General features: G+C 39.2%; 2 protein-coding genes and 1 long non-coding RNA gene across 9 annotated transcripts; 2 read left to right on the top strand and 1 right to left on the bottom strand.

Annotated features, from left to right (window-relative positions):
* Positions 1–16,277: 16,277 nt before the first annotated feature.
* Positions 16,278–19,039, bottom strand: LOC140646310 (uncharacterized). Its single transcript, XR_012040400.1, has 3 exons — positions 18,889–19,039; positions 18,355–18,803; positions 16,278–18,168 (listed from the first exon to the last, which is right to left on the bottom strand). It is a non-coding gene; the product is annotated as an uncharacterized lncRNA (long non-coding RNA).
* A 124-nt stretch (positions 19,040–19,163) lies between these two features.
* Positions 19,164–80,373, top strand: RBM26 (RNA binding motif protein 26). 5 transcript variants are annotated; one of them, XM_072849995.1, is made up of 22 exons: positions 19,164–19,671; positions 33,017–33,135; positions 33,686–33,822; positions 34,706–34,794; positions 35,384–35,601; positions 37,452–37,712; positions 40,288–40,527; positions 42,004–42,171; positions 42,525–42,665; positions 43,230–43,341; positions 44,151–44,310; positions 45,714–45,878; positions 49,414–49,545; positions 50,607–50,678; positions 53,808–53,936; positions 56,116–56,190; positions 56,854–57,024; positions 63,333–63,437; positions 65,969–66,178; positions 68,308–68,394; positions 71,735–71,848; positions 77,172–80,373. In XM_072849995.1, exons 1-22 carry the CDS (start codon positions 19,601–19,603, stop codon positions 77,259–77,261), a joined length of 3,066 nt encoding a protein of 1,021 aa, XP_072706096.1. In that variant the 5' UTR covers positions 19,164–19,600; the 3' UTR covers positions 77,262–80,373. The 5 variants fall into 5 exon arrangements, with proteins under 5 accessions (XP_072706096.1, XP_072706095.1, XP_072706097.1 ...); XM_072849994.1 differs by having other exon boundaries at positions 35,390–35,628; XM_072849996.1 differs by having other exon boundaries at positions 35,390–35,601; positions 77,172–79,778.
* A 5,941-nt stretch (positions 80,374–86,314) lies between these two features.
* LOC140646309 (uncharacterized) lies at positions 86,315–102,542 on the top strand. Of its 3 annotated transcripts, XM_072850000.1 has the most exons (5): positions 86,315–87,126; positions 88,589–88,690; positions 93,714–93,794; positions 95,521–95,607; positions 97,466–102,542. In XM_072850000.1, the coding sequence occupies exon 5, from the start codon at positions 98,751–98,753 to the stop codon at positions 99,522–99,524; it is 774 nt and encodes a 257-aa protein (XP_072706101.1). In that variant the 5' UTR covers positions 86,315–87,126; positions 88,589–88,690; positions 93,714–93,794; positions 95,521–95,607; positions 97,466–98,750; the 3' UTR covers positions 99,525–102,542. The 3 variants fall into 3 exon arrangements, with proteins under 3 accessions (XP_072706101.1, XP_072706102.1, XP_072706103.1); XM_072850001.1 differs by lacking the exons at positions 86,315–87,126; positions 88,589–88,690 and adding an exon at positions 94,320–94,469 and having other exon boundaries at positions 93,617–93,794; XM_072850002.1 differs by lacking the exons at positions 86,315–87,126; positions 88,589–88,690 and adding an exon at positions 94,320–94,342 and having other exon boundaries at positions 93,617–93,794.
* The last annotated feature ends 41,637 nt before the right edge of the window (positions 102,543–144,179 follow it).

Here is a 144,179-nt window from a genome sequence, read left to right on the forward strand (position 1 = left end):
ACTGACAGAAAGGGGTGTGTTTGCATCAGTGCAGAGAGAGCTGATCTGCCAGAGAAGAAGCAAGAAAGGAATTTCTGATGTAGCTGGTCTGGAGTGATTAACCTAGTGGAAACTGCAAGCTAGTCACGTTAGAGCAAGAATTATGAGAAAGGGTATTCTGCTGTGTGCTGCATACAGGTACTTGCACTGATCAAAGAGCAGCAATGGGTGCTCCCCTCTTGTATTGGGCAAGTTGGTTCAGCACCTCTCTGCCAAGAATGACTAGTAGGTGTAAATAAAAATGCAGTGGAGTAATTCACTGCTCCTGTCTGCTGCCTGTCTGCATTTGCTTTTAGAAATTACATGCTCTTTACTTCCGAACCTTAACAGGTGTGTAAGATATGTAGCTGTATGCCAATAGCAGGCCAGTACTTTTCTGGAGCCCATTTGAATATTTAAAGGTGCAGTGCTTTGTTCCTGTACAAAAAAAGCAATGCAGCTCTGCTGGCATTATCCACCTTCTTGACACACACTTGGAAGTGTCAAGGAAGTTGTGTGACAAGCTACCATTCTTCTTTTGCATTCATAAATATCTTTCTGTCATTTCTTTCCTAATCCATAGACCCTGACAATATACTTTCTTTTCCATTTTGCACACTGCAGGATGCAGACGGCAAGGTAGGGGGATGTGACTTCTGTCATTCTTTCTGCTTTTTTAATAACATAGCTAAAAAGTCACTCTAAGAGTGGTCTTGTGAAATAAAACAAAATTACTAGAAGCGTGTGCTCAAAGAATGCAACACGTCTACTTTGCAACTTGAAAAACCACTAAACCAGAACTCCTATCACTGTATCTATATTGGCTTAAGAGGAGGAAAGGGAGCTAAGACACTACATTTGCAGGTTCTGCTAGAACGTGTATCCAAAAAACATATCAAGTATATCCAGATATTGGTTTCTAAAGGACATAGTAAAACAGGATTGTTGGGAAGGGTATTCTGCTGCACGGGTGAGCAGCAATGGGTGCTCCCTCCTTGCATTGAGCAAGTTGGTTCAGCATCTGCCTGCTGAGAATGAGTAGTTGTGTGTTTTATAGTATGGAACATGCCGTCCAGCATGTCCCTCGTGTCCCTCTCAGATGGTATACACCGCCATGCGGAACACGCTCCATATAATCTGAAGCTCACATGCCAGCTCCCCACCTGGGGAGGTGTGCCAGCTGGTGGGCATTTGCTCACGGAGCTGATGACTGAGCCAGCAAGGTCTCCTGCGAGGGCTGGGATGGGTCTGAGGGCGGTGCGGGGCTGCTCTGGCTCAGTGGTGCCCAAGTGAAATCTGCAGGCTGGATCAGAAGGACATGGTGCCTCTCTCCTCACCTCTGCCAAGGTGGTGCTGGGGCTGTTCACTCTGAAGTTCACATGCCACCTCCCCACCTGGGGAGGTGTGCCAGCTGGTGGGCATTTGCTCACGGAGCTGATGACTGAGCCAGCAAGGTCTCCTGCGAGGGGTGGAATGGGTCTGAGGGCGGTGCGGGGCTGCTCCAGCTCAGTGGTGCACGAGCAAGACCAGAAGGGCACCCAAGTGGTGCCCTTCTGCTGGCCGGATCAGAAGGGCATGGTGCCTCTCTCCTCGCCTCCGCCAAGGTGGTGCTGGGGCTGCATCGTGCCCCTCGAAGCCCAGGAGTCAGAGCTTGTCTGGAAATCCAAGCAGCAAAAAGAAATCGGCACCTACAAGCACAGAGTCAGAAAGCGCGGATGAAACCATGAAGACAGGAACAGGCATCACTTTGTCTGCCGTTTGTTGGGAAGTCCAATGAAAAAGGGGTCGTACCTGGCACGGGAGACAGAACCCTTACTGGCAGCGACTACGGTGTTGCTTTGGCCCCTTCTCAACATGTGCGATACCCCCAGAGCACGGCAAGTTGACAGAGATGTGCGGTGCCCCTTTGCCAGGCAGTAGGGCTCGGCAGGGAGCTCCCAGGAAGCTGTGATGTGGTCCTTTCCAAAAGCCAAGAAGCAGCATCCCTCACTGTCCCTTGCTAGAAACCCAGGTCTGCAGGCAAAACACGCTTCTTTTTTATTGTTTGGTTGGCTTTTTCTTCCCTCAAGTATCTCAGGTGAAATGTGAGCTTTTAAAGAAGTGCCAATATCTCAGTGTCTACAGCTACTTGGCACAACTCCTTGCTGTGTCTTTGGGATTCAGACCGTACCAGGCAGTGCTAGGATTGCCAGCTGACATGGAACTTTGCCTCTTTATGTAGGGAGCGGGTCAAAGAGCTCAAAATTGTGAGTCTTGTGACCTTGCTGGGGTGTCTGCTCAGCCTTGCACAAACAGAGCTTCAACAAGTGCAACATAAAACTGCCAACACTGGAGCGGTATGTTTCTCCTGACATAGAGAGTCTCCCAAGGGCAGGTGCATGCTTCCTGCCTGGGGCCATCTCTGTGCACCTCGGAACTCTTTCCTATACTCAGAGTAGTGTTCAGAGCATTTAAAAGATGGACAACAGGGTCTGCTACACACCTGGGCTCCTCATCTTTCTTGCCCTGCTTGGATTTCCTCAGTTGCCCATCCCTGCGAGCTCTGTTTCCAGCCTCCTCCTCTTCCTGCCTGGTTGCTCATCGCTCCCCTCGTCACAGGTTGGCTTTCGCTTTCGGTTTTCTTGTGGAGAGCCTGGCAAGCTTTCCATTCAATAGTAATGATAAGCCATGATAAACTTGAACCAATTCTGCTCTTAATCAAAGCTAGCTCATTTTACCTTCTCTCCCTGGACGAGCTCTTCAGGTGTTCGCTTTCTGGAGCACCTGGAGGCACCTGCAATGGAAATGTGGAAGTTAACAGGTGGCAAGGACCTACCTGTCCAATTGCTACCTTAGCTGTGAAAGGCAGATCCCTTGGATGGATTCCCTCAGCCCAGCTGAGCCAGTTCTGATGGGATCACCACACAAAGTGCCATGGCCAACCTGCCTCAGCCTTACTCTGCACGTTTGCAGAGCTGCAGGCTGGTGGATGACCTTGCGTGTCCCTGCGGCAGCAGTCCCACCTTCTGAGGGGGGAGGCTTTTGTTGTCACGCTGTTTGTGGCCCTGACATACCTCTGCTGTTTCTGCTTCTGCCCCTGGTGCAGGCAACTCCTCGGCTGATGCGCCGGCAAGCCCAGCCACCTCCTCCTCAAAGAGTTCCCCGTGGTGTTCAATGAGGAACTCCACCAGCCGTGTCACCTGCACACAGCAAGCCATTGCTTTGCACCTAGGTGGCTGGAAATGGGTCAAACAGCCTTTCCCTCTCCTGACCCTCGCTTGTGCGCAGAAAGCTGCAGCTGTGGGGCTGCTCTTCCCGGCAGCTCCCCACGAGCGTTTGCTGAAGAGAGGAGGCAGCCAGGTAGCTCTGAACAGCAAAGCTCGGGTCGGGCCGCAAGGCTGTAGCCGGCTGGTAAACACAGCGTACCTTGGCCGTCACCTGCAGCAGGACGTCCAGGGGAGCGTGTGCTCCTCGGCTGGGCTCAGGAGGTTCGGCCCCACGCAGATGGCCAGGTTGCCGGCAGTCATCCTGCTGGCGGCCGCGTTTCTGCTGATGTTATGGAGCAGGGTGAGCAATTGCTTGAGGAGCAGGAGGTTGGCCTTGGGCAACTTGCTGGCCACCCTGAGGGAACAGGAACACAAGGTTACTAGAGGAGACGTTGTCACCGCAGGTCTCCCAGGCTGATCTCACCCGAGGGAAGACTCCCTGGCCACGCCTGGTCTACAGCGGAGGGCTGCCTTCACTGAGGTACGGCCACCTCCCTCCCTCCCTGCCCTTCTGGCAAGAGTCCCTTCGTGGAGGCGACCCCCAGTGCCTGCAGAACGTGCTCCAAGGAGAGAAATGCTTTGCTGTGCCGCTTTCCCCCAAAACCCCACCCCACAGCAGCAAGAGGTGGCTGGCAGAAAGCACAGCTTTTTCAAGGAGGCCGTCACTTTGCAGGCAAGTCCCGGCCTCTGCCAGTCCCCGCGGAGCGGGCAGGCTGCTCGCCACACTTACTCTTTCAGCCCTGCCAGCCGCTCCTGCCCGCTGGTCTTCTGCAGGGCGCTCATCCACTCCTCGTAGAGCTCCTCCTCGAGGAGCTTGGAGGGATCTTACGGAGGAAGTCCTGCAATGCCAAGGGCTCCGGGTGAGGCTTTGAGCGCTGCGGCCAGGAGCACGGGCAGCATCCCCGGCACTCTGGCTCACGAGCAGGCGGCTGGGTTTCGTCTCCTGCTCTCGCAGGTGCCCACCAGCACCAAGAGAGCCAGGAGCTGCCAGGCTCCAGGTCAGCAGGGCTCACCTTCAAGACGACGGCCAGCAGGTGCGCAGGCTGGCTTTCGAGGCGGACCTCCGCTCCGCTGTCGAGGGCCTCCCTGAGCTCCCGGGAGGCACGCTCGCTGGCCGCCAGCCGGAAGATCCCCTCCGTGGATGGCCCGTGCTGGTGCAGGAGAGCCAGCAGGTCCTGCAGGGGACAGAGGAGGACAGTTGCTTGGCTGGAGACAGGCCCTGGGACAGGTGGACCTTCCCCAGGGGCAGGGGCAAGTGTGGATGGCTGCGCAGCTCTCACTGGGGTGGGACAGAGGGGTGGCTGGAGGTGGGGGACATGGGGAGGAGCCAGCTTTGTCCCGAGCCCCAGCCGGGATCCCTCTTCTGGGGACACCACCTCTCTGGAGGAGGCAGCGGGATGGGGATCCCTGGCCAGGCTTGCTTACCTGGATGGGCTGGGGCAGTGTGCCGTCCTGGCTGCAGAGAGCTGCCAGGGGCCGGCCGAAGAGAGCCCCACTGCCGCCGGAGCCCGATGGCCCTGGTGCCTCTGCAGCGGCCGAGGTCCCTCGCCGCGCAAAGGGCCAGGGCAGCCCCCTCCTCCTCCTGCGGGTCCCGCCTGCTGCCAAGGAAAAGAGAGCAAAAGCCCCTGCAGGAGAAGCGCCAGGCGAGTGCTCCCGGACCCTCTCAGCGCTGTGCCCCGGTCGCCGAGAGCAAGGGAGAGGCGTTGTTTGGGAACGAGGGGCCCCGGGGGCTCAGCTCTCTCCTGCTGCAGAGCGATGGGGACGGACGTGCCCTGTGGGAAGGGCAACGGCAGCCCCAGTGCAGCACGAGTGCCCGCCTGCAAGAGGAGGAGAGAAGGGCCGTCCTGCCCCCGTCTTCTCCAAACTCACCAGCCGAGTGGCCAAGTCCACCTTGGCTGCCAGCGGGGACGGGAGGTGGCCGCTGCTTGGGACCAGCCTGCAAGAAACGCGCTGTGCTCAGCGAGCAGCCCCGCAGCAGAAAGGGCCCCCGGCGAGCTGCATCGGCCCCTGGCCATGCGTGAGAGGTGGGGGCGGCCGAGATTGCACCCCGAGCAATCCTCACCTCTGCCTGGCCCTCGAGCAGCCTCTCCAGGCTGCCGGCGTGGAGTGTCATCGCCTGGGCAAGGGGAAAAGAGCAGAAAGTGAGCAGCAATGCAGCTGATGCTGGGCTGCAGCAGCATGTGGGGGCAGAGCAGAGACAGGAGGGACACTCACGGCATTGCGGCCGCTCAGCTCCTTCAGCAGGAGCTTGATGGAGGGCAGCTGGGTCACCCGGGCTCCCTCCACTCCTTCTGGTGGGCTGTGCGTGGGGAAGGGGCAGAGAAAGAGAACGTGTGAGACCCAAGCCGCCTTTGCCCTCTCCTGCCAGCCTGGGGAGCACCTCCAAGCTGCCCCGAAGCAGCTGGGTGTCGCCCGGCAGTCGAGCGGAGAGCAGCGGCAGTGGTGAGGATGGGGCTGGGCAGGCCTTGGCTGGACACAGCTGGGCGAAGCCGCTCCGCCAGCTCTGCCCGCTCCAGAGCTGCCCGCAGCCGTGGGGGCACCTCTCCCCAGCTGGGGAGCGGTGTTTCCGCATCGTACGGCTACGCCCGGAGCATCCCCCCGTGCTGTGAGCACGGACTGCCAGGCTGCAGTGCCAGGCAGGGCTTACCCAAGGAGCGCGCTGACCCAGAGCTCCTTCAGCGCCCGGGAGCTGCCGAAAGAGAGGAGAAACAGCCTGAGTGCCCGCTGCTCCCCAGCCTGCGGGCAGAGGCAGGCGCCGGCACAGCCCTGCCCCGTGGGGACGGCCACAGAGGCAGGACGAAGCCCCGTGGGGCAGGACAGAGGTGCTGCCCAGCCCTGCCGTGGGACCGTGGGACGTGGCACCGAGACTCACGGGAAGGTGAGGACGCAGGAGCCGCAGGGCCAGACGAGGACGAGGGAGTTGGTGGCCTTGCCTTCCTCCTCCTCAGCGGCATCCCCGGACGCCCCCTTCCCGCTGCTCAGCACCTGCAGCTGGCCCAGGGCCAGGCAGAGCTGCGGGTGCGGGGTGCTGCCACGTCTGCAGAGAGGAGCGGCAGGGAGTGACCTGGAGGTGGCCGAGCCCGGTGGCTCCCCTCTAGCACCCGCCTGCCACGGGCATGGCCACTGGTGCATGCAGCAGCAGGGTGCCGGGGGCCTGGGGCTGCTCCTTGGGTGTCCCTGCCCCGGTGCCAGGGCCAGGGCTTGGGAGGAGAGGCAGCTGGGGTCTGCGAGTCTTACTTGGGCTTGGCGATGCCCAGGGCATCCCTGAAGAGGAGGAGGTCCCTCTTCCTCGTCGCAGGGCCCTGAGTCACGCGCACGCGCTGGCGGAGCAGCGGCTCGGGCGATGCCGGGACGGGCGCGCGCTGCTGCACGGGGTCAGGGTCGTCCCTGCAGAGCAGATGGTGTCGGGCGTGAGAAAGGCGGCTGCTGCGGGGCCCGACTGTGCTGGTGTGTCCCGGAGCTGCGGGGGGAGCCTACCTGGAGCCACGGCAGCAGTTCAGCTGGCCCATCCCGCCAGGGCCAGGAGAAGCCTCGCCTGGGACACGCCGGTGGGGCTCGGGACAGCGCCCAGCCGGCCTGAGCGAGGCTGCCAAGGGGGGTCCCTGTGCCGGACAGCGCTGCTGGACCAGAACTTGCCTCTCCGCAGCACTGGTGCGTGCTGGCACAGCGCCGTCCCTGCAGGCACTGGGGCTGTTGCCAGGCCAGCGCCAAGCTGACACAACACGGCATTCTGACCCCAGCGGTGGCACTGGTGGGGGAGGGGCGCTGGGGGCTGTCCCCAGTATGCCCGTGTCTCTCTCGTACTGGGGAGCCCAGAGCTGGGCACAGCACTGCAGGCACGGCCTCGCCAGCGCTGAGCAGAGGGGAAGGCTCACCTCCCTCCAGCTGCTGGCGATGCTTTGCCCAGGGCAGGCCAGGGGACCCCTCGCTGCCGCCTTTGGGCAAGGGCACCTTGCTGGCTTCTGCTCAACGTGGTGTCCAGCAGGACAGAGTTTCCACACAACTACATCCTTGTCTTTTTTTCCTGAACTCCAACTTTTTCACACCAGCTTTGATCTTCACATGACGTCTGGGGAAAAGGTGGTGGTCAGCACTCTCTTTGAGATCCCAGCCTCTAAAACATCGGGGGGAAACTGCAAGCAGCAGAGCAGACCAGAATAGTGCAGCCCAGGGGCTGCGGACACACCCTGCCCACTTCCCACTCTTCCTGGGATGCTTAGACAGTCGGCAGAGGGAAGAAAGCCGTCCTTCTGCCTGCTTGAGCCAGCCTTGTTGTCTCTTTGGCTCCAAATGGATGCAGCTAAGTCAGGAGAAGCTAAAAACCCAAACCCAAGTTGTTGTGTGACATTTCATGGAAGGGAAGGAAGGGAGGGAGGGATGGAAGGAAGGAAGCAAGGAAGAAAGGAAGGAAGGACAGAAGAAAGGAAGAAAGGAAGGAAGGAATGAGAGGGAGAGAAAGAGTGAGCAGCACTCTCTGTAAGCCCTTGAGGACTAGTGGTAGGAAAGTGTTTCCAGGTTTGCAATACCTCCACCTCATGCAGTGCATGTTTGCCAAGATGAGTGTCTGAAGATGGACGTATCGGATGGCTGAAAAGTGACATAGGGGAGCACACACATATTTTATCTTTGCATCTGCCACTGGCATTTTACAAGGGTTTCTGGGCACCATTTCACATGGCTTTTTCGACGACTCCTTCCCATCAGTCCTTTGGCATGTATTGTGCTTCAAAGCCAAGCATCACCACGAGATGCTGCAAGACCAAGGCAACATGACAGTCAGGACGAGACACAAGTCTAGACCTTCTTGTCACTCCACAGCTGAGCACGGGGCCAATGGGAAGGTAGAGGAGATCAAAGGATGGTTGGGGCCTGTCTCTGTGCAGGATGTCTGTTCCCTAATAGCCTGCGTGTGCTGTCATTGACAGCTGCCCTTCTGAGGAAGACAAGACCTTGAAAGGACTTGAAATGAGTAAGTTCCCAGGTGCCATTGAAGAAGATGAATATACTTTTGGTTACTCCTACAATCATTTGACGTCGGTATATGTAGGAGAATGCATTGTTTAAGTACGACCACAGCCTTTGCAAGTGATCAAGGGTTGCTCCTCACAGTGAAAAAGCAGCCGAGCCCTCTTGTATATGACTCCAGGGAGAGTCAAGCTCCGTTCTTTGCACACACGCTACTTTACAGGGTGGTGGCCGACTGCCCGAGTGACTTTGGACTTTTGCAAGTTCTGCTGCTCTCTTGGCACTGCAGACAAACCAAAGCACCTGTCAAAAAGTACCCACAGCTAGGATGGGTCTGTCACAAAACATCGTTGTAGTAGAAGGGGACAGCTTTGTCTCCTGTCCCGCTGTGCTTGCTGCTGCCAGAAGTGCAGTGGATGACATGGCTGCAGCCGATGGGGTCGCCTCCTCTTCAGAAGGACACATCACTGAATAGAAAACGGGAGAAGCAAAGTTAATGGCTGAGCAATTTGTTGCACCAGAAGAACCTAGAGTTGAGCTCCATTCCATGAAAGCCTTAGCTAAGTACCCTTGGCACCTCTAACTGAAAGTGCCCAAACATATAGCTGGTGAACTGTGACTTTTTTATGATTTGTCAGGAAGAGATGGTGTGGAAATTATTAAGTAGAAATTAGTGAAGAAAGGATAATTTAGTCTGCGTATCACCTAAAAATGTAGCATCAGTTCTGTATTACTAATATTTTATATTGTTCTCTGGGTTGAAAGACTATAATTTCTGTCTTAGAGTAGAATAGAATAGAAAGGAATAGAAAGGAATAGAATAGAAAGGAATAGAAAGGAATAGAATAGAATAGAATAGAATAGAATAGAATAGAATAGAATAGAATAGAATAGAATAGAATAGAATAGAATAGGATAGAATAGAATAGAATAATTTCAGTTGGAAGGGACCTACAACGATCATCTAGTCCAACTTCCTGACCACTTCAGGGCTGACCAAAAGTTAAAGCATATTATTAAGGGCATTTTCCAAACGCCTCTTAAACACTGACGGACTTGGGGCATCAACCTCCTCTCTACGAAGACTGCTCCCGTGTTCGACTACCTTCTTGGTAAAGAAACGTTTCCTAATGTCAAATCTGAACCTTCCCCGACACAACTTTGAACCATTCCCACGTGTCCTGGCACTGGGAACCAGGGAGATCAGGACCTCCATCTCACTTCCCCTCCTCAGGAAGCTGTAGAGAGCAATGAGGTTGCTCCTTAGCCTCGTTTTATCCAATCTAGACAATCCCAGAGTCCTCAGCTACTCCTCATAGGACATTCCTTCCAGCCCTTTCCCCAGATTTGTTGCCCTCTGGACGCATTCAACTACCTCAACATCCTTTTTAAATTGCGGGGCCCAGAACTGCACACGGTACTCAAGGTGAGGCCACACCAATGCTGAATACAGCGGATAATCACCTCTTTTGACCAGCTGGTTATGCTGTGTTTGATACACCCCAGGATGGGGTTTGCCCTCTTGGCTGCCAGGGCACACTGCTGACTCATATTGAGCCTGCTGTCAACCAGCACCCCCAGATCCCTTTCTGCAGGGCTGCTCTCCAGCCACTCCTCTCCCAATTTATACTTGTGTCCAGCATTACTCCATCCCAGGTGCAGAATATGGCATTTGTTCTTGTTAAATTTCATGCCATTGATGACTGCCCAATGCTCCAATCTACCCAGATCCCTCTGCAAGGCCTCTTGTTCCTTGAGAGAGTCAACAGCACCTCCAGTTTAGTATCATCAGCAAACTTCCTAGGGGTGCATTCAACCCCTGCATCCGGATCATTGATAAAAATATTGAACAGAACTCACCCTAGAATTGAGCCCTGAGGAACGCCACTGGTGACTGGCCACCAGCCAGATGTAGTCCCATTCACTACAACCCTTTATATGTAAGAAGCTGAATTGTTAGTCATGGACAGCACTGTAGGCTCCATGCTGCCTGGACCTGGGCCACTGACAATCTGTAGAGAAAAATTACCTCTGGAATAGCATCTGTTAGTCTACAGATAACCACAGACTGCTGGAGTTGGTGTCCTTAGTCTTTAGCATTGGCTGATGCTGTGCAAAGAGGGAAGGACGAGGGCTTGGTCTGTTGCAACCCATTGTGCTTCTAGGATCTTGTGTCTCCATCGTGTTTTTGATGACAATGACTTCTGTGCCGGCTGCCAGAATATGCACTGCCATGTTCTGTTACTTTTTGATTTTGATGATAAGGTCTGTGGCTTTCTCTCTGGTATGTCTTCTCTCCAGTGACAAATTACAGGAGAATTACTGCCTGGGAGCTCATCGGAGTATTCAGTACTTCTCAAATAGGGACCACTACTGGTGGGGGTCTTCTACCAAAGGACTGTATTGTGAGCACAGGAGTCTCAAAATGCCCACTTCTGCCCACCAGAAAATCCTCCATCTTACTGAGATTTATCAAGTTATTCTCCATCTACATAGTGGCTAACACATATATTCTTTGGTTACAGGGCATATCTTCACCCTTACAATTCTTAATAGGCATTTACAAATCCTTTCCCCTACTGTGGGGTTCTAGGTGTTTTGTTTCTCTTTGGTTTTCTTTCTTTTTTTTTCCCTGTTTCTTCTTTTTTGGTAATTGTTTAATTGTAAAAGTTGGCAATTTTCAACCAAGTTCAATCACTATAGCAGCAGGGCTATCCTAGGGATGAATACGCCAAATGAAAAGACTCCTGTAGGCTGCAGTTCCATTGGCTTCAACAGAACTACGCTAAGGTATAACTTTTGGGTTTGTGAACGTGACCATCCTACAGTGTCAGCACAGGAATATGTGCTCAAAATATAATACATTCAGTGGCATATCCAGAATACACTAGAAGTAATATTCTCCCTATCTTATTTTGATGCTAACCAAAATAATTCTATTTGTGGAGTTTTGCTCAGTTAATGCCTTTGGGACCTGAAGTTCAAACCTAGTCGATGGGATCTATAAGATTAATTTCAAATACAAAAAACCATCATTAATAATCTGATTAATAATCTGAATAATCTAATCTAAAAACATTATTAATAATCTAATAACCCACAAGCAGTTCTGCAAAGGACACTGACTTTAGGAAGAGATTTGAAGGAACATGTATGGTACTATTCAAAAGACAGATGCTGGCATGAAAGAAAATAAGAAAAAAAGCTAGCTTCATTTAAATCTATCGCAAAACCTACTTACACTTCTGTGAGGCCAAAACTTGCTGGTTAAGCTTCCATTCATTTATTGGGGCTGTAATTTATCTCACAGGGAGTAGCAAAAGGACCAAAGTTTGAAGAGTAAGTGCAGTATTTAACTATGCTTATCCAAGAGAACAACACTAAGATCATAATGCCACACATCCCTTGCAAATGTCCACTTTTGGAAAGAGTAATCCATAGATGATCTCAGGTCCTGCTCTCACAAATCCCATACAGAAGCCAGTTTAGGCAAAACTAAAGGCATATGAGTGAATCTTTTTTCAGTACCACGAAGCCATCACACAGATTATACATTTTAATTTTATTCAGGGAATTCTTAAAAAAGCTTCATACAAGTCCTGCTACAGGAAAGCAGTGCAACTCTCCTATTATCAACAGATTAAGTAGTAGAAATTATTATCAGGGTGCAACAAGGCACTTTCTAATTACTTTCTCTACAAAGTCAGGAACATCTAAGTGGTATGAGAAATTATAACAACTGAGAAATATAAGAAATTATGACAGAGGTGAGATATGAGAAGTTTTAACAATTACTATTAAAAAGTTGGAGAGAATTTAGATATCCTTTGTTTTTTTACAATAACGTTTTTAATACAAATGTATCGGAAAATTACTGAGTAAATATATTATCTTAAGTCAGAATACAAATATAATAACATGCTTAAAGACACTTTCTATTAGACTGAAGTGAATCAAGCTTTTCTACTATATTTGGATTCTGGTAAGTTTCACCTTCCTAAGCAGCTGCAGAAGAAAATGTAAAAATACTCTGTAAAAGGTGTTAAAAATGTTAAAATACTATACTAGCCATTCATAAAATTACGAACAGATTTTTTTGCTTGATAAGAATTGATTAAAATATCCAGTTCTTAATTTTCTTGTAATTAAATCTTATTAAAAAATCTTTTAAAAATAAAAGAACATAAAAGTATTCTACCATTCCTCCTCTAAAAATAAATTTAGTGCTTTTCCTCTGCGAAATAATCCAAGTTGCCTCTACAGCATGACCAAGAAGAAACAATGTCTGTGCTCCCTCTTCTGGCTCTGCAGCAGCATTGACGTAAGCAAATCCTCACCATGCTGACATCAGAGCTGAGGCCTGTGCACAACAAAGAGAACAAAAACGTAATGCACCATACTGTTTCAGCTTCCTTAAACAGAAAAAATTGAAAGTTGCTGCAAATGGAAATTAAAACGGTTAAAAAAAATTTTGTTTCCACACTTCCTGAAAGTTTTTTCCAAGATCTGACAGTTGAAAAATGTAAAAATGCCTTGCATAATGGACAACAGCACTTTTTCAGTATTTGTGATACTGCAGTAATTTTTAATAATCCAATCAGTACATTCTGCCACTTGTGATTATTCTTTTCGTTTACTACAAGTTTGATTATGATCTTAGACAGCTGAGCCATCTCAGAGGCAAAGGAGGTTCATACCATGGCTCAGGAATGCCTTACCTCCAGTGTGGTGTATCCTGTACAAACACTGTCTCGGAAAAACAGTTTTTCTCTACGCTTGTTCAATTTAACGGGAAGGTGGGCTGGGCATAAGGGCTAGCAGGGAGGGCAAAATCAAGATCCTGCTTGCTTCCTCCTATGGTTTGTGTATGACTAACACCTGAAATGGAAAGGATACTGTGTCTTCTACTTCTGTACAGGATTTGCATAGCAAAATACACTGGACAGTGCCAACTCAAAATCTGCCACTCCAGGAGACAACAGTCCACGTGCTGTGCAATGCGGTCCAAAACTGTAGGCTTATGGCAAAAAATGGGGCAGAGCATTAGCTGGTGTATAAGATGCACAGTAGACAGGAGTTTGGAAATAACATTTGGGATGGACATAATTAACTACTAGGAAGCCAGCCTCTCTTCCCCAGCAGTAAATCCCACACATAGAGCATGTGCTTCATGACACAAAAGCTGAGACCACAGTGTCGTGTCATCAGCGTCACAGCTGCCTCCAGCTTCGGCCAGGATCATGGAGCCACCGTGTTCCTGCAAGGAACCTCTGTCACAGGGGTTTGCCCGAGGGAACTGAGGAACGTGGGCGGCCACTTACCCTCATGTGCAGGCACAAGTCCAGGTGTGGCTCTGCCCTGTAATCGTTTGCTTGTGCAGACCAGAATGACACAGTTGGCACTTGCTGACTGCACTACAAAGATTTCCAGAAGATGAAGCTCTGCTGGTTGGTGTCACAGGGGCAGAGTTATGAGCTATGTCTTTCCTGCTCCACCGCATTTTGGGAAGAAGATGAGGTATTAATTACACCCTGGGCCCTTTCCCAGTCATCCTTCCCACAGGCACAAGCAGGGGCTAAGCTTAATTTTGTTGCCATTGGCAAAGTGGAGCAATTCTGGCCCTGCGTTAGTACAAGCTAATAAGCAAGTACACAAGCTGTCCCCACGTTAGTACAACCTAACGAGGTTCCACAACATGAGCACCTTGTATTACAAAACTGACCCATTTTATTTTTTTAAACACAAGGCCATTTAGAGCTATACAATATAGACTTAGCATAGTGTGACTTCAGAAGTGTGACATACGTTGTTAAAATATCCACTACTGGTAACGTCCCTATATTTAAACAATAATAAAAACCACAAAGTTTGTAGATTTGAATTTTGACTGTAACAACTTGTCCTGACCTTGGCTTTCAAGAAAACCTGTTTAACAACTGTTAATGTCAGTTCAAAAAAGCAATGCTCAATTCTATGACTCACAATCTCGGGCTAAATGCTACATGCACCAGCTACAAATACTTCAAAGACATGTGGCTTTGGGACACTCTGCCAAAAGCCTTTCACAGAACCACGGCATGGTTGAGGCTGGAAGGGACCTGTGGAGGTCATCTGGTCCAACCCCCGTGCTCAAGCAGGGCCACATAGAGCCCTTTTCTCCAGCTATATCACTGATCTTCTTCCTGCAGCACAGAAGCAGGAGATACACACAATCCCATGGCTTGGGTCTGTTGTATAGAAAGACCATGGTCAGGGAAAGTTGTCTAATGCCCAGAGCATATTTCATGATTAAATTTTTGTGGTTTCAAGATTAGAGGAAGACATTCAGATCTTAAAGACCATCTGCTCTGAGAGCTTTTACAGGCCCCAGTTTTTAAGTGGCAATGGCTCAGTTTGATTAGATTCACTATGCAGGAGTCAACAATAAAAAAGCAAAGGACTAAACATTCATATAAACATTGATCTTTTTGAGGCAGTCAGGTAAGAGTAATATGAAGCTGACCTGCTTGCTCTGTTGAAGGACTAGTAGGTGTATTTATGGGGAAAGGCAGAAGTGCCTCAGCTTTCATATACTCAGGAATTGATAGACATTTGCTATCTGTGAAGGACGGAAGGGGCAGTCTTCAGGTCTGGGTCCATTCTGCAACGTTATCCTCAAAGCTCATATTGATGCCTCCTGAGATGAAACTCACTACAGAGTAGACAAGGAGTATCAGGAGGAACATCATTTGACCGCTTCTACACAGAACAAAGGCAGCAGATATACAGACGTACAGATGTACATCTGTCCGTCTAAATAGCAACTAACAGCAAAACTCAAAACTCAATGAAAGTATAAACTAAAAATCTGAAGAACATACAAAAATGTTTTTGTTCCATCAAGCTATCCTGATACCATCCAGTTCCACCAGCCCTGCTGTTTTAGCCCGTGCTCTGATGCTAAGGGCCGTGGTACGCTGCAAGGACATGGAACCCTTGATCTCCAGATCATCCGCCCAGATACATCTGAGGCCTGTAATGCTTAAATGCTTTTCCTGGGACACACTAGGGGCCCCAAGTCTGGATCTGGTGGATTACATCCGCTACACAAAACCAGAATCACATTTAACACTCGCAGAAAACCTACAATCAGAGATGAATGTTTAAATCCAATTGCAAATGCAATCACATTTTCCTAAATAAAAAGATGAAGCGTTAGAAGGATAGATTGAATAATTTCATAATGCCATAGACCAGTCTAGCAGCTGCAAAAAAATTAAACTAACTTAAAACAAATAAAAAAAAAACCCAAAAAACAAACACACAAAGAAATTAAAAAGAATAATAATTAACCTTTTTTTCTGTATGACATAAACACTGACTGATGAAGGTTGGATAGGTTTGGCAAAAAGATGGATGTGCCCAAAAGTTATTCTCTTCTACAACTACTTCTTGTATTCAAAAATTAAAGGGACAAATCTGAGTTAAAAAGAGATCTATGAACATTTAAGAAAATTTCAGCTTTCAAAGAAAAATCTTGAACACTTAAAAATTGCAGCTTTACACATTGACAAAGATTGTTTATGAGCACAAGTCCAATGGCTTTGAAGAGGCGTCAGCAGAAATAAAATCTCAGAAATCTCAGGAAGGATTAATATCTCTGTCTTGGCTGGCAACATTCAGCTCTCATGTGAGTAGGTGAAACAATTAAAATGTGAATAAATACAACCCATTATTTTTAGACATCAAAGGTCACTAAATTGTGTTAGATAAGACTACTGCAAACTAAGCGCATAGCAAACCTATGAACTTCAGGAGTTACTACATAAGAAAACATCTATACTACTCTGAAGTACTTAAAAAAGTTTTCATAAGCCAAAAGGGCTGTTAGGAATCCGTAATTCTGATGCATGAATAAATAAGGGAATTAGATTTGTATTACTTCATTAACGTAACAATTTATTTCTATTTTAAGATTATTGATGTTAAAATGCACTTTTTATATTAAAGCACAGAATACAGATCTCTATTTTCATATTTTTGAGATGTCTATTATTTAGTTCCTGTTAAAGGTTTGGTATCCATAGATCATATACGTGGTACAGAATATCACTATGATTTAGCAACAGGAACTGATTTTTTAAATAAAGGTGTTAAAACTGTTGAAACCTAAGGAGAGTGTGTTCAACTCTTCTTTTGCTGCTTTCCAATCTTTTCACAGATTCAAGTTTTTCCTTGTTATCTTCTTCAGGGCTTTAATTGTACAGGTAGGGATGAAATTTAGGGTATGCTTTATTTTCCCTTGGACAGTTCACGAATTTTACATTGAACAGCTACAGGAGAAATAGAAACTTATTTGTCTCATGGAAATATGACATTGTAGAAGTTAATAATTACTTTGACCCTTTGCACAGATTCTCTATTATGTTGCATTAAATGAAACATGATTTTCAGGATTTTTTTCAGTTAAAGTACTGATTTCACATGTGACTAAAGTTTGATTTAAGTAAAGACTATTCCCTATTTTGTGTTTTTAAAACTGTTATTAAGAACCTAAAGATGCTGTGTCTTAAAATGAAACCACATTATATATAGAAGCCACTTTACATTTCAGAGGAAATGGTTTCCTCAGATGTAATTGTTTTACTTGGTACCCCTCTAATTCCTGCCATGAAATGAAACGAAAATTGCCTGAAAGATACCACAGAACATTGCAGTCACTTCTGAAGACATGGGATCTAAATCTTAATAAGGCCTTAAGATTTAAAGTCTGCAAACTCTTGAATTGGGAATGTCAGCAGCTTTTATTTATTTATTTATTTATTATAGTTACTCAGAATATCGCCACAGAAGTGTGGTAACAGCATGCTTCTATTGACACAGTAATGTTCAAAAATTACCACATGCAGACAAGTCTTATCCAGTGCCTAAAATGTATTAGTGAAATCCTTTTGCTGATCACAAATTTCATTTACTTACAGCACTGTGCTTCTGAATGGCTGGAAAGCAGTGTAGAAAATGAACTGTCAAACACAGAGAAGTTGCTACCATGATTATATCCATAAATTTTATCTGGGTCAGCCTTAGAGGCTCTGTTTTCTTGCTGGCCGTTGTATATTCAAGGATCAAAGGTAGTTACAAAGATGAGAGTGAAGGGACTGACACAGTGCTTGCCTGAATTATTTCCACTAGACACTGGCTTTTGCAAAGGATTAAGGGCCAGATCCAAAACCAAATTTAGATTCTTACCATAATGCCCAATTTCTATGTGCCTGTCTCTTCAAAGACCCATCGAAATCCCAAGCTTAGTGACCCTTTTTGTGTGTTCAGGGGGAGTTAACTTACAAGTTGGTGATGACTGTGAGCCAAGGACTTTTTAGATGTCTACAGAACAGTCTCCAAAGAATTTCAGGCTCTGGTGATTTTCTGTCTACTGACTGGATATTCTGTTCACTCTCCACTATGCAAGGAAACCAAAGTATGTCTTGTAATTGGGAAGTCCTCACTGAAGTACCTACTAAGCTGGCAGTTTATTTGGTTGGCTTGCTATACTCTCCAGTTTTCAACAAACCTTCAAGGATGATAATCAAGCCACAAATAATCACATGCAGGCAGCCTTAGCCTCCTCCAGCTCTTATTTAGCTGTCTCAGATACTGGATTTCTTGGCAGTCTCTCTGCTGAGGTCAAGTGCTTCTCAGCGGCATGGAAAACTGTAAATAAGGGTCATAATTGCCAATGACCCTTGCTCCGTTACAGATGCAGCAAAGTAAAGTTGAGCTTTTTCAAACAGAAGTAAGTACTAGTGGTCCGTGGTGCGTTTCCATGGGCAGGATGAAGCTGGGGACGGATCTTGAAGGAGTTCCCATGCCTGGACAACAGGCAGGCATCCCCTTTATAGCCAAACATGTCTTCTCGCCTTCACCCCTGTTCTCTAGGGCTCCCTCTGCTGTTATCCCAACTCTGCGTGACAAAGGTAAAACTTCAGGATGCTCATAAACTGACAGTTCAGGCGAGACCACAGTTGCCGTCTAATCTAACCCGACTACCTGAAGTTTCTCTCCAACTGAGAAAATCAAGCAGGCAGCTTGAAAGTCATCCACTCTGCCCCGAGAAAGGCAGAGCGAAAGATTTCTTTGAAATACTTGCCTTTGTTCATTGACTGTGCAAAACTCCTCGCTTGGCAACTCAGGTGAGACGCTGGTCTTTTGGAAGCCCACCAAACTGACCGAGATAAATTCACTGCGGACATTTTCTTTCAGCACTCAGTTAATCCAGGGTACCGGCAAAAGCAGTGGTGTACGTTAACATTTCATGGGAAGGTCCCACACTGGTGGGCACTAGGTTTTGTGGAGCCAGTCCATGCACCCCTGCCTCCATTGCCTCTGGGGGTGACTCAGCAGCTGTGTGGGCTCAGCTCCTCCGTCAGGTCCACCTTGTGGGGCCTGAACCAGCCGGGGAACCGCCACATGCAGGCTGGTGTCGGGACCCACCGGCCCACAGCAGCACCCCGTCCCACCCCACGCGGGGCCGACGTCGGGAAGAAACGGGACTTTGCTGCCAACTCCCATGTTTTCAGAGAAATTATTTACTCCGACCTTTTAAAAAAAAGAAATAAAATTATTTTTTCTGTCAGTTGCAAACGTTTACCGGAGTTCGCGCCACGGGGGAGGGAGCACTCACTGTGCCTCCCTTCCTGCTTCTCCAGGGCGCGTTTCCTTATTACAGCACTCTCCCGACTACCCGGGCGGCCGGGGGACCGCTCTCCCCTCTACGGGAGGGCTACGAGAGGCCGCTCCCGGCCGCTCCCTCCCGGGCCCCGCCGATAGCGGCCACAGGCCGCACCCCAGCACCGCTGCCCCGCCCCGCCCCGCCCCGCCCGGCCCGGCCCGGCCCGGCCCCGCCTCCCGGCAGCCCCCGCGCGCCGCCCGTCCTCGCGAGACTCCTTATTCTCGCGACAGCGGGGCGCCGCCATCTTACCTGCTCGCTCGCTCACTCCGTCTTGCTCTGCGGCTAAGGGGAAAGGGGGGGGCCGCGCGTTTCGGAGCCGCGCTCGGGGCCCGCCGCTCGTCGGGCCTGTCGGCCGCGCTGCCCTCCGCCCACCGCTGAGGCGGGGGGGAACTGCGGAGCGGCCGGACCGCGCTCCTCGGCAAAGGAGCGGCGAGAGCGGGGCCCGCAGGGAGCAGCCGCCGCTCGGCTGGTTCCGCCCCCTTCGTGGCGCTGGGCCTCCGGCCCCTGCCAGGCGGCCTCTGCCGAACCGGGAGGCGGCCGCAGCCTCGGCGGGTGGGGGGAGGCGCGGCGGGAGCCGGGGTCCCGACCGGCGGGGCGGTGCGGACCCCGCCGCCGTTGTTGCTGCTGCAGCGGCCGAGGAGGCGGGGGGCCTGGGCCGCTCTGGATGGTGATTAAAATGATCATAGAAAACTTCGAGGCGCTGAAATCCTGGCTCAGCAAAACCTTGGAGCCCATGTGAGTAGTCGCGACCCTTCCTCTCTCCCCAGCCCCCTCCAAAATAAACCTTCCCTTGGAACAGACGGGGATCCTCAGGGGAGGGAAACGCTGTGCCGGAGAGGGCCGTGAGGGCGTCCCGGGAGATGCCCTCCCAGCGCCCTTGTGCCCCGGCCGCCTCCTGCGGGGGCCCTGCGCGGGGCTACGTCGTTTCCCCGCTCTCCCGGCGCCGTCCTCGGCCGGGAGGTAGGACCGTCTTTCTCCGGAGGATGCAGCTTCCCCCCCTAGCGACCGCCTTCGTCTTTCCCTTTGTAGCCCAGGGTAAGCGGGAGATAATGTGTCTGCGTGTGCAGCTCGCGGTTCCCTGCTCTCAGCCCCCGTAGAGGCCCGGTTAATAACCACGGCCTGCCGCCCTGTCCAGTGACCTTCTCTGAGAGCTCAGGTGCCGTTGGGACGTTCTCCAGGATCCTGGGATCTTCCCAGGAGCATTTTCTATAGACTTGTCGCACGTCGTTCTCAGTCGTTTGGAATATTTGACGCTCTCTTGTTTCCCTCCCCTCGAATAAAAATTGCATCAGTGGAGCGCTTGGGAGTAGGAGCCCCAGAGAATAATTTGCCTATTTGTGAATACCTGCTTGGCCTCTAAGCGTAACATTCGTGTGAGTAATTGGGGCTCTTCTGCAAATAGTCCGTGTCTTCCTTCTCTGAATGATATTTTAGTAGAACTGAGATGTGAACTTGGTGTGAAGGTTTCATCTTCTGGAAGTATGGTGTCTATAGACATTTTAGATCAAGGCATGCACTTGACTTGTCATTCTGAAACACCATTTTAACATGTCTGAATTAAATTGCTGGAGCTTGATTTGAGTCAATAGAACTAGAACTTACAAGTTAATTCTGATATTAACTTTTTTCCTGAAATGTTTGGCCACTGTCAGTTTTAGTCTGATGCTATCCAATAGGAAAAAAAAAGAAGTCTGCTCTATGGCTTCCATGGGCATTAGTTAGGTATATGTAGGTACAGGTATAGTTTGTATGGCTTATGCTGAAATAACCTGAATAAGTTATAAAATGCTGGGGACATTTTTAGGAGAGCTTCACTTGTGTTTTTTGGGGGTGTGGTGTTCTTTTTTTTTTTCCGTAGGACCTGATTCAAACCACAATGAAATAAATGAGTTGTGAACTTAATTTCAGTGGACTTTGAATTAGGCTTGTGGCAAATTATGCTGAGTGCCTTTATATAAAAGGTTTGACCCTTAAGACTGTGGTAGGATTTTTTTTTTTCTTATTTGAAAAAAAAAATGCATCTTCTTGTAAAGGTGTAGTTTGGGGAAGGTGAATTAATCTTCCTCTTGGGTCAATGTAAGGTAATATTAGAATAACAGAGCACATTGGTAAGGTAATATTAGAATAGCAGAGCACGTTGTGTTCTGTGGTAATAGATCCAGCTAGTCCTCTGGTGCAGAATGCTCCCTGTTATTCTCTGGATACTTTCTTGCATGAATATTCTGTTAATGGCAATCAGCAGTTATCAGTATTTAGAGTGTGCTGGTCAAGAGGCTTGGAACAGGCAATATTTAACTTTGGAAAATCTTGTCATTTCCAAAATACATGTTGGTAATTTGAAATGATAAATCATACACACTTACCCTTTAGTTGGTCAGCAGATGGAGATTGATATGTTAGCTTCAAACATTTTACAAGGAGCATTTTTAAATTCTGTGAAACCTGAAACTGGAAGTCTGCTGGTGGCGTTTACAGGAGGGCTTCAGTTGACTACAGAATCCCTTTATTGAGTAAATACATTAGGTTCTTTTGATTTTGTAGATCTGTATCCAAAATTCATTTATAGTGTTCTTCTGCTCTTTCTTGAGTATTACGCATCAGGAGCTGAAGTTTAATTTTCACCAGCGAATAATAAAATTTTCCTATTCACAATATAAAAAGTATCGAAAGTTTGCCAGATACTGTTTATCTGGAGGTCAGTATGGTTCCTCAGTCTTTCCCCTCAAGCTCCATTCGCTAGTGATGTGTAGTAGTAACTTCTTATCCTGATAACAAACTCAGGTTGTCCCATGTTTCTCTATTTGTTTGAATATTGAACTGTGATATTGGCTAGTGATAGTCAGCAGCTAAAGGATGAAATTGGGATTTTCAGCTTTTGTGATCAGTGCAGTTTTCTGCTTTTTTAGCATTAAAAGGACCAGCATGTTTCTGTTAAGTTAAACGTGGTGCGTGAGCAGCTCAAATGTGGCTCTCATGCTGGAAAACTATGTCATGGGGTAGGGAATTGCTGACCTGGAGGATGTTGAGTTCTCTGAATTTTTAGCTTTGGGAGGAAACAAGCCAGCAGGGACAGTTAAATTCAGCTGTCATTCAGTTTTGTGCAGTGTCCTATGTAACTGCATTATTCCAGTAAATATTGGAATTAGTGGAAAAGTATTGTCATTTCCTAGCAGTCAAATACTCTTGGAGCTGCTTCTGATCTCAGCTACCTGAAATGTGTGTCTACAGCCATAGCTTCTGGCTGTATGAAAATTTTAGTGTGCAGTTACTTTGAAAGAAGTTACTTTTAAAGAAATAACTGCTGTTGGTGCAGTACTAGTACAATGAGGCCCTAAGTGCTGATTGTCTGGAGGTATTACCATAACCTGAAAATAATTTTTGACTCATCTTTTCCTTTTAATGAAAAAAAAAAAAAAGTGCCAACTGTTTTTATCTCGTGGCTCTTTCCTGACTAGACTAAGGAAGACACCACTATTAGCTCATTATGGAGGTGTTGTCTTGGTAGTTTTAAGGGGAGAAGTGCACTTAAGAAGATAAATAAATTTTATACACACATATATAGGTCTGTATTTATGTGCTAGTTATCTAGAGCTGAGTAGTTAGAACATGCTTTATTTTCCAAGTTGCCTCTTTCCAAGTAGCTAGCAGTTTTAATCAGGTTGTATAGCTTGTTCCAAAGGCCGTAACACGTGTGCTTCTGAAACATAATGTTTCAGAACTAGAAGATAGCAATATCCGTAAAGATTGTTTCATTTTATTATGAAGTTTTGTCTTTAAGCTATTTTAAAGCATTAGCAAGAATGCTAACTTTTTAGTGTAATGAAACAAGTGTGTTATATAATTTTATGGACTGGACATCATTTGGTTGTTGGATTGCTTTCACATGGTGCCTCTGGGAAACACTGTTCATAGACAAGAATGTTTGGAGGAGAGGGATGATGGAGGATTTAAGTTTTGGAATTTTTTGTTTGTTGGGGGGGGTTGGGGTGTTTGTTTGTTTTGGACTGTTCTAATGCCTTTGAGAAAGCCTTGGTGATTCTCCATGTAAACACTCCTTATCTGAGTTTGGTTGTGTTGCAGTGAGGCGGAAACTGCAAATGCTACCGTGCTGGAGCATTTACACAGTCCAGCTCTGCTTGGGGCTGGTAGAGCTCTAGGAACTTTCTACAGTTCTCCAAAGAGAGGCTGCTTTTGTGGTTTTGGAAATAACTCTTTAAGCAGCTCAGTTTGGTGTGCAGAGAATTACTAAATATGCACACAGAACCATTACAGATACATCTATGTGAATGTAGTACCAGTGTAAACGAAGTGGCAAGAGTATTTTTTTTGTGCTGTCGCTGCTCTGTATTTGACTAGAACTATCTTGTATGTTCAACTCCAGTCAGCTCTGTAAAGGAGGCATTTGTCAACAGTTGTCTTCGTTGCTTGCAGACAGCAGCATGCTTAGTTTCTAGTGTTATACACTTTTTCTTGTCCATGGCATGGCTTCTGTAAAGTGTTTGAAAATAATGTTAAACTTGGAATATAACCTTATCTCTGTCACTTCTAATTTCTGTACTAACAAGGTCTTCACTGAGCCATATCTATTGTAATGGGTTTCTTTTCTGCAAGTGCATTCCAGATCCTGTATAAACTGTGTATATAATCCTTGCTGGAATATCAGGATCTGGCTTGGCAAAATTCCAAATAGGGATGTCTTTTTTCATATTTTTTTCCTTGGATTTGTTTGAATCTTTACCTGTGAAAAGATTATCTCTTTTGTAGTAATGCTGCATGTATCATTTTGCCTTGTCAGACACTGCAATGTTCTCCCCCTTGCCCTAATTCTTTACAGTGGAAAATTTTCTTGTTTTTAATTACTTTGTGTAAAATAAATTTAATTAAAATTTTCCGCTGGCCCACTGAATTTTACTTACAACTTGATTAAGGCTCCCATATCTAATTTTTTCCACTTCACTGTATTTACATTTTTATGAAGGTTTGTTAATGTACTAAATCAGACTTGCAAGGAAGATGAAAATAATTCTAAACCAATGTTTATGTAGTATTTAGGCATACCTCATTAAAATGGAAAGGTTTTTTGCATTGGTTAATTCTGTAATTGATCATGGTGTTGTAACTACTTATGTCAGGGGAATAAACCCCAAATTATTTAAAGAGTATTTTGACTATATTTATCATTGGAATATTTTATGGCAAACAGTCAGTATGCTCTGGCATTCAGTTATGCCTTCACTGTTCTATTTTTTGTTTGTTGTGCTTTTCAACCTTTCTTCGTTAAATCTCACCATATTTTTTGGCTGTTTGGATAATTGCTTAGTTGTTAATAGGTTACTGGTGGGTTATCTTCAGCCAGTTACTTAAGAAAGGTAGTGAATAAAAAAGGTTTAACAATGGTGTAAGGAATATGCGAATAAGCCAAGATACTGAAAGAACAGAAATAAGTTAAAATGAAAAACTTCGGCATTCCTTTCCACATATATGTGGCACACCATCCTACCTGTAACACTCATTGGCCCACCAGGAGGTTTCACTCTCGTTTGCTGTGAAACTTCCTAAGTTCAAAAGCAATAGATATTTCTCTTCATTTCACTTACTCTGTTAGCATTTTACATTAAGCTATTTATAAGTAAGATAAATCAAGCACAAATAGATGTCATTGATATGTCCCTCTCTTAACACTAGTGAAGTTACTCTTCTACATCTGTTATGAAACTTGATAGTTTGTTCACCTGACTCATGGAGAGCTGCTCTATTTGAGAAATCGAGGTTCCTAACTTAGAGTGCTGATACTGCTAAGCGTCTGTGTAAAAATACTATGATAGAATTAAAATATTGATATTATAAGGTGTAGTTGAAAGCAGAAAATAAAGAGGAGAAAATTATTCCTTTTACAGGAAACCTTTCTTGTTCTTAACTGAACACCAGCAGTGAAATGGAACCCCTTGGCTGCATTGCAAGTCATAGAGACACTGTGATGATTTTTGCTTTCTGCATTGAATGTGTGTTGGACAACCAGCAAGATGACAGCTCTTCTGCCTCATGAGAGCTGTCTTGCAACTAGAGGTGGCATTTTAAGCTGCTGGTTGCAGCTGTATGAACATGTCACATCTGGATATCGTCATAATTTAGAACTATTCTAATGACATCAATAACTTATGTAACAGCATTGGAGGCTGTTGCATTCCTCAGTGTATTTCTATTACTTTAAGTACTGTTAAACGCTTAATGAAAGTGAGCATTACAGGAGTGATCCTTCTCATCTACAGTAGTGTCTCAAGATAAAAGTCAGATCTTGCTGAATGAGTCTGTCATTCATTTTACTTATTGAACGCTGTAACTTTTTATAGATCATTTTTAGTAGCAACACAACAGAACAATGGTAGAACTGCCTAAATTAGACTAGCTGCTATGCCCAATATGCAACATAAATTTTACTGCACCCACTCAGTCCTGTAAATACAAAGCATGTCTCTCAGCGTTCAAACGTAACCATGTCCACCTTGGTTAACATCAAGAACTGGGCAGTATTCTAGAGTAGTATAAATATTAATCTTTAGGCAACAAAACTAGACTCTGAAATTTAGGTTTTAAATTCTCAAGATCAGAGTACAACAAATAACATGCACCTACATGTTATTTCCTTTACAGAAAGACCATTCACTGCCTGGAGGACTTTAGACATGCTTTTGCGGTTTAAATGTATTGTGGTAGTTTAAATGTGTCAAGGAACTAGTTTCAGGACTTGCAGCACCTTTTTGGTTGTACATTCATTTTAAAAAAATGAAGAAACCCCCCCTCATGTAGTTTCTTTTACCATTAAAAAAAAATAGTCTGTGTGCACTAGCTGTGTCCAAAATGAAGTCTAGATTGAGGGTCTTGGCATTAGCTTGAAATAAAGGCAATGAAATATATCTGAAATGGACAGTAGTGTTTTCCGTTAGAAGGAAACTTTATGGAAGTTTCTTTTCTGTCCTCACTCCTCTCCCTCCCCCAAGCACACTTTTTCCCCTGAGTAACTGTGTCCATTTTGTGAAAACTGTCAGATTTCAGTTTGACAGCTTCAGCATGGGAATTCCCCCCCCCCCCCCCCCCCCGAACCAAAAAAAAAAAAAAAAAAAAAGGTTATGTACCCCATAGTTAAACACTACTTATGTATATCTCCCTTTGGGAGTTTTCATACATTTGCCAAACATTTTCACCAGAGAGTAGACTTTGGAATACTAGGTTGGTGTTTTTTTTTTTTCCATAGAAAAGGCATGTAGAAAAGTATGAATTAAGTTATATTGCCAAAAAGCTTAAAAAATCAAATTCCTTTTCTATGTAATGCTTGAGTTGTTGTCTAATAACTGTAAAACGTAAGCAGCAGTTTGTTTTGCCATGCCAATGAGATTTTTAGCAAAATACAGGATTATCCTCTTGTTAAACTGATTTTTGTAGTGTTTACTGCAGCACCATAGTATCAGGTCTGCACCAAATCCTGTAGATACTACTTTTAAAATATTAGGAGAAATAATTACTTTTTTAAGGCTCCAGTTCAAAGTGGCTATTTTGCTTATTAAAAACTGACTTAAATGATGAATTGCAGCATGAGGAACTTCATAGCACTGGAGATGCGGGTTTTTCTGAGAGGAAAATACCTGGATTTAGATATTTCAGACCTTTCCCCAAGCTAATTAGTTAATACTTTAAAAGGCTTCAGTTTGGTATATACGTAGTATACCTAGAATATGTATCTTTACTCATTCTGTGCTTTGTCACGTTGGAAAACTTTATTTGCGGAAGTCAGGCTGGAGTAGGATAGGCAACGTTAATAAGCTATTTAAATATGAGAATTTTCCAGGTATATTCTTATCAACTTCACAACTATCATTCTTGAGTCTGCTTGCCATTTTTTAATTCCTTGCATTTCTTCCTTCTTGGTTAAAGAATTAATCAGGTGGGTTTTTGGGGTTTGGTTTTGTTTTGGTTTGGTTTTTTTGCTGTCGGTGTGAGTATTGTAACAGGACTCCTAGTGGCCTTTACTTGGTGGAGAGTTCAGGGCCCTGTTGGGAAGACGTGCCCAAAGTTCTCAGTTAGTAGTGGAATATTTAGCCCAGCAGAGGCTTTCAGATCTGCCTTCCCTTTTGATACTTTTTACATTAAAAATACTCAAAGAGCATGTTTTGTCTTTCATTTTAATATGTATTTTTGTGCTGATGCTTAAACACATTCATAGACACTAACCTGCCAAAATACGTCCTCAGCATACTGTAGTCAAAGTTTGTCTTTATTCTTTCTTAAGGCTTGAGAGGTATTTACTGTATACTTCTATTCAATAGCTTTTAAATGGTTCTTATGCAATATTTATGTACAAAGGTATTTTGCTGGTTTAGCTTATCTGCCTTGTTGAATTACTTTTAACTCTTTTGGCAAAGTCTTTCTAAGTCAATATAAGCTCTGTTGTTAGTAAGGGGTTTTGTATGTACAGCTACACCAGTAACATTTTTTTGCAAACAACTTTAATATGTATTCCACATCCACTGAATTTGTAAGTTAAGGCTGATGCCTGTAATTGCATAGTGATTATAAAAATCAAAGCGGGTTCTCAGAACATATTTAGTATTTTATATTTTAAAATATGTAAATCTGAAATGGATAGATGTGAGTGGTGTTTAATGAATTGAAAAGTATTTAATTAAAAAACCCCATAACTGTACAGAGAAGTGAGTCCTCTTCAGCCAGATTACTTTCCCCTTCTCAAACATTCATTATTTAAAAAAATATATATATTTAAGGCTTAAATTTACTTGTAACTACTTCAGCTTTCCTATTCTGCTTTATTTTCTTTATTTGAAATGGTAATTTCAAGTAATGACTGCAAAACGAGATGAGATCAGAAACAAAGTATTTTGAAAGAGGGATTTTGAAGTTTTCTGTGCGGTTTGTTGCAGTTGTGAACTCTTGCTCCTACAATTGAACAAAATATTTGATTGAATGTTACTTTCCTTTTTGAAGCTCTTCTCTGGTGTTTAGCAGTTGGAGGTGTCCAGATCATTCTCTGAAGAACGTGTAAAGCTCTAGCAAGAGAATTCTTCCATATATGCCTGTAAATTAAATACTGTTTATTAAAGCAGGATTACCAGAGCAGTGTTCCTTGTTTAATATAGAGCAGTAGACGCTGCATATTCTCTGACTGATAGAGTACAGACTCTGCAAAAAAGCATTACTAGGGGTGAAAACATTTAGCATTACTAGTTAGGATCATATATTCAGAAAGTGGGTGCAAGAAAACATGCTGTGGTGTTTAATTGTAGCAGACACTGGGATGTACTTGCTGCAGTGGAAATTAGTTCAGATTACTTGTGCCAACTGGTTTTTGTTTGTTAAAGAAAACATGAAAGAGGAAACAGGAGGAGAAATTTACGTGCTTATTGGTGCTTATTACCGCTTGTAGCACACGCCTGCACAAAGTTGAGGGGATATAGACATGGGATCCAAAGTTGAGGAATGTTGTTTTACATGTTTAAATGTATGTGAACATTTTTCTAGTAGCCAAATGTATAGCATAAGAATGAAGTTATGTCTAAATTTCTGTCACACTTTTAATGCACAAATTCCATTTATGCTCAGATCTGTGATGTACTACACCATGTCCAAGTTAAGCTAAGGATTCAAACCTGTATCTAACAACTGAAAATGTGTATCATTCAGTGAACACTAGAATTGAAATATAAATTTATTTTTAATTTTGAATGCAACTTAGACTATTTGAAATGTGTAGGTGGTATTCTGATTTTTCTCATTTTTCTAAATTGTCAATTAAGGACCTTTCTCTATTAATCTTATAATTTGCAGGAATATAGCATGATATATACTGTATGATAAATCCTTGTGCTACACAGTATGTTTTGCTGCCATCAGCATGGGTGCCTTTCATGTTTTCTTTAAAGTGACATCACTTAATAAAACTATGTTGACTATAAGAACATGAAATACAAGACAGAGGTTTAGAAAAACTGGTAAAGCTAGCTCAAAATGGATGAAAAATCCATGTATACACAATAAAGATAGAGCAAGCATATTGCATATTATTCGCAACACAAAGGCTACTATTCTGTAAGAAAATGCTGTCAAACCAGAGAACATAAGAACTTGTTTATTAGAAAAACTCAAGGCTCTTATAATCCAAACCAGCAGATTTTGACTAAACCAAAGGATGGAGAATTCATAGACAACATTTTAGATTTCAGTTTGAATGAAAAAGTAGAAAGGAATTGCTTTAAAAAAAGCAGCTCTCCCCCAAACAAACCCCCATTAATGATAATATCCAGAACTCTAACAGCTATAAGGAACAGAAATTTTCAGGCAGACCTTTTGTATTCACAGTTCTGTAAAGTTTAAATTTCTTTTTTACTTCATGAGGCCAGTTACTCCTCTTTTCCACCACTTCAGGTTGCTAGCAATTTAATTTTAGCATAATCTTAAAAAAAAAAAAAGGCAAAGCATTTTATAGAAGTCTGAAAAGCAGTAAAAGATCAGACTATAACCTTGTTAAATCTATCTAAAATACTAGCTACAGAAGCAAGCATTGTTTTCACGATAGTATGGAGAAAATAGATCAGTTCTTTGTGGTTTTTTTCAAGCTTTGAACAACAGATACAGAAGAGGAGACTTCTGTTTCAAGTCATTACATAAAAAAGGAAGTCAGCCTTTGGCTGTGTAAAGATCATTAGCACTTTAATTTTAAAAAGTGAAAAGAAATCACGTAAAATCATACTGTCAAATTTACAAAAACATTTTCTCCATCTCACTCTACCACAAAATGCATTGTATTCATTATTGCTTAATTATCATCAATTTGAAGTAACTCATCTGTTAGTATTTCTTAAAAAATAGTATTTGTTGAATAGCCAAAATAAAGAGTTTTAACTTGAAAGTATGTAAGTTCTTCCTGTTGTGTACAGGGGAATTTCTACGCTGACATACTGAATAATAATAATAGAGTTCAATATGATTATTTTGCATTGTTCATATGTGGTTGTATCACATATGGAATGATAAATGCTAAGACAGTGACACAGGAGAAAGTGATTGTGTGTTTTGGAAATTAAAAGTACATTTATGTACATTTTTATTGAGGATATTTTCTTTAGAGTATCTTGGAGTTGGGTGTGTGGATTGAAATTCTGAGGTCATTCTGGGGTGGACAATGTTGCCAAGACTTCCAGAGTCATCACTGGGGGGGAGGGAGGAAAGCACTACTTGTTTTTTATTTTTAAACAAGTATTTTTTGTTTGTTTGGGTTTGGAGATTTTTTTGTTTTATTTTTTTGTTACACCTTTTGGAGTCTAGGTGGCTTTCCAGACAAGATCTTCCATTTTCTACTCTGCTCACGAGAGAGGAATTACTTTAAACTGAATATGAGGTGGTTGTATAGTCACTACTGTAGGAGCTGGAGAATTAAAGTACGTTGCAGTAGATAACAGCAGTGGGTTTTTACCTTGTAGACTGACTTTTTTTTTTCTTTTTTTCACTAAATAATTTTGAGTGCATGTGTCATCATTTAGATCAGTTATAGCAGATTCCGAACAGTGACAGCTGGCCGTATTATCAGATGAGAACCAAATTTGTGGAAATTGAAATAAAACAATTCAGCTTGTAATGTTTTGTCTGATTTTTGAGGAGAACAGAAAGGAGAAGAGAAGAATTGAGGATTATCATGAAAAGTGCCCCCTCCCCCCAAAATTGTTTTCCTGTTATGACTATAGATAGATAATATGAAAATAGCACACTGATTTTCTGAGGCATGATTCAGCTTGAAACTGGGAGAGGACTGAAAATCTTCTGTAATGACATTGAAGTTGCATTAAGGAACAGTAAAAAAAAAATAAATAATTTTGCAAATTCAGGCATTGAGAAGTTATGAAATGCTGGCATTAGGGCCTCCTGGGGGCTGTACTGGACGAGAACCCTCACTGCAGCCTATGACGAACACTGTTCAACATCAGGCTTTCAGATAATCTGCTTGGATGATGTGCTCAGGTACTAGCAGTGTAAAAGAGACCATGCGGTCCTACTGCTCTCGTTGTAGGAGGTTATTTATGTGCCTGCTTCCGAGATTACTTGGTGCTTGGACAGCATTTTCTTCTGGACAAAGGATTGTTAAATCTGCACAGGGGCAGACCAGGTGTGGTAGTTGAAGGAAAACATTTCTGGAGAATTTTCAGTTGGTGTGCAGTCTGTTTTTCGATTAACAGTGTATATTTGCATTTTGTCAGTTTAGTGTGTGTGGGTTCTTCTGGAATGTAGACTGATTGTGAACTCCCATCTCCTGTACCTATGAATAGTGCAGACTAATACAGAATACTGTGGTATGTCCCCTGGCAGCTCAAGTTGCTTTTACAGCATGAAATTCTGCTATTGCCTGCTTTCTAGAGGAAGTTTGAAGCTTCAACCTTAGACTTAAGTTTGAAGCTTCAACCTTTAACTTAAGAGCACTCTGTGTGCTGGGCCCAGGCTATCCAGAGGATCTCCCGAGGATGGGTGCCGATGGATCTGCTCCCTTTGCTCAGTGGATATGTTTGCACAGAGAATGTTGCTTGCTGTGCAGGAGATAGCTTCCTTGGAGAGAGGAATTGGGTAGCGCAATATGGTGAAGGATTTGGTTTCTTCTACCTAGTGTCTAAAATACGTGTCATTTAAATGATCAACAGTCAGATTTATAATTAAGCTTAGCATTGAAATGTCACTTGTTTTAATGTGGAAGAGATTGGCAGCTGCAGTTTTACTCCATCATTATGACTAGTGGACTTCTGTGCTGGAGCAGTATTTGTGTGATACTTATATTCAGTGCAACTCCCTGACTGCAGTTTAATTTTACTTCTCAGTTATTTTTGCTAGAGAGAATGTACAGTTAGGATACATCAGTACAATTTTTTTTTCCTCTTGTTGTAGTTCATTAAAACACTAGTATTAACTTTGATCGCCACCCAAACAAGCTAGCTGTCTGTATCACATGACCAGTGTGCATGTGTTAAATCCTGCTTGGCTTTGTGGTGTCTGAAGTCTTCCTTTGGTTTGTGCTAAATAATGGGATTAAATGGTTTAAGAAAATGCTGCTGTTCTGCCTGATAAACCAGTGTCTAACCATTTCATTAGTTACTGGTTTTGAATTATGAAGCATGAAGTGGTTTTCTGCAGTGTTCTCACTTGCTTTGGCAGGTTTTACTATAGAACACCACTAGAAAGTTCATTGTAGATTACTATTTGTGAAACATTATAATAAAATTCTACCAGTTATATTAAATAATGTTCTACTTAATGTGGATATACTGCTTACTCTGTTCAAAGTTCTTTGTTGATGTGCACGAGACCATCAGCTTCTACACTGAAGTGCTCCATACTTAATTTTAGATTGGATTTAGATGTCTAAAATGGATAATGATCCCCTAAATTTCACTTCAGTGTCTGTGTACCTCATACGGGGATTTCTGTGATAATATTGTATGAACACTTTTTCCTTAGGCTTTCAAAATAAAGATTTTTCAGTTAATCTGCTTTTTATGGTGTTCATATGTAGGTAGTAATAAGATTCTTCAAAAACATGTTTAAGAGAAAGAGTGTCTGTGAGAGTCTGAATTTTTTTATAGCATAGATCACTTCTGCTGTATCACCGTATTCATTTGTGATTAGGTAGACTCACTTTTCCCTGTTAACAGTCACTTAGTATTACACTCAGAATTACTGGTTTCATCATTGGGAAATTACAGAAGTATTTGTTGTATTTGTAATTGTTTTTAAGACTATTAGGCAGTTGGAGCTGTTGCATTCTAAATAGTTCTTTCTAGTTTGCTATGAGGTGCTCTGTGGAATATTGTTTGGACATCCTCTAGGCAATTGCTTCTCTGGAAGAGAAAAGTGATACTTAGCAATCTTACATATTTGGATTCTGTCTTAAAAAATACCCCTGAGTGTTTTTCAGTTACTTTGGTAGGAAAGGTTTTGGTCCTCTATATGTATTGGTCATACCAGTTTCAGACATTAACTTCTGTAATATAATTGCTTCTTTTTTTTTTATTTTTAATTACTCTATTTGCAGATGTGATGCAGATCCATCTGCCCTAGCTAAATATGTTCTGGCTTTGGTAAAGAAGGATAAAAGTGAAAAGGAACTGAAGGCATTGTGTGTTGATCAGCTGGATGTATTTCTTCAGAAAGGTATGGTCTTTGTCATAACAATTAAGCTTCAGTGAAAAGTCTGTCTTGTTTAATTCATTCAAACAATCTCTTACCATAGAATTGTGTGTTTATCTCTTTATTAGCTTTGTTACTTCGAAGTATATAATTCAATTTGCATAAAGTAATTTTTTTTTTTACAAAACAGGTGTACAGTACAATATGCATATATTAGGTATATGTTTTGTGTCTATTGGTATTCCTGGAAGTAAATTACGGATGTTAAGAGTTATTGCCAGAATTTGAAGTATTAGAGCTCTGTATATATTCCAGAAATATTCTTCCAGACGTTTTATTAAGAGGCATTAAATAATTCAATGATTGAAAACCTTTATGAAACACTGTCATTATTGACATGTTTCTTGACTCTGTAAATGTCCTTTTAAAATGTAAAATTAATAGCAGAGTATTTAAAAATCATACTCTTCATAGTTTTAACTTTTTTGTGAGTGTTGATTTTTTTAATTCGTTTTTAAAGAAAGCGTTAACTAATTTTTTGAATAATGGATATTTGTACACTCTTTACTTTTAGAAACTCAGATATTTGTGGAAAAACTGTTTGATGCTGTGAATACAAAAAGCTACCTACCTCCACCAGAACAGCCATCGTCAGGAAGCCTGAAAGTAGAATTTTTTCAGCACCAAGAAAAAGAGACAAAAAAAGAAGAGGTAGGCATTGATTTTACTTTAAATTTATGTCTTTTTTTTTTCCCTCATTCCTGTAGTTTACTTACGTGGTTCAACTTCATCATGTTTATTTGTTTATTAATAACAGTTCCCAAACTTATACTACAGCATTAAAATATGTCAGAAGATTTGTGCCTAGTATGTTGAGTACTGCTGCACAATTTTTCTAAACATAAGTGGGTGTTTCAAAGGTAAACTAAAGTGTTTCTGACTAGGCAAATGCAAATAAAGTTATTGAGTGGTGTAGGAGTTGCAGTACAACCTACGTTAGTTCTTTGCTCAGGATTGCTGTTGTAGTTATGCTGCCCTTTAATTCAGCATAAGTCCAGGCTGCTGGCAAATGGCAGTCCTCATTCCTCCAGCTGCTTGATCCAGGTAACATCCTTATTCCGACACACGTGTTTATGTTGTTGTTTGAGCCAGAAGAGTAGGTTTGTCCTTTTCAACAGCAGCCTAGGTTTGGCTGCATGGAAGTGTTTAACTGTGATCTAAACCAGCTAACCTGCTGATGAAAAAAGACCTTACTGTGTCAATTGTTGAATATTCATGACTTCCCAGATCTGTCACTGCACCTTAGCGTGGATTTTTGTCCACCTGTAGCAAAAGCAGATGTATTTTCAGTGCAGCACAGTAAGGATTGCTTATTTTGCTTTATTTTCTCCTAACTCGTGCTTTGAATATTCCTAGAAATAGAAATCTAATACATTATGAAGATTCTCTACTTGCACTGGATGCAGAAATGTTTTTTCAGTTCAGTGTTACTGTTGACTTTGCTCAACATTTTGAGTTTTTTGATTTTGATTGTGCAGAAGTCTCCATGATAGTCTACTCATGTTTTGATCTAATGTATATACTTTAAATTCAGATAGTTAAAGAGGAAGAGCGAGAGAAAAAGTTTTCTAGAAGATTAAATCACAGCCCTCCTCAGTCAAGTTCTCGGTACAGAGATACCAGGTAATAAATTTTGCTTAACCTGTTGTGTTATATCAGTAATCAGATGGATTTGGATTTTTATGGTGTTACTAAATTAAATGTCTTTTTTCTGTATGGTCGCCTAAAAATAAGACTTCTATTGGTTTTATGCCTGTGTAGTTAAATTGCAAGTATATAAGTGACAGTGTAAACTGTCTCTGAGTTGTGCACAACTATCACATTTGGGTTTTATTACTCATTTTTACGTTAGATTTGTGGTTTATATTACAACACTTACTCTGCTCAGTATTGAGATAGAATTGTGATAATTTTAATTTAGAAGCCTTGCCTTCAATAATTGTTACCTGTCTGGTGTTTCCAACTTGGGAAGGTGCAGTATTGGGCAGAAACAGGATTTTTAAGATTTTTTAAATCTTAGGGATGGTAAAAGTAAAATGCATAAACCAAATAAAATAATTCTAAAAGTCTTCTGAGAAGAAAGGAAGTGCCATAGTTAGATTCCATTTGTAGCTTTTCTCTAATTTCCCATTGCTATTTCTTGAAGTTTTAATGGTAGTTAAGGTTTTAAATTACGGCTTTATAATTCTTGTAATTACCTACAAAATTACATGTTTAGAAGCCGTGATGAAAGGAAAAAAGATGAACGTTCTCGGAAGAGAGATTATGACCGAAATCCTCCCAGAAGAGATTCTTATAGGGATCGATACAACAGAAGAAGAGGGAGGAGTCGGAGCTACAGCAGGAGTCGAAGTAGAAGTTGGAGCAAAGAGAGATTGCGGGACCGGGATAGAGACCGGAGCAGAAGCCGGAGCAGAACACGAAGCAGAGGTACCAACAGTTGGTCTCTAAAATACGGTGAATGTTGTCTACAAAATTTAGACACTAAACTTAAACACTATGTTCAAGATGTACCAAAATTTCCTCTATTGTTTTTATTTCTTTGTTCAAATTTAGCTTGGTTTTCTGTGGAAATAGGGATTATGTGATGATGTTTTCAGTGCTTGTTTTCCCCTCTTTCCCTCCATTCTTCTCTGATACCTTTGACTGTGTTGGCCACTTCTGAGCAGTGTTGTGAGAGGCAGAAAAACCCAAATTAATTGCATTTCATTAAGTTTTAGGAAACTCACCTATCCGGTTTGGGAAGATAAAGAAATTAATACCCATCTGCAGAGGTAGAACTGGCAGAAGTTACCTGTTTGACAGCAAATGACTTGTCAAGCAGAACAGTACAGCTCTGTTCTTTTTGTCTTGTCCCCTCCTTGATGTCACAGGGAGGGACTGAAATTATTACAGTGCATTTGCACTGATATCTGTAGGTCTTAAGGCTTCGGTACAGCAGTTTTTTGAATTAAACTTCTTTAAAAACAAAGCTGTTTATTCAGCTGAAAAGAGTGCTTTTTCCCCCAATACTGCTACTGATAAACTGGAAAAGAGCATTGAGAGTAATTTTATATCTTAATTCTGTCTTAAACAATGTAGAGGTGTAAAAATAGTCTGGTTTAAGTCTCCTGCGTATTATTTTTCTTTTTGTAGAATGAGCCTTGGTAACTCAGCCTTAAAAGTAAGAATGCAGAGTTCCTGAAAATATGGGAGCAGATATTTTCCAAACAACTTAACAAACAAGCAAGTTAAATAGCATGCAGCAGTTTAACTAAAAGATTACAGTGTGGTTAAATCTTAATTTAAGGATTATTTTACATAAACTGCAATGATAATATCTTATAGACAATATCTTACAGTGAAAGCTTTGTTTCTTTTTCTAAGCACATTAAGAAAAGCCTGTTTTATCCACACTTAATCTGCCATCTTTAAGACATTTTTGTTAATGTTCCTTTATTGTGGGGTTATTTGAGTCTACCAACTTACCTCATGACAGAGCTCTTCTGTCTTAATCTGGATACTTACTGTTTATTTGATGATAATATTAGAAAATTAAGAGAATAGTTTGTATATACTCAGAATAAAAGGTCATGTTACTGCTGTATCTGTCCAGGAGCGTTCCACACCTGTCAAGCACTATTATTTCTCCTGTCGTGACAAAGCTTTGCATGCGATAAAAATATGCATTTGAATGCAGATAAAATTAAGATAAGAAGCATGAAGATACAACAATAACAGTGTCTTGAAACATTAAAGATGTGAAACTTTTATAGTGTTTTCAAGTGGTGGTTACCTTTTTCTTGCCCATTGCTTCCCTTTATTCAGAATAACTTTCCCTCTGAAGTTCATAGAATATATGCATCACTACAGAAGATGTACTCTGCTTGAAGTTAAATAGCGTTTCTGCTTTACCGTGGGTATAGCTGTTATTAAAATACCCCAGTGGCTGACTATATACTTTTAAGATTGTTATTTTTCCAATTAAACCTTTGGAATGTAGAATCATGGAATAGTTGAGGTTGGAAGAGACCTCTGAAGGTCATGTAGGTCAGCGTTTCTCCCTAAAGCACATAAACTGAAGCAGGTTGCTCAGGACCTTATCCAGTTGGGTTATAAATAACTCCAAGGGTGGAGAGTCTACAGGCACTCTGGGCAACCTGTAGAACTTCTCAATTATCATTTTTATAATTTGAGTTGAATTGATGTGGAATAAAGATACTTAAACAGGTTAGTGGCTGCTTCTGGTGAAAATGTGCAGAGGGAATCATCCAATATAACCTTTTTTTTTTTTAATACAGAAAGGGATTTGGGAAAGCCAAAATATGATATCGATAGAACAGATCCACTAGAGAACAATTATACTCCAGTTTCTTCTGTAACAAATATTTCATCCGGCCACTACCCTGTCCCTACACTGAGCAGCACTATTACTGTTATTGCTCCTGCTCATCATGGAAATAACACTACTGAAAGCTGGTCAGAGTTCCACGAAGAGCAGCTGGACCACAACTCCTATGGAAGACCTCCGCTGCCAAAGAAACGCTGTAGAGATTATGATGGTAAGTTTGTATTCTTTTTAATTGCTTCCTGCGGCTATGATTGGCCCCTTTCTCAGAAGACTGAGGTAGTTTTCCTTTCTTCTCCTGATCTCCTCTAATACTGTGTTTTTTCTATTACAGAGTTCTTCAATGCAAATTTTATCCCACTTTTTATTAACTTAGCTTTTAGACAGCTTTATTAGTGTTTGTATAGTTTTTTAGTTACTAGAATTATTTTAAATAGATAAAAAATAGTATATTTATATTAAAAGGTTATAAAAACAATTCATTTTTACCCAGGTTTTCTGTCTTATGTCGTGCTCAAGCCAAATACTGTATTTGATAGTTTTGACCATGATTAGCACCTTACTGACCTCATCATTTTTTTTATTCGCATCCTAAGAGATAATTTTTAATTAGAAAGGTCTAGAGCTGCAACTTCCCAGACGCCATGTTAACTCATTTTTTCCCATGTAGGTGTTTCTTAAAATTGGGTGGCTTTTTGTGTCTTAAGCTATCATTTTGCATGTCTTGTTCCAAAATCCACACAAGAGGCTGCTGCAGTTGGCAGTGACTCAGCTAAATTCAGCCAGTCAACCTGTTAGTTCAGAAGAGTTTAAATTTCCCCCTGAAGTTTTTTCTCAGGGTTTTTTTTGTTGTATACCACAATGATGAGTTTAATATCTAGGCCAGTTTACATTCAGAACTCTCTTTAGAATAGAATTTATTTTTAAGTAAAGAAAATGGGAGGCTGAGCTCTCAAGTGTTGGCAGAGTTGTACTTGTGAAGAATAGCTTTGCCAGTATACATCACAGCAATACTGTGAGCAAGTAGAATTGTGAAAGTGTAGTTTTGTTTTGAAGTTTTCTTCTAATGCAAGCTGAGCTTCAAAATGTTGTGTCATGGTCTCCCAGCGCTACAGGTTTTTTTAGAAAGGAACAAAATGTGCAGGCTAGTATACTTTTGAAGTAACATCTCCAGGCATGACACTGGGACTTTGTACCTTTAACAGTCTGTCTTCTACAGCAGCTTATTATTTCCAATTTCTGAGTATGAAGCAAATGGTAATGTGTTGGAAAACTGTGATATAGTTGTCCTCAGATTTTTACTGTTTTTTTTGTTTTCCCTATGTTTCTGACTGTTACTAAAATCTCTCAGTAGATGTCTCTTCCATTTGCTTTTCTCCTGGCTGTTTGTGTCTTCTAAATTTATAAGCTCATCTCTCTCTTCAGTGGCTAGCTAGTTCCAACATACTGCTCTTCCTATCTGCACTTTCACATTTTCTACTTGACCCTCTGCAGAACTTCTATTTTTCCTTAACGTTTCAATTTATATGTTCTATAACTCTTCCTGAAAATGAGGTAATAGAGACTGCTTTTCAGCATCATGTTTTGAGGACGTGGACACTCAGCTTTCTTCTTATTTTATTGGAAGATGTTTTGAACTTTTCCCCCATATTGCGTTGTACTGTATTGGGTTTTTTGTGGAGGCTGTTGCTAAACAGATAATCATAGAATCATAGAATGGTTTGGGTTGGAAGGGGCCTTTAAAGATCATCTAGTCCAACCCCCCTGCCATGGGCAGGGACAGCTCTCACTAGATGGGGTTGCTCAGAGCCCTGTCCAACTTGACCTTGAATGTTTCCAGGTATGGGGCATCTACCACCTCTCTGGGCAACCTTTTCCAGTGTTTCACCACCCTCATTGTAAAAACTTTATTCCTTATATCTAGTCTGAATCTGCCCTTTTTTAGTTTAAAACCATCACCCCTTGTCCTGTTGCTACAGGCCCTATTAAAAAGTCTGTCCCCAGCTTTCTTAGAAGCCCCCTTTAAGTACTGAAAGGCTGCAATAAGATCTCCCTGGAGCCTGCTCTTCTCCAGGCTGAACAGCCCCAACTCTCTCATCCTTTCCTCATAGGAGAGGTGTTCCAGCCTTCTGATCATTTTTGTGGCCCTCCTCTGGACCTGCTCCACTGTTTTACTTGCATGTAAAAGAAAATAAATGAATGCATATTCATTTTTGTTTATATGCGTGTATTTCATATTTATATATGTATGTATATATACACATATACAATACATACATATGTAAATAAATTTTTTTGCTCTTACATGGTCACATTAAACTATGGCAAAATATTCTAATTCTTCTTGAAATAATTACAAAAGAGAAAAAAGAATTTGAGTTAATTTTCTCTTGTTGGAATTTTATAATATTAACTTCTAACTTTAGTAAGCGTTTCTCAATCCCAGTGTCTGCACTTTTTACTTAGAAACACTGTGGTTTTGTTAATGTCATGACACCTAGATTTAATTCTTTGCTTTCACAGTTTGTTACAATTCAGTGCAGAATTAATTCTTCAAGAAAAATCTGACTCCTATATTTATTCTGCTAGAATGTCACTGCAATCTTCCTGTGTGCTGACTGTTAAAATAAAGTTAAATGGCCAATTTCATTTTCTAATATAAATTTCTGCTGATATATGAAGCTCTTAATTTACAAACTGTTGCATTACACAGAACATTTTGTCTCTACTCTGAATCAAACTACAGCTACTGAATACTAACAACAATTCTTTTTGGTTTGATGTTTCAGAAAAGGGTTTCTGTATGAGAGGAGACATGTGCCCTTTTGATCATGGAAGCGATCCAGTAGTGGTAGAAGATGTGAATCTTCCTGGCATTCTGCCTTTTCCAGCACAACCCCCTGTTGTTGAAGGACCACCTCCTCCTGGACTTCCTCCCCCTCCACCAATTCTGAGTCCTCCTCCTGTTAACCTTAGACCTCCAGTGCCACCACCAGGCCCCTTACCACCTAGCCTTCCACCTGTTACAGGTAATTAAAAAAAATTAAAACCCATTTTTTAGTAGAAAAGCCTGAATGTTACTTGGGTTGAATGCAGTGCAAAAAGCTGTTTAAGAATGCCAGCTATATTTTAGAAAGTTGTACTATGCTCTACCATGGCATAGCTTACCCCAAAGTGATTGTTTTCTGTAGTAATTGTTGCATAGGTGATTGTTGTAAAATTTGCATGTTAAATGTGAATCTTGAATATGGAATAATATTTTTATTCTGTTTAAGCAAAAGCATGGCGTGCCAAAACTCTGTTCCTTGAGTTTTATAAGAGAAGTTGTCTGAAACTGATTACTGTTAGAGAAGAATGGAAAATTCTGGAAACAACAGATATTTGGCATTTCAGTTGCAATACTAAAATTAAAGAGAATTCATGACCACATCAAATTTACACCTGAAAATATGTCATTTGTGATTAATTTTGAAACTAAACTTGCAAAGTAACTAAGAAAGAAAATTCTCCGGCTTGTTTACTCTTTCATTGGAAAGTACTTTGGCTCAAGTACTAAAAACTACATGAAGACTTTTGTGCCTGGCTGTCATTTATAAAATAGCAGTTTAGTATTTAGTTCCCTTGTGTGGTTTAATAACTGTTATGTTAGTTTTATGTGATTATTCCTTTCTCTCTTTTTTATTAACTTAGATGTCCCACTTGGTAAAATTGTTCAAGAACAATTGGTATTTGATATTGCTTGAAAGTTCCTTAAACTGTTTTCATTTCTGGTTGATAGTATATTTAAGAAAGAACTGCATTTATTTATTTCACTTAGTATAGAGAGTAACTGTATTGCTGGGGTGATCAGTTCTGCCTCACATGCTGTTTCCAGATCTGTGTGGAAAGTCCAAATATATGACTTTGTATCTTTTTGCAAAACATGGTTTTGCCAATGATTAAACTGAAGGTCAGGCTTGACTGCTCTGCTTTTAAAGTGCGATGTTACCTGTTGTAAAAAAAGTCCAACCAACCAACGAAAAAAACCCCCTCAGTCCTAAGAAGGATGTCTTTGGCTTTCTACCAGAGTTGTAGGTATCTTCTTGGGTGTTGGGAAAAATAATTTCAATCAAGTTAGTTATTGTCATCATAGAATATTTTTGTTATACACTATTAAAAAACAGAATTTGTTTCTTTGAGGGGGTTTTATAGAGCTTTAAAGATCTTCTGTTGGTGAAGATAAATACTGGCTTAGCAATTAAATTTTGTTTATAGAAAGCAGGCGTTTGGGGAATTGTTAAACTATTCAAATGCTTTTGTCTGTAATCTAAGTTCGGAGTCATTTGCTAGCGGGGATGGTTTCATATGAATGAGTGGTACAGCATTGTGTCTGTATACATGCCCTCTCACCCCCCTTTTTTTTAAATAGCCTTCAAAACATTTCAGATCAATTTCCTTATGAGTTGAGTGTAATGTAAGTCTAGTGGATAATAAATGAATGCAGTGTTTTCCTTTGTTTTTGACAGGACCACCCCCTCCACTTCCCCCATTGCAGCCTGCTGGCATGGATGCTCCCCCAAACTCAGCAACTAGCTCAGTTCCTACTGTTGTTACAACGGGTATTCATCACCAGCCGCCTCCTGCTCCACCCTCTCTTTTTACAGCAGGTGTAGTACTGAGGCTTTGCCCACAAGGTTTGCTAAATAGAATAACATTGACTCATATTATACTGTACTTTTTAGAGATTATAATTTCATAGTTTGGGAGAATAAGTTTGTATCATTTAGACTGTGACAGTAACTTAACACTTTTTTTCTAACTTAGTTCAGGACAGAAGTAAAATTTGCATGTAAAATGTGAATCTTGATTATGGAATAGTATTTTCCACTGTGTTTAAGCAGAAAACTTGGCATGGCGTTTTTTTTAGGATAGCTGTTATACAGCTCTTCCATTGTACCTATATCTTGTGATTAAATGAATATTATATTTGAAACCTTAGAGGTTTTAACTGCAATTTATTTTAATTAGACAATTTCTTTGTTACCAGAAACGTACGACACAGATGGATATAATCCAGAAGCTCCAAGTATAACAAATACTTCAAGACCTATGTATAGACATAGAGTACATGCCCAAAGACCAAATTTGATAGGACTTACATCAGGTGATATGGATCTGCCACCCAGAGGTATGCTCTCAAAGCTATACTTATTTAGTTCACGTAATTTTCTTACATTAATGCAGGTTGAGGTAGTTCTCAGAGAATGTAATACTGGAAAACATTGTATTTTTTCAAATCTTCTGGAATTAAGAGAATTGAATAGGGAATTATGCTCATAGTTGCTTTGTTGTGTGCATTTTTACAGGTAAAATGAAATCTCTTGCTAGACTATTGCACAGTTTACACTTGCCTTTAATAACTGGTCACTTTGTACATCTTTTATACAGAAAAAAGTTAATATTTCTGTAACAGACTCTTAAGATGATTTTTGCTGCTGAGTCATTTTATCTGGTAGCAGACAGTTACGCAAGAGTAATCTTAACCTCATAGTTCCTATGGCCCTGAGAAGCAGCAGCAGCATACACAATGAGAAGGGAAGAGGGATAAAACCAATTTTTTTAATGTGGGTTTGTTTACCTTTGTATGTATTTGTATAGTTACTTGTTTTCAATGCAAATTCAGAATACCTTTTTACTATCAAATACACAGAAAATACGAAAAATATTGTAAAATCTTTTCATCTGTTTACAGAAAAACCTCCTAATAAAAGTAGTATGAGAATAGTGGTAGATGCTGAATCCAGGAAAAGAACAATTGGTGCAGGGGATGGTGGAGTTCCTACAAAGAAGACTTGGTTTGACAAGTGAGTGCTCATTAACACAAAGTTGGCTTAATAGTTGAAATTCCGTGGAGCTCTCTTCTGTAATCTGAAACATATATATCTCTATAAATTGCAAGCAAGTTAAACTGTGAATAAGCTGACTGTACTAAAATAAATCACACTACAGAGTGATCTGTATTTGACTGTATTCTCTCAAAGGCAGTATAGCAATAGCTGAAGTTGCTTTGGATGATACCAAGATGATCTCCCCGAAAGCTGGAATGATTTAAGAAACAGAGAAGCTGCAGTGTGATGGTTGTTAGGGATGACTGATTTTAGTTTTGAAATGTGAATTGTATCATTGCTATTTTGGATTGAGTTGCCAGGTACGTTACTGACAGAAAATACAGGGTGCAGTGCATAGTGTCCAGATACACCTGGGGTGACAAAAGGTCGGAAGAGATTTTAGGAGATTAGTGGGACTGAGGAGAGCTTTGAAGTAATAGTTATTTGAAACTTTAGTGGGGAGATTCTGTGGAATAGCTGAGAAATAGTTTTTGGAGAGAAGCAATGTGAAAGTCAGGACTTAGTGACACAAGCAAATTACTGTGAATTATCTCACAGATTTATGCGCTAGTGTATGCTGAGAGTGTTGATGGGGAAAACTGCAGGTGTATGGGCCTGTGTGCTGTACTCTTCTACACTTTTCTAAAATTATTATTATTATTATTTTTTTAAAGTCTGCAGATCTTTGTGTCTCATACGCACATGCTCCTATGCAAGCATATACAATTTAACATTGTGTTTGCTAGCTTGCTATGGATTTCTGGCTTGATTTTTATTTGTTGCAGGCAAAATTTTAACAGAACAAACAGCCCAGGTTTCCAGAAGAAGGTGCAGTTTGGAAATGAAAATACAAAACTTGAATTGAGGAAAGTTCCCCCAGAACTTAACAATATCAGCAAACTTAATGAGCACTTCAGTAAGTTTGGAAACTTAGTCAACTTGCAGGTAAGAGTCAACAACGAGAAGACAGTATGTTTTGACTTAATGATAGAGGTAGTTGCTAAAAGGAGAAGGTCAGTTGTTTTTTAACTGGTTCACTGAAACTGTTCTCATTAATTTCCTAACTTGTTTCTTAAACATGATCTCAGTGTTTTTAATGGAATTGTCATTGAAGAAGCAGAAGTGAAATATTCTAGTCTTCTTTTATATTTCAAACAAATGTTTTCCTCACATGTAAGACTTTTAAGATACATCAAAAATTGATTGGAAGTGTTTTTCCTTCACCCCCTTTCTCAAGTTTGGATCTGATATCATAAACTATGTATTTTTTGAGATAAATTGTAAATACAGAGAACCTGTATTTCTCATCCAGAAAGCAGTCCCTGTGATATAATTGCTTTCTAGTCCCATAGTCGTGGTGGTTTATCCTTTACACTATGAAGTAATTATATCTGAGTGACCCACATTTATAAACAGAAATAAGCAAACACTTAAAGATACAAAAGAGATGCAAAGAACTGAGTCCTAACTTAGGTTGCTGTTATATATTAGAGGCTGCATGTGTAATGTCAGTATTTAATATCCAGTCTTGAAGCTACTCAGTCTGATCTTTCATCATGTTTCATTATCAACAACAAGTTTCAGATGCTAGCTAGTGTTTTTATGTATGCTTTCTTGTTTGCACTGAGAGGTTGAGCAAAGAGGTGTAATACAATGTTTTTGCGCATATTGATATAGTACAGAATAAACCTCCTGTGCCTGTCTGAACACTGAGGGAATTTACATCTCTCTTAATGGCTCTTAAGTATTTCTTAAGCCTTTCCATAGTTTACCTAAGAATATGGGTGTATTAGCAGGCAGTATGATTCAGTAAGGCAAGTAAAATTGTGTGTGAATGTGTATAGAGACAAACAGATATGCAGATAGATATTGCTCTTCTTCCAAAAGGTGTGATTTTGTCCTTTGAAGGTGTCTAAAATAATATGTTAATGCTCAAAGGAGGAAAACCAAAATTAACTTTGTTGTCTAGCTCTGATACTAGTAGGACATTTATTAACTGACCCCTGTATTTGTTGTAGCAATTTTCTTTACTTCAGTGATGCTTCCTCTTGTCTTTCAAACAGCAACTCATATTTGCAATTAGAAATACTGTTTGACTCTTTAGGTATTTTACTTCAGTTTGTTTGTTTTAGGTTTTTTAATTATTCTTAAAGTTTATTAGCGTAATCTCGAGGTTGCTTCTTGACACTAGGCTTTTCAGAGTCATGAAAGGGAAGCATTTATCTGCTGACCCGTATCGGGTTTAAATTGTAAGCTTCTGAGCCTTGAAACTAGTGATTTTATGATAATCGAGACACAAATGAAAATCCTACATGCAGTAAGTTTTGTTCTTCTGTTTTAAATCTTAGGTTGCATATCAAGGTGATCCAGAAGGTGCCCTTATTCAGTTTGCCACACATGAGGAAGCAAAGAAAGCTATATCAAGTACAGAAGCAGTATTAAATAATCGTTTTATTAAAGTTTATTGGCATCGAGAAGGCAGTGCACCGCAAATCCAAACCACCACACAGAAGGTAGAGGATCCAAGTCTATTCTATGTAGAATGCTATGTAGAATATAATCTTTTAGACATTTTAAAAAAATGTTTGTAGAAAGTAAACTAAGTACTTTTGAAATAATGAATACTTCATGTAATTCTTTTCCAAAAGTTACTCTTTAATTCTAGATTCTTTGACCTCAGATACAAGGTTCAGGAGTTGATTAGCAAGGTAAGACTGAAGGTATTCAAAGAAAGCCTTTCTGTGACTTAGGGAGAATTCCACTCTGTCATCATCTTATGTGAAGCAAGATTTGATGCTACTGTCTGCTGAATAACATATATTTTGCTCTAACTAGTATAGGATTTTTTTTTTTTTCCTTCTGGTGAGCATAAGAAAGACAGCAGTTATATTTCTTGGAAGATAATCTCAATTTTCTTCCAAAAGGTGGTGTTTTTTTCCAGTCTTTTTCTTTTTCCTTTCCTGTTGAACATGCATACTGCTATAGAAAGTAGCAGCAGAATTTATTTTACACAAAGGTACCTATATGTATATACAGATATACACGCGTATATCTGTAGAGAGAGAGGACATGCAAACCACAGTGTAAGAGGAGCGCTACATTAGAGAGACTAATTTTGTGGAAATGGATCAGGGACATTTTACATTTTTAAGTGGAGAGGGAGGTGCTGATCTCCCTGGTATCCAGTGCCAGGACACGTGGGAATGGTTTAAAGTCGTGTCAGGGGAGGTTCAGACTTGACATTAGGAACCATTTATTTACCGAGAGGGTAGTCAAACACTGGAGCAGTCTTTGTAGAGAGGTGGTTGATGCCCCATGCCTGTCAGTGTTTAAGAGGCATTTGTATAATACCCTTAATAACGTACTTTAACTTCTGACTAGCCTGGAAATGATCAGGCAGTTGGACTAGGTGATTACTGTAGGTAGGTCTCTTCCAACTGAGCTATTCTGTTCTACATTTTTGGATTGAATTGCACAGTGGAGCACCTATTGGTAGTTGTCATGTGCATAGTAGCATTGGCAACTTTTAAAGAATATGAAACAGCAGTTACTGTTGTGGAGTTCAGATTTGTAACCAGTGGCAAGCCAAATCAGATTTGTTAGCAGGTGTAGTGGTTCTACTCAAACATAAGGGGAAGCTTGGATTCTCCCAGGTCATGTAGGTTATTGGATAGAGTCTTCTCAGTTAGCTCCCGATGTATCAAGTCCCTCTAAATACTTGTGTTTCCTGCTTTATTGGATTTGCTGTAAGTGTGGAACAATGCATTCTACACTTAGAAAATAAGAGGCAGGCTCTGTAGAAGAAATGTTCATTTATTTATATACACTGATATAATGAACAAATGAGTTGTTAGAGGATTCTCTCAATTGCTGTTCGAAGTTTTTAATTCCTTCTTTCTCTGGATGGTGTACATCGTGATCATTCAGAATCAATGACCCAGTTTTCCATAGCAGTCCTGCTGTAGGGCATTTCAGGTAACAGTTTCCTTTCTTTCCTTCTCTTGTAACAAATGCCCCTGCTTTTTATCTACAAAAATGCAGTTTTAACAACACCTATCTCACTATCTCCCCAGTTATCATCCTTTAGATTTGAGTTTGGAATCAAATTTATGGATAACCTTGATGCTTGATCTGAACTAGTGCTACTCAAAATGGTATTTATTTTCTAAGCTTGATTTACATCTGATCAGCCAGAAGAGGGCAGTGGAGTATGTCATTTGCATTCATACAATCTTTACCTCTCTTGAGAAGGATAGCTTGAATAGTTATTGACATCAGCTTATTTGCTGATTATGCTATCCAGCTTGGAGTATTAACTGTGTATTTCCAAACACATATCTGTGTATTTGTTATTTTGCAAAACATCAGTTTTAAATAGTCTTACAGTTTTTAGTGATGTTACTAGCTTCCCAGCACACCACCTTTGGCAAGTTAACCTTGATGGTTTGAGCATGAATTCCCCTTGGTACCAGGTGACAGTATTAAGGGTTCCTACTTCACAAAGGCAGAAAACTACAATGTGAAGTCTGTTATGGGCGATAGAGGGCGCACAGTGACAAGAAGAATTTAAACAGGAGATTAAAATTTTAAGTGCAATGCTTTAATCTTCCTCTACCCCAAAATACAGCAATTATCGAATTGTTGAGTCAGTAAACAGGTATTTTTCATTCATAAGCCTTTCAGGAGCATGAATATTTACTTCCCTTTTCATTGAAATTAATATTTGGTATCATATCTACAAGCAGTATGGAAACTCTTACAGTACTTCATGTACTATAAGTATTTGAATTTTTGTCAAGATTTCTGGTGTATTAATTACAGCTGAATTAATTTCATCTGTATTTATAATGATTTCTGGCCATACTTTTTCTGTGTCAGGCACTAAAGACAGGTTTTTGAATTTTTTTCAATGTAAAATCAGTTGGCTTTTAAGTTGTCCCTTCAGTAGTATCTGGTCTTGCACAATTTCTTGACCATTGCTGTTTCCTCAGCAGGACTATTTTGGAAAATTCTTACTGTGGAAATTCTGAAAGGAGTGGAAGTACTTAGTAAAGACGGTAGGAGTCAACCATAATAAATCATCAAATAAAAAGCTTCTGCCAGGAAGCAGAAATAACGTGCTCTCCACATCTATGGTAGATAAAACAAGAAGTACTGGGCTTAAAAGGCAGCACAGGAGATTTAGGTTAGATATTGAGAAACATTTTCTGATGCTAAAGGATACTGAAACACTTTTACCTAGAGAGGTGATAGGACCTCTTTCATTGGAAATCTGCAAGAACTAGATGGATAGATACTGTAAGTAATGGCTTAGGTTTAGCTGACTTTGCCCTGGAGTGGAGGAATGGATTAGGTAACCTCCTGAGGGTCATAAATATGACAGGAAGCTTGCTTGGAAGCATATGTTTTTGGTCTTAAGTGTTTAATGTTTCTGTCAAATAAAAAAAGTCAAGGTGTTAGCTGTCGGGGCATATACATGGTAGGTTCAAAGATTAGCTGCTCTGTTTTCTTTTTCCTCAGTCCCATGACTTCATGTCTCCATATCCTCCTTTCTTTTTCTATTTTGTCCAAGTTAAACACATAGGAGATGAAAAGTGACATACCATTGTAAAAAAAAAAAAGAGTCTTTATGATGCAAGTTTGTATTCTGCCTTTCCATAACTAAATGGTTGATGATGAAAGATTTGTGAAAGGGGTCAGAAGACTGCTTACTCCTTTTTGTTCAGTTCTAACAGGTGGAAGTTAAGATAGTCTAAGTAGACATGATTATTAGAAATAGACCATAGTTGTTTGATTACTTCTGTGAGCTGCAAGTGCAAAATAGATGTTATTGTTGTATGCACTACACAAATAGTATAACATCCTAAGTCTCATCAAGTGTTTATTTTTGCCATCAGGTGAAAAAGCTATTGAATGATAGAAAGGAAAAAAGTGTAAATCTAAATGCTGTTGCAGCAATTTCATTGTGTATTTATTGAACTACGTATGTAGCAACCTTTTGTTGTTAATATTATGATGTGCTTTTTTGGGGGTGGGGCGGTGTTACAGGTAATACAACCCTTAGTTCAGCAACCTAGTTTACCGGTAGTGAAACAATCAGTCAAGGAGCGATTAGGTCCGGTACCTGCAAGTAATATTGAACCTGCAGAAGCACAGAGTGCCAATACAGAAGTCACTCAGGTATGTATGATAGTCAAAAAATCTGTTGCATGTTTTTCTTTCTGTAATAGGTTCTGTAGTGTATGAATGTATCTGTTACAGTTACTCATGTAGTGCAAGTACACATTTACTACTTGTAAGTGCTTCTAATTTGATTGAGTGGTGGTTTTGATATTGAAGTTTTCCTCAGTGCAATGATATTTGGCTTTCTTACCCAAGCATGGTACTTAATTTTTAGTATTGTAGCTTTTTACTTAGTTTTTTTTTAAAAAAAACAACAAAACAGAACAAAACAAAACAAAAAACCCAAAAGACTCTGAAAATATTTCAGTAATGCTGTGTTAAATTGCAGTTTTCAGATTTCAAAATAAAGTTGGTTTCTATCCAAAGAACTAAAAGCTATCCTTTTTTTAATATTATATCTGTTAAACAGCTAAAACCATAAGAGACCGATGGTCAGCATCTAAAAGTGTTTTCAGTATTTGTGCATCACCCTTAATACAAGGAAGAATGTAACCACAGTACCAATATGAATAATGACAAAATCTGCCATGTTACTCCCATTAGAAACAGCCTCTAAATTTTTATTATGTTAGAAGTATCTCATTATTAGCATTGTGCCACTACTTTAGTTTTACTTCTGAAAAGGAAGACCACCACACTTCAGAAAACACTGGTAGGTTAAATTCAAAAAGCAACTTTCTGCAATTGATGCCTGCAAATACCAGATTATAAACCAAAACCAGAAGTGTATTTAAAAGGGCCTGTGTAGATAATCCTCTGCCAGCTAGCATGTCATGGACTTCTTGCAAAAAATATGTAGTATAAACTTCTATTCCAAATTTGGCTTTACCTTTGTCTTATCCAATCTATTTATAGATGTATATTAACTGTAAAATCAAATATCGATAATTAATTTTATCAGCTGCTGTAATGTTATTTTTCTTGTATTGTTGGTCAAAAGTCTATGGGAAAAAACAAAAATGTTTTTTTCTAAATTCCTAACATTTGGAATTACACTGGAAACAGAATATTCATAAAATAAAGTATATTTGAACTATAATTTTGTTTTGTTCTCTTAGAATGTGACTAAATTATCTGTGAAGGATAGACTGGGTTTTGTGTCAAAGCCAGTTGCTCCAACAACTGAAAAGGTAAGAGAATGTCTCATATTCTCTTCCTCTCACATTTAATTTCAGTAGAATTAATTTTATTATAAAACCCCTTGTGTCAATATTAAGTTTCATAACTATGAATGAAGTTATTTGTTAAAGGTTAGTTTTATGAAGTATAATATATCAAAACTCAGCAGATGGCTAAATGATTATAAGAAGAATAAAACATGCTGGGACAGAAGCTGCTATTCTGTGGTTTTTGTTTTAATATAGTAAGTTCCATTTATTCAGTCATGAAAATAACTAGATATGTTCCAGGATCCTGAGTTGTTAGAAGAATACAGAAATAAATTTTAAAAAGTAAATAAATTTTGACACTACATATGAATCTATAGAAAGCCTTTCTGTAAAACCATTTTTGGGCTTTTGTGTCCCTTAAAAGATGATGCTGTAAACATTTACCCTCTTATTTGGTCTTACAATTGGCAGTACTTGTGAAAAGATAAAAGTGGAAGTTAATCAGTACAGAAAGGACAAAGAGAGGTAAGATGGGAAAGGTGCATCTGAATTGTGGTTATGAGTTATGTATTTTGCCCAGTAGTTGCAATTTTCAGAACACGGAGTAGTTGATGTGTTTACTTTAGTAGCAAAGTTTGCGATGTGTGTTTCCAGATCTGTTTAGCACCTTAGGGGACAAACTTCCCCTGTGTTTATAACGTTCATTTGAGAAGACCTTTTGGTAGAAAGGCAGCAAGTTTTACCTGGTAGCAAGATTCCTCTGCCTAGGTATATGTCTTTTCTATTGGGAATTGGCTTGACCTGAAATGAATTAAGCATCTGCTGCATTTTCCCCCGACCCCCTTACAGTATGGCAGTTAATGCATTTAGTGGAATCTAACAAGTGAAATTCACTCCAAAGATACTACGCTGTACTTAGCATACAAAGGTAACAATGTTGAGTTGTAATTATAGAGGATGTCTCTTCGACTCATTTCAAGCCAAGAAGTCCACCTAAATGCACTGATCTTGGCTTCTTGCCTATATTTTGTTGTTGGTTTGGTCAGTTGCATTCTTGTTGCCCTAAATTAGTTGCAGATAAATATCTTGCTGTGTATTCCTGAACTACATTTTACATACATACTGTATACTTTAGAAATAGGAAGTCTGCTTCAGTTTGAGTGAAAATACTTTTTTTTCCTCGTTCTGTAAGAGTTGAGTTATCCTGAAACACTTCTCTACAAAGAGTAAATTCATGTTAAAATGGTTTTCCACTGTGCTTTCTTATAGTACAGGCTGATATGGATTAGCTGCTGGGCTGTTCAGTAGACTGGTTGTGAAGCAGCAGTTTCCTTTGGCATTTTTAGTAGGATTCTGAAACTTGGTTTGACCTGTTTTTACCTAGTACTGTCCCTTCAAAGGGAAATACCTTGCTTAGTTTGCAGTGATAACGCTGTATAACCGTTAGAAATTAAATGATTGACAGCTGTCAGAAAATATAGATGTCATGTCCTAGATGTTTTTTTGCTTTCGACTGCAGGGCTTGACAAGAACTTTCCAGTAAGAAAGTAGGTAGGTATGCTTCCCAAAGAGCAGGAGGCAAAGGAGATGAAACAGTCATTCTGAGGCCTTTTAAGATCTGTATAGGGACTTGCAATTTATGAACTTGTGAAGAGATTCACACTATTCCTTCTCTTGAATAGTATTAAGAGATTTACACGACATTAATGTGTTGCTTCTTGCTCTTCTGTATTAGTTGATGCAGGTGCATCTGCTGTGGCATCTCTCTGTGTATTAAAAGAGATGAGGAAGCAGGTTCGCTCTGCCATGAAGTCAGTTCAGGGCAAAAGGAGTGTGTCAGTATTTTTGTCGTTACTTGGTCTTCTGTTTGTGATGTAGCGTGTCCTAAAGCTACTTTGTAATAGGAACTATATGTTTGGGATGTGCGTATATTAATGTGCTTTAATAAGTTAAAAAAAAAAAAGCATTCATCTCCTTTTTAATGGCCTGCTTAGACCATTTTATATCATCTTTTATAATACCCCATAACATGCTTTGATTTTTGTTCTCCTCTCTGCACTGCCTACTCTAGAAAATACTTTACTGTGGGAAGAGATAGTATAAATAGCACCATGACATGAAAATCTTTTATATGAAGCATTCCTGTTGTAAATTCTTCTGACCTCTTGATCTTTTCTGTCTTTCTAATGTTTCTTGGCTGTCTCTTTTTTTCTTCTGTTGGTGGGCATTGTGTCTATTTTATGGAGTGCATGGTGACCAATAGATTCTGCATGCATCTTTTAATTTTCCACATATAAATAAAGTATTTTTAAACTCCTGGAAATGATACCAATTGCATAATTGCTGTGATGTGCTAACAAGGCGGACAAGATCATGCCTATATTATCTCCAGCACTTAGCCATGGATTTTTTGATACTAACATGGACAAAATGTCCTTTAAGGAACGTGATAAGAAAACAGAATAGTCCAAATCTTCAGGTATTGTGGAGATGTACATAGTATCCTTTAGAGAGGTTGTAAAGCAGACAGCTGTGTTCTCAGTAAGTCATGGAGAAATTTTCATACCTCATTACAAATGTAGGAAAGAGAACAGAGACACATAGGAGTCTCTTCCTTTGCTGTATGATGTTGAAGACTTCCCTGTACTTGAGTTACTTCTTGTTGATTGTACAAGCTCTACTTTGCACAAACTGCATATGAAAAGGAATTATTGTATCTACTTTGGACCTTAGTCTCTAAAATTATGTTGAATTTTAGCTTGGAAAATTCATGCAGCTATGAAAAATTGCATTTTACACTTCAAAACAAAAAAGAAAAAGTTCAGTTCTTGGGAAAATCTCAGTCTTCTGTTTCCTTAATTATGCTCAAATACATAAAATTTTATATATTTGAAACTTGGAAGTACATATGAAATCTCAGTGGAAAGGATTTATAATCTAATGTTTATAATTCTTAGATACCTGATGTGATGCTGCCTCTTTAAAAATTGTTTAACTTCAACAACTCCAAATATAATTGTTACACCAAATTTTTATATTCCATATCATCAAAACAGACAAAAGAAAAGACGCTTATATATTTTTAAGCACTCATGTTTTTTTATTAAATTGAAATTCACTGGCAAAAAATAAAATGATTTCCTCCTATAGGTTTTATCCACTTCTACTGGCTTGACAAAAACTGTGTACAACCCTGCTGCTTTGAAGGCAGCACAGAAATCTTTGCCTGTTGTTTCCACTTCCGTGCTAGACTCTAATGAAGCACAGAAGAAAAAACAGGTAAATTAAATATGCTTCTTTATAAAATGGACCTAGATTGGGAACTTGTGACCACTAGAGATAGTACACTATGTCTATTCATCTCAGGAGCATAGGTGAAACTAGTTACAAGATTAAATTCACTATGATGGTTTCTTTTCAAAGAACAAGAAAATTCAGCATTGTTTTGTTGTTTTTTTTTCAGTGTATGTTCAGGCAGTGCAAGCAGGTTTAAAACTCTCTAGAAAGTTCAAAATGTGAAACACTTTCCTGGAAGCAGAATATCCATGTTGAGACATGAACTGTCTGTTGTGAGTGAGAAGGGAGTATACTATAGTCACTGTTCTTCTCTCTTAAGCCTTTCTGGAACTGGCCTTTATTCTTTTAAACTGGCCTTTATTCTCAGTGTGTTTTGTACTTGTGACCAAAATTGTTTCTTCACTTGAGAGAACTGAGAACTGTATGACTCTGCATTTTATTGTTTCCAAACTAGTTCTGCATCCATTTTTTTTTTGCATAGTACTAGGTTTTTCTCTCTTTTTTTTTTTTAATGTTAGAAAAGAAATGCAACAAAAATGCATTTGGCCTTGAATATGTCACTTAGTTGTAGTTTAGCTTGCTTAGAATTCTCAAGAGGCCAGTAAAGCTCCTTTTTCAGGTTTATTCTTATCATTTAGAAAAACTTAATATAGGACAATGTTTATCTTACTGGTTTCAAACATAAGTATTGAAAGCAGTATAACCATTAAACAAAGATTTTAGCCTACTGATAAACTTCTGTAATTAATGTCTAATATAATTTGAAGTAGCAGTTTGTAGCTGCATGTCAGTTGTGGCATTGGTCCAGACTTTAAAGAAATCGCTTCTAATTTTGGGATTTCATTTCATATTTGTCCCCTAAAACATGTTTTTCAGAATTAGAGCCTTTACCTTTCAGTTAAGATCCTAAGTGCCTGTGAAATGGGAGAAAAGCTCATAATAAAATTATTGACTTATCCTAACAGCTGTAGGGGTTTTTTTGAGAGAAGACAGTGAAGACATGCTAAGTGATTGGCTCTTTTTTCATGTGCTTTTGTGCTCTTTCCTCTCTTCAGAGATTTCTATTACAATATACTAGTACTTGTGGAAAAACGTGATTTTGTGGGACTCGCTTCTTTCTTTCCTTCTGTCTCCCTAGTTTTTCTTAGCATTCATCCCTTTGTCTTATCTTCCCTTTCCCTTCAGAAAAATAATTGCACACTGTATTGCAAAACTAACATTTCATGCAACAGAATTTGTCAGTATTTGGGAAGACATACAGGAACCTTATTACTATTTCTTTTTTATGGCTGTTGTGCATTTACACTCTTTGTATAAGGTAGTCTACTTGCAGTCTGATCCCACTTGATTGGTGATCTAGAGATGCAAAATAGTCTTCTGCCTCTCCTCTTTTATCCCATTAAATATGTTGGTAGCAAAGCTCTTAATTGTTTCCTGCAAGTATCCTGCTATTTAAGACTTCTACATTCTGTATCCGAGAGCAAGAAGCAATTGCTTTCTCTCAAGCAGCACTAGTAATAGCTGGACACAGCAGCTGTGCATCTCCTCCTGCTGCTTCTGAGTGCAATATGTCACAAATTTATCAGTTTCAATTCATTTTGATTTGCCCATTGCAATGTCAAGATTCTGTTTTTAGCAGGTTGAGTGGTAGTACTTGTCACTTCCAAGTTACAGTAGTCAGACACAAGAGAGATGGTTTTCTTTGTGTAACATTTTAATTTTAGGAAATAGAATGCATTTTCTTTTTGCTTGTAACTGTACTGGAGAATGTATTTTAATTTATGGACTTGATTTACAGTTGCTATCAAGATAGTGTCCTTGCACATTTAAACTCTTGTATGTTGTACCTCTTGCAGTAGTGTATTATATTGCCTTTCAGCTTTCAGTGGAGTTGTGTAAGGGGTTACTTTGTAAGTAATAATGAAGTCTTCCCAGCACAGATCTAACTAAGAAAGATCATTAGATCCTTCACTAATTTGGTGATGCACTGTTTTCCGAAACATAATTTGAAATATTGCCTGTTAGTACCTTGAGTTTCTGTTACTAACTTTTTCCCTGTTATTGTAAGTTACTACCGTATAGTTCTGAGGTATAGTATATTATTCTTTTGGCATTATTTTTCAAAATCTAGAAACTTTCTGTAATTTTTTTATGCTTCTAGGAAGCATTACGGCTTCAACAAGATGTGAGAAAAAAGAAGCAAGAAATCTTAGAGAAGCACATTGAAACACAAAAGGTAAAATGTTAGCATTAAAGAAAGTCAGCAATTCGGTTGTGAAATCTCAGTTCACTTCTCTAAAATATTTCAGAATTCGTAAGCATGAGCTACAAAACTGACCTATAAAATAAGCATTCTCTTAGAATGGTATTATCACATTATTTTAAGTTTAGAGTTTTAATCTAACTTGTCTTGTTAGTTCACTTAAAAAACTACAAGCTTATGCAATTTAGGTGCAATTTTAGTTAAAATTGCCTAATTTGGGTGCAACATGCACATGTTTTTTGGGAGAAGTGAAAGCCTGAGAGTTCTACTCGACAAGAGCAGGAGAGATTGATGTAGAAAAGCATGCATGACTGCACTCAGGCATAGGAGGAGAAAAAGGTCAAAATGACATTTAAGTTGAATAAAAATTTTGAAATAATATAAGTATGTTGAGCAAATATGTCCAGATGAAATGGAGACATCAGATGTTCATTGGCAAATGAATTAATCAGAGATTCAGACAAAGATTTTAATTTAATATAAGCTGTTAAAAGCCCTATATGTTGAGTTTGAAGATCACAGCAAAAGAAATGCAATATTCTGTTTTTCTGCTAGTTGTAACGAGTAGTGGAAAACCAGTGTGTAATAGTAGTTGCTAAATAAAAAGGTTTTTTGTTTTGTTTTTAAATTGGACAGATGCTGATTTCAAAGCTGGAGAAGAATAAAGCCATGAAGTCAGAAGACAAAGCAGAAATCATGAAAACACTGGAAATTTTGACTAACAGCATTACCAAGTTAAAGGATGAATTAAAAGGTGTATCACCAGGAGGAGGGGCTCCTTTAAAAAGCATGAAAACTAAGACTCAGGTACTCAAGTTTTGGTCAGCTTTTTAATAAGATGAATGCACATGCTTATGTCAGCAGAATAAAAATATGCAGCCACATCACCAGTATTTAGAACCATACTGGTTTAATTTTGAAGTCTTATTTGAAGAGAGATTGGTTTTGCCCTCTTTTTAAAGGAACATAGTTAATTTTAAAACCATACCATTGTCTAAAAGGTTTATCCACTGTTACACAGATATTACATCATTTGGAAAATCAAAAAACCCCACTAAAAATCTTGTGATTATTTCCTTTGCCTTATCCGATCTTTTGTGTATAGTCTATTGCTTTCTTAAATTTTTAATAGAAATCACAAAAATAGTATTTCTTATGCAAAAGGATTATCATTATGCAAAACATGTCTTGTGGTCAGGTTTAATACACGAAACAAACTGCTTCATGAAACTAATTGACTACTGTACTGGTACCTAATTTTCTGGGGTTTTTTGTCGCTGGAATTTGTCAATATATTAAGCTTTTTAGATTGAAGATTGTAACTGGTCAGTTTTCCTTTGACCTAGCTACCTGCATTTGGGTTGTACCTGTGAGAGGAGTTTCCCTTTCTGTTATCATTCTTGTTAGTATATGGCTGTAACCAGTTTCCCAACTGCATAAAGATACAATTATATTACCTTTTTAAAATGCAGTATTTGCTTTTTGTAGAAGTATTTGCTCTTAAGCAGGTCACAAGGTGATTAAGAATTGAGACACTGAAAAATAACATTTTAAGAAATGAATGTGTTGTTTACATACATTATAAACTTTTCTTGCTTTATCAAGTGAGGAAGTGCATACTAATAAAAGAGCAGGCTTTTGTACAGTGTATTTTCCAGTAGAAGACAAAAAAACCTTGATCTTTTCTTGCTGTTTTTATTCAGTTCTTAAATCTTCAGGATGCTTAGTCTTCTCTTCTAAAGTTTGGGATTCTGTTTTAAAAAGCTGGTGTAACATTACAACCCAGATTTAATTTAAATGGATCATTAGTTTTCAGTTTGAAACAGCATTACTACTGCTTTGTTTTACATAGAAATATAGGCATTAATCGTAACTGCAGTGTGAGTTAGTGATGTACAGTTTTGAAAATAAATACTGAAATTACCTGTATGTACTCACTGTAGCTTCTTGCATCATTCGTCAGTCAGGAAAAAGTTGAAGCAGCATATTTTTATCCTGAAAATGGACATAGACTATAATTTCTGGAAGTCAGTTTATACCTCTTACAACAACTTCAGTTGCAATGGAATACTCCACTGTGTTTTGGAGGGGGAACTGACTGTAATAATCCCAGAATTCAGACACTGCTATAATAAGATGAAATTCCTCCTCTTTTGGTGATGACAGATGAGTTGTTTTTTTTTAATGTTCTTAAAAGAGAGTGGACATCGTTTGGTGAGAAAATGTTTCTGAGAGGTCTAAAGGAAGTTACCTACCTGTAGAGTGAATTTGAACTATAAAAGTCCTAGAAGTTGGCAATATTTTCAAAGCTGCATTTGATTGTTAAAGCCTCATGTTTTTGAGAAATACTCTTCAGCTGGTGGTGTATAGTGCTTCATAAATTTGAACAGGAAGAATAGTTTATAACAGTTTTGATCCAAGAATAATGGTTGGTTGTGGGTTTCATCACACGCATGGGAAAGAATCCAGACCCCCAGAAATAAAGAAGCAAGTTGCATCATGAAAACTTGGTAAATTCTTGGCTAGAAAATCATGAACGCGGCATTTTAACCCATGACAGTTATTTTACCCTGAGAGTGGTCCAGTAAATTCTTAGAGCGGACAAGGAAATAGTCCGATTGCACAAAATTGGTCAAAATGGTTGAGATTGGAAGGGATCTCTGGGGATCATAGCAGAGTCTGGATGTCTTCTTTATTCATCCACACTGGGTATTTATACACATGGATGAGGTCCTGTCCCCCTGCCGCCTTCTCATCCTGAAGTAAAACAATCCCAGCTCTGTCAGCCTCTGCTCATAATAGATGCTCCAGTCCCTTAATCATCTTTGTAGCCTTTTTCTGGACGCTCTTCAGTATGTCTCCCTTGTGCTGGGGAGCCTGGAACTGGACACAGCACTCCAGATGTGGCCTCACCACTGCAGAGTAGAGGAGAAGGATCACCTCCTTTGACCTGCCGGTGCTCTTCCTAATGCAGCCCAAAAGGCTGTCTGCCTTCTTTGCCACAAGGACACATTGCTGGCTCATGTTCAACAACTTCTCTGCTACCAGGATGCCTCAAATCCTCTTCATCTGGGCAGCCCCCCACCTGTACTGGGGACTGGAGTTGTTCTTCCCGAGGTGCAGGACTTGGCATTTCTCTTTGTTGAAATGCAGGAGGTTCCTCCTGCCCCATTTCTCCAGCATGTCAAGTTCCTTCTGAATGGAAACGCAACCAGCTGGTGCAGCAGCCACCCCTCCGAATTTTGTATTGTCCACAAACTTGCTGAGGGTACACTCTGTCCTTACCATCTAGGGCACTAACGAACGTGTTAAACGGTATTGACTGCTGGGGTACACCTGTAGTGACTGGTCTCCACCTGGACTTTCTGCCACTGATCAGAACCCTTTGAATCCGGCAGTTCAGCCAGTTTTCAGTCAATCTCACTGTCTACCTGTTTATTTAGGACGTCTTTTGGCTGTGAGAACGTTGTGGGCGACAGTATTGAAAACCTTACTGAAGTCAAGATAAAACAACTTCCACTACTCTGCTCTTGTCCACCAAGCCGGTCATCTCATTGTAGTCAGCTGTTAAGGTCATGCATGATTTCTCCTTCCCTTTCCCCAATAACCTCCTTGTTCTTAATATGCTTGGAAGTGGTTTCCAAGATGATTTCCTCCTTCATCCTCCCAGGGGTTGTGGTGAGGCTGACCAGCATGTAGTTCCCCAGATCTCATTGCCCTTCTTGAAGATCAGAGTGACATTTGCTTTTTCTCAGTCCCAAGGAACCTCCTCCAAATGCCATGACCTTTCAAAGATAATTGAGATTGGCTTTGCAATGAGGTCAGTGAGCTCCCTCGGTACTTATGGTTGCATCCTGTTGGGTCACAGGTATTTGTGTATGTCCAATTTGTTTAAAGGTTTCCTAATTTGATTCTCTTCCAACAAAGGTAAGTCTTCCTTGCTCCAGGCTTTTCCACTGGTCTCAGGATCTGGGACTGCTGAAGGCAAGTCTTCCCAGTAAAGACTAAGGAGTAGGAGGTATTGAGTACATCGACTGTTCCTGTGTTCTTTCTTGCCAGGTCCCCTTTCACATTCAGCAGTCAGCCCAGATTTTTCACAGCATAGTGTTTCTTTTGCTGCTGATGGGCCTGCAGAAGCCTTTCTTCTTGTTCCTCACCCCCCACTTGCCAGATTCAACTCCAGATGGGCTTTGGCTTTCCAAACCAGTGCCTGCGTGCTCAGATGGTTTCTCTGTATTCCTTCTGTGGTCTGATCCTACTTCCGTCTCTTGTACACCTTGGTTTTGGATTTAAGTTTTGTTAGGAGCTCCTTGTTCATCCAGGCCAGCTTTCTGCCACCTTTATTTCCTGCATGCTCTGGAACTTGGAGGATGTGATTCTTGAAAATCGTCGTGCCTTTTCAGCAGGTATCCAGGCCCAGGGTCTTCAAACAGGAGGCTTCTTCCAATTGTCTGAAGAAAGCCTTGTCTACTTCTTTTACCTGATCAGGCAGTGTGTAGTACACACGCACTGCAACGTCACCTGCGTTGGTTTGCCATCCTAATCCTGACTCATAAACTTTGGACTGGCTCATCATCTGTACCCAGGCAGAGCTCCATGCATTCATGCAGCACTGTCACATAAAGGGCAACTCCCACTGCTTGCCATCCTGGCTTGTCCTTCCGTAAGAGACTGTATCCATCCACTGCAGCACTCCAGTCATGTGAGTTTTCCTACAGTGTTTCTGTAGTCTCAGTGATATTGTAGCCTTGTAACCGCGCACAGACACCGAATTCTTCCTCTTTGTTTCACATATTGTGTGTATTAGTGTACAGGCTTTTCAGAGAGGCACTGATTTCCCAGAAGAGAAATGAGGTCTTCCCCTGTGATATTGTTCTGTAGGCCCTCCCTTATTTATGTGGATTGGTATGTGTGTGCTTGAGGTGGTCTCCCCCTTCAACCCAATTTTGCTGATCTTGTGATCTCTTCTGCCCACATCACCCTTTGCTTGGCAACCTGGTCCATCACTTCCTTGTGTGATTGTTGTTTTTACTTAGTAAAGTGAGGCGATATGCTAATGTGAATTACAGTTTTAATGAAGTTTTTGAGCTGGTTTTTCATTTCCGTTGTAATATAGAAAGTGAAGAAACATTTTAAGCAAACCCATTTCATAATGGACAAAATATCCAAACTGTAGAAAAGTTGATTTTATTGGTATCTTTCCTCTCAGGGAGATTGTGCAGTATCTGTGAGCATTGTTTTGTTAACATTTGAAAGAAGGAAAACAATCAGTCCCATCTGGCCTTTGTGAAAGTGAGGAATTAACAGAGCCTTCAGTTAAAATTTACAACTTTGACAATTTTCTGAAAGACATTGCTCTAGGTTGTCTTACATTTTCTTAGTGTTTAAAACCTGAGCAGCTCAGAAGATGCTGCAAACTTGAAGCATTAGGTAGAGGAGGCCTGTGTGGCTATGCCGTTATCTTTACCTATTTTTGTATTGTTCCAGTTCATGCAGATCACAAAATACTCTTCCCCCTGAGTGTAGAAACTTTTGCTGCTTCTTAGTATATGGCGAAGGAGGTATTTTCTTCTTGAGACCTGGCACAGCTCTATAAAAGGGAAGTCTTCATTAAGAGCACTAGAAATAAACCTCAGAAGTTTAGAGACTTTCTTTACCACACTCGTGTCACTGGCTGCTTTGTGAGTTCTAGCTGCTGGTCATTATTAAATTTCAGAAGTGGTTGTTTTGCTGTGTCATTAATGTGTTGCAACACAGTGGGATTTGAGAAAAACGCTGATTCCGGTTTTGAAAACTTTGAACACCATTATATGGGAGATAATGGATTTTTTTTCTGTGGTTGCTGTAGATAATCAGAAAATGGGGCTGAAAGGGATTCAGGTTGAAGTTGCCAATTGAATAATCCAGCTTTTTTTCTTTTAAAGCTTCCAGGAAAAAACAAAGAAACAAAAAACCCCTTTTCTTTATCATTCAGTGGTGATACTTGGTTTCCAACTGTCACAACTGCGAAACCTTCATCTCTTGACAACCAGCCTTTGAATACATTACATGCTGTGGTTTTGAATCAACGGGTGTAAATGTAAAACTGTTTCACAATCATCTATACTTTTATCCTTCATTTGTGATGTCACTGGAACATTTGGCTGCTGCTTCTTCCATTTAAAAAAAAAACAAAAACAAAAACCTTCCAATTTGGAACAGAACTTCAACTACAATTTTCATGGTCACATAAAGCCCTTTCCTGCACCTGTACCAGCACCTGCACATCAGTGGTTGCAATGAACGTGTCTAAAGTTGGGTTCAGAGACACCTTTCAGGTTCCTATATATTTTTTGAACTTTCTAACAATTTTTTTTAAGGTATTATGTGCTGGAAGGCAACTCTGGGTGCATCAGAGACCAACCTTTTGTTAGCAGAGGTCTTGTCACTGTATTTTTTCTACTGTGGTCTGAACAGAACTACCATTTGTGCTTTTTGCATTATGGAATTGTGATAAACTTAGATGCTTTTTCTCATTACTGATTATAGATTTTGTATTCATTTGTAATTGTACTGCATTTTTTTGTGTAGAATCCCTTTTTATCTCATCATCGCTACCATATAATTTTGCGTTTTCTATTTTGTGTATCTCTAGTTTAGAAAAAATTCCATTGGCTTTGGCTTTGTGTGGTAGTCTAAAAGCTTTGATAGCACCAAGCTCAGAAACATATTACTACATATTGAAGTTTTATGTTGCCAAGAAGGCTCCTAAGCTTGTGCTTGGTTTGTTTTTGAAGGTGGAAACCTAGCATAGTAAGCAGTATGCCTGCAAAATTACATCAGTGATCTGAATTAATAAGCCACAATTGGTTAAGTTTAAAATTTCACTACAGCTTCTAGTTTTCAAATTCCCTTTCCTTAGAGTTTCTAGGGACTTGTTTTCCAGATAGAGTTGCTGTGGCAGACTTCTGCGTTACCTGGAGGCCAATGCTGGCCAATCCTTAAGTCGCTCTGTATTTTTGAAATAGCCTGCTGATAGGAACATAACAATAGATTCTTGGGTTTTATCAGAAAATTTTTTCCTCCGTAGAGAATGTGAACTGTGGAACTAATAATTTACCGTAACAATTTCTTAGATGCAGAAAGAGTTACTAGATACTGAACTGGATTTATACAAGAAGATGCAAGCTGGGGAGGAAGTTACTGAATTAAGACGAAAATATACAGAGCTACAGCTGGAAGTATGTTTGTCTCTTCTTTTGTAGCAATTAACTTTTAATCAAATATTTTCATATATGTTTGTTATATATTTTATCATAAACTGTTTTTTTTCCAGAGTGCAGTATTAAGTTGCATGTAGATGGAGGCATTTAGCAATAGTATTTTAAAAAATCAGCTTCTGAATTCCACTGAGGTAGAGAAATAGTAATGTCTTTAATTTTGATTGGTAATCTATTTAAATTCTGTAACTATTTAGATGACGTGATACTTTATAGATTTGTGGCAGTAATACTTCTTTGAGAGCGTGGAGTGTTTTTAAATTGTTGCCTGTAGGTGGTGGTGTGTTTGACACAGAAGAGTTAAAAGAACACTGCTTGATCTTTTATTCTTAAGTATTAGCATCCTCTTAATGAGATTAACCAAAAAGGCTGAAGTAATAATATTACAGTATTGGTTTCAAGAGGAGGACTTACCAAAAGCAAATACAGTGTTTCAAGAAGTGTTCAATGTATAGAAACATGCTTTTTCTTAAAGTACTTGCTTTAAAAAAAATTCAGAACGCTGTGCAAGATTCTTCATATCTGTGTCTTATTTTAGAAATTCTGAATGCTGTGGTTGTTATTCTGAGTTATATCACACTGTCTTGCCTATATGATTGTGTAATATCTACTTAATTGCATGATAATCTTATCTCTTTTTACTGTTAAGCAGGCTGCTGTGTCGCTTAAATCCCTCTTGTCTTAATGAAGTTTGGTCATGTCTTATGTATAACTACATATGAACACAATGCACATACGTACGGTTAAGTTGCATTAAAATCTTACTTTAAAACTAAGTTGTTATGCAGCTTTGGTAATTGTGAAAATAGGTTTGTTAATAAGCCAAGCCAATTGAATAGAGATGACATAAAAGCTTATGTTAATAATATATATTCTGATAGTGAATAATATTTCATAGATGTACTGAAAGCTTATTTATAAATCGTACATTTTAGAAAATACGTGAATTGAATGAGCTGTAAAATAGCAGTAGAAAAGTAGGTGCTCCTTCAAGATAAAGTTACACTGTAGTCGAGTGTGCTAATTCTACTCCATCTCTCATTGTCTCTCTTATTTCAAGTTGGAAAAAAAAAATTGTAGCTCTTTCAGGAAAATATTTTTTTCTAGTAAAATGAATATTCTGAGGCCTTCAGCAAATACTGATCAAAGTAGATGGAGAAAAACAGGGTTATTAGTAAAGCACACCAGTATGTTTCAAGGAACAGCATGAAATGTACCCCCTGTATAATTTACAAGAGGGATATGGGTTTTTTTCCCTTGATGTTTGTTTGATTCCTCAATATTCTTACAGATTCTGTAGAAAAACTTTTATTCACGCATAGTCTTTGTGACAGTAACTCCCACAATATTCATGTGTTGCTTCTGTGGCTCAACCTGCTGTTGTGTTCCAGGTGGCCCTGATTTTACTGTGAGAAAACCGAAACAGTATACATCTTGATTGTTGAGTCAGCATAATCTTTACCTTTCTGGATTATTCATTTAATAATTTAAAAATGTTTAAAAACAAAAAAACCCTGCAGGATTCTCTTTACAAAAAATAGAAAGTGAACTATATACTATTGTGAAATTATCTGAATAATTTCATTAATAAAGCCATAACAGATTGATCTCCTCATGGGTGATATCACTGGCATGCATTGAAGTAGTGCTATCAGTGCTTGAGTTGTAAACACTGTAGGATATGTTAAAAACATTGTGATGGTGATTTCATTTAACATTTGATTCCTACATCAGATCTCTTTGTGTTTGAAAAGATTTTTTTTTCTTGTTATAAACGTTGAAATTAAATCCTTGAAAGTGCTTTTTGAAACTTAAAATAACTTTTGTGAATTATTTTTTAAACGGCTGTCAGAGATACTGTCATCGGCCTTTTGACTTTTCTTGGAGAGTGCATGCCAGTTCTTTAGAAGGGATACACAGGTATTGTGGGAATGGAAATTAGTGAGTATGTAGAGACAAATTTTTAGCGAATACTTTGTCCTTGGAGGTGCTCGTTAGAGTCTCTGTTTCATACTTCACAATTCTGTGGCCAAAAACTATTATGCTGGATTAATTCTGGTCAGAATAAAAGTCCCAGCTGGACTTTCAGAGACAAATTAAGAGACAAAGATAAAGTAGTCAGCAAGTAGTACTAAATTAAGTAGTTAGTCACCACATCAAGAAAATTTATTAATGAAATTTCAAATGTTGTCCTGAAGTTTCTTTCTGCTATGAGGAATTATCCTCACAGATAAGGGCTCTTTTGATATCTATGTTTAATACCTGGTTCTTTTTTCCTATTTCCATCCTATTTTTGATCTGTTAATAATTAACAATATTAGCTTTTTAATGTTATTAACATGTTCACGTTTTTAAGACCTGTAAGCTGCTCTTTCTGAGGCTTGTTTGGGGATGTGTTTTTAGGAAACATCAGAATATATTTTTGTTAATTTTGTCTAAATATTTAGATTATTAATTTTAATACATCAATATGTTATGTATAAACATCTTAGGCTGCCAAACGAGGGATTCTTTCTTCAGTTCGTGGTAGAGGGGTTCATGCAAGAGGTCGGGGTGCATCACGTAGCAGAGGTAGAGGAATACGAGGCCGGGGTAGAGGCAGAGGAGTTCCTGTGCATGCAGTTGTGGATCATCGACCTAGGGCATTAGAAATCTCTGCATTTACAGAAAGTGATAGAGAAGATCTTCTTCCTCATTTTGCGGTATGTGGCAATTTCACTTTTTCTGTTCATTGGACGACATTCTTCTGTTGAATGACTTGTTTTCTCTTGATTCAATTAATCTGGAAATACTACTTAGGAATGAATCTTTAACGTGATATACCTGTTCATGGGAAAAAAAGGATGCGTCAGAAAAAGGTGAAACAAAGAGAAATTAAATTACACCGTTGATTCAACTAGTTATAACTGTAACTGCATAGCATTTACAAGGCTTGGGTTTTTTCTTAAAAAGAAAGGAAATTTGGAATATAAAGTAATGACTTATAATATTTATTTGTTCAGGGTATTTGTAAAATTGTTACAAATTTCTAGGTATAGAAAGCTAAAACAACTGAAGGGATGGTGAGAACAAAGACTCATTCAGTGCCAAATTTTCAGTTACTGAAGTCTGTTTATCTTTACTGAAGTATCTTAACAAGTGCTTAATGAAAATTTTCCCTGAAAATTTTCAGTGCTTTTGCCCAACTTTCTGAATTTAAGAATCAAGATGAGAATTGTGCAACTATATGCAGATCTTGGCAGGGCAGCCAAAGCTTTCTGTCTATTAGTCTCTGTAACCTTAAGAAGTCAAAGCTTTTTCTACTTTTTTTTTTCTGTTTTTAGTCTAAAAATGATAAATTAACGTACATAATATTTAGCAATTTTTAATGTGCAAATATAATAAAGTGAGAAATCAGCATAAATTTATAAAAACCCGCAATAAAAAAACCACGGCTATTATACTGGGTTTTTTAAGTTGTCATGTTTCCAGGAGCTATATATATATACACATACATAAATGTATATGTATATTTTGTTCCCCTTAAATACACCACACCATACCTATATAGGGGAACAAAAAAGGAACCATCATACCCATAAGGGGAACAAAATTACTTTCTATAGAGATGAATGACAGACTGAACATTTATACATACCTATATATATGCGTGTGTGCATATTTAAGGGGAACAAAAATACTTTCTATAGAGATGAATGATGTACTGAACATTTGAGCAATGACTTTACAAACTTTTGGTGTAAAACTAAGAACGTAAAACTTTAAAATGAAGCAATACAATCCACTTGGTCAACCATAGGACATTTCTAAGTTCAGTTTCAATGATGAATATAAGAAAAAACTTGTTTTTAATCTACAGCATGGTATTGTGATTTAGTCTGCCTCATGAATATTGCTAAAGTAAATTTTGCTGGTCACCATTCATATTTTGCATTTCATTACGTACTTCTTTTACTGACTGCAAAGAATATAAAAATGAAGACAGAGAATCTGCCACTGTTAAAAGCTTGCTGTGTGCTGTCAGTTTATGGTCATAAATTTGCTCAGAACTTAGACTTTTCTTATACTTTGGTTTTATTGCAGGGAGTTTTAAACTTACTTTCTTTAACAAACAAATATATTAACCGAAAAAAAACTTAGTAATGCCAACAAATACAGTTCTGTTCACAGTGTTAGTAGTACAACACTGAGAAAAAATGTTAATTATTTCATTTTGCAGGTTGTGCATTTGCTGTTTTTAAACTTGCTCCAAATTCCATGGAAATGCACTGAGCTGTATTTCTGTTTCTGTGATAAGATATCACAACTCTGCACATCAGCAGTGCACTCCACCTGTACAGATATGTTGGGCATTGCAGCTTACAGTGATGGCAGCATTAAAGGTAGCAATACCATAGAGACCATTACAGGAATAGATGGGTCAGGTTCTTAAGATGCTGAAATCAAGTTAAGTTTTGAAACTTTTTCGACAGTCCCTGTGTCTAATAAATCTTTTTGTGGAAGGGTTTCATAATAGACTAATGGAATCATCTCAAGACCCCTTCTTTCTGATCAAGAGAGAAGTATTCAAGCAGAAGAACCTCTTTTTCTGCCATAATTTTACTTCATACCTGTATGTTTACAATCAGGAAATCCAGAGACTGCAGCACTTTTGTGTTTTAGAAATGCGAGTAAAAGTAACTGTATTCCTTGCAAAGTACTCTGATTGGCGTTAAGGCTGTGAAAGGTATGCTATTCTAATTTTATATGCTTTTTGAGGGCATTTGATTTAGGACAGCATTTTTAGAGGTGGAGAACTATTTCACTAAGCTTTTTTTTTATTTATTAAAAGCAATATGGTGAAATTGAAGATTGCCAGATAGATGACTCTTCTCTCCATGCGGTGATTACCTTTAAGACAAGAGCAGAAGCGGAAGCTGTGAGTATAGTCTGCTGAAAATACTGTGCAACATTAAACTACTGTAAACTAAGTTACATTATACTTCTATATTTGATTAAATGTAATGCTGCTTATTATTTAAAAACATTTTAAAAGAAGTCTGACACAAAAGTTTAGTTCCAGATTAAACAGATCTGTCAGAACAGCATATTACTGAAATCCTTAGGAAATTAGCATGTTTATAGCATACTTAAGTAGAGGATACAAGAGAGAAATTAAGTGAAACACTTAGGAATTGATAGCTGGATGTCTTGGTTTATCTAATTGCCAGTTGTTTTCACCTGAAGACTTGGTACCCTCACAGTTCACCTGAAATTTCAGTGACATCAGATATAGGCTGACAATATATAGGCTACAGAGTGAGCCTATATGTTTTGTTTGGGATCAGTTGGATTTACCTTTGCCTGAAAACTTGTGGTAGTGTAAATGTGATTATTTTTTCCCCCCTTTTTTAGCATAATCAGGAATATGCTAGCATAGATATTTAGGAAATTACAGAAGTATAGAATTACAGAAGTAAGTTTTAGAGACTAAAATCCAGAGTTGAGGTATGTAGTAATTCAGCATCCTTACATATGGATCATTAGGACTTTATACATTTGGCTCAGCAGGACCTCCTGCCTTATTCAGTCCATAGTGGAGGCAGTGTGTGAAACTGCGCAAAATAACAACCATAGTTGTTCTGCAAATTATTTTGTTTTCTTTAAAATCCTTGCATCACTGTTGGAAAGGAGTATCCTGAAAATAATAGGGACTCCAGAAAGAATGGATTCATATTTACAGTATGGTTGTATGGAAAGATTTCATTTTATATTTATATTTTGCACAAAGTTTCTATTTTTGCACAAAGTTCATCTTGTGGGGTTTGTTGCTTGAACACAATTTTCACACCTGGCCAGACTCTTCTCTTTTTATATGCTTTATCTTGACACACCAGTGACCTGATTGACAGAAATACTGATATTTACAATGCAAATTAAGCCAATGACAATAGTTTTGAACACTTACAGTATCATTGTGGTTACATATTTTGAGAAGCAATTTGATGCATGTGCCACAGATGTTTTACAAAAACATCGAAATTTTGTTTGTGAAACTCTTAGATATGGCAATGATGAACACTAACTGTATGGAGATTGTAATTACTCTGTAAAAAAGGAAGTGTAATTAATGGTACATAGTATATACTGACTGATAGGGAAAACCAGTACTATATGACTGTATCAAAGGAGCACTGTTCCAAGTGAACAAAAGTTCTGTGGAGAATAATAAACACCTGCTTGCAGATAAAAGCTGTCATAATTAGTATACTCACAAGTGGACTGAATTAAGGTTGGACTTTTAGTTTTGGTGCTTCCTGACATTGGGTACTTCATTTTGCAACTTCATATTCTTTGACGTTGTTGTTTACATAAGAAATATTCTAGCTGCTTCCCTGAAAATAAGTAGCCTAGAACAATAATCTGTTTTTATGCACTGTCCAAATAAAGTCTTTACTTCTCCCAGGTGGAATATGATTCACAACAAGGATCTTGACAGTATCTTACTACAGATACTTGTTTATGAGCAAAATACAGTTTTTACTGTTATAAATTGTTTTGCCCAAAAATCGTCATGGAGAATCGTTTCAGCCTTAGATAAATTTCATACCCAAGAAGCAGGGAATGGTAGTATTTTGGAACCAAACATAGAAGTGTAGAGATAGGAAGCACTTGAAAAAGAAGGTAGTACAGAGAATGAGGAAAGACATGGGCAGGGGAGAAGGGAGATATGTTTGGTGGAAAGGTTGAAGTCAACATTATGTACTTCTCTCTCTTTTTTTTTTCTTTTATTTCAAACGCATTTCAATGTGTTTGAAAAGCAGTATGTTTTTCCTCAATCACTCTCAAATAGAATAGGTGGAGTTTTCAAGCTGTATTCAAGGTGAAGTTCAGAATATGCTCTGGAAAGTGGGGATATTTTAGCTGGGTCAGAGTTCATGATCAATTCGAGTTAGGACATTCTAGTTAGCATTAAAACTTTTAATTGTCAAATGACTTTGTGTCTAATTGCACCTTCATTTTAAATTAAAATTTTATGAAGACTGTTCAATCAAATATAGTAAAATCTGTGTTTTCCTTAAGATATTTTTAGATATTAAATGTATTTCCACTGGAATTTCTGTGTTTACTACTAAAGCAGACTTTAGGACTGGCAATTGGAGAAGTTGTAGAAGGTAATCATTAAAAATCTCTGAGGCCGATTGTGATGTAAATGCAGCTAATATTTTACCTTCTTAAATGAAAATAGGCCTAAGCTTTATGACCATATATGTTCTAGCCTGGAATGAAGAGGAGAATTCCCTATTGTAAAATGTTGCATTTTTATGTAGTAGTAATTTCTTCCAAAGATTACAAGTTGTTTCTGGACCTAAATGTCACGTATAAGTACTTTTAAAAATTCTAGTTGTGTGACATTGTGATGAGACCATGGACAAAAAGCTCCTGAGCTGCATTTTAATAAGCATAGAATCTTTTAAATTTATCATAAATTTATATGTACAGATTTAAAATTTATACCTGGGGACTTTAATATCACACAATTCATGTTCAGATGTCATTGAACATGTAATTGTTTCTACATTTCACATTATGCTGTGCTTTCAGATTGTACTATAAATCTTTTGTGACCATGACGGTTATTTCGGAATGTTGCTAACGCTGATTTATGCTCATTCATGTTACTTTAATTTGAACATACTATTTCCAAAGCAGCCACTTAATGCAGCGGGTACTTAGAAACGCATGAATATCCCATAAGTTAAAAATTTTTACATTTCAATTACAACGGCTTTACAGGAAGTGGAACGTTTTCCAGTAGATTAAGTTGTAATCACAAAGGGGCTTTTTTAGTTGTTTGGGTTTTTTTTTTAATATATTAAATCATTTGTATTTGTGGTGTATCTTACTTCTTCCAATAAGTTATGCGTTAACAGTTTTGTGTCCATCTTTGAAAGGTGAAGAACCCATCAAGATAATATTAAAAACCAGGAACCCGCTGGTTCAGTATGTTACCCACATCACCAAATGCTTTATGGTTTTCAGAGCTTATTTTCTTCTGAATATGTTTTGATAATTTTCCTGAAAGGATGTGTGAATTCCATATGCAGTGAATTAAGTTATTTTGTTTTAACCTATTAACAGTAATCAGTATGAACATATTACAACTTGAATTTTCTTTTGAAAAAGCAGGCTGTTGGTTTATTTCTGGCATTTAAGTATTACTGAAGTTAATTTTTCCCCTGACAAATATATAACTAAAACGTTTAAACTCGTTTTAGGCTGCAATTCATGGATCTCGTTTTAAAGGACAAGAGTTAAAGTTGGCATGGAACAAGCCTGTTGCTAGTATGTCAGCTGTTGAAACAGAAGAAGCTGAACCTGATGAAGAAGAAGTAAGCTTGCTTTTTTTTTCTTTCATTTTTGTTTTTAAGGTGAAATAATGTAGCTTTTTCAAGAGAAAATGATCTGTTGAATTCATACTTCTGTTTTTGAATCTAACTCATATTTTGATATCAGAAAGTGGATTTATCTGTAAATATATTTCCTGTTTTCTAGGCTGTTGAAAGTCCAAATACTTCTCCTTGCAGAAATGTTTAATTTGATACACAACAAAAAACTCTAGAGGATATATCTAGAAAATGGAAGGGGTGGGTTTGAACTTGCATGAGAGAGATTGAGGATTTCGTCCAAAACATGGGGTTTTGTACCATCTGCTGTAGGCACTAATCTCTTAGAGGATCAAATTTCAGAATCCAGTTTTCCTTTATAGAGAGATATGGCTTGGAGGATACAGGTGAAGGAATAATTTAGAGCATTTACTAACTTCATTTAGACATCTGAAGTATCCCTGCTGATGTGTTAGTCTTCATTGTGGTGCATGATTAAAGCCTTATCCAAATAACCTTAACTGGATAATGTAGAAAAAGTGGGGCAACATTTCTTGATGCGTTTAACTAGTTGCACTCAAAATACCGATGTTTGTGAATTCTGAAAAATAAATGCCACTTGGGGAAGAAGTCAAGCAATATTTTTTTTCTAATTCATTTACTGTTAGTTAACTGTATATACATAATTGCCATAGAATAGCTGAAGTAGAAGTACATCTTGACTTACTCAGTGATAGTATTCTGTGTGTATCTTTTTCTTTTGATATTTTGGCAGACCTACCGTAGAAGCAGCTTCACAAGATTGTCTTGATATAACCAAATTCAGTTTTTTACATTTTGTAGTATTCACTTTCTGCTTTTTTTCTGAAGAACGTCAGTTTGTGTATTTGCTTTCTGTCTCCAAAAATACCAGTTTCTTTTTAGCATGTCAGATGAAGACAGGTAGAGTAGACTACCTCCACCACTGTGTATTCATATTAGGCATTTGTGCATTCTGACTTACTAAATATTACTTTTCTTGTATATGCAAACCTCAAGCATTGTCAGGTAATAATGAGCTGTGAGTGAACAAGAGGCTACATTGGGGAATCTTCAGAGCATCTTAGATATTTTGTCACTTCCCTTCAGGGATGTATTGCCTGTGAAGACCAACAGCAATGTTTGTTGCTGCAAGGAGTCTACCTTATTGAGAGGTCTCATTGAGTAACTACTTCACTGAGACTTCTCCATTTTGCATAATGAAGGAAGGGCATGGAGGGACATGCAAACACTTCAGCAGAGTAAAGGAAGGAAAGTACAGATTCATTGGTAGGTGAGATTCATCTTTTAACCCCACCTGAAGACACTGAGTGTAGGAGGGAACCTCTGGGTATAGGTAGTGGGGGAAAGGGCATGAAGATAGTAACAAGCTACATGTGCTGGCTGCCCTGGCAAAGGGAAAGGACAGATTTACGAAGACCTTGGGCCTAGATGCTTGATGATATCTTGTCAGCTGAGAAGCGTTTGTGATAGTGGGTTACATCTATTATAGGGGATGGTTGTTCTCCTTAACAGGAGTCATCAGGTATGGAAAGAAAACTCAGGGGAAAGACTGCATGAAACTGTTTTCTGTAATTCATAAATTGATGGACTCATCTAAAACTTTCCAGATTTTCAAAATTTAAGTAAAAAGAGGAAGTAATGGGTTTTTTATTGTTAAGAAATAATGTCATGATTTGAAGGTTCACTGTTATTGTAGGTTTGGTTTTTTTTTTTTTTGCTCCCGATCATTTATTTTTCTAACACTTTTCTCGAGATCTGATTTTGTTCTTTAACTTTTTTTTATTTGTCTCTGGACTGTTTCTGCAGTCATTCCTTGGCTAATTATTCTTGTGGAAAATGTATAGGAGTTAATCTTGGATCAAAAACCCTAGCTGTTCATTACTTTTGTATGCTTGCTGAAATGTTTGCAGTAGCACATATGTAATATAAAAATACTAGTGTAAGTATATTTTTCTTAATAGTGTTGCTGGATTCTTACTTGGCCCAGTGTTTACAGATTTTTTTATTTAACATGATTGATGTACTTACCTCTGACCCTTTCCCATTTTCAAAACAAGCCAAATATATGTAGCTCTCCTATCTGCTTTGTATAATGAGATTGGATTTTATTTCAGTTTTCTACAACTGAATTAGTCCTCCTAACCTTCACCAAATTTCTTTACATGTGGGATTTCTATTCGATAATCCTTGGAAATTTTGCATTTAAATGCCATTCTTTCATTCTGGGAGCTTTGTATTGCTACTAGCATTTGGTTAAGTTAGTATTTGAAGTACAATGTTATGATCCCCAGCTCCCAGATGGATGAGTTCAAGAACTTCATGTTCATGTGCTAAAGTTCAACCAATTGCATAAAAGAAATTTTACATAGTTTTATTGCTTAAAATTGGGAACTTATGCAGGATTAGATTGGGGGTGGGCTAGGTTCTTAGAGTCAGTGGCCTGAATTTGTCATACATTCTTTATACATGCAAAATGTCTTGAGTTTCTGCATGCCTAAAATTCATCATGCTACTTATTTAGCGTCATTGTATAGCAGCTATTGTAAACACATGAAAAAGGTTTCCTTCATTTTTCCATGTCTAAACTACCATTTTGGTTCGGCTAAGGAATACTATGCTAAAGAGGGATAGCAGGCTTAAGACTTGAGTGAAACTAAGTACCTTGATGTTTAAAAAAAAAAAAAGAAAAAAGGGAGCTAGGTCATTCAGCAGAGTGACATTCTTAATAATGAAACAGGGTTCCGAGTCTGTTTGTGAAAATATGAGGTAGGTCTTTTGGACTTGGATGCTATAGAAAATCTCTGGTGAGTAGCCACTTAATTATGAAAGCACCTAATCTTCCTAGATCCCTTACAGAATCACAGAATCGTTTAGGTTGGAAAAGGCCTTTAAGATCATCGAGTCCAACCATAAACCTAACACTGCCAAGACCACCACTACACCATGTCCCTAAGCACCTCATCCAAACGTCTTTTAAATACTTCCAGGGATGCTGACTCCACCACTTCCCTAAGCAGCCTCTGCCAATGCTTGATAACCCTTTCAGTGAAGTAAAATTTCCTAATATCCAGTCTAAACCTCCCCTGGCGCAACTTGAGGCCATTTCCTCTTGTCCTATCACTTGTTACCTGGGTGAAGAGACCGACCCCCACCTCTCTACAACCTCCTTTCAGGTGGTTAGAGAGAGAGCCAAGGTCTCCCCTCAGCCTCCTTTTCTCCAGGCTAAACAACCCCAGTTCCCTCAGCCGCTCCTCATCAGACTTCTGCTCTAGACCCTTCACCAGCTTCGTTGCCCTTCTCTGGACTCGCTCCAGCACCTCAATGTCTCTCTTGTAGTGAGGGGCCCAAAGCTGAACACAGGATTCAAGGTGCGGCCTCACCAGTGCTGAGTACAGGGGGAAGATCACTTCCCTCATCCTGCTGGCCACGCTATTTCTGATACAAGCCAGGATGCTATTGGCTTTCTTGGCCACCTGGGCACACTGCTGGCTCATATTCAGCCAGCTGTCAACCAAAACGTCCACACCTGTTACATTCCACACCTGGGTGCCTAACAAAAGAGTTGACTCTACTGAGTCAACAACAGATGCCTAGGAAGAGTATAAGACATGTAAGTAGAGATAAGCTTTTAATCATCAGTGGTTTGCAGTTCAGGGACCTGCTGAGTCAGAGATGTGGTGTCTTTGTAGTTGAAAGACCTTGATAGGTGTTTATTTTATGAATTTGTCTGGTTTCTTTGGAATCTGAATAGCATCTGTAACGTCCTGCAACAGGGAATGCTACTGTTCAACTATGTCTACCAAGAATAAGTATCTTTATATGGGACCTGCCACCTGCATGTTTAGTTTTGATGTTCTCCTCCTCTTGCATCAAAAAGAAAACCATCATTCTCTCTTCACTTTCTCCGAGACACTTAATATATATGGACTCCTGTTATACTTCCCCTCAGTTATTTTCTCTCCAGGCCAGATAACCCCTTTAGTTGTTCCCCTATATGGAAGTTTTTCCAGGCTTTTTGGTCATCCCTGCTGCCACTCAGCCTTGTGCACCTTGGAGTACTGCATTGTGCGCTGCCCAGGACTACTCCTTTTTGACAGCATTGTTGTATTTTAGCCTGCTGGACATGTAAACACCAGGGGAAGAGGCTATATCCTCAGAAAGCTTCTGTGTTTTAGTCTGGCTCAGAGTACCCAGGCATACATTGACAGACAGGTCAGGTGTCAACAGAGCTGCTTTTTAAAATGCACTTTCTGTAGGCAAAAGTAATGAAGACAGTAGTTTCTCCCTCTTGTAAAACAGCCTACTGGAAAGAGAGGAGGCTTAGTTCTAGGCTTTCTTCAGCCTAGAGCCTCACATCTCTCCAGAAGGCTCCCTAACTTCACAAATTAACCTTCATGCCTCCTGTTGAATTTGGGAATTCTGTGGCAAAAACGACAATTACTGGGACAAGAAGAATAAGCCAGGAAGACCATAACTGTTACCTGACAGCTGGGAGACTTTGCTAAGGAAAGACATCCTTGTGTTTTCGTACTTTCTCCAGCTAGTGCAGAAATTGCTGTGATAGGTGCAATTGCCAAAAAAGTTCTGAGACAGGGTAGTTTATAAGTACACCCCTGTGTCTATATGTAGACAAAAAATAAACAACTCACTGTTATATCTTTCATTTTTTTTAACTTTGCCTCTCTGAAGCCTGTAACTATTGACCTGAAATGTTCAGGGTTTTGTGAAGTCTATGGAGTTACTATGTCGTTACTGAAAGCAGTTGAAAATACACTAATATATTTTGTCTAAATTTCTGTAAATACATGTCTCCTTGCCCTGATCTTTTAAACCTTTGTCGGTTTTAAGCTTGATTAAGCTGTCAGAATCAAAATGTCTCAGATTCAACCTTTTTAATACTGTGGAAAAGAAATACTATGAAAACAGGCATAGTTATTGTGAACATGCAAAAACTAATAGTATTTTTCAGAATAGCATCTTAAGATTCATGGGAACATGGCAGCTTGGGCATGAATGATATGCCAAAGAATCAGAAGAGCTATTTAAGTGTGAGGCTCATGTTCTGATCATTCTGAAGTCCACTGAAAAGGAAAAAAACATGTTTCCTTTGCCATTTATTAGTATATGTGTATAATACATATACAGTATACTTTTGTGAAAGCATTACTGTTTACACTTAAAAAATAAATTCGTTCTTTATTAAATCGCAAGTGTCAGGGATTTGTATTTTGCCTTTTACATCACAAAATACTAAAGATCAAGAGAGTAAAAAGGTTTTCTCTTGAAGTTTCAGGAAGAATCTTTGGTGGATGACTCGCTGCTTCAAGATGATGATGAAGAGGAGGAGGATAATGAATCTCGTTCATGGAGAAGATGATTCAGCTGTTCAGTGACAGTGCTAGAACTGCACCTGTGTTGCATTAGTATTACCTAATGTACTTCTGCATCTTTGTATTAAAAGGAGTTTTGTGATGAAGTTGGATTCAGATATAGACTAAAAAGCAGCTGGTCGGTTATACATTTTGAGAGATTGATGTTTGAGTTACATTTCAGTAAATGATTGCTAAAGACATCATACTAGGAACATATGCAATGTTTTTATTACATAGTTCTACAGAAAGTTACAGAATTCTTTGGGTTCTTTGTAATTTACGGAATTGGTCAAACACAAATGACCAAAAGTTGTTATAACATAGATAATTTTTGTTCTATTCCAAATACGGAATGAAAATTTGCATTTAAAATCTTTGTGAATGTTTTCAGAAATGAATAGATAACAGTACTAAACTGAAGTCTCTAAAGTTATGTATTCATAATATTGCATAGTAGTATGCTTAGGCTTTACTATGTACTAGCCTTTTGTTGGATTTGTGTACGTATTTTACCTATGGGTTTTAATGATAAAGTGTATGACTGCTTTGCATATAAGTCCTTATGACTTTAAGATGTTAAAAAATAAAGAAATGGAATGGTCTTCAAAAAAAAAAAAAGAAAAAAGGAAAAAAAAAAAAGCAATAACCAAAAAAGCTAAGGCAATGGTCCTTCATAATGAAAAAAAAAAAAAAGAAAAAAAAAAAAGAAAGAAAAAAGACCGTTCCAAATGGCAACCCCCACCCCCATATTCACAAAAGGAGCTCTAATCACTATCACTTACACTAAAATAGTATTGAATATTAAAAAAATCCTCAACATAATGATGTTTCATTTACATTAACACACAGATGTACTCTGTTGCATAAAAGCTTTTGGATGTCTTCTGAATTTTAAACTGATTTAAGTCAAATGGTAAATAGAATAATATTCCAACAATAAGGAATTTGTTCTGTATCCGTGCACTGTGCAACTGTAGAAGAAAATTTGATCCCACAAAAATATATGCAGTACTGAAATGTAATTTAGAAAAATACATTAGGTGAAGTGGAATATTTGGTAGGTTTTATTCTAAAAACTTTGACCACACTAATGCATCTTTTTTATTCCTGTGTTTCTATGATTACGTTTTTCCATTTCAAAAGTAATACTCAGCAGATACTAAGTTCACACTGTAGTGTATATTCATCATTTAAAAATGTACATACATGAAATGTTAGTAGAGTTCCTACTCCGCAGAAATACTTAACTGCCTCTTTCTAACGGGGCATTCTGTTATGTGAGGTCGGAAGTTTCTCTTCTTAAGAAGGGGGACTGCCTAGTCCTTCACAGTAAAGGACCTCTTTCAACAGAAAGACTTGTTTTTATTTCCATTTAGTGGCATTCTGCTGGTCTGTTTTCACAAGCAAATCCATTTATTAAGTATTACAGTTGTGGAGTTTATTTTATATCCCCCCCCCCGTCAACTCATTAATGAGTTCAGCATAAAACCACTATCTCATTTATCAAATAGATGCAGGGGATAGTACTTCAGTTAACAATGTATTTTCTTTAGTCCATGTTTTTGTCTTTTTGGGGGGAGGTGAGGGAGAACTACTATAAGTCATGTCTCTGCCTTTTTTTTTAATTCTAAAATAGGACTAGAGGAAGTAGAAGTAGTATCCCGGAGAGAAGAGCTCCAGCTGTAGAATTTTTGTTCTGTGCATTTCAGTTATTTGAGGGCTTTTTAAGACCTGGATCCTGTTTTGGGGGTTTTTGTGGGTTGTGTCCCGTCCGTGTCCCCCCCCATCCCCCCCCCGTGTGTATGCATATCTTGTTGCAAAAATATGCACTTAAAATTTTTGTATAGTCTTAGTTTCACATTGAAATTTCACAATTGACTGCCATGCTTGTTACAGTAAGTTCTAAATCTTGCCATAAGGAATTGTGTTTGGGAAACTGATTTCCTTTTACACTGAATTTCAGGCAAAATAAAATATTTTAAGAACCTTTTTATCCAGTGCTCTGAGTGAGCTGTTTTAGTTCACTGAATTAAATACAAGCTTTTCTACTTTTCTTTTTTAATAATTTAGTACATCTGAAGGGTGCCAAATTGACAGTCCGGGAGGTGGAATTTTTTTGTGTGTTGTCTTACAGAACAGGTACAGCACAGGAAAGGACTGTGTGTGCTGCCTTAAGGTGGTTGGTTGTGTGGCATGCTTTCTCTGGTGCTCAAACCTGCCTTTTCACTGCAGTCAATCAACAAAAGCTAATCACAGCTATTAGTGTGTTCTTTACATGGATGCTTCTTACGAATCATCTGAAACTGCCGTATCACATAATTTTAAAATTAGTATTGCAAGTTTGCATGCTTGTTTTGAATTCAGCCTGGTAATGCATCCATGCAGGATTCATTTCTTAATAACTTTTCACCCTGGTCTACCTATAAGGTGATGAAACCTTTTAAAATTCTTTTTACCACCTTCCTCCCCCAAACTTCCATCAACGAAAGGTGTTGGGGGGATTCTTACTGGCATGTATTTTGTCCCCTGCTGTTACCTTGTGACACTGAATGATTGAAAACCACCTGGAACAGAATGGTTTGATTCAGTTTAAGAAACAAACCCAAACATGTTTGTTTCAGTTAAAACTAATCTGTGATTATATGCCATTCAGCGTTAAGAGAATGGTGTCCCGGTTGCAATCTAAATGGATTCTGTACGTATTTCTGTAATTATCAAATTACTTACTTGATTTGATTTCTTTTTGGCTTGCTCTGTCCTTGTATTCCTTGCCTAGCTCTGCTCTCCCCTCCCTTTTTTGCTACTACCTTAGCCAACTCTTGTCTTTTCAGTTCAGTCAGATCCTTATTAGCATAGCCTTCAGTGAAATCTGTTGTCACCTGGAGCAGCATCCTTCCTTGTTTGAATCAACAAACCAAGCATCCTGCTGACTTTCATTCCCTTCTTTACTTAGTTGATCCTTCTGAATGCATTCCTAAGTGTGCCTCCACTGTGATTAGCTAAATCATTGTATTTTTTTAACAGTTCTGCAAATGGATTTTCCTAGTCTGAAGCACCGAGAGTGGGGTTACCTTGGTTTTCGCCAGGCAGCTTTTCAAAATTTCTATGGGAAAAAAGGTAAACATTTAAGAACGTATTTTCTTTTCCAGCTAGATGCTAAAGGGCTTGAATAAGATGTGATCTGACATGTAGTTCAATGACAATATTGTAGTAAACTACATTTGGTTGATCTACAAAAAATTTTAAGTTATGGGAGTCAGTAATTCAGACTATATTACAGTCTACAAAACGAAGTAACAAGAATACCTCTTCGAAGCATTACTTATGGCCAGTGCTATTTGTGTTTTTTTCTTCTCTTAAAACTCACTTATTTCAAATCAGAAAACCCACAGAAGAAATAAAAGTTATTTATTAGTGAAACACAAAGGTACAGGACTTATTTTACAACCAAGTCTAAGCAGGTCTATTTCTTCAATAGAGAAAACATCCATTGAAAAGTATTTGTATAACTTCAGGCACTTAAAATAGGTTTCTGTTCTAAACCACACTCTGAAAACAGTCTCTATTCCTTAACTAGAAAAGGAGGCAAAAAATACTATCCAGGTAACTTAGGTATCTGAGAATAGTGTAGCATGATTGTACCTAATTTAAAACGTCCGATTTTGTTGTTGACTATCTACTCTGAAGAGGTCCCCAAACTGGCTAAGCTTACTGTTTGTTGTCAGTCCTTGGATAACTTTTAAAAACTGTACATTTATTTGAGTTTTTTTTAGATGGTAAATTACAATTTGTAATTATCGATTGTCTCATGACCATAAAAGAGCACAAAAAGATGCACAAGAATTTGGTTTTGACTCAAGGAAGTGATTTTGGATGTTCCCTGTATTTTTTTAACTAATTCCTGAACTAGTAGGTCTCACCAAAAATAGATGGGGATGGAGCAGGGGATTTTTTTTTTTCCTTTCACCCATTATACACTACTGTTGTACCAATACACAAAGTAACATAAAGGGGCACAGGCCTTCAATGAAGCACCTCATTTACTATAATTCAACATTGTTGTAGTGTTGCAACTAACGAAGATATAGTCAGATTTAATCCTACACCATTTACCTTTTATTACCATTAGCAAATTAAGTTACAGTTAACAAATTAAGATTAGAACAACTGGAGCAAATAGCAGAGATTTGAGGGGTTTGTGGGGAAAAAAGTGATTAAGTGTGAAAATCGGAACAATTTTGATTGTTCTTCATCATCCTATGCTAAGTGGAGCTGTTTCTTACTGTACTGGTGTTAGAGCACTTGATTACTTTCAAACGAACCTGTTAAGTCAGACAAAGTAGAACTCCTTGATAAGATTTTTAAAAAAAAATTATCAATTCTTTTTCAGTTGAGCCAATATAGCCGTAAACTGATCCTTGGTAAAAATGAACTCTTAATTTTTGTGGGCTCATGTAGACCTTTATGAACACACTAGTGTACTTGTCACACAGTTGCCTAAATATTGTAGTTTTATAAAATAATTATTTTCGTTTTTTACTTTAATATGTCTCTGCATGTTTTATTCTGAACCATGTTTTAAATCTGTAGACATCAAAAATACTTGCAACAAAAATAGACCAGTGATTTCAGTCTTTTATTTAAATTCTCTTTAGATCTAATTGGAATGCTAATGAGAGGGATTTCAAGAACATACTGCACAAGAAATTTATCTTTTTTTTCTAATGGATCATTATTTATATAATCCTTCTGTATGTGTTAATGCTAAAGCATATCTGAATGTTGGTACTTTGTCCATGTGAGTGAAGATTAATTTTTTTTTTCTTCTTATAGTAAGCTTGTAATCCTGAGACCAGTTGATGTCTTTGAAAATCATCTCATCTGACCCTGTGGTATTTTATAATAATTTTGATGTTACAGTTTGAATTCTTGAATTCCAAGATCCTTCCTGCTTTGTTAGAACAACAAACTAATTCAGTTTCTCGCCTTTCTCTGGCAAAGACTGGTATACCACATTCAGCAAATCTGCCTGTGCTAGCTGATGAGCTGGATTTTAGTATTTCCCTGTCAGCAACGGGGAGAAAAAAATTTTGAGGCATGTACCCTTCAAAATTATTTTTTCTGAGAAACATCTGCAATAGACATATTTTTTATTTTGACCTTTGGGATGCAGAGAGGGTAAAATAATCTTTTTACCCTATTACGCTATTTTACTCTTCTGTGTTGCAGTTTCAGGTGAGATTTTTTGATAGTAATTTGATGGGTGAGACAGGTCTTTTTTATATCATCTGGCATACACTTTTCTTTAAAAAGGAAGGAAAAAGAAAAGCAAACTGGTATTTACAGTTCTTCCTGACAAGCTATGGAGGTTATTTGAAATCAGAAATGTACTTTACAGGCCTCAAAACTTGAACAGTGCAGATGACCATTTCCCAGTTGCTAAAGAATGCCTTCTGCTTCTTAGGCTTAATGTTCTTTTAAATGCAAAGGAAAAAAAGAAGCACTAACTTCTCCAAAATGTTTTCCTAATGATCTGGAGCTAGACAGAAAATTTCTCAGCTCTAAGGCTGCTAATTCTTCTGTCTATACAATAATTTGCTATCTAGGGAAATGAGAAGTGTTTCTTAGGTTTTAAAGGTCATAATTTATTCTTCATCTTGCATGGAATTTTGTGCGATAAAGAAGTTTGAGCCAAAATGTTTCCTCCTTGTACAGAAAACAAAGACTTCACAAAAACATATGTTGATCTATGCATGTAAAAATCTATATCCTTTTGGTAAAATCGAGTGCATGTTGCTAATGCTTATATGGTGTAGGTGAGATCTACAGAAGCACAGAAATGCCTTTAGGGTACAAGAACCCTCTTTTTACAGAGCTTCCCAGCTCTGCAGGACTCCGCTGCATAAAAGCTGAGAGATGTGTCCTTTCCATTAAAGTACCTTGTTTTTAACATGAAGAACTGTTCTTCTTCACATTTGCAAACTGTCCTTTCTCTGCTTAAAAAAAAAAAAGTCAGTTCTGATTTTGTGGATTTTTTTTTTTCCTTGAGATAAAGCCCTGTATTTTCTCTTTCGACTGCTAGAGGGCACTATGGGTACACAAGTGAAACCCAATAACTGGAAGTAATTTGCTCCCATTTCAACACTTCTGTGATATTTTTCCTGTTTCAGTTGTCATACTAATATTTGCATTTCTTGCAGAAACCTGTATACATCTCTACCATGTCAGCAGAAATTCTATTTGTGTGAACTGAAACAAAGTATCTCTCTTTGGATTTAGGTACCAATGGTAAAACATGACTCCAGGTGTTTAAATCTGAATAAAACAGAAGAACATTTCTGTGTTGTAAGAGGCGTATATCCATCTCCTTTTCTGCTCTGGGAGTTGAATTAGGTTTTGATAGATTACAGTTGAAGTTACAGAAAACTTTGGGTAGCTACATCCTGTTTGTCAAAGTTTTTCATAAAAATGAATCTTTTAAGAATGTGTTTATGCTCTAGAATAGGGGATATGCAGTGAATGGAAAGTTAAAACTTACTGCTGGAAAGTGGGTGGGCAGAAATGGCAGATGGTATTACATTTTTATATAAAGTACAAAAGAAATTGCCAGCCTAACATGGTGTGGAGAGATTTCGCCACTGTAGGCAGTTATCTTTGCTTTATGGTAGACTCACGTTAAATACATCAAAGAATTACTACTGTAGCTCCACCAACTGGTGCAGTGTAACTACACAAAACATTTTTTCAACTATGGTATGGAATACTTGTTCATCCTGGTACTTCCGATATACTGTCTGTTACTGTCTTGCCTGAGTTCATTGGGAAGCTACTGGTAGCCCATGCGTCTCTACACTTGGAACTCTGAGTGTGTAACGTCCATGCACACAAATCACATTTAGGCCAACAACATAACTCATTCTGTATTGTTTTCTTTTCCCTTTAGTCATTAGTGTGATACCAGAAAGTGCTGAGGTATCACAGATTTTGTTACATTCCTCCTAACTCACAAATTCAGCTATGTGGAGATTATTATATGGTCTCTTTTTTTCTTGCAAGATGGCAGCTGTATCATTGCCTGTGGATAGACATTGTATAATGCTGGAAAACTTCTAAGAAGTCAGTATCTTTGAGTTCACTTAAAGATGGAAACCTTGCTTGCCACAATTGATTGTGAAAAGATAAATTCTTGTTGAAAAAATTATTTGTTTTTTTTTAATCACAATTCTCTCTTTACATTCAGATCTGATCGATGATTAACATTTACCCACTGCTGCTTTCAGAGAGGTATTAAATAATGTTTGAAATGAGATATCCCCCATGTGCTATTTCTACCAGTTTGGTAGCAAATAAAAGAGACATACTATCTTCATATGTATTTTGATACAATTTTTAATGGTATTTTTCCACCTACATTCTCCATGGTAGTATTTTACCTTAGAAAACAGAGAGTGGTAGGATACTATTTATTTATTGCAAAGTTCTACAACCTTAACCTTTCTCATTGCTGCTGTTTTCAAAACTCCACCATAGGCTGTACTATCCTTCATGTATAAGACAAAAAAAGTTGTGTAAGGTTAAGTAGAATTGCAAGTTTTATCAAGAACACAAAAACAGAAATACCCAGCAGCAAGTGAGCACATTTAGAAAACATTGCTGCAGTATAGAATTGTGCAGTATAGTACAGATGTTCACAAAGGTGGATTTTCTATACCTGAGTAATTGAAATCTTGACTGTCTTTCAAACAAATTCTTACAGTGAAAGGAAATGTTACCTGCTTATACCTGAAAGCTTGCTTCCATGCATTATTCCAGTGATTGAATGGGCCTGGATATGGAACCATAACTGCTTATCTACTGGAACACCTTTTAAATGGGTTAATCTTTCTACAGAGAGAATAGAAAACTCCTTTTGCAGCTATATCCAGGAGTACTTATTCAGTATCTTTCGGGGGAAAAAATAAATCTGTCTACTTTTAAAATACTAAGTCAATAATTGGTGAATATTTGTTTCCAGCATTCAGGGATCTGAACACTGGGGTTCCTGCAGGCTACTTCTGTTGGGTTTTTTTTTCTGTGGTAAAATTTCATCAGTTAGTTTACCTTTTGGAGTCTGAAAAAGACATTTTCTAATTTTAGAGTTTGGAATTCTTTGTTCCCAGAAGCAACATCCTGCACATAGTGTATTTAGATGTATTATTGTGATGTAGCCAAATTTATGTGTGGGAGTATTCTGTTACTGAAAAATATGTGATTAAAGAGCAAAGAGCAGTAGCAGTAGCCCTTATGGTGGAAGAAGCTGAGAGATGGTTAACACGCAAAGTGCTGGTCAGCAGACTTGCTGCCTGACCTGAATAACAAAATAATTTTTCTATTAGAAATTATGTAAGTATATTGGCAGTAAAGCAGAATGAAACTGTGCACTTTTTTCTGTCGATACATAGTAAAAAATTAAGGAACATAAGTCACCATTAGGCCTTGTTAACTTTTAACAGGCTAATGCTGTCTGTATTTGCAATTTTGTATTGGTGAACTTCCCACAATATTATTTGTATGCATTCAGTAAATTTATGTTTTGATAACTTTAATATTAAAATAATTTAAAATATATTCTTCTTCTGTTTCTGTGTTGAACTATCTCTAAACATCCTTTCAAGTGAGTTTAAGATAAGTGCTATTTTTTTTCCATCGTCATTTACTGTAATGCTTCCTGTACTGGAAATACTGATATGTGTGCTCTTATATTGGCCCTTCTCTGCAAATTTACTATATATTGAATTTTTTGAAGACAGCTTGCCAGGAAAACAGTGAAGAAATAGCTTTGTATTAGGGGAATAAGTTATACAAACTGCAACCTGAAATAATAGAAAGATTAACCAGTAACTTTCACTACACTGCTATTTTTAAGATGGCAGTATATCATGCTACAATACTACCAGTAGATAAGCTTTTGTTAAACTTTTAAAGTAATTTGAGTAGGTAATTACTAGTGGTTTAGTAGTCTAAAGCAGGATTGATGGCAGCTTGATTGGCTGTAGCAGTTACTAAAGTTCACATTTTATGACCTCCTTAAAAATATTAATTTAGAAGCTTATGAATTACTCTCTGGAGTCACCCTGAATTAACAAATACTGAGCTATCTTTTAGCTTTTGAATCTTTTTGTTATTAATTTCTGCCCACTACTGAACTTTATAGTGTTTTTCAAGAACTCATTTTCTAGGTAGAGCAGGAGTAACTCTTTCATGGCCAGGACTAAGTTGCGCAAAATGTTCCCATAAATAGTCTTGTTCCATGCCAGCATTAAAGGTGACCCTGGCTGGTCACTCCTGTCCATCCTTTGTGCTTGACAGAGTAGGTAGTTGTGTGATAATGTAGTAATTGAGGAGCTGGGCTATGCATTTAAAAATGGGGTAGTCCAACTGAATTACCTTCCTAATCTACTTCACCAGGTGGCTGAAAAGACATTAGTGTTGGGGGATGCTGAGGCAGGAGTGAGGAGCTGGGGTCAGTAGAGCTCTTCATACCACAGGTCTGGTTCAACCTGAGCTACTTCCATTGGAAACACCAGCTGTGTGGAAAACACTGTGCTGTTCTCAGTTACATGTGTTCGGCTTCAACTCTTGATTCTTCTCTTCCCCCAGTTTACAGGAGCCAGGACAAAACATTTAACAAAGCATTTAGTGAGCAAAATGTGGAAGCTGAAGCGCTTCCACAGAAGATCAGAAGACAACTGAGAACAGAAGCATCATACTTGCATGGGCTCCTCAGAAACACAAGGCATGCTGTTGTTCAGCAGTGACCTGCTAAATTGAAAGCTGCATGGCCCTGCATTCGAGCTGACCCTCTGTACCCATTTGGAAGTCAGTGGAAAGGTAGTCTTAATAGCCTTATAAACAGGGACTTTGCTGTGGGAGCTCTGGCTCCTTTTGCGGAGCGAATCCTCAGTGATTCTGATGGTGTGGGGCAGGCATTATCAGATGAGTCAAGGATCACCTCCAAAGGAGGTCTGAGAAGCCTTGGAAGAATTCTGTCAGACCTTTTGGATCTTTGCTTAGCTTATTGTGAGTATAGTAGTTTTGTGTCAAAGGTGATGTGATTCATGTGTCAGTGCAGTACTAATGCAGTAGCAGCAAGCTACTTAGGAGAGAGAGGCTTCCTCTTCCACATCACCATTGTGCAGTGGGACCACAGTGCCTGCACTTTCGCTTCCTAGGAGAACTCAGATTTGCCAGCTGGGTAAAACAGCCCTGGGGCTGGGCTGCAGCAGGAAGAGATCATTGTCTCTAACGGATCCGTGTAGACAAGCTAAACCATTGGAAGGGAACATAGACAATTCTGATGGTATTTAGGGACCTTAGCCAGTCAGGGAATCAAGCAGGTGGGAAGAGAATGGAATAAGTATAGGGATGTACCATGTGCTATGGAACTTGCAGTTACGTTAGGCAGCATCAAGGCTGGTTTTGGTGAATTTTGATGGGTGTTGGTGAAATAAACTACCAATATTAAATTGTTAGAAGGAGGTGCTGAGGTAGATGGAAGCTGGGGTTTCAAGTTTTTGGCCAAACAATTGGTTATGTGTGTGTTTCCTTTCCTGCAATCCACCCACTGCCACACCTGTGGGCAGCCCAGTTTGTTGCAGAAGAGAAAAGACTTGCTATAAAAGATTTGGGTAGTACTGCTAAATCCACAGAATTGGCCAAGGAAATACTGATTCTCTGGCCTGTGCTTTCACAGAGGCTTCTATCTGGAATTTTAAAACAGCATCCAAGATACCTAACAGTTTAGAGAAATCTTACTTCAGTGGTTCCTCCTGGATAGCTTAGGGATTGCAGAATTCAGTGTTCCTTATTATGAATTCCTACGGAGTATGTTGTGTTGTCAGTCAGTTGCTGTTTTGAAAGACTACTGTCCTCTTCCAGTCAAGCAGTATTTGTGTGTTCAAGCCTGTTTGTCCAAGTTTAGGTTAGCTTAAACAGGTCAACTAACGGCTCTTTGCTGTTATTTAAACTGTTTGACCCTGTTGCCTGAGTGAGCAAGTTAGGAAGCAGTTACATGAGCAACTTAGCGTGCAGATCATAATTTCAGATGGGAAAATGAATGACGATGAGGTATTGTAGTATAGGAATATAGGATGCTCTTTGGTCATCATGGCTGCAGAATAAGCTGGAAGGTATGGGTCTAAACTCTTTATGTTACATTAACAGGAGCTTGTGTCAATTGAACCTTTAGAGGTGGACACTTTGCAGTGCAAAGCATTTCAGTGCCTAACCCCTTTCAGGTATCCAGCTGTCCAAAGAATTAATGGTCCTGTCTTGCCCTTCTTTCTCTGAACAGATTGGGAACTCATCCGAACATTTGAAGTGTTAGGAGCCATACTAAGTACTGTCTTATCTGAGAGAGGCTGTGTATGCTTTGATGACTGCTTTCTAAAATCAGGTAATCAAAAGCATTCAAAATGAAAATATTAATATGAAAGGAAAGGTAGACTGTAATCTTACATCTTTGTTGGAGTCCAAAAATCACAATGAAAAATAATTTTCTACTTTTATCTACATGGATCCACTGGTCAATCTAAAGAGTTCTGAAAGCTGACAGTAGCATATATGCAAATCTCTAAAATGTACCCGAATACCATATATACTGTTACTTGCAAAAATATGCATTGCCTTTTGAAGAATTCAACAGTTTGTTTCCTTCCAAACGTCCGAACAAAAAATGAGTATTCTTCTCTAGCCACTCTGTTTAGTATTATTTAGTGGTTATGGGAATAATGTGTTAGGAACCCTCAGCATGAATTCTGTAATTTTGGTTACAAAGATACTGAATGAAATTTTAAACGATGTGGGTATTTCAAGTCCTTCTGAATTTTAAACCAAATGTTTATGGGACGAAGGACAAACAGTTGCAAGCAACTTGCACTTTTACCCCAACAACTGAATGGTGAGAAAAGCCCATCAATGTTCTTGCAACACCAACTGCTCCTGCCTGTAGCACCTTGCCTGAAGATTTTACAAGGTGGTAGACTGTGGTGGCTTCCGAATGCCTTGATGTCATGCAGTCATGCTGTGGTTTAGTCTGCTGCCTAGCTGGCACTATCACGTTTCAGCATGACTTCGTAGCTTTTGCTTTTAGCAGAACTCACTGGAGAGGAGACATAGGTTATTTTGGTGTCTTGTTCCCTGTCTGAATGTGGTACTCAGACTCTTAGTCTGCATCAATACTAGTAAATTAAACATGGCTGGGACTGTTCTCTGATGCTGAGGCCAACTGGCATGGAACAACTCTCATACACACTATTAGGCTTCAAAACAGGACAACCACATCCGCATTCTCTGCTGGGAATGGTCGCTGGCTTGGGATAGCTGATCCAGGTCTCTGTGGTGCTAAGGCCTAACAATTTAATAGTACCGACAATAAAGTTCCAGTGCCTATGATATATGCTGGACCTGTTTGTTTTACTAATTCAGATGTGGTCCAAGTTGTGCAGTATTTTTAAATGCCAAGCTTTGCCCAACAGCAGCAGGTAATGGTGTCTAGTTCCACTGGTAGATGGAGGGGCCTGGAGGAAGATCTGTTCTTTGGAAAGGCAGTGACAACTGACAACGCTGTTCTGCAAGGAAACCATCCTCTCTAGCGATAAATGTCACTAGCTAAAAGAGAGAAAGGGTACTTAAAAAAAAAAAATAAATAAATCCTAGTACTTTTGCTAACATACAAATAAATGGCAATTAGCAATCAAAAATTTATAGACTATAGTAACTGCTGGATTTAATGAGAAGTGTAAAATACATGATGGTCTTGTGAGGTACAGAGTTAGAAGAAACCTTATTAAAGAAAATGAATAAAAATCTTAAAGTTGAAATATGCATAGGCCTTTATATTCAAACTTTCCTATCATTAGTAAGGTTTGGAGGTCTCTTGAACTATCCACTAGGTATTATCAGACATCTTTAAAATTTAACCTAGCAATAACGCAATACTGTAATCAAAGGAGCAAGCTGTGATACTTTTCTGGCAAGCCTACCTATAGAACTGCCGTTCCCTATAAACTGACAAAGGGTGTGAGCTATACACAGATAATTCATCCTTTAGCCCTTTGCATGTAAGTATGCTTTCTAGCACAATACATCACCTTAATTATAATACCTTCTGCAGCAGGATAGAATTTTCTGACCGGATATTTTTTGTTGCCAAATTACTTGCACATACACTATGAAAATATTTTCTGTGTCTGTACGTGTATTTCATCAGCTATGCTTCCATCTGTCAAAGTAGGGTGAATGCTTTAATTGCTTAATCAGCTTTCCAGGCACAAAAACACCACAGTGAGTTGTATGGTTACATGGTGGTACATAAGCAATTATTCGAGGTAGTCTTCCCAACTTTTGTATTCTAGTAGGCGACAAGCATGCTGGATTTAGTGCGATTATAAGCACAGTTATTTACTAGCAGAAGCGGATGTTTTTCTCCCCTCTATTTTTACATTTGAGGATAAAGTACAATTTATGTTCTGGGCATCATCTTGTGGAAGTTCTAAATCACTTCATGAGGCTTTCAGCCTGGCTTATGTCATTTATCCCTCAGCACTCAGTCCATTTAATCCAGGCCTCTCAGCTGTACAGACCTAGCTCCTGTTGTGAGTGATCGGCCTGCTTGAGTGCTCCCAGCTTCTCCTGTCACATCACATTTGCATAAAAGAGGACGGATAACCAAATTTGAGCACACAAATGAAAATGCTAAGCGCTGAACCTGTCACAGTTGTTGTTCAACTAATTGTGAAAAATTTGATTTGCTGGCTTTTCACTGTTTATCATGTGGACCCCCTTCTCAAATTTGCCTTGGCGTCTGCTTCTGTACATGTAGCTTTTAAACTCTCTACACAAGCAGCCCACCCTGGGGATTACTTACCTCTCCTACCAGCTTTTAATGTTGGCTCATCTACTTGACTAAATTAGGCCACCATGGCAAACAAACACATAATTAAAAACCTGGGAAAGACAACTGCAGTTGCACTTCTTAAATTGATTTTGCAGTCTATTACTGGTATATGCCTTTGCATTTTGCCATTTTATCTTGTCCTCCTATGAACCCTGAAAATGTCTTTGCTTTTGATTATATATAGGAGGAACATATATTATTTGAAAATGAAGACTAGGATTTTCTTCTCAAAAGGGAATAGTAAATAAAAACACAGTCTTATTTCTGGGTACTTTGTGGCAGCCTATTACAGAGGTGCTGGTGCATTTGAAATTAAGTTAATTTGAAATTAAGACCCATTTTTGAACTGGAATTGAAATCTCATGGATTGTATTGTTCAAATTATTGTGATTTTTCAAAATTCTGGGGTTTGACTTTTAGCTTTCCAAATGTACTTACAACTGCTGTCATACTTCTATTTCAGATCACCTTCTCTTGTCTGTATAATTTACAAATCACTTCTTAAAGTGTATACCAAAATGTCACCAATTAAAACAGTTGAATGTCATGTTGCTTTTTTGTGAGGGGAGAGGAGGTTCAGCCAAACAATTATCTATACAAATATGCAAAAAAATTCATCTACATACCTAAATCATCCATTCCTTTGGTATCAATGTTGGTTATACTCTGAATGCCCATAACTGTCATAATTTAAGAAAGTGGATGATAACATGGACATAGTGGATACAAATCTATAAAGGCCATTGAAAGCTTCCAAAACCAACCTGATAAGAAAAGCTGGTATTTAGACATATATAAATAATTGATATTTTTCTGGCAGTACTAAAGTATCAAAATAATTGTTTTCAAATGAAGAAAATAATTTGTCAGCAGATATGACTAAAATATTGTTTAAAAATAAAATTGAAAACATTTTGCTTAAAATGTTTTTTAATTTCATTTCCTTCTGTTGGTGAAGGGGGAAAAGTCCCTCAAGTGACCTTCATGTCAAGTACGGTTCACTGATAACAGTGGTAGTAATGTGGCATAATCCCTTTTATAAACTGATCAAGACCTATCTTAAAACTGTAGGATATAGTCATCTGTTTCTCTGGTAAGGTTGCAAAAAAAAAGAAAAAAAAAAATTCTGATTATTAGGAACTATATAATTTGTAGCCTAAACTGATTTACATCCAAGTTAACTATGGTTAGCTATCCTTTGTTCAAAATAGCTTTTCTCCCTTTATGATGTTTACTTCCTTGATACGTTCATGAACAGCTGTCGTGTCATCGCCACCTTCATTTTACTAGGCTAAACAGGCTGAACTGTTAAAGACCTTTGACAGACAAAGTCTGATGTATTTAACTGCAGCAATTCAAGACACTAACATTCACAGCTCAGGGTGATGGAGATCACTGACCTTTATTTTTCCATTAAATTTTGCTCTTTTCCTCATTTTTACTACTGAATTCTACTGTCATCAAAAATGTAGCTGGAGAAATAACTCGTGCTGTATTCTATACTCACTACATTTTGTTTGTGATCACTAGAATACTATCGGTTTCCTTTTTCACATCCTTCTTTCACATCATACTACTTTATCTCCTCCCTCATTAATAGCTTTCCAAATTTGTCCTCCTTTCCTGCCCTCTTTCTCGGGTTTAACAATGAATTACATTAAATACACAAATCTTATTTGCAAAATAAAGTATCTGGAAAAGAGGGATACAGACGTGCTTGGAAGAGACTATTCATTAGCATGTCAGGGCCCCAGCATCCAATGGAGGAGCAATGGAAATTCGAGACATGAGTTAGCTAAAAAAACCCCAATTCTGTACTTGACAAACTGCAACTACATTGCCAACAGGTTTGATTCTGAAAATCTGAAGTAGCAGCTCTTAGTCCAGACCAAAAAGGTGGCTTGCGGATTTCCAGAATGTTGTTACATCTTTTAGATTACTCTGAGTAACCTTCAACAAGGTGTTCTATAGTGAATCTCATATTCCCTCCCAGCTTCTCCCACTTGCAAAATACATCCTGATAGCTGAAATGTCCTGAAATATCTTTATGATCAAAGAGGCAGAAGAAGATTTATTTACTCATGAAAATAGGTACCATTTTCAAAACCCATTTTCTTCATATAAAGAGAGCAATAAAAATTTCCTTAGTTACCTTGTTCTTCAACAGTGGGGTTAATATCTATTGATAAGCTGTTATCTCTTCTTACCATGCAATGGTTTGATCTGGAAATCTCATAGATATGTTAAAGCTGCTAGAACAGAATTAAATATTTAGGCTTGTGTACCATATTGGTCTTAGGAAGATCTATGTTTATGGATAAGATGCTGTCCTCTGCTTTTTCTCAGATTTTAAAAAGAAAACAGGACATTAATTTCTTGCTTTGTTTCTAATTTAACCATATTGGGATGTGGAAATTTTATTGTTCAATCCTGGAATTTTTTCATTCATAAAAAAAAAAAATCCTCATCCCTTGTTTTACTTCCTTTGCCTCTCTCTGAACTTAGTTATGTATTTTGTTAGATTTATTCTGAAGTAGTGCAAGAAAGGGAGAATGGAAGAGACTGACCACAACAGCCACAAAACAAAATATCAGCTCTCAGGGTAAGTTTTGTAGTCAGAATATTTGTGACAGTAGAACTTAAATGGCAGTTTCTGAAAAGGGAAATTAGATTTTAAACTTTCTTCAGTAAGTTTATCTATCTCCTAAGTAAATGTGAATGCCTGATTTATAATTTGAGAAACTACACTGCAAAATTTCTTCAAGTTCTTTATCCTTCAATATCCTTATCCGTAAAATGTTTTGCTAGGCAAGTCAGAGAAATACAACAGAGCGAGGGCAAGAAATGTGTTTAAAATTTTGAACAAGTATTAATGGAAAATGTTTTGCCATATTCCCTCAGCTCTAATAAAATGTACACTTTCCATTTATCCTTCAACTAGATATCTATTGATGTTTGATTAAAAACAATCTCCCCTGCTTCTGTAAGTACCTTCGTGTAATTCATGGGGATTTTCTCATTTTCCCAGGTCTGCTTGGGTAAATAAAGGTTTCTCCTTAGCTCAGTCTCTTAGGTTGGATGTTAGAATAAACAAACTTCCATTAACTTGCTTTTTGTTTTGCTTTAGATTGCAAGTAACTTCATCAGCATGTGAGAGAGACGACTGCTCCATCTCTCCCTATATATTCTGTTATACAAAGCTGACCCCCTTCCCATGAGCTTAGCTCTTGACTATAGCTAAATGCAAAAGAACAAGCACACACAGAAAGATTATCAGGTTACATATACACATGTCCATGGTCTGTGGGTATATGCAAAGAGAGAGATATGTTAAATTGCCTGCTCTTTTTATATAAAAAAGAAAACTTATTTACCCTATGGCTAAAATGTGTGTTGACCTACTGTATTACAGTATAAGCATGAACAAGGTTACTTTTTCCCCCTTTCTGCTAAATAATAAGGCAACCCATGCTGAGGGTGCACTTAAACTATACCTATAACTCCTGGAAATTCATAGATTGTAAGGCCAAATGGGACCATTATGATCATCTTGCCTGACCTTCTCTATAGCACAAGCCATAGGGTTTCAACAACATAACAGTATTTGTAATTTCATATGCATTAGAGTGCTATTTATAGGATATATATTGTATTGAAATGGCAGAATATTCATTGCTCTGAAATTCTGCTAGATAATTTTACTACTGTAGTGGCACCTACAGCATTCCCAGTTGGTATATATTAATAAAAAATTTTTTTGAACAGAATTTCAAGTAATTTGCTAAAAATGTGACTATATCTAGTAAATCTGCTTGGGATAACAGCTGCAAAACCATATGTTTAATATAAAAACACAGGTGATAAAAAATAATCTAAGTAATTTATTAATTACCAAGTACTGTAGAATTTGAAGTCTAATTAAGAAAAGAAAAATTATGACTAAGTGGTCCATTGCAGTAACTGGAATATTATGTACCTTTCACAAGGCTTGCTCTTGTCCTGTGCTAAAGCTCTTTTTCCTTTGCGTTGATATCAAGAGCTGTGGTGCTTGATTTTCATTTTCATGGAACCATTGCTATAAATGACTGCTACAAATGGGAACTGATTTTAAATGGTGACTAGTGCAGAAGCAGACATCTGCACTGTTACACATGTAAAGCAAACTGAACTGCATCTCCTGCCTTGCTTTGTAAAACTAGCACCCTTTCTTTATATGAGGAAGTATATTTAAAACTAATATTTCCCTTTTTAAAAATAAAATCATTAGTCCTCAAGTTTCATTTCCTACCTATCTGAAAACCAGAAAATGTTCTCTGTGTTTTCTATAGGAGTCACTAATGAAATGTACTACATTGAACAGTCCTAAAGGTCCCAATCAAACCAAACCAGCTTCACTGCTCAAATCTTGGAAACAGGTAATATGCCTGATTTTTAAAGATAAGAATCTAGGTATTGCCCGTGTTTGTATTTGCTGCTGGGTAGGGAGCAATAAAAGGGCAATTAGCATTTCTACTGATCATTGGTTAAAATGATTTACCCACCTTTTAGCAAAGTAATAAAGATCCTGGAAGTAATTACATCATTTTGTTAAAAGCTAAGAATGATGAGATAAAACAGCATGGGTATCATCGGTCAAAGATGTTTATCGGTGCATATTAAAAGCTTTTAAGCATGGTCTTGTAGAAAGCCTATGCCATTCAGATCAGTCCCTTCTTCTCCCTGTCTTCTCTAAAATTATACTAATTTAAAGACATATACATACACTAACAACTATGCCTTAAAAAAAGCAGATAGAAAACTAAATATATCACTTAACAGAAACTTTCAGGAATTAGTGTTATCATAAAATAACCTGATTTTGTAAATCCTGACATGCTTTGTTCAGAGAGTCTCCCTGCTATGCAGAAGCTTTGACAAACTCTTGTGACAAGTGCAGGAGGAGGGCTGTGTCTCGAGGTTTGCATTTTGATCAATTCACTAGTAAATTCTCTGAGAGCCTAGATAATTACAATATTTAGCTAAAAAAGGTTAGTTTAAAAGCAATTTTAAAAGATATTTTAATGGAGGGAAAGAGTGCAGGGATGAAGAGACCAATTAACCAATTTTTCTTGCCCTTTCTCTCAAGCACAGACACATTCTGTACAAACCCCTGTTTTGATGTATTATTTTAATTAATCCCAGTCCTTTGATTTCTGCAAAAAGAAGGTTAGCAAATGTAACAATGCTCGAGAGTTTCTTTATCGTAAAAGACACATAATTTCAAGCATTTAATAAGGTAGATTTATTCTGGGTAGTTTAGTTTGCACATTCACTCAAACAGCCCTCCCCAAAGACAACATTAAAAATGTGATTAGTTAGCTGCCATCAATAACACAAAATAGGAAAACACTCTCTGAAGGGACAGCTTTGTGGAGGGCACTGCACAGTGTGTAGTAAAAATATATGGCCTAATAAGTTTACATTTGCAGGCTCATTTGTTAAAACTCTTGAATTTCTAATTTGTGTCGGAAAGATAAATGGATGGGGCCTCAGTAAAGTGTGAGATTAATACTGATGGATGGGGATTCAGATTTTTGCTAGCCTCTTACTTCTCTACAACCCAGTAGGCAGTTTATGGGGGAAACCAAATGTAAATAAAAAAGAGGACATTATTTACCTTGGTCAAGGCCAATTACCAGTTATATTGTTCTTTTCAACTTTATTGTTTGGATGTAAATTATCCTTATCTAATTATTGTTTAATGCATTTTGGTAATCAAGCCCTTCCAAAGTGTAATTAGATGCTAAAAAGGACAGGCACCCAATGGTTACTTTGAAACACTGCAAATAGTCAAATGGTAGAAATGGAGGCCGCTGGGACCTTTTGGGGTGTAAGGTGGAAGAATAATAATAAGACATATTATATAATAAAAACTGCCTTATACCTGAATCAAAATACTCACATAAAATGAAAAGGAGCTGAGGTTAATATAATAAAGTAAGCAGAATCTGCATATGCCATACACAGTTGGTTTCAACAGCCTGTCTTCCACATGCAGTGCCAGAGCAATGCTATCAGTGTGCTGTAAAGAGACAGACAATAGAGGTGACAGCGGTATTTCTTACCTGTCTGGCAAAAGGTATCTCTGAACTTGGATGAACTTTACCAACTTAGAGAAAAAAGTTCTTATGTTCTAATAAAGTAAAGTAAGTTGCCAGATATCTTTTCAAACTAAAATACGAACATAGACATGTGTCCTAGTTTCAGCTGGGATAGAGTTAATTTTCTTTCTAGTAGCTGGGGTGCTGATCACTACCGCAACAGTGCACTGGCGGCAATATGGCACCAAGACTCCCTGATTCCCATCCATAAGCTGATTCATCAACTGGAGAGTCAAGGAGTGATCGAGACTCACTCATCCTTTAACAGTCCTATATGGCCAGTGTGAAAGTCTAATGGAGAGCGGAGACTGACAGTAGACTGTCGTGGCCTGAATGAAGTCACGCTGCTGCTGAGTGCTGCCGTGCCGGACATGCTGGAACTGCAATACAAACTGGAGTCAAAGGCAGCTGAGTGGTGTGCCACAACTGATATCACTAATGTGTTTTTCTCAATCCCTTTGGCAGCAGAGTGCAGGCCACAGTTTGCTTTCACTTGGAGGGGTGTCCAGTACACCTGGAATTGAGTGCCCCAGGGGTGGAAACACAGCCCTGCCATTTGCCATGGACTGATCCAGACTGCTCTGGAACAGGGTGAAGCTCCAGAACATCTGCAATACATTGATGACATTGTTGTGTGGGGCAACACAGCAGAAGTTTTTGAGAAAGGGAAGAAAATAGTCCAGATCCTCCTGAAAGCTGGTTTTGCCATAAAACAAAGTAAGGTCAAGGGACCTGCACAAGAGATCCAGTTTTTAGGAATAAAATGCCACGATGGATGGTGTCAGATCCCAATGGATGTGATCAACAAAGTAACAGCTATGTCTCCTCCAACCAGTAAAAAGGAAACACAAGCTTTCTTAGGCATCATGGGTTTTTGGAGAGTGCATATTCCAAATTACAGTCTGATCGTAAGCTGTCTCTTATCAAGTGACCCGGAAGAAGAATGATGTCAAATGGGGCCCTGAGCAATGACAAGCCTTTGAACAAATTAGACAGGAGATAGTTCATGCAGTAGCCCTTGGGCCAGTCCGGGCAGGGCAAGACGTAAAAAATGTGCTCTACACCGCGGCTGGAGAGAATGGCCCTACCTGGAGCCTCTGGCAGAAAGCACCAGGGGATACTCGAGGTCGACCCCTAGGGTTTTGGAGTTGGGGATACAGAGGATCCGAGGTCTGCTGTACTCCAACTGAAAAAGAGATATTGGCAGCATATGAAGGGGTTGGAACTGCTTTGGAAGTGGTTGGTACTGGAGCACAGCTCCTCCTGGCACCCCGACTGCCGGTGCTGGGCTAGATGTTCAAAGGGAAGGTCCCCTTACACATCATGCAACTGATGCTACATGGAGTAAGTGGGTTGCACTGATAGCACAACGGGCTCGGATAGGAAGCCCCAGTTGCCCAGGAATCTTGGAAGTGATCATGGACTGGTCAGAAGGCAAAGATTTTGGAATATCACCAGAGGAGGAGGTGACGTGTGTGCAAGAGGCCCCACTGTGTAATAAACTATCAGAAAATGAGAAGCAATATGCCCTGGTCACTGATGGGTCCTGTTGTATTGTAGGAAAGCATCGGAGGTGGAAAGCTGCTGTATGGAGTCCTATACAACAAGTCCCAGAAACTGCTGAAGGAGGAAGTGAATCGAGTCAGTTTGCAGAGGTGAAAGCCATCCAGCTGGCTTTGGGCATTGCTGACCAAGAAAAGTGGCCAGTGCTCTATCTCTGTACTGACTCATGGATGGTGGCAAATGCTCTGTGGGAGTGGTTGCAGCAATGGAAGCAGAACAACTGGCAGCGCAGAGGTAAACCCATCTGGGCTGCAGCACTGTGGCAAGATATTGCTGCCTGGGTAGAGAACCTGGTTGTAAAAGTACGTCACGTAGATGCTCATGTACCCAAGGGTCAGGCCACTGAAGAACATCAAAACAACCAGCAGGTGGATCAGGCTGCTCAGATTGAAGTGGCTCAGGTGGATCTGGACTGGCAACATAAGGGTGAATTATTTATAGCTTGGTGGGCCCATGTCACCTCAGGCCATCAAGGAAGAGATGCAACATATAGATGGGCTCGTGATCGAGGGGTGGACTTGACCATGGACACTATTGCACAGACTGTCCATGAATGTGAAACTTGCTGCAATCGAACCAGCCAAGCGGTTAAATCTTCTGTGGTATGGAGGGCGATGGCTGAAATATAAATATGGAGAGGCCTGGCAGATCGATTATATCACGCTCCCACAAACCCACCAAGGCCAGCACCAGGTGCTTACAATGGTGAAAGCAACAACCGGATGGCTGGAAACATATCCTGTGCCCAATTCCACCACCCAGAACACTATCCTGGGCCTTGAAAAGCAAGTCCTGTGGCGACATGGCACCCCAGAAAGAATTGAGTCAGACAATAGGACTCATTTTCGAAACAACCTTATAGACACGTGGGCCAAAGAGCATGGCATTGAGTGGGTATATCACATCCCCTATCACGCACCAGCCTCTGGGACAATCGAACGATACAATGGACTGTTAAAGACTACATTGAGAGCAAGGGGTGGTGGGACATTCAAACACTGGGATACACACTTAGCAAAAGCCACCTGGTTAGTCAGCTCTAGGGGATCTGTCAATCGAGCTGGCCCTGCCCAATCAAAACTTTTACATACTGTAGAAGGGGATAAAGTCCCCGTAGTGCACATAATAAATATGCTAGGGAAAACAGGCTGGGTTACTCCTGCCTCAGGCAAAGGTAAACCCATTCATGGGATTGCTTTTGCTCAAGGACCTGGGTGCACTTGATGCGTGATAAGGGAAGATGGGGAAGCCTGATGTGTATCTCAAGGGAATTTGATTTTGGGTGAGAACAGCCAATAATTTGAATTGTATGATGTCAGTTGCTATATAATACTGTATGTCATCACTTCTATGGTCACTATATGTCATATCAATGGTATTATAGAAAGAATCACCCAGATAATGAAGAATGAATTTTGATGAAACCGAGCAAGTGCAGCAGTGATAGAACCAGACAAGTGCAGCGGTGATGGAACCAGAACTGGCTTCAGCGTGCAACAGTCCAACACCACACACCATCTCTCCTGCCCTGAAGGACTGTTACGACAGATGGAACCCAAAGTCATGGACTAAATGAACCCAATGAACATTTTAGAGGGATGGCCCATAGACCAAGGGAATGATATTTGTGTATATATATCAAAATACAGGAAAGCTGGTGGTGATTAATTGAAATGTACTGGAAAGTATGGGACCTGGGCATGACGTATATGGTATAGAATAAGGGGTGGATACTGTCCTGGTTTTGGCTGGGATAGAGTTAATTTTCTTCCTAGTAGCTGGTATAGTGCTGTGTTTTGGATTTAGGATGAGAATGATATTAATAACACAGGGATGTTTTAGTTATTGCTGAGCAGTGCTTACACAGAGTCAAGGCCTTTTCTGCTTCTCACCCCACCCCACCAGCGAGTAGGCTGGGGGTGCACAAGAAGTTGGGAGGGGACACGGCTGGGACAGCTGACCCCAACTGACCAAAGGGATATCCCATACCATATGATGTCATGCTCAGCATATAAACTAGGGGAAAAGCTGGCTGGGGGTCCTCTGCCTGGAAACCGGCTGGGCGTTGGTCAGAGGGTGGTGAGCAATTGCATTGTGCCTCAATGGTTTTATATATTCTTTTATCATTATTACTATTTTCCCTTTCTTTTCTGTCCTGTTAAATTGTCTTTATCTCAACCCACAAGTTTTACCTTTTTTTTTTATTCTCTCCTCCATCCCACTGCGGGGGAGTGAGCAAACGGCTGTGTGGTGTTTAGCTGCCTGCTGGGTTAAACCACAACAATGTGGCAGAAAGGCAGGCATTAGTAAAGGATTAAAAAAAGGGACACTTCAACATGAACGAACAAACAACGTACTGCTGTTCCACTTCTGTATGTGTAGTACTTTTAGATCAAAGCTGATCCAGAAGTCTTCAATGTTTGTAAAACTAGATATGTTGCAATATCGGTACAGGTTCATAGGTGTTGCCGAATCTGGCAGCACCACGGAGACAAGGCTGCCACAGCTCCAGGCGCCCAGCTCCGACCAGTGGCGAGGCTGGGGATGTATTCCCAGTAGGCATGCGCACAAATGCATGTATACAATACATGTATATAAATACATATACCTGTCCGGCCACACAGATCAACACAGGTAGACACATGTGAACATAAACGGCACTCATGGCTTCATCGTGTTCTCTTCTCTGGCTGATGGGAATGAAGGCCCATTTGTGGGAAAAATATAGATGTATATGCAACGTGGATCTCTCCAGTAACTGGGCTCCGACACACAGCCTGTCTGGTAACTGCCGCTGGATCCTCTTGTCTACAGGTGCCTCATGCACACCCATACACAGGTCTCTCAGCCAACCCCCAAGCCCCAAGATCTCTCCAGCAGTTGGATGGGATTCTCCTGGTGCTTCCAGTAGCCAGCTTTTCCCATGGTCTTACCCTCAGACACCCGCCCGGCTCCTGGACCACTTTGCCTACTCACCAGCTGCTTCCTCCCCCGCACGTCCTACAGTAAGTCCTGTGCAATCCCAAAACCCTCTTCCCTTGCACCCCATAACACGTCCCGTGCCCCTAGGCAGTGATGCCCCTCAGTCCAAAAGGTGCTCTGGAGAGCTGCTCCCCTTGACTTGTGGTGATGGGTTTCACTCCTGGGGCTGACATCTCTCCTGTGATGGGCCTGGAAGTCGCTGGGCAGGATTTCAGTTGGGTTACCCCTCTTGCCATTGCTCGTTTGTGCACCTTTGTTTGTGTGCAGGTGAGGTTTTTATCACATAACCTAATACAGACTAATACCTACATACTTAATGAATTTGAACAACCATCTTTAAAGAAGCAGGCAGAGATAGAGCCAGGATTTTCAGGGAAAACCATTGTCCTGGAAAAAAAGGGACAGTATCAAAATAGTCTGTTTAAGCGGCTGCAACTTAAAATGTGGTTGCAGTCAGAAAGCTGACTTATGTCTATTTTTCCTTTACAGATGTGTAATGGAATGGATGTTTTCTTGATTTCGTATACTTTCTCCTATACCAGTGGCATTTCATTATTTTTTAATCTGTGTTGCAAAATAAATGTAATTATGAAACTTGAAGGCAGGTGCTTCTTTAGCTTCAGCATCATCCATTGCAATTTAAGTTTAATTATTACTATAGGAACTTCAACCCATAGCCTTACTCCACAGATACATGCTTCAGGATATCAGTGCTTTGTGAACCATAAGAATCAAATCCCAGGTCTAGCTTGCTTGCTTTCATAAAGGGAGGGAGGGAGGGAGTTCATTTTCTTCATAGCAGCCCATGTGGTGCTGTGTTTTAGATTTGTGACCAAAACAGTGTTGATAATTCACTAATGTTTTAGCTGTTGCTGAACAGTGCTTACACAGTTTCAAGGCCTTCTCTGTTTCTCACTGTGTCCCCCCCCAAAAACCCACAAGCAATTAGGCTGGGGGTGGGCAAGAGGTTGGGAGGGGACACGGCCAGAACAGCTGACCCCAACTGACCAAAGGGATATTTGATACACTATATGATGGTGTGCTCAGCAATAAAACTGGGGGAGTAGTCTTTCCAAGTTTGCTCAGAGACTGGGTGAACGTGTTTTGTTTGGTTTTTTTTTTTTCTTCACTTACTAAACTGTCTTTATCTTGACCCATGGGTTTTCTCTAGTTTTTGCTCTCCCAGTTCTCTCCCCCATCCCACTGCAGGGTAAATGAGTGAGCAGCTGGTGGGTGCTTGGTTGCACCATAATACATATGTCAATATATTGCCAAAATAAAAATAAAACTGAAAAATATGTCCTATATGGACAGATGTAAGTAGTTCTTAGTTTAGTAATTAAAAAAATGGTGGAGTAGTGACTTGACATATTCTACATAAAGAGAAAGCTCTTCAAACCCTGTGGGGAAGTTTTGACAAGGGTAAATCTTAACAAGGGTAATTTAGACGATGATTCACTGTAGTGTGACATTCTTAAATTAAGATTTGATGTCTTCTGAAAAACAACGCTCAGCCAATTCTCTGTTGAGTGAGCGTCCATATCCATGTTCCACTCTTGCACACAAGCATTTTCAGCTCCTGAGCCTGGAGTTTTGGAACAACCTACCTCTGTGTGCGTTTCGCACTGAGGACCTAAAACGGCAGGATGCATCTTCTTCCTGCAACTCTTTTCTAAATGCTGTGCTGTAATTCAACCATAAATTACTGCACATGGTTCAGAAACTACTGACTGAAGTTCCTCAGCCACAGTTATGATAGAGGTCAGAATAGATGTTCTCATTGGTTCTCACTACCTTTGCAAACTCTGAATCTGTTAAAACGGATACTTATGTCTCATATACTCAGATTGTAACTGAAGAAACCTGGCAGCTGTTGTTATTAAACAAGTTTAGCTCTAGTTTCTAGATGACTTATGCACTGGTATGAGTACATGTTTAAATACATGTTTATTTGAAAAGGTCACAGAACAATCATGATGTTAATGTCAGAACAGCCCTTTTGTTGTGAATAAGGCTATTACCTTATTTTTAACTGACTGCAGCTCTACATTCTGGCTAGATAAAAGATCCATTTGTATTACAGAAGCTCACGGCTTGAAATTTGAATTTCATCACTGGAAGCAATTACAGTATCAGTGCAGTCTCTGCATGTAATCCCTCATTTAGTACTTTAATTAAAAACAAGTTGTACCATGAGCACCAGAACTATTGAAGCTTGGTTTCCAATAGAACCGTGTCACATGGTTGATTGACTTTATACTGAGCTACGAGGAAGCTTCAGTGTGAGTTCCTCCTCTGCTTCTCTCATTTCAGAAAATGTCTAACTTCTAGTTCAAAATCATTAAACATTTTGTATCTCCACTGCTCTTGACACAGTTCGGAGTTGCAAGAAGGAAGCAAGTTTGCTCAGGGCAGTTGTGGCAAGAAAAGGCTTCTCAGAAAGAACTGGGCAGCTGAAAACCCGACAACCGCTGCTTCAGCATGACTGCTTGCTTATGATGGAGAAACGGTGTATTTGTGGGCTAACTGTGCAAAATCTGGGACATGGCTGACAAAGAATAATGAAACAGTAGCAGGGAAATTCAAAGACCACAACATGCTTTTATACTTACTTTTCTATAACAGTAAATGACAAATCTAGTGTATTTCTTCCTTTTTTCTCCCCCTATTAAGTTTTGAATTTTCATTCTTCCTATATTGGAAAGAACAGGTAGGAGAAGAAAGAGTTCAACAGACTGAAAACAAGGGAAATTTAAGAAGTGTTCAAACAGGCTTATTGCAAGTCTGAGTAGGTAGACCTTTGACATCGGCTATGTGCTATGCCCAATTTCTAGCTTCTTAAAGTGAAAACCATACACCCACTAGCATATTCTCTTGTGAATAAAATTATATGCCTTCATTTCCTCTGTTGAGCAGTCCATATCTGTAATTTCTCAGAGTTTGGGAGATGTATCAAAATAACTGTCTCTGCACACTGGAAGACTGTCTAGCTCTTTTTAAAGTGTTTAAATGCACAGCAGCCTGATTCTTTTGAAATTAATCCCTGCTTAATTTGAGAGAAGTAAAAGCAAAAATCATCTGTGTGTGTGTATGTGAGCACACTGGTTTTGTCTCATACCTAGCTGAGAAATTTATTTAAAACAGTAGCTAATACCATCTTTTGGATGGTATTACACGTCTTTAGATTTAATTCACTAGTGTTGAATTGTCTCAACACTTAGAACAGGAAGATTATCAGTTCATTTGTTTACAATTATTTTATTTACAAAGGGAAAATATATTAAAAAATGTGGACAGGAGCCTGGCTACTTAAAGTCATAACTGACTTATTTATTTTTAAAACATTCATTCATGGCCTTTTTTTTTAATGAGTAGTGCTTGGTGCTTTGCTTTGGCATGAAAGATTCTATGTAAGAAAAGCGCAGCAAAAAAATTTGTGAAAATAACCAAACAGGTTGAGCTTGGATCACCGTATGCCATTCAGCTCAAGGTTTCTACTGCAGAAGGGCTGAGGTGGAACACGAGTAATAAAGAATGAAAGTGTAATAGCAAACGTAATTTCAGATGTTCTTGTGATTTTATGGAAAAGACATTTTATTGTATAATGCCGGTGTTGCTCTTCTGACTAGAGCAAAAGTTCAGCGAGGGTTGTTCTGAACTGTGGTGACAGTTGGGTTTCTGCGTGGCACTCAAATGTACACCAGGTGATGTTGTGATGAAAAAGCCTGCACTTCTCGAAAGTTCAATACAGAGCCAGTGGTGATTTTGTCAAAATTGAGAGTGTAACAAGTAAGGCAAAAGAGACATAGACTTGGGATGGGTCTGCATGGGTCAAGCTTGCCAGAGAGAATGCATCCATTAAATATGACAAAGGGGGAAGATTTTGAGAGTGAAGTTATACGATGTACTGAATGCAGTGCAATGTTTCAGCCGCATTGAAACACACCTACCTGTCACATACACATCGGACGTGTATTCAAACCAGAGACAATATACTATAGCTTATAGGATGTGATGTGGCAGCTGGTACAGTGTGTTTGGTTCTGGTGTCTCCACCCCTGAAGGATGTTAGAAAAAAAGAGGTAGTTCAACATGCATCTGCCTGTTTGTATACCAGATCTTACTGAAAACCAGCCATCCAATCCATGATAGAGAAATTGCTGCTATCAAGGGTTGCCAGAACAAAACTATGTGAATATTTACTAGTGGGAAAAAATACAAACACTCTAGATTAGAAACACAAGAAGTGGCAACAGCTCAAAATTAAGTGTAAAATAGGTATCAATTTAAACCTTAAATGTAAAGAGAAAACTATTGGTGTTTGTTTGATTTAAATCTAGTGCTAATGAATCTTTTATTCTAGATACTTGAGATAATGGTTACTAATTACAGAGTTTTATTTGGAGATGCCTCCAAAAATGTTTCTCTTTATAGTCTCTTGAGACAATTGCTTCTGGTAAACTTTTATTGATGATAGCACATTGGGACCAGAACTACACATCCACTAAGTCTGTTGTTTTGTAATGTAATTACGACTCTTGAAAAAATAATTGAAATTATGTTCACATTGATACCCACATTCAGAAAGGCATACATTCAAGTCCAGGCATATATTCAACAAAGGATGTAGGCACATCTTTAACTTTCTACATGGATTTTAACACCTTTTGATTTCACCAAGATTTAAACATATTCTTGAGTGCTTTGCTGGTAAAAGCCTTAATGTAAACTTTTTCCTAGCACTAACAATATCACAGATGTTGCATTTTCAATCTATTAGCAACATTTAATAACAAGTTTTAGTGATGGTGAATGCATGTTTTTAGATCTGACAAGGCAGAATTCTGTATCCCTCATTCTGTGTACATCTATCTAATCTTGCTTGCATGGTTTTTAGAAATTGTTTATTAAAATAAATTCTCTACCTGTTCCCTGTGTGACTGATCAAAAATGTAGTTCTTCAGATTACCTTGAAAGAAACAAGTTGTATTTTGTATTATATCATTTTAAAATTCCCTAAACCATCTATAACAGCAAGCTGTTTAAATGGGATACCAGAGATAAAGAGGATCTGGTTTTCTATGAAATAAAATAGTTGACATTGTTATTAATTTTTTCTACACCACTTTGTTCAATTAAACCACAGTGCAGCAAGACATTCAACTGTGGAAAAAAAATTCCACCCTATCCTTACAATTTAGATGAAGTCATATACATAAAGTTCACCACACACCAGGCTATGTCAAATGTGAGTTTATAATTAATCATTTTTGCCCAAGTCAACAGAAAACTATTTTAAAAATCAAATTATTCTGAAATAAAACCACCCTCTTCCTTGTTTTCTTCTTTTGTTGGCACCCACTGTTTGCAGTGACAGAGTGAAACATTTTCACAACCTTCTCCAGATGTCATCCATACTGAGATTTTTGGATCTGCTAGGACTTTTAAGTACTCCACTCTTCCACTCTTATAATCCAGTATAATTTTAGTTCTGTTTTCTCCCACGCACTGTTCAGCACCCACTTGGGGTCAAGGAGCTCAGCTGTTTAGTACTGTACATCATGAGCCTCTGCAATAAACCAGTAACAACCACAGCCTCTCAAGAAATTGCAAAGTCAGTGGAAACTCTCATGTAACGCCATTGCAATTCAGAAGAAGTAATGGTTTCTACAGAGCCCATAAGCTGGGTTGCATATTCCCAAAGTTCATTAGTTTCCTAGCTACCTCTGTACACAGAATCAGTGAGTATCTATGCCCTATTTATAGAGACCTCTGGCTGCAGAAGCTCAACTCTTTTGCAAAGCCTGAATATGGCTTGAAGAGACTTACTTTAGGCTCTTGCTTTAAAAGTGTATCACCATACGTAGCTTCAGAGTTGCATCAGAAATGTGTGATGAGGGGCTCTAGATTCATGAGTTCCAGCAACAGAAGGGGCAGGAGGGGACATGTACAATGACCCTGGCTTTTCTGCGTGCCGGAATGGCATGTGTTAGATAAAAGGTGGGTATCCGTCTCAAAAGTTAAACCGATTAAGTAGCAGAATGGAGGCTGGCTGGTTACATTGTTCTTCATGAATTTTATGCAGAACAGGTATAAGTTCTGTAATGAATCCATGTGCAATTGCTTTCAACTATTCTCCAAGCGGATGACATTCCTGTGTATGTTCATCCACATTTGCAGCTCAGATGGATCACTGCGCTTGACATTTCAAAGACTAAAAATGATCTAAAAAATAAACACACTGCAATAATTTTGAAGGCTGATCAGCCTTTTAATGTGGTGTCAGTTGACTGTTATTTTGTAAATTAGGCAGCGATTTGATTCTTTATCAATTTTTAGTGGTGTTTAACATCACCTAACTCATGAAGAAGGCAGCATCGGTAGCCTGAAATGTAATGAAGCTTTTATCTACTTGAGAAACAATGACAAGTCTTTTAAAAAATTTGGGATGACTTAAGTACTCATGAAAGAGATGCTGATGGCATTAGCTAACACAGATACCGTGCCAGCATGTCTTGTGAGCTTCCAGGCACAGCTCTGACAAGTCCTCTCCATCTGCTGGCAGCAGTTTTAGTAAGGGGCATCTGCTCAAGCAATGAGTCTTGTGAAAAAGGGGGAATTCAAACAAAAAGGTGGTACTGATACAGAGTTCCTCTGGATTTGGGACTTATTTGCTTTTCTTCAGGTCTCCAATAATGGAAAGTGCACTCCCAACACACTGAACAGGGAACTATTTCAGGTGGTTTCAGTAGAGGGGAACTCCTTAAGTCCCAGTTTTGAGGACTGAGTATAGTTTTATTAGTGTGACTCAGCCTTGTTACCGGTAATTGGCGTTTAAGCAGGTGTTTGGGTTTTTTTCTTTTGAGGCTTTACACAATGTAATAGAATTCTTAAAGGATTTTTTGGATTTTGGAGGTGTTCCACATCCTAATACTAAAACATGTGAGGCATCATGCGGTAGATTTATTTACAGAAAAAGTTTGCCTAGAAAGGGAGTCTGGATGGCATTACTAAAAGTGGTAACACATTGTAAAGACTTCTGCAGAAGACCTTCACTCACAGAGATACTGAATGCTTCAGTCCAGGCTACTCTGGCACTTTTGTTGATTACTTATAAGTAATTTTGTCAGTGGCGGAACCAACTTCATGCAGAGCTTTCAGCACAATACATTAGTAGCGAAATTGCTGTCAATGTATTTTTCTTTTCAGCCTTGCTTTCTTGGAGGTAAAGAGTGTGTTTTGGATTAATTTAATTTAACATTAAATTTATCATTTAAATTATTTGACCATAGGAGAACTGTTTTGGAGGAGGCAGCTGGGTCTGTGGTAGTGTGAAACCAATCTGGGTTGCCTGAACTGATTATAATTTAAAACAGAAAAGGTGGTTTTGAGGTCTCTGGAATGGACAAGCAAATAGAAAATTGATTTGATTAGAAATATAGTGCACAGTCTACTCTGCATGTAAGTTATAGGTGATGATGTGGTTGATTATTTTGCAGTAAAATGGTTACTGCCAGCCATCACCAAGTGAGTTAGCTTTTCTAAAAAAGCAAGTTGACAATCCTCCTTATTTTTACAATATTATCTTGGAAATGGGAATTTTAAACCCTTTATGTTTGTGCTGTCAAAATGGTTTCATGGCCTCACTTTCAGCCTTTGAGTTCTACTTTAAGACAGAAAAGTCTTATATGAGTTCTTACCATACTGGGTAGCAGTCATCTGAACAAGACAACTGAACCAAAATAGGTTTTCTGAACCAAAAACTTCCCATGTATTTGATGGAGATATTTAGGTGCATTTAGGACGTGATACAGAAAAGGAAGGTTCTGGCCTCTGTTACACCCGTAGGAACCCAGAGCAATTCTGCTGAGATCCATCAGGGATGAGGAGGCAACTCTATGCAGGTCAGTAACGCCAGGACTCTTGGTCTGGATTGACAGTGGCATATGTGTTTCTAACCCAGCACGTGTAATGATATGGCCACTTTGAGTATGCTCAAATGCTGATGCAATGGTTTGCTCACTGTGTGTACAATTCTTAAAAGTGCTAGCTAATAGTCTCAAATGTATGTTCTCTTTAAAATGGTGGCATAATTACCTGCAAGTAGTGAATATTAGGGAGTATATGAGCAGCAAATAATTTATTACTGGCATTATCTAATAATTATCTCTAGATGGAATTGCAAGACTGCAGTGTTTTTAGAGCACATTTGTGACCCATAAAATATGGGTTAAAACTTCACATTCCACCACTTGCTTTTGCAATTATTACTGCAAATGGTGGGAAAGTACAAAGCAATCACCAGGAGAAGAGATCTTTTAACTACTATCATTTCTAAAACTAATCAAAGAGATAGAAGGACTTGCCCCAAAACCTGATACCTATCTCATTTTATTCACCAGCGGGACAACATAAATGTAGTAGTAGTTGTAGTAGTAGTAGTAGTAGTAGTACTAGTAGTAGTACTAGTAGTAGTACAACATAAATGTAGTAGTAGTAGCAATCTCTCCGAATCAGTCTCCTTCTGTCTAAATGATAAGGAAAAGATCCGTCATCTTTACTTTTCTATCATAATATGAGACAAAAAGACAGGGTCTAAGCTCACATTTAGAATGGAAATGAGAAGACCAAAGCAAGGACCACAACAGGATAACATTGCCTTCTAAAAGTGTATCAGGGTAACTTCTGGAGGGAAAAAAAAGAGAACTAAGCATCAGCCTTGTCATAAAATAAGTTTAGCTCATAACTGTACACAAGAGATGATAATAGTTTCTTCTATACATTACAGCAGCAAAAAGAAAGCTTTCCTACATGAAAAATGGGGAAGAAACAGTTTTATTGTGGAGCTTGTCAAATTCATGACAGAGACAATGTGTGCTACCCCATCACACTTGGTAATATTGAACTGGAGTGAAAAATCAGGAAGACCCTATTAGTTCTACATTTTCATAATGAAAATAAATCCTACAGTCAGGGAATATTACATTTTTTTTGTGACTAAACCAATATGAGTCATTTTATCTCATGCTCAGGACAATAACGACAAACAGGAAATCCTGCATCAGTAGCAGTCCCTCCTACAAGGGATTTTTATGCTCTTGGAAAATTCACACAGGGTAAAACCCAGAGAACATAGCTTGGGAGTCAAGATAAGATCAAGACAAAATATAGGAGCTCAGTTCTTCTGCCCTATTTCTGAGGCTAATTTTCACTGGATTCAGTAAGATTCAGACAACCTCTCTCTCTAGACATCAGGCCCACAATCGACTTTAAATACAAGATGGGCCACAGGCAAAGCATGAGACAGAGATGTCTGAAACGATGAAGAGAATGTGTAAATACGCAAGTAAAAGGCTTTAATCTAAGAGGCATGTTGACTTCAACTAGTAATAGCCTCATAACCTCTGATGACTGGAAACAAAAGACTGTCACCAAATTAGGCGAAACCCAGGTGAAACAAAACCAACGCCCTCTCCCCTCCCCCTGACACACCTAATAGAGTGAAAATAAATCAGCTGGTTTATGGCAATTGTCTACTCCTTCATGGAAGCTAAATGCAGCTTCTCTTGCCGTACTGCATTCCTATCACTAAGTGGCAGTATGTTAAAGTATATATACAGACAGCACCACTAATAAGAGCTTGCAAAGCCCATTCATCTTTCACATAACCTAAAATGGCTACATGCCAACATCATGTCTTTCACCGACTCCACAGAAAACTACTGACCTATTGATTTAAGAAAAAGTTTCCCGTGTCTCTACCTTTTGAGATCAAAAGTAGTTAGAAGAAACTGGCTACGTAGCATAGCAACTTTGCAAATGGATTCATGCTTCTTTCTTTTTCCTCTAAGACCTTCCCTATAAGTCAGTATAAGTTTTAATACCAAGACCTGTATTTTGGGTTAGTATCCAGATCAACCCCTTGATTTTACCGTTCCTGCAATAGCTTGATCTCTCACAAGAAATTCTGGAAGAGGAGTTAACAGAAAGCACCAAAACAGTAGGAGCATTGAAATTACTTCTTGGAAGTAACTATACCATCTATTGACCTTAGTGGGACCGTATTGCATGATAGGATCCCAAGTTACTCATGAGGATGAGCCAGGTAGACTCTCTGGGGACCTACTTAATTTCTGTAGCAATTGCTTCTGCAGAAGGGTCTTGTGCTAACCTGCATAAGAAACTATCTCCTCTAGACTCTCATGAAAACATATGCCTTCAGCGCACAACCACCATTTTCATGGTAAAGTATATAGGGGTAGGTACAAACAGAGTGGAGTATTATGGTTTGTTGTTTTTTTTTTTTCAGAAATGCACCTGATCAAATCACTTAATGAAGGGGCCCAGTTGTCACTGAAATATCCTTGAGTCCTCCACAGTTTCTCATTTGATCCTATCTCTAACTCCTTTCCTTAAACCTCTTTGGTTTGAGACATAGCTCAAAGGAAGAAAGCACTTCTGTTATATAGTTCAGTGTAACAAGCAAGTTTGGCAGAGTAACACCCCTCTGCAGCACTAGGTACCAGACACAGTGGATACAGTGTCTTCAATGAGGAATTTTGCCAGGCAGTGAGGAAAAGGGAAGCAGAGAGGAGAAGAAAGGAAGTGGGATGCCACAAGTGTGTTTGAGCCATTGAAGAAGCATGAACAGGCATCTCAGGCATGTCACCTGCAGCATCACACATGCTTTGCAAAGACCCATGTTGGGGTAGACCTGCCCAAAACACTCACATTACAATACACACTATCGCTAGTGCCATTACTCTTCAAAACATAAAATGAGTGATATTACCTGATTAAACTATGTAGAAAAAAAGGGAGATGAGATCAGGGTCCCTTGTCTCTGACACTATTGTGATACAAGTGCAATGAAAACATGACTTCACTGTCCATTCACCATGGTCCTTGACTGTTGGTCCTCTAAAGAGAATTTGTGCTGCCTCATGCTTTAAAAATTGCTTGACAGTGGTAATTTCCTAGAATTTTTTAACTTCTCCTATCCATAGCTTCAGCAGGATAGGAAGAACTCCCAATTAAGCTTTCTGAATAAAATATAAACATTTAAAAGCAACTCTACTCAAACACTGCTGAAACCTGAAACAGTACACACAAGAGAAAACTGCTGCTCTCTGTTTGCAAGCTAAAGTGCCAGTTGGCTGATCATGTTTTGCATTGAGGAGAGAGGGAGGGAGGGAGTGAGCCTGAGATGTATAACAGGGGCTTAATAGTCACCCTTTTCCACCCTCATCTCCTGCAATGCCTTTTCATCTTTCCCTGTCCAATCTGGCTCTCACGGGAAGAATAATTTCTAGGATCTCTCTAACAGTTTCAACAAGTCCCACAGCTATCAGGCACAAATTCCCACAGGTGCTATGTTTTTCTCTACACCTACGTGGGGAAAGGTAAGGAAGGGAAATGGAGAACATCCTTTTTGCAGAAATGATGCTGTCTTGTCCATCTGTGTAAGAGGACATAGGGACCCTGCAGCATGCCCTTGTGTGAAATCTCTATGGCAGGAAGGAATCCTGATGCCCCAGAGACTCCAGCTGCTCCAACATGGCATGGGAGAGAGGAAAAACTGCCTAGAAATCTGCATCCATAGTTGAGGTTCTTTTGTTCTTTTTTGGGGAGGGTTTGGGATTTGGGTTTTTTTTTCACATTTAGATGTAATTTTTCCACTGAAGTTTTGGAATGGGCTGAGAACCACAAAGCTGGCAATACCAAGGTAGTCTTGCAAATACTTTGGGAGAAAAAAAGCCTGAAAATGTCAGAATATCTAGTTAATTTCCAAAATTCTTGATTTTTTACAATCTTATTGATGCCCTTTAAAGAACTTGAACTCTCAACCTTTCAGATCAACAAAAGACAAACATAATCATTTTCTTCAGCCTGAAATGCTATAATTTATCTGGTTTCCCAAGGATATGAAGGTCCCATGATAGTGCTCTGTGATCATCTATGTATGTATACAGTCACACATGTATGCATATGTACCTGTCATTCTCACCATAATAATTTAAAATATGTTATCCAACTTTAACTCCATTTGATAAGGTGCTACATTTTTATGAGTTTTGTAGGAGTACGTGGTTATAGAAATAGGTAGGAGTTCCTATTCCTGCCCCAGAGGAGAGAAAGGTTGCAATGCAAGTGCTGACATTAGAAGTAATTCACATGGGAGGTGAGCCTAAAGATGTAAATTCATAATAAATGAGGTATCATCTATTATGCTGATGGAAAAATCTACCTGTTTTTGAAACTGCCATAGAGCAAATAGGTTAGTTCTTTGAGAAACCAGTCTTTGCTATAAAGGTATCCTAAGACCTTTTCATCTTTCCTGGACATCGCTCTTTCCCATGCAGAGCACCTTGAATGTTACTTGGGTTTGGCTTCCTTTTTGGACCAGAAAAACATCCTTTAACATAGAAAAAAAATCCCACTAGCCATGTTGAAGGGCTCACTTCTTCCGTTTTCCCCTAAGACCCTGTCTTTTATTCCAGTTCAACTCCCAGATGAACTTCTCCCTCAACAGGTTTACTGATCTGCCAAATGGTAGCATCAAAGAATAATAGTTCCTGCCAGAGGTCTTCCAGTTTGAAGCTCTGCCTCCCACTTTAATTTTCCTTTTACTGGTAGCATTGGTTTAAACATGCTTCCTAGATATAAATGTTTCCACTCTCTGTGTCTGCATGAACACCACAACTAACATGTTGACTATATTTCCCCATGGCCACACCTCAGCAGAGAGCAGCTGATGCTTCCCACCAGGGCGTTCTTGAATGCAGAAAGAAGCTTCATGGTACTAAAATAAATAGTTTATTTGGGGGATGAGGGACAGCCTTTGACCACAGATCTCTGGCTAAAAGGTTTCAGTACACTGTCTTGAGAGTGAAATTGTCTTCCCTTGTAATTCTGACATTTCTTCTAGTCCCTTTGCTTCACATGCTCTTCTTTCCTTCTAACAGTTGACCTTTTCTCTTCCCATTCACCTCTCTACTTAACAAGTCTCTCTCCCTCCCTCTTGCCACCAAAGGATGTGCTGCCAGTTGGCGAACCGCTCGCCATCAAAGCTGTGTGTGTGATTTAGGGAGGTCTGATTTCCAGCTCCATGAGGTCAGCACAGACCCATTCAATATTCTTCAGATACCAAGCTGGCTCACTCTTCTGCATGGAGCTGGCAGAGAGATGTTCCCTCTCTCTCCTCTTCTTTTTATGTGCACATTAAAAATATCCATGACCAAATCAAAAATTGTGCAGCTGTTTCAATAGCTGCAAAACTGCTTAGAACAGGGAGCCCAGAGTATAGAGAAAGAGACCTTTGTGAATTGAACACTCTCTGAACTAACTTGTTTGTGAAAACCCATGTATAATTAAAGCCTCTCTTGTTAGTGAATGGAGCCATACTTAAATACACACAATGTATATCTTTATTTCCAGCTCAAATCTTTTTTGGGACCTTTTCCAGCAATGTGTATTACGTGGCTTCAGCAACTGCAGTGCATCATCATCATCATCATTCAAACAGTGGAGCTCCCTGCTACATTATGAGCATCTTTCCTTTAAAATACTTTTTGATGGACTACAGTATAGCCAGTCTAGACCTGAACTGCATAATAAATGGATACTATGATTCCTCTAATGGCAAGGTCCTTTCCCCCACTGCAAATGGGGATGTAATTCAGATACACACTATCTCACCCTTTGCATGCTGAGAGACAAAATAAACAGCAACATTCATTTGTCTTTTTCCATTTCCCTTACCAAAAAGTCAACTTCCAAAGAAAATGTTTACCAAAATATTTCCCTGAGCAATCTGAATAATATTTTAATGGACCACTTACTTAGTTAGCAGCTAATTAAATTTTGCATCATGAAGAGCATATTCAAATCACTGTGGTATTGTGAATAAGGATTCAATAAAAAATACAGGATAAAAGAAATCTGCAAAATAACCACCATTAAACTAATGAGTAAAAATTCAGCAGCTATAATAAAATCCACCAGAGAACAAATAAACTGCAAACAACCATATTACCAAACAATATTAGTCAGGTTTCATCTTGTTCCCTCATGCATCCCTGCACAGAACAGGAAAAAAAGAAATACTCGGAGGAGAACATTTTGACGGAAGTAAGGGCCAAACACACATACACAGAGAGATGCAGTAAACACTAGCAGCTGCATGGCTTAAGGTACCAAATAGTATGAAATCTCTTAATTAAAAAATGAATTAATTGTTGTGAGTATATTTCTCTTGACAGAGCACATTTACGCTTCTGCAGAACGCAATTCTTAACACATTTAAAAAATAAGTTATCTGACAGTTACACCTGTAATATAAGGGCATAAAATTAAGAACAAGGAAGCAAGCAATTAGTCTTCCTCTTTCACTTGAACTTGGGCTTATCACACCCCACCTGGATCCTATAAATATTTTCCTAAAGGTTGCTTGGTTTCCGCACTGCTCCACGACCCAGTTCTGCAATACACATCCATAATACTAAGCTTGAGCTGCTCCACTGAAATCAATACTTGCGTGCCTAAGTGCTTCGCTGTAAAAGGGACTGGATGGCTATAAGGCCGTTGCTCTGTCACTCCGTATAGAGTGATTTCCCTGCTGTGCAGTATAACTCTGTAAATGTAATCTGTTCAGTATACCAAATAAATATCTCTATTGGAACATTCCACCTAGGGCTTATTTGTGACGTGTGTGAATGTTATTTATTAGAAAATTTAAACATTATTGCAGCCAATTAGAAAAGCACTTTTTATTACTTGCAGCCTTTGCTGCTGCCAGTGCCCCACGTCCTCCTCCTTGACACCACCGTTATATACTGGCTCACTTAAAAGGTACGGTGAGCAAGTGTGCCCAGCTCTGCAAAGGCATTCTGTAATCTGAACTCCAGGCATGTTAGTAGTCTGATTTCAGCTGTGCTGCTTATGCTTAAAGTCAAGCAGGCATGAACCAAGTATTGCAGGATCCAAATTTCTACACATTCATAAATTAGGAGTTTAACCAGAATAAGAGAGGAGTTCACTCCTCTGAGCTTTTGTTCCAACTAAAGGACATATTTCTGGAAGAGCAACCTCCTGTCCTCCATATTGCCAGTTTTTGAGATGCTTTCCAGTCCACTTCTCTTGGCCCATGTTCAGGCAAAATGCAGAGTACAGATATTGGAAATCTCTCCATGAATATTGGTTTGCTGCAGGTAAAGCAGTACTTCCTGAAGAATTTCACTTACGTTGCTGTTTGTCTGAGCTTTCTTTAAATGTCTGCTCCTTGAAGAGATAGGGGAGGCTGCCAATTTGTGACTACCTTGTTGTAAAGTCCCATAAAGAACTGCAGATCAGTCCTACAATTTAAATACACTGAACGTATATTTTCTTTTGCATATCTAACTTTTAACCTCAGAAGTATACATAAAAAATGAATTTACATGGTGGGTTTCTTAGAAAACTTTTAAAAATCAAGGAATTTGGATGAACACTTGACCTAAAGAAGATTATTTTCATACCATCTTCACGCATATTTGAAGTATCCTCTGAAAGGATATTTTGATAGCAAAACGTAGACTGCTTTGACTCCAGCTATCAGCTCACAAAATCAAACGTTATTATGGGGTGAACTTGAGTATATTTGAATCCCAGGCTCTACCTACAGAACTTGTGGAAACAGAGTATTGAAAACAGTCTGCTTAACACAGACACTTAACTTTGCCTGAAACCTCAGTATGAATGACTTATTCATACAGCCATAGCCACTTTATTTCCCAATAAAGTCAATGGAAGGGTGGAGATGCTTTCAAAGGATCCCAAACGAAAGAACCTTAAATTTATCTAAATTTGGATGTAATCTTCTGCTTTTTGAGACCTTGAAAGATGTCCACTGCTTTCCACTGAGGAAAGAATGGACCTCACTGTTGCAATGGGCTGGGAACAGCTACCTAACTTAAGAGGACTGCTTTGCGCTGCACCTTAAAATTAAGTCAAGTCTAGGTTAATCCTGCCTCAGGATCTGAGTTAGCCACTGAGCAGTTTGCTCCTGCTTGTTGTTGAAACCTCTGTCCTCTGTGTCTGATGCTGGCCAAGGGGTCAAATTTAGTCTGGGGAAGTAGAAAGTAGGAAAAGGATTAATATGGATACACCCAGACTGGTTGATCACATCTGCTTGTTTGCAAGGCTAAAATTATGTACATTAATTTGTTCAGTAACAATTCTTCTTGATAATATAGAACAGGATATACTGTGTATAAGAGAAAGACATTCTAACTAGAAGTGTTTTCTATTGGTGACAAACTTAACAGGAAAAGGAAAATAAACACAGGTGAAAGTATACAAATACATACCATAAAATACATATGAATAGACATATATACATACACATATTTATATAGGAGAAAAAAATGAAGGATGAATGCTCATCATTCCCAAATTCTGAATTCATACTACCTTTAGTTATTTTGCATGTGTTTTCTTTAGGGTTTTTTTTTTTAAAGAAGTGTTATTTAACTTAAATTTAGCTGAGAGTTTTTCAATTGAATTTCCCGATTTCATTTTCTGTGAAACGTACTATACTTATTGGAATCACAGTTGTGTTATTTTTGTTATAATATGTCCACATACCTCTGAAACCACTCCCCAGCAGTGCTGAGCAAGGGCAGAGGCAATGTTATCAACCTTTGTATATTATTTTTCATTAATTATTTTTCAGACATGTAGGTCTCATTCGTCAAGCATTCTCCTGACCTGTTACCTTGCAGTAAACAAGGGTGAAGAAAGAGAGGAGAGCTGGTGAAGTTTGGTCAGATATATTGGCAGAAAAGATGTTCCTCCTTTACTTAGTAACCTGACATTTAGGACATGCCAGGATATAGGAGCCCTAGGTTCAACTCACTCTTCCATGTGACGATATTTGACTATCAGTCTCCCATTGCCCCGGGGGCTGGCTTGACAGAGCAATGGTACTAGGGTCTTAGTTTCTTTTAAGATGCTGTTTCCTTTTGTATAACTATTAAATATTAATGTGAGAAGGGGCTGGTGTCCAGATCTCTCACACTCTGGATGCATGCCCTAATCAATAGGTTACCATAAAAAAGGACAAAGACTCTTTCTCTGCAAATCTACCTTTTCATGTCCTTATTTTTCTCCTAAGCTCCTAAAATAGAGGTATTTTTTTGTATTCAGCATAAAATTGAGTTCTTACACATTTCTTTAATGGAAAACTTAACTTAAACTTCAAACTTAGTTTAATCTAAACTTTTATTCCTGTCACCACAAAGAGCCTATTCTCACCCCGTACCTCAAATCAGGGCCAACTCAAGACTAGAGAGTAGATGCAAACAGAATGGGAAATGAGGGGCAGTGGCATAAATGAAGCAGCCATGAACAGAGCTCCTGCCTAGACTTAAGTCTGCGTGTATGATATTTCCTAATTAAAAAGTAGAGTTTCTATCATTTGTGCCACTCATAGTAAGGTAAAGATTACACTTCCATTGACTTAATGGGAACTGACATGAGAAGGGATTGCTATCGCCTCGACAAGAGCGAGGTATCCTTTGATGAGCTCTACAAACAACCTTGGTTGAATATTCTTCTCAAGTAAACTCTGTTCCCAGGTGGAGCAAGCTGGGATATATCCCTGTGTCAACCTGGCTGTTCCACTTTTCCTCTAACTTTCAAAAAAAACATTTACTCTTTAGGCCAAAATCAAGCACAAATAGTATCTGCCAAAAATCAAACTGGTGGAAAGAGTTCTGGACAACAGTAAAAGAAAGGGCCAGAATTGCCACCATGTTTTAACCAACGCTGTAATAAACACTCTCTATGTCTACAGTAAAACACTAGGAAATTACTATGTTTAAAAAGTATGTGTATATGATATTTTCATGTGAAAACAACTTAAAAATTCAGGACCTTGAATTCTCCCTCTCAAGAACATACTCTCTGTTAGGCCTTATGGTATGCTAGTATGAGATGGCACTCGTGACTATGCCAAACAGTGGCAGTTATTTAAAAATAAGTAAGTAAATAACTGCCCTTAAACACTTTTGCAGTGCATGCATTTGGCTACCTTTGCCGTTATCATGTTAGATTTTGTATACGCTTGTATAGAACAAGAACAAAGCTGTTACGTTAGTAATCCTCTCTGGTTCGTTTCTTTAATTATTTGCTGTTCCACCCCTCTTATGTTTTATGCTTTCAGCCGGAGAAGTTTTCCACAAAGTATGCCCTTGGGTATATCACCCATCTTCAATGGATATTAATCTCTGCAAATTTCCCCACACACCACCTCCCCAAAAAAAAGAGACTGCAAAGACATAGTGTTAACTGCAATATTGACTGTGGAGCCCTAGTCTCATATGAAATCTGAAATTGTCCAAAGCAGGTGAAGGACAAAAAGATTTCTTTAATCGAAATAGTTCTTACCGTACAGCCACCATTAAAGTAGAGACATTGAATTGTCTCTAATTAGCTGTTAGAGGTAAAAGCTGTTGAGAGGAGGATGTCAGATATTCCAACGGGGCTTCAAAGTCCTTATTGTAACCTCACGAACTCACAAAGAGTATATATCACTTTGTGGACTATCTGAGTGGATACGTTTTGTTTAGGAGAAAAGAAGGCACAGAAGAAGAAGAAAACAAAGCAATGTGGGGAAAGAAACTGCTTTGGTGGAGAATGTACTGAGCCTGCGGCACTACACCTGAGATGCTGAGGGTAACTGACCATAAACAGAAAGTAAAGGTGAAAATAAAGGTGTGGGAGGTGTTTCTGGGGAAGAAGAAATTGTGTGGAACGGTACAATGGCAGTGGGACAGCATTGGCAAAAATACACAATTTGATAAAAGCAAGAAGCAAAAGCAGGAATGAGTAAAAGAAGGATGGAGAAGAAATAGCAGAGTAACATAAAAAGGAAACAAAACAGGAAGAGTGGTATAATTTGGGGATCACAACAAGAGGGAAAGTCCTGGGCACATAATGACAGAAGTTTTGCAGGGGTAGGGGAGAGGAGGAACTAGAAGGGATGTGAAGAGGGGAAGGTGCTTTGAGGGCACTGGTGTCTCTGCATCACACCTGCAGAAGAGCAGGGCTCTCTGAGGCACCAGACTGGGAAGCAGTCTTGCAGCGATTTCTCTGGGACCTTTTTTTTTGTACAGGTATGAAATAGTTGCCTCCAGTGTCATTCCTCTTCTTCTGGTCAGGCAGAGGTGAGAAAGCAGGATCATTAGGAGAAGCAAGGAGGCACAGGACAAAGTTTGAAGTTCCCGCTGGAAGTGTATGACTGGATATCTGTGTCACTGGAGCCATTCAACATGCTCTTTAAATGGGTGAGAATTGGCTCAACTAATTCTATTTATTGGATGTCTTTGAGAGGGAGAGGAAACAGGGTTTTCAGACTCTTTCAGATTAAAATACACCAGCCTCAAGTGAAATCTTTTCCACATTCTGGGTAAAGCTCTGGCCAATGTCTTTAAGGACTGAGTGGCTTCTTCCTCATCCACTCTGTCAACAATAGCCGCACAGTCCAATACAGTAGTAGAAATCCTGTATCACTCCAACGTAGAAATCACCAAGAAAGGTGTTTGCATTTTTTTCTGCCCTATCCCAGGTTTCAAAGGCTTAAAATGTTTTCACCCTTGACTGAAGACATTTTCGCTATTGGTGGACTTCTCCAAGTTATATAAAATTTAATTTGCAATGTAAGTTGCCATAATATATGAAGAGCAGCCAAACTGAAAAGTCAAAATCTTTTTTGCTTAATACAATTTTTTTAGGTCACATACATGGACTGCTTGCTCAGAAAGGTGTTTCACTGGGAGGACAGAAAATGTAGTGGGTATGTATGAGCTCTTACAGAGTCTCTCATGCCAGGAAAGAGGAAGAAACTCAGTTTTAATGTGCACCAACATGAAAATGTGCTTTTTACTTCCACTTAGCTAACATATCGTAATTACTATGATGTAAAATCCTAGTGAAGACAAGAAAGAGAGCTTGCCATTTTCACAGACTAGCAGATAAAAATTTTGGGGCATATGGCTGCTTTATCTCAGGCTTCTGGAAGATGAGAGAAGCTAAGGTCTTATACCAAACAATTCATATTTTATGTAACACAAAATAAAAATATATATTTTCCTAGAGTTGAAAATAATTTAACTTGTGATAACCCATCATGGATTTGCACAGCTTCACACAGAAGAAAAGAGCACTAATAATTTGTTTCCCCACTTGGAACATTTTCTGTCCTAGTCACAGAAGAAAGCTAGTACCACTTAGTAAGCAAATTTGTATTAAGAGCAATTGCTGGGAATGCTTACCCTGCATTTTTTAAAATGTACTGATTTCCATTCACAATAAACCCCATTTTATGCTATATATGCCCACCTGGTGTATTTTTGTAGCCCAGATGATATGTACATGCTTTGCTGTATTTAATTTAAAATATTCTCACTCTAATGGTGGGAAGAAGACCTTAATTGTAGAAGGACCTTCTTCAGTGCTAGAGTTCAGGTGGTGCTTTATTGTTCATTTAAAGAAGGGATTCAGCTACTGACTGCTATAGAAGGAAGACCAAAATACTGAGCTGCTTAGAAAAAAAATGAATCACCTACAAAGTGGTATTTACCTGTGTGAAAAAAAAATTCTGACAATTTACAAAGAAGCATATTATGAGTCAGAACAAAGTTTTATTTTAAAATGGCTCTCTAAAAGATTTAACACTCTGCACCAGAATATTTTTGCTCTAAAATTAACATGAAATATCTCTCTCTCTCTCTCTCTCACACACACACACACAAATCAGCCATCACAGTAAATCACTGAGTTATTGCCTACTGGGTAAGAGCTAATACTTGTTCTTTCCCAGCCACCCCAGTGGTTAAAGATAACTTTTCCACTGTTCTTTATAGGTGATGGCAGTATTGGAAAGTTCTTTTCCAATGGAGCATTTCAAGAACAACCATCATAATTGCCTAACTTTGGAGCTAGCCTCACCCTTTTATGTCATTTTATAACAAGACAACTTGCACAGAGCCTTGTTTCCTCTTTTTAATTTGTCCACACAGAAAAGAGAGGTTTGGTGGTTTGGTAAGTCCAAGTTATCAATGGTTTAATTAGCATTCACAGTGGTGTTATAGTACTCTACTACTGTCTTAAGAACAATAACAACATGGTGATAGCAGAGACCTCAGTGCAGAAGCAGAAACCTAGAGTCCCAAGTGTGCTTGTACAGGTCATGGCTTCTCTACTCCTGCTACTCCTGCTGACAGGATTAAAGCTAGCATAAATAGCTACTGCTTATTCATGCTGCAATCACACCTTCATTTACTGTACAAGGAGACACCTAAAGGCTCTAGCTTAAAAATAATTACTTCTGCAATTCATAGTAACAAAAGTGATTAGCTCATGTGTCAAGGTGAATTATCTGCTAAGCAAAAAAAAAAAAGCCAACATCATATAATTAGTAATAATAGTATGAAATTAGGAAATAATAATGTGAAGGACATTTAAAACAAGACTAGAACAGGCAGTAAAAATTGCTTAAGCAAACTACCACCATCTGTTCTACTTCATGAATTGGCTAGGTTGGGACCCACTGTGTCTATTACAACCCTAAAACTTATAACGTAATGCTAATATACTCCAAACCAAATGAATATTTATAAAAATTAAAAGGAGTCAAAGCTATTGAGACACAAATAACAGCTTAGAAGCTGAGAATATGTTTGATTTTGCACAGAAATGGATCTCTTTTGGAACAGGTGAGAAGCTTATAGGCAAAATTATCTTTACAACACTTACAGTGTGCATACTTTGATAAAAAGAAAGAATTTTAAAGAATTTTTATGATTTATTAGTTACTTTGTAAAGACTGTAATGAAAATGTATCTAGTGAGATGTTTTGTGAGTTTTATCAATCTTTGTTACAAATGATTAGATTTTTTAAATAACATACATGCCACACATTCTATAATTAAATGAATACCATTAGTTAAATGAAATTTTGTACATAAATTGAATTTCAGAAATTATGAGTCAATTGTAGTGAAACAGTTATTAATAACTACTGTATTAGGTGGTTACAATCACCAGGTTCAGGTAACCCAAAAGTGAATCTTTTGAGACATGAACAGTAACTCAACAAAATATTGTCTTCTCTTGTAACTAACCTGGATGGAAGTATTTTGCTAGTATGAGTCAGCAGTATGCGTCAGACTCAACTTGTTTGCCCAGCAGTTTCATTTGCCCACCTTGCTCTGCTCTTTAAATGATCTGCTTACAGGGCTACTGGCACATTAAAGACTCCCCTGTGGGGTCTCAGGTTGTTCTTTCCCAGAAAGCAGCACAGCTTGGTGAAAGTAGAAAGAGCCAAAAGGGGTCAATGTGAAAAAATAGAGGTTTTTCAGCCTAGCCCTTTCTAACAGTACTAGTTTTGCAACATTGTCTCCCAGAACAAATAGTATAGTGAAAAATGAAGCCTAGAAGTAGCCTTACACTTTGGCTGATTTGCACTGATGCAGTGTCACAGCTATTTTTTTAACTGGCCAATATACTCCAGATGCTCTGTTGATGATATTTGGAGATCCAAAATTATCCTTTAAGGCACTGCCTATTTCCAAGACCACTGTCTCCCAAGCTAAGGTGTGAGGTGTAATTTTTGTGGTGACCTCAGAGAAAAATTCAATTGCAAAAGACAGTCTTGCAACGAGAAATGGGAAGATGCAGCTGGACATGCAAGAAGAATTGAAACCACAAGGCAATGATTTCAGAAACTGCTTCCTTACACTGTAGGGCATCTCTCACTCTCACTGTCACTATCAGTATCTCCCTGTGCTCCTTGGGTATTCACCCCTGTTGAAAATGTTATACTGTATACTTGTTCTCCGTATTTGAGAAAGGTACTCTAGAAGTTTTCCTCCCATATATTTTTGGCGGCCTTTCCCACAGTGCGCACAGCCTTACATTCACCTATGTAACAACAGTCCACTTTATTGTCAAGATTAAAAATGGTCTGTAGAGGGCTATCTGGTGAAAGGCTGGCATCTCCCCCACTTCCCTGCATCCCCAAATGCAAAGACAGCAGTGTGGTGAGAGAAAGGTCCCTCCCTACAGTCAAAAGCCCATACAGACCCTCAGCAGAGGCCCTGACTCAAAAGCATCAATAGTATGTTCATATGGGAAAGAAGGAACTTATTTAGCCGTTTGCTCACTAATCTTGATCAAGTCAGCAACTTCCTGATCTTCCCTCAGAAATAGAGTGACTTTGGGGCTACCCTAAAGAGTCTTTGATTGCTGTGGAAACTCCCAGAGCAACTTTCAACATCTGGTTGTAATCCACTGACTGCAGCAGGTAGGTTTGCAAGGAAAAGGAAACTCACTAGTTACTTATTTATTTCCAAACTCAAAGGGGAGTTTTTCTTTTACATTTTATTTTCTGGAAGGGGAGGGTCCCTGTTGCAGTAGTGAGCTTTGCAGGCTCACAAAACCCATGTGTGCATTGAAAGCCCTTGATGGCCGTGGTACCCAAGCAGAGAGAACCTGTGCATCTGCCTCTGCCTCTCCCTCCTGTTGCTGCTGCAGCTAGGCATGCACTGATTTATTCAAATTACAGCAGACTATCAGCAGTGAGCCACTAATGGGATAATTTACGTCTCCCTTCATTCACCTGATGTTTGTAGCAGGAGCAAGCAATGAGACAATGCAGTGAAAATTAAAAGAAAAAAAAGAAAAGAAAAACAGAGAAGCAGGAAAGCAAATGAAAAGTGAAATCACGACTGAGGAACAGACTGACTCCTCTAGTACATGTACCAAAACTTCTGGTATATTTGCTGGGCTTCTGAAAGTAACAATGGTATGTTGTTCCTAATGCAAACATCGTTCTGAGGCTGTTCTTTTTCATATTTAGTCATATCACAGCAAAGCTAAGGGGGTGTCAATCATGCTCTGTACATCTGACTGGGAGAGCACTCCCTTCACAGCTGCATCTGGCAGAATACACTCCTTATTTATTATATTTTTAGTAAGGCATGCTATCTTGTTCATCTGTGAGAAACTGTAATGCATCTTTCACATTTAAAGTGCCCTCTGAAGCTTTCTGCCTCACAACCTCCTGCCTACTTTCACTGTTACCACTAAATTTTTTATATTGTCTTGAGCATCTCTGAAAGAATTACAAATTCCAGATAGAACATGATTAATTTAGCACTGTCGTCTCCTACAATATAGTGTACAGCCGTCCATCCTTCTTCAGCATGGCTACATCTTATCTCGGCCCTTAGTGAAAAACTAAATTAAGGCAAAGGCTGAAGTCACTCATGTGTGCTACTTTTAAAATTAATTTTTGCTGACAGCACCACAGAGTCGAAAGTATGTAGTTGCATTATGAAAGCCAGAACAGAGATTAAAATATATGTGTATTTTTGTTATTCCAGGAACGAGAGTCTTTTGCTCCTTCTACATTAGTCATTTTCCCAAAGGACTCTACATTCTTCCTTATTTGGGGTGTAAAAGTCGAAACATCAGTTTCCTTTCCATTTGCTAAGGATTTCTGCTTCTTATTGCGCTTAACTCCTTATACTCACTATTTTCTTTATAAGATGTGAATGAAGTTTTATGATGGGCAATTTGGGTGAGGGAGATGAAGGACAATTTCGAGACACTAACAGTTTTTGCAGTGTGTCTCATTTTCAACAAATGATTTAATTTGAGAGGAATCGTCCTCGGTTTCTGGAAGCTTAAAATGGTTCAGTTCCATGTACTTGAAACAACTCTTCACCCTAAAATTTACTTTTATTTTAACTTCAAAACTTGTAAAATGTTCAGAATTGAAACTTTTTTTTTAACTGAACTTTACATATTTTCAACTTTTTGACTATCTGGGAATACAATACTTCTCTCTTAGCTTGACCTATAGCAAGTTTTTCATTGTAGTTTTTAAAACTGTGGCAAACCCCAAATCTGTATTTGGCTTTATTTTCTTTTTCTTACCCTGGTATTGTCAGGAGCTGCTTTTCACCTCTGTGATGCATAGGTGAAACTGAAGGAAGAACAGTGGGGAAATTAATATGTTTTCTATGCTGGAGCTGCTTCCCTAAACCTACATATCACTGTTCAAGATGGTATGAAGTGCAGCAGAGGCAGGCTCTGCCATTCCTTGTTTACTGCTCTCTGAAGTGGGGTGAACTATGGTCACTATTTTCCAGATTACCAGCAAGGTTTAGTTGATGCTTCTGAATCAGATCAAAGATGAAGAGAACAGGGACAAGCTCAGCAGCAGCCTTGCTCATCCAGCATTCCCTTTTAATGCGACTAACATTAGGCAATAGTCTGACTTGTCTCACAGTGACCATACTTACAACGAGCCTTTGCAACAACTCTGAAGCGTGTGTCTTCCAGGATGCTACAGCAAAAACAGGCCCTTTGAAAACATGTTTGAAAGCAGAGAGTGATGTGCCATCAAGCTGAGCTCCTCACAATACGTGTATCAAAGGGAACAGTTAGAACAGTGAGAAGGCAGCGTTGTGATGGCTTAACATAACCGCATAGACACCCCATGCTGCAATTGCACTTGTCAAGGGACATTAAAAATTTTATCCAGAGGTAGCCTGGCATATGAGACTCTATGTTTGACTCTATTCCGTAAAAGGACTTTTAGGAAAAAGTAAGGAGTCAGAATGATTTTGATGAATAAGAGTAACATTCTATATCAGATTTAGAAGACTAGTTATAAACTGGGATTTATAATGGATCACAAACTAAACATGACTTGAAAATATCACACTTCTGGAAAGGCAAATTTCACAATGTGATCTATCAATAGGAACATAGCTTTCAAGACACCTGGATACGTCCTTCTGGTCTTGACAGCCTTGACAAGGTCTCCACTGTAAACTTTGACCTGTTCTGCGTACCGTATTTCAAGGCAGATGTGGGCTAAAGCAAGAAGTCCAGTGAGTTACAAGAACGATGAGAGATTTAGGGAGCTTTTTGACTTTTATAATTCGGATTGTTTAGTGTAAAGAACAGTAGTTCAAGTGGGAATATGGTACAAATTTCCAAGCACATAAATTTTATTCTCATAAATTTCTTTTCAAAGAGGAAAAAAAACCCCACTTTTTTTCATATTCATGTGACCAGGAAAAGAAAGAATGCACTGAAATTAGGAAAAATAGAATCATGTTGGCTAACAGAAGAAACTTTTAATACTAAGGGATTTTGAAGCACCGGGATAGTTTCTGTGCATCAATTAAGGATTATTTGCATTGCAGAGCATGTTAGAGAAAAAGTGATCAGGAGTGATGTCAACAGAGCTGATCCTGTACTGCAACAGTACAATGGACAAGATAAACTCTCTAGGACCTTTTCCTATCTACTTTTTATTATCTTAACACCAATCCATGAGACAGACTGTGAAAACTAGTTGTTAGGGTTTAATATCACTTTGTGCCTCTTCCAATAGGTGCATGAACAGGGCAAAGGTGACTGGAAAAAGTCTACTGACAGAAAACTTATAATGGTATTTTGGATTAGATTCTTTTGCACTTTCTTCTAAAATGCATATCAAATTATGTTCCTGACTCTGATGGATAAAAACATTATCCATGGATAATGGATGGATAAAAAAACTTCCCCAAGAAAGGAAATTTTTGCCGTGTATTCGAACCGTAAGACATTAGGTAGCATGTGCAGAGAACAGATCAGTAAAAAAGGCCTCCATATTTTTAGGAAGCTTTGAACAAAGAATGCAGGTAGCTTGAAGCAGGCAAAAGAGTAAAAGCCCTGTTCTGGTAAAGTACTCTTCTAATAGATGTCCATCCCTGCACAGCCGCTTGGCTTCTGCTGAAGTTCATGCATGGATGTCTTGCAGACCTAGACATGAAGGAAAGAAACAACTTGAGCCAGAATTACGAGGGATAAAACCTTGCATTGTGTAGGTATGGGGCAAGAGGTGCACAACTCACATGTTGATCTCTGTCAGAACTGCAATATATGGGGAATACACAGAAATCAAAACATAAGACAGAGGAACATTTTGAAAGGAGCCTGAAATTGTTACTAATTAACCTTTGGGAATTCCCTGAATGACAGTTCCTTTTTGAGAGCTAAGATCTCAGTGGAAGACTGAAATCACTGATTGTAGAGAAAGCTTACCAAAATAAACAGCACATCAGAGTTCTCACTGAACTAATTCCATTAAAAGTATGATTGGAAACTATAGCTTTTCTTTGTAGATTTTTTTCTTCTATTAACCATTATCCACAAAAATATACTGGATTGTTTTGTAATAATTTTACCATTTTGCCAAGATACCAACATGATTTAGGAGCCTAACTCTCATTTTCAAATGCAGTGAAGCAATAATTTAAAAAAATAGTCTCAGCTTCTTATTAGCTCATCAGACCATACTTTATATCTACTCGATTAAGACTCAGAGGGGTGATCAAGTGATTTGCCTATGGAAAGATATTTGGTATTGTAGCTAGGATTTAGGATATCTGTTTCAGTTCTTAATTTTACCTCCAAATTGACAGTAAGACTTTAAGAAGTACATAATGAAACTTAAGGGCCCACACTTAACTTTCATATGCCTGAGGGGTCATTTTTCCTGAGGAAACAGATGTGCATAATTATTTGGAATAACTGTGTTGCTGCAGTGATTATAGTTTCCATGTAGGATGTGTAACTATTGGGAAAAAGAGAAGAGGTTTAAAAAATGAAATCATAGCAAAATTAATGGGATAAGTGTGAATGACAGATTGTTTTAGTCTGCCAAATAACTGAAAAAAAAGAGATTCAAGGAAATAAAAACCCTTTTATTTTTCTTCAGGCTAAAAAAAAAAAAAAAGACACTTCCTTTCAGGTAGACTTGAAAAGATTTTTGACTGAAAAGATTCAAATTAAGAAACCAAAATATTTAATCCTAAAAACACTGAAACAAAAACTTCTCAGTCCATAATTTATTTACTTACTGCCTCATTTTTCTATTTATTTGCATCACAGATATTTGCCAATTTCACAAGGAGCTATGCTGTGTATTGAACTACATTTTTTTGCTGTTTTGCAAAGCCACAGATTAAGGTAACTTATTCGTAAATAACTGGCCATATATTTGTTAACACTAATGTGCACAGTTTTCATTACCTCACAAAAAAACTTTGTCCATCAATTTCCTTGCAAAGACTAGCTTTAAATATAGCTCCCCTGAAAGTCAATAAGACTTAAAGAGTCTATGTCACTTCATCATTTTAGTAAATTGCCTTCCCACCTCCTACTCCTACACATACATATATGTACAGATTTCTCTATACCGCATGTATTATAAATAAATGAATATTAAAGCAGCATTATGGAAAAGCAAAAATAAAATTAAATTCTGAGATTTAACTGCAATATATTTGCGCTTTAAAAGTAATGAAATACACAAATGAGAGGAAACTGCTACCACAAGCACCTCAGTATTAACTTCTAGGGTGCCAGATCATTTTTAAATAGCTTTCTACAACCCCCTGCCCATGTTCCCATTCTCCTCCCTGGGTAAACAGCTGCACAAGAGAAATAGCAGCATTTTACCCACCGAGTTTGTCATTTCATGAACTCTAAAGAAAATATTATAAACGACAAATTGTCTAGAGTGAATGAAGAGTAGTATTTGCACATTTTTCTGCTTGGCTGAGCTCATATTGTTTCTTTGGGAATAAGCTATCAGTTTGTAACATTTCCTTTGCTTTATTCCCCTAGCACAGCATCACTTGTCTTTTACGTTTTCTGCTGTTTTATCTCCATGAGAAAGAGGTGTAAGTTAATTTTGCTCTTGGGATAGAGATGTGTAAGAAGCAAAATTTCCAAACTTCTGATTAATGGCTGGAGGCAACCAAAGGATCCTCTTTGTCCCGAGATTAAAAGACTGTTGCATGCTGAGCGATGCTTTCAGGCTCTTGGAGTTTGTACCTGAAGCCTATCATTTAAAATATTGGCACCAAATAGGTTGGTTGAAAGAGAAAGGCCTGGACCACTTCCCCACCCTTCACTTGTATCCATGAAGAGATTCCTCACTGTCTGCAGAAAAGCAGGGTTCCACTTCTTTCACGGTGCTTGTCTTCTCCTCTGTAGTGCTGTTACAACATATTGTCCTGTAGCTTTGCAAAAACTGTTTGGTACCTCCTAGAGAAGAATTCCAGAATTCTTCTACTTATCTCTTCCTTTCCGCTAAAAATGTTTTTTTGGATGACACAGGCACAGAGGAAAAGGTGGCACAAGCACATGGTTTGGAGGAGGGGGCATCTCGCCACTGCAGGGTGCAGGAGTGGATTATTCTTGCTGAAGTGTAATATACTGCAAGGAGCAGGGGATCACATCACTTGGGAAGGCCACAACGCCTTTTCGCTCTTCTGCTTATTCTCTCTTATACTTTCCTAAGGTTATTCCTTTGTGGCCGATTCACATGACTAGTGCAGCAAGGCATGAGTTATTTCCTAAGTTCCTTCTGTCCATACATCTTTTGTTTGCAATGGGGAAGGCAAGGGGCCACAGTCTTTTGGCCTCTTCCCCCGTTCAGTGAGTCTGTTCACACACCAGCAAAAGTACCCAGCGTTTTCAGTCTCAGGGTAGGCGGCAGAGATATTAAGGCAGAGCCACATCAGGTCTCAGCACACTTCTAGCACAGCAAAGTGTCAGAGGAGGACTTTTTTTGGTTAAATTTCAATCACAGGGACTGTGACTCTCACGCAAGGCACCATCCTTCAGTCTGAGCAACTGGAAAATAGTACACGGAGATGATTTTGCTCAGCTCATATTTTAAAAATGAGCCTGTATGTAATAGCTTTCAACTTGCTGCTGGAGGTAATGCAGGGGCCCTGAGTGGATAGAAAGGAGAAACTAAAACCACAGACTGTAGGCGCTGTGCCAGGAGAGGGTGCCCTTTCTCGACGTGGGTCCATTATTGCTGCAGCAGGCTCTGAAAGCCCTAATTTCACTCCAAAATGTCAAGTATGGATTGACTTTAAGGACTTCTTCACTTTTCCCTGTGATGCAGGAATAGTCTGTGCCTTTTCACCATCTAGCAGAGGCTGTGAGAGTGTTAGGATTTTGGCTGATGGTCCTTGCAAGAAGCATGTGCAAGAACAGCAACTACCTCATTGACAGGTGACCTCTCCTTGTAGGTATGGAGCTACTCCACATTTTATGGCTCAGAATTCTTCAACTCTGTAACAGGACCTGTTGTGATGACAATATCTAACACATCCTCTGCACAATCTAGTAAAAAACAATTTGTGCTTACCATTCAAGCTAACGACAATGCAATGGATGTGTGACAGAAGATTACACATAAGAATTGTTATATTTTTATATTATCTGTATGCAAAATGGAGCTTGCCACATACCCACCACAACAAACAGGCATTTCTCTGCAGGCAACCCAGAAAGAAACTCCAGAAGCATGAAGCAGTGTAACTGAAAATGCTGATGGAAATTTTCCCACACCTTTCAATGGGATATGCAAGAAAAGTATGGAAATGTTTATGTGATATTTAGGTTAATGGGGAGTATAGGATGGGCACTCAGTGGTGCTCCATGTGAATTGTGGTGATAGCCAATAAAACCATACTGTATTAAACCTGACAATTTTTATATTAACATATCCTGAAAAACTTTTAAGAAAGAAATCAAGATAAAAATAAGCATATTCCCATCACTTAAAACTGACAGTACAAGGTGCTTTCTGTAAGAATGAATGTTTGCTGAAGCACAATGATTAATTTTGCATAGTTATGTGTCTTTTTAAGAGAAAAAGAAACCTGTCTGTCTCTGATGAGCAAAGAAAGCCATTTCTGTAACTGCAGATATGGAATGGTACTTTCAGTACAGATACTACCAGATGTAAAACTGCCTGTGGCACATAGTGGGGGGGTTACTGCAGTTAGAGTTAATATGTAGTGTTTAATTTGTTTAATAAAAAGTTTGTGCAATTGAAAGTGCTGTATAGTGATTGATGTGATAATACAAAGGGATTGTATTATTTGTTTAAAACGGTCTGTGGCAAGATGATGGATTTATGCAGAGAACAAAGTAGAGGTGTCCGCGAGCAGCCAGCTTTGCACAGTTGTTCTCCTCTGAAAAGGTCTGGCAACCCAGAGTCTCCTTTGTATCATTTCTTAATGGCTATGCAGCAAAAAAAGCACCTTACACTACCATCTAATCCCTCCTCGCTAATAGGGTCAATAGATTAAATGCTACTGGTTTCATTAAAACTGAAACAGTGCCTCCTCAAAATAAGTCTGGCCTCTTTGATCTAAAGGAATTATTCAGAAATGTGTTTCTCCCCCAAACTTTGAACAGAATGAAAACATGACAACATTTTTGTATTAAAAATGTAATCACAAAAGGAAATCATTTATGAAATGTTATACAGTAGACACTTTCAGCCTGAGAAGTTCAAGTCATCTTGTTTCAGCTGGCTGTAGGTTCTCAGAAGGGACAAGTTTAGAGGTTTAACCATACAGGGATTTTCTGCATTTGGTAAGATTGCTTACAGTCAGTCTCTCCACAGGAGGAACTAGGGAGTACTGCCTGTTAGACTGAGGGGGCTGCTACTACAAGTAGGAAGATTTTCCTCATTACTACAGGAAAGTCACCACCTTCAATTTGCCCCCCTAAACTGCATCTGTACATTAAATGCACAGTGTTGCTGTCCTCAAAAAGAGACTACCTAAAGTCTGGTACACTCAGTAGAGAAAAGCAGGTGCTTTGGGACCTTCTAGGTAAACATGCATTTAGCTTGGGCACCAAAGGTAAGTTCTCCTTGTGGAACTTTCACCTGAATTTTTGCATGAACTACATAGCAAACTTCTGCACCTCCGAAGACTTGCTTCCCTGAGAATGGACAATTTAGATACAAATCAGGCATCCCAGTTCATCCAGAGAGACCAGGTCCCATCCTTTGCCTCTGGAAGCACACGTGGAACAGTTCTGGAGCTGTCACTTCCAGGTGCAGTAAAAAGCAGGGGAGCTTAACATCTACTGACTGTCCCATCTCAGTCAACTCACTCAAATGTCACCTGTGCTGGCAACCTCCTGATTCTGCTTCTGATTAGAGGATAGTCTTCCAAGGCTTGTTTCTACAATTAAGCAGAAATCCCTGTCTAGCATTCTAGCTGAAAAATTTCTTTCCCTTTCTTGCCTTTACAAGCCAATTAAAACACTACTCAAACACCACTTAAGCATCATGTTGTACTTCTGAGGCAGCTAATCATCATTCCTTGTGCCAGGTGATTAGTGAAAGAAAAGATGGATCAGTTGTCTAACATGCCTCACCAAGAGAGTGACATAACCTTGATTAGACCCAACAGCTTCCAGCCCCACTGCTGTCAGTATCTTCATTCCCACTCTCCCATCACTCGTACTACTTAGCTGTATCATGTGTATTGAGTAACTATTTGCTTTATAGTCCTACTCTGCAAGGACAAACACAGTTTTTCTTTGTGCATAGCAAAAGTTTCGCAAACCAAACTAACCCTGAGAGGGAGAGTCAAGCTTGACCTTTGGCTTACTGAAAACCCATGAACCCCCACACAGAAGAGATGTCCTGAACACCCAACAGTGAGAAAACCTTCAAATGGGGTTACATTCAGCAAAACATCTGAATTCAAACATACTACCCCATTCTGTAGTAAACCTGTTCCTTTTTAAGAAGTCCTGATAGGTCAGATCATTAATTTTTCTTAAAAATAAGTTTAAACATTAATTACCTGATTATGCTTGCAAAGAAAATCTTGAAGAAGTAAGGCTGAAGGCTAAAAAGCCATGAAGGAAACAAAACCCACCTTTTTTTTTTTTCTGTAAGAAAAACCCTCATGATCTCTACACCTGTGTTACAGTTTTATTTACCTGCTTGAAATACTCAGACTGCCAGCAAAATGTCATTGATCATTTCTCATGCTACTTCTTAATTAGATTAAATGGAGGACAAAGTGGTTTTCTTTGCTGCTGTTGCAGTACTGGAGAGGACTTTGGTGGGACTTCATACAGAAGAGGTACTGATCATCCTCAGTTCCTTTCCTCAGAGATAAATTTCAAACTCTTGCTAGCACATTTCTAGACCAGGTCCTAATTTCTGGGGAAATTTTCAAAACTCTTGCAATTTTTGGTTCATTTTCATCTGTACAAGTCAATTGATTTCAGGTAGCACAGGTATGAGTAAGATTAAGGTATGGCCTTCTGTATATGGCAATAATTTTAGAGGGGTAAAAAAAAAAATCTATCCTCAATTTACAATACTCAGGGATGGAAACAAAAGAGAGCTAAGTGAATTATGATTTTAAAAGTAAAAGGCTGCCAAACTACAACAATATTATATAATATCAGATGGAGCAGCTTAGCAAACAGATCAAGTCCACTGTGATTTTTACTTCAGAGTGATCCCCCACAGACTTTTTGCGTATTTATCTTTAAATTCTTAAAGAGATTCTTCACAGAGTTCTACGTCCTTTCCCCACTGTTTGCTATCTGTGAAGTGTGCCACCAGTGGTCATAATTTTACCCTAGTATACCAGGTCCCACTGCAACAACCAAGGCAGAATTATTTCAGAACATGTTATTACTATATCCTAGAAATATTTTGATGATCAAGCATCTTTCAGAATACTGTTTTGCAGGGGAAGAGAATCACAACACCTTAGGCTATTTTTTGAAAAAAAAATACCACCACTGACCAGGTGGCTTTAGAAGATAATCTTTGGAAAGTCCTCCCAGAATTTAATGCTCCAGGTCATAAATCAAATAAAAAATAAAATATATGTGAGTCTTAAAACTCATTGTTTTAGGGAATCATAGCATTGCAGCTGTTGTTAGTTCTGGCTCAGCAGAATTGGTTTCAAACTAAATGTTTAGTTTGCTTTTATCGGTATTTCTCTTTGTCATGGTTTGACTCCAGCCAGCACCTAAGCACCACACAGTCACTTGCTCACTCCCCCACAGTGGGATGGGGGAGAGAATCAGAAGGGTAAAAGTGAGGAAACTCATGGGTTGAGATAAAGACAGTTTAATAGGTAAAGCAAAAGCTGCACACACAAGCAAAGCAAAACAAGGAATTCATTCACTACTTCCCATTGGCAGGCAGATGTTCAGCCATCTCCAGGAAAGCAGGGCTCCATCACATGTAACGGTGACTTGGGAAGACAAATGCCATCACTTCGAACGTCTCCCCCTTCCTTCTTCTTCCCTCAGCTTTATATGCTGAGCATGATGTCATATGGTATGGAATAGCCCTTTGGTCAGTTGGGGTCAGCTGTCCCAGCCATGTCCCCTCCCAACTTCTTGTGCACCCCCAGCCTACTCGCTGGTGGGGTGGGGTGAGAAGCAGAAAAGGCCTTGACTCTGTGTAAGCACTGCTCAGCAATAGTCAAAACATCCCTGTGTTATCAGCACTGTTTCCAGCACAAATCCAAAACATAGCCCCATACTAGCTGCTGTGAAGAAAATTAACTCTATCCCAGCCAAAACCAGCCCATTCTCCACCCCTTATTCCATACCATTTACGTCATGCTCAGGTACCACACTATCCAATACATCCTCATTAACCACCACCTCCCTTCCCATCCTTTGATATAATACACAGATATAATTCCCTTGGTCTACGGACCACCCGTATTAAATGTCTTTAAAATGTCCATAAATGTCCACGAATGTCCACTGAGTTCATTTAGTCCATGACTTTGGGCTCCATCTGTTATGGTGGTCACTCAGGACAGGAGAGATGGTGTGTTCATGGAGTTATTGGGCACCAAAGCCAGCTCAGGTCAGGCCACTGCTGCATTTGCACTGCTGCTTGTAAGGTTTCTCCTCTGTTGGTTCAGGTGGTTCCTGCTGTAGTAATTCCTCTAGCATGCAACTCAAATCATGGGTTACAACAATTTAAAGGTATTTCCATTGCAATCTCCACCCCTGGTCCCTTTGGAAGAGACTATAGGGTTTAACATTGCAATGAACTCCTCCCCTTTCTCCTAGCCTGGCTAGCAACAAGGGGTTCCTGCTACAGTAATTCCTATAATATGCAACTCAAATAATGGATTATTTTCACCCAGGATTAAATCACCTTGAGGTACACATTGGACTCCCCCATCCTTCTGGTTACCTACCAAGTGCACCCAGGCCCTTGAGCAAAAACAGTCCCATGAATAGGTTTACCCTTTCCTGAGGACAGAATAAGCCAGACTGTTTTTCCCAAGAAGTTTCTTATATGTGCTATGGGGATTTTACCTCCTTCCACAGTGCGCAGGGGTTTTGATTGGGCAGGGCCAGGTCGACTGCCAGATCCTCTAGTGCTAACTAGCCAAGTGGCTTCTGTTAAATGTGTATCCCAATGCTTGAATGTCCCAGCATCCCTTGCTCTCAGTGTAGTCTTTAACAGTCCATTGTATTATTCAGTTTTCTCAGAGGCTGGTGCGTGGTAGGGGATGTGATACACCCCGTCAATGCCATGCTCCTTGGCCTAGGTATTTACGAGGTTGTTTCTCAAATGAGTCCCATTGTCTGATTCAGTTCTTTCAGGGGTGCCGTGTCTCCATAAAACTCGCTTTTCAAGACCCAAGATAGTATTCTGGGCAGCGGCATGGGTCACAAGGTATGTTTCCAACCATCCAGTAGTTGCTTCCACCATTGTAAGCACATGGCGTTTGCCGTGGTGGGTTCGTGGTAGTGTGATATATATCAATCTGCCAGGCTTTCCCATATTGATATTTCAGCCATCATCCTCTATACCAAAAAAGTTTTAGCTGCTTAACTTGCTTGATTATGGCACACATTTGACATTCATGGATAACCTGTGCAATGTCATCAGTAGTCAAATCCGCCCCTTGATCACGAGCCCATCTGTATGTTGCAACCCTTCCTAAATGTCCTGATGTGTCATGGGCCCACCGAGCTATAAATAGCTCATCCTTATGTTCCCAAGCACAGCAGAGTAAGATGATAAGCAGTACAGCAAGCAGCGAAAGCAAAAAGCAGCCGCTAACAAGCACTAGACTCTAATATACAGTAAGTCAAGCAAGCCCCATGGCAAGCACAGGAGCCTGCTCATTAATAACTAAACAGCAACAACAGCTATAAATTTGATCTGGCACATTCCAATCAAACCTGTCGTTATCTTGAACGCCCCATGTTGGGTACCAAAAAGGACTGTCATGGTTTAACCCCAGCCAGCAACTAAGTACCACACAGCTGCTAACTCACTCCCCCCTGGCTGGGATGGGGGAAGAGAATCGGAAGGGTAAAAGTGAGAAAACTCGTGGGTTGAGATACAGACAGTTTAATAAGTAAAGCAAAAGCCGTGCACACAAGCAAAGCAAAACAAGGAATTCACTACTTCCCATGGGCAGGCAGGTGTTCAGCCATCTCCAGGAAAGCAGGGCTCCATCATGCGTAATGGTGACTTGGGAAGACAAATGCCATCACTCCAAATGTCCCCCCTTCCTTCTTCTTCCCTCAGCTTTATATGCTGAGCATGACATCATATGGTATGGAATAGCCCTTTGATCAGTTGGGGTCAGCTGTCCCAGTCGTGTCCCTTCCCATCTTCTTGTGCACCCCCAGCCTACTCACTGGTGGGGTGGGGTGAGAAGCAGAAAATGCTTTGACTCTGTGTAAGCACTGCTCAGCAATAATGAAAACATCCCTGTGTTATCAGCACTGTTTCTAGCAGAAATCCAAAACATAGCCTCATAGTAGATACTATGAAGAAATTCAACTCTATCCCAGCCAAAACCAGCACGCTCTTGCAATAACAACAGGTATTCGATTTCAGTTGTGTTTTCCTTTGTTTTGGTTCATGAATACCTGTCACAAGGAACTCCCCAGGTCCTTTGTTTATCTGTCTTCTCTTGATTAAATGTAACATTACTGTAGATTTTAAAAGTTCACTTTCCAAGCAGAGGTCATCAACAAAACAGAGAATTTTCTTCTAACATCTTTCTCCTTCTTTTAAAAATCAGAACTGGATGTCTTCACAAGGGATGTGCTATCCCCCACAGGAGTCATGGACTCTACGTAGAGTTTCATGAGTAAAACACTTAAACTTGTATTATCCAGGAGATCACATTACGTGATAGTCTCTTTCAGTTTTAAAAGGGTACAGTTTTTATTTTCTGTGACAAAGCAGAACCTTTCAGTCTTCACTCTCAAGTTGGTTTTGCTCCAGTTTCACCAAAAGAACTCCAGCAGTGCACTCTGCCTCAGCAGGTGGTTCCAGTTTGTTACCAAACTGACCATTTTAAATCGAGACTGTATCTTTTCCTCCTTAGCTGCCTGTCCATCACTCAATCAGAAATAAAAGTGACTACAGAAAGGTATTGCCAAACATTTAATGTATGGCTATTTCCTCTATTTAATGCAAAATCACAAGACAACAGTTCTTAAAAAGTCCGAATTTGTACATCTGGTTTGAATCTCAACAGACAGCAATGAAGAGTTCAGTAGATAAAAGAGCATTTACCTGGGTGGTTATTTAACTTTGCAGGCTCATTAATCAAGTAGGACAAACCTCATTCAACAAACAGGTGTTTAATTGAATAGGTTTTTTCATCCATCCAATTTATGTTAAAATACCCTGTGCTAATTAGTTCACAGTTACTCCCAAGTTGATTTACGATCAATTCATGTTCTTCACAAACATTGCTGATGTTTTTAGGTGAGAAGTAAACAACAAATAAAGGAACTATACTATTTTGAACTGAGCTAAGTTATTGTCAGGATGCTGTAAATGTTGAGGCAAAATACTAATCAAGTAATGACCAAAGAGAGCAAGAACAAGCAGAACAAACGACACAGTTTGCATCATTTGCATTGATCCCTCTCTGCTGCCATGTAGAGTTTGCAGCAGGGGGCAAGGAAATGAATTAGAATGGCCTATAAGAAGAAAGGGAATCAAAAGGGATTTTGAGACCAAGGATGAACACGGTCATAGTCTTCAGTACATAAGTCTTGAATCAGCTTTGAAAGGACAGGCAGCATTGTGGAAACCACTAGAAAGACTGAACCTTAGCAATCAAAGGACAAACAAAGAAAGCTTGGCATGTATATAAAGGGCATATAAAGTGACTAGCTTGTAGGCATTTACATTGGAGGTGAGAGCCCTCACAGACACATTTTCTGGCATTTTCTCCAAACTCCCATCTTGCAAACTCCATTCTTCCTTTTTGGTTCTGGGAAGGTGGCTAGGTGCTCCACTGTGAAAATATTCTCCATGATGGGATATCTCTCATATCTCAGAGTTTTTAAAGGAAAATCAATCAGCTACTGAGAGAAAGGCCAACTGCTACTATGTTGTAGTTTTGAGGGCTACATGGGTGGGAATTATTAGCTCACTGAAAATTATTTCCTGCTAAACACTGAATGAAACTCCCAATACTTACTTTCAAATTGGTTTTGAGCACAAGCATGTGGGAAGCAGCTATTAAGTTACATGGTGATAACCTGAATGTGGATTTCTTACCAATACTATATTTTTGGACCTTGATTCCTTTTGGTGTTTAAGATGTCAGCCTGTGATTTAAACATGGTAGAAAAATTTGTAGGTGGAGAATTAATCAATTTCCTAATTGTGGGAATTGCACCAGAATCCCAAGTACATAACAACTTACTTTAGAGGTGAACTAATGTAACGACTGCCTACTGGAGAGCAATGTGCAAAAATGAGGAATTCGAAAGCTTTGTGCAGTGAGTGGGGAGGAGTTAGAACACCAGAATAAGAGTAGTTTTAGCTCTTAGCTTGATTTTAATTCAATAACTATGTTTTAAATATAGCCTGAGCAATCACTTTGAGATGTCAGCTGCTTTAGACGGAATATTAGGTGAGCAGAGAAGGGACACCAGGAGGGCATGTTTTCCATGTCAGCTTCATCTTAAGCTGTTTGGGACCCTGATCTTCAAGAATGAACATCCATAATGAGAACTTCTGAACTGCAAAATGGAATATAAAACTGAGAGACATTGTTTTATGATACCAAAGTCCTCAGCTTAACACAGGCTTCTGGAGCTGCTTTTTCAGCTCTGTAAATAAGATATTATCTATGCCAAGAGACAAGGAGATGAGTCTTCTTTTCAAAGGAGCAGATGGCAGAAGCATCGGAGGCATCCAACTTCTTTCTTCTTCTGTGCAAATAAATATATTTTAAAATGCTGAACCTGATATGAAGTTTATTTCAATAATTAATGTAAGTGGTATGCACTTGGAGTCTAGGAATTCCCATCACTTCTGGGCAGTGTCCACAGAGAGATCTTGGAACAGAAGAATCCTGTGCCCTTCAAACTGTCACAAATTTTTTTCATACAGAATTCATTCATTTGTTCTATCAGCATATTTGTGGAGATGCTAGAAAAATGTATAATGTAAAAACAACCAAAAAAAGTATAAAAGCAACCTTTTCTATTTTGAAACCTAAGAATCCCCTCAAGTCTTGGCTTTTGCTTTTTCCCCCCTCTAACCCAGCTGCTCTTTAATCTGTCTCTTCCGAAGTGGATAAATATATTTTAAATTATTGCTAGCCCCAGGGGAACCAAACTGGTGTTAGCTAGCAAGGAGATGCTTTTAGGAAATGTCACTAATGTAGGTGGCAAAAATGGCAAGAAACTGTTGAGGACTGCAACAGCTCAGCTAGATCTGAGCCAAACTTACGGCTGAAATAAATGAGTGCAACATTCAGTGTCTTCTCTGGGATATTCAGCCACTGAAGCTCTCTGAAATTTCCTGACTGTGCCTTCTTCTCATTAGGAACTGAAGAACAGTAAGTTCCAGGGGGGCTGTTTACTCCCATATGCAGCTTTTGGATTAAAATACATAGGCTTACCAAAACTAATGTCTACACAAATGTAGAGATTTGGAGCTGCATTCTGCACTGTCTTTTTATATCTGTAAAATAGCAACAAACTATAATCATTCTAATTTGTTGAGTCATCTTGTCAATTGGGCTAGTTATGCCTAATTAGTGCCAAAGTTTTAATATAAAGGAAGTTGGACTTGGGAGACAGAGGACATCTTCAGTGGCCTATGCAGGGAGCTATCTACCATATTACAAACATTAAGAGTGGATTTCTGGTTTCTGTAGAGTGATTAAGACCTCCAGAGTTGAAAGCCTGGATAGATTACACAGTTAAAAGAGGGAGCTAATGTTTCTGAAAACTGGTTAAGGGACTGCAAGTCAGGAGCCTACTCCTCTGCATTGACCACAGAGGGATCTAAAGCAACTCTGTAGAGGAATCAGGATACTGTGTCCGGAACAGCCTGGAGGTAACTTTTAGGCATGTGCAGATCCAAGGATGGTCTGAATGCATCTCCTGGAGGCACTTTCACTTGCTGGGGTGCAGAAAGCTGAGGGCAGATGCCTCTCAGGGTGGAGAGAGGAGGTTCCTTCCTCCACACAAAATTTATGAGTTAGTGAGGCTTCCCAGAGAATAGCCTTGTGTCTCCTGTATCAATTGCTGATTATAGAAGTGACCAACTCAATGCTCCTTAGAGAAGTCACTTGCTTATCAAGCTATAGTCTCTCTCTTTTTGATCTCTTCATCTACCTTTGTAAATCCTATATGCCTTTCTGTACACCAGTCAGATTCAGGGGGAACAATAAAGATGCATCCATATAGGGTGACATCATTCTTGTCCTGCAGTTGTATGTAACCTGAAGAGTGAGGTATATTCCTGGTATGCAGAAACAAGGTTTAAAAATCAGTCTAAGAAAAATCCCCTGGATAGGAATAAAAAGTGGATACTACCATTGATTATGCTTTCTGAGCTCAACACAGTGCTATTTCAGTAATTTAGACATGATCTGATTACACCGAATGAATCAAACCCTGTAAGGTGAAGTTCACCTGTCCCCAAATGCAGGCATTACTGAGCATGCATAACAAACTTTGCCCAGGTGCCTAGGAAATACCATGGCCCATGACCTGAGCTCTGCCTGTTTCAGATGTATTCAGAGGGCCGGATGTGTGTGAGACAAGCCAGTCAACTGTTTTCTGAGACTCACAGGACATGATTCATCTAACCTAATTTTAGATATCTAAAATGTAGATGACGACATCTGAGCCAGACACTGTAGGCTCCCTTTACAGATAATGGAAAGAGAAATAGACACTTGTAGGGTTGTTATTCTGGTGTAGTTTAGATATCCACCTTATGATAAGTTGACTTACACAGTCACGCAGACTGCTGCTCTCCACCAGGGAGGCTGACCCGACGCAGACATCTGCACTGAGTAGCTGAAGGTACTTTGAATTTTCCTTCATGCAATGTAACTGACACAATCGAGAAAAAGCTTAGGCTAAGTTTCAACTTACTAATGCTTTCCACTGTCCTGAAGTTTGCGATGTTTTTTAAAGTTTGACAGCCAAGGCAACTGCAAGGTAGGGAGTAAGCCAAGACTGCAGTCAGCCTTGTTCTTTATGGTGCCATTAGCAGGACAGGACCATGTTCTTATCTTGCATGGATGTCCATATTTTAGTGAGTTTTCCAAAATGCCATCCACTGGTATCTGCTTATTTCTGACTTGTCCAGATGCCAAAACACAGAGCTCTCTCTTCTCTCGGTTATGTTGAATGGTCATGCTAAATATGCATTAAAATTTATGTGGTTTTTAGGGAAAAACTTTGATTAAATAAAAGACATTTGCATTTAGAAACAAGATGGCTTGAATATCTTCTTGAGCTTAGGTGGCTAGCAAATTTAAATCATCTCACTTTCTGTAACCAAAACCATTCAGTGACTAAAATCATATCCAGCCAGCTGGAAGCCACCTGAAACAGGCATCCATCTATGGATCAGTTAAGTGTGGCTTTCAGTGTAAGTGTGAATCAAGCTTATGCCTTTGGATCAGTTGCAAATTGACTTACAGATGCTATCCTTGTGCCTCAGAAATGCAACTGAATTTCTGAAAGGAATGAAAAACACCTTTACTTGAAGGTCATTGCTTCCCATGAGCTCTCTGGGAAGACAAATCATGACCTCTCTTCCTTTGTGGTATGCCCTGTACACATATGGCAATGTTTGCAATGGAAAAATAATACAAGGGAGCAAAAATGGAGTTTGTGCAGGTAATTTTTTTACTTTCTTCCCAAAATTTTGATTTTTTTCAAATAAGCTCATTGAATCTTAGCATAAGGAAAGAAGGAAATAGGTGCCAGATTTGAAATCCATCAAAGCTGAAAGTGGGTTTTTACATTGAATTCAATAGCTGGTTTGGTCAATCACAGATTACATCTGCTGTTCTAAAGGTCTGTCTTATAGCAGTTTGCAGTGTAGCTTCTTCTCTTTGATTCTTTTT

The sequence above is a fragment of the Ciconia boyciana genome, chromosome 1 (genome assembly GCF_034638445.1).
Source record: "Ciconia boyciana chromosome 1, ASM3463844v1, whole genome shotgun sequence".
NCBI lineage: Eukaryota > Metazoa > Chordata > Aves > Ciconiiformes > Ciconiidae > Ciconia > Ciconia boyciana.

Excerpts from the sequence above, each read along its gene's own strand:
- LOC140646309 (XM_072850000.1), top strand. The coding sequence starts at position 98,751 with ATGGACTGGTCAGAAGGCAAAGATTTTGGAATATCACCAGAGGAGGAG.
- RBM26 (XM_072849994.1), top strand. The coding sequence starts at position 19,601 with ATGGTGATTAAAATGATCATAGAAAACTTCGAGGCGCTGAAATCCTGG. Across the intron at positions 42,666-43,229 it reads TATGGATCTGCCACCCAGAG|AAAAACCTCCTAATAAAAGT; the intron begins GTATGCTCTCAA and ends ATCTGTTTACAG. Across the intron at positions 44,311-45,713 it reads GAAACTTAGTCAACTTGCAG|GTTGCATATCAAGGTGATCC; the intron begins GTAAGAGTCAAC and ends TTTAAATCTTAG.